The sequence below is a fragment of the Gossypium arboreum genome, chromosome 6 (assembly GCF_025698485.1).
Source record: "Gossypium arboreum isolate Shixiya-1 chromosome 6, ASM2569848v2, whole genome shotgun sequence".
Lineage (NCBI taxonomy): Eukaryota > Viridiplantae > Streptophyta > Magnoliopsida > Malvales > Malvaceae > Gossypium > Gossypium arboreum.
This window is the reverse complement of record NC_069075.1, coordinates 8,444,701-8,588,879: the sequence shown is the minus strand read 5'-3', so window position 1 is coordinate 8,588,879 and position 144,179 is coordinate 8,444,701. Positions and strand designations below refer to the sequence as shown.

At 32.0% G+C, this 144,179-nt stretch overlaps 11 protein-coding genes, 2 long non-coding RNA genes and 1 other non-coding gene across 21 annotated transcripts; 9 read left to right on the top strand and 5 right to left on the bottom strand.

Annotated features, from left to right (window-relative positions):
* Positions 1-11,276: 11,276 nt before the first annotated feature.
* On the top strand, positions 11,277-12,318 carry LOC108481289 (uncharacterized). The gene is made up of 2 exons (XM_017784445.2): positions 11,277-11,478; positions 11,967-12,318. The coding sequence occupies exons 1-2, from the start codon at positions 11,393-11,395 to the stop codon at positions 12,202-12,204; spliced, it is 324 nt and encodes a 107-aa protein (XP_017639934.2). The 5' UTR covers positions 11,277-11,392; the 3' UTR covers positions 12,205-12,318.
* Positions 12,319-48,095: 35,777 nt separating this feature from the next.
* Positions 48,096-49,753, top strand: LOC108486451 (aquaporin PIP1-2). Its single transcript, XM_017790509.2, has 4 exons — positions 48,096-48,609; positions 48,757-49,055; positions 49,146-49,286; positions 49,371-49,753. Exons 1-4 carry the CDS (start codon positions 48,273-48,275, stop codon positions 49,461-49,463), a joined length of 870 nt encoding a protein of 289 aa, XP_017645998.1. The 5' UTR covers positions 48,096-48,272; the 3' UTR covers positions 49,464-49,753.
* Positions 49,754-64,447: 14,694 nt separating this feature from the next.
* Positions 64,448-66,429, top strand: LOC108485962 (uncharacterized). 2 transcript variants are annotated; one of them, XR_008283897.1, is made up of 3 exons: positions 64,448-64,530; positions 65,946-66,043; positions 66,180-66,429. It is a non-coding gene; the product is annotated as an uncharacterized LOC108485962 (long non-coding RNA). The 2 variants fall into 2 exon arrangements; XR_008283896.1 differs by lacking the exon at positions 64,448-64,530 and having other exon boundaries at positions 65,934-66,043.
* Positions 66,430-70,800: 4,371 nt separating this feature from the next.
* LOC108485508 (peroxisomal nicotinamide adenine dinucleotide carrier) lies at positions 70,801-76,096 on the top strand. 3 transcript variants are annotated; one of them, XM_053029866.1, is made up of 13 exons: positions 70,801-71,012; positions 71,147-71,164; positions 71,350-71,441; positions 71,523-71,600; positions 71,913-71,987; positions 72,694-72,824; positions 73,011-73,065; positions 73,432-73,542; positions 74,181-74,249; positions 74,318-74,425; positions 74,774-74,842; positions 75,495-75,549; positions 75,746-76,096. In XM_053029866.1, the coding sequence occupies exons 1-13, from the start codon at positions 70,988-70,990 to the stop codon at positions 75,937-75,939; spliced, it is 1,080 nt and encodes a 359-aa protein (XP_052885826.1). In that variant the 5' UTR covers positions 70,801-70,987; the 3' UTR covers positions 75,940-76,096. The 3 variants fall into 3 exon arrangements, with proteins under 3 accessions (XP_052885826.1, XP_052885827.1, XP_017644850.1); XM_053029867.1 differs by lacking the exon at positions 71,147-71,164 and having other exon boundaries at positions 70,808-71,012; XM_017789361.2 differs by lacking the exon at positions 70,801-71,012 and having other exon boundaries at positions 71,087-71,243.
* A 3,265-nt stretch (positions 76,097-79,361) lies between these two features.
* LOC108486298 (uncharacterized) lies at positions 79,362-84,406 on the top strand. Of its 2 annotated transcripts, XM_053029590.1 has the most exons (5): positions 79,362-79,527; positions 79,651-80,060; positions 80,223-80,338; positions 82,290-82,533; positions 82,887-84,406. In XM_053029590.1, exons 2-5 carry the CDS (start codon positions 79,686-79,688, stop codon positions 84,225-84,227), a joined length of 2,076 nt encoding a protein of 691 aa, XP_052885550.1. In that variant the 5' UTR covers positions 79,362-79,527; positions 79,651-79,685; the 3' UTR covers positions 84,228-84,406. The 2 variants fall into 2 exon arrangements, with proteins under 2 accessions (XP_052885550.1, XP_017645758.1); XM_017790269.2 differs by having other exon boundaries at positions 79,368-80,060.
* A 292-nt stretch (positions 84,407-84,698) lies between these two features.
* Positions 84,699-86,959, top strand: LOC108486299 (coronatine-insensitive protein 1). The gene is given in 6 exon segments (XM_017790270.2): positions 84,699-85,003; positions 85,006-85,209; positions 85,212-85,271; positions 85,274-85,373; positions 86,452-86,782; positions 86,784-86,959. Coding segments are annotated over 6 exon segments (927 nt in total). The 5' UTR covers positions 84,699-84,915; the 3' UTR covers positions 86,928-86,959.
* Positions 86,960-87,434: 475 nt separating this feature from the next.
* TRNAR-CCU (transfer RNA arginine (anticodon CCU)) lies at positions 87,435-87,507 on the top strand. The gene has a single exon. It is a non-coding gene; the product is annotated as a tRNA-Arg (tRNA).
* Positions 87,508-89,166: 1,659 nt separating this feature from the next.
* On the top strand, positions 89,167-92,271 carry LOC108484418 (LIM domain-containing protein WLIM2b-like). 2 transcript variants are annotated; one of them, XM_053029809.1, is made up of 7 exons: positions 89,167-89,257; positions 89,378-89,415; positions 89,928-90,163; positions 90,792-90,891; positions 90,990-91,024; positions 91,140-91,229; positions 91,789-92,271. In XM_053029809.1, exons 3-7 carry the CDS (start codon positions 90,029-90,031, stop codon positions 91,996-91,998), a joined length of 570 nt encoding a protein of 189 aa, XP_052885769.1. In that variant the 5' UTR covers positions 89,167-89,257; positions 89,378-89,415; positions 89,928-90,028; the 3' UTR covers positions 91,999-92,271. The 2 variants fall into 2 exon arrangements, with proteins under 2 accessions (XP_052885769.1, XP_017643682.1); XM_017788193.2 differs by having other exon boundaries at positions 89,178-89,415.
* A 576-nt stretch (positions 92,272-92,847) lies between these two features.
* LOC108486183 (uncharacterized protein At2g39910) lies at positions 92,848-96,746 on the top strand. Its single transcript, XM_017790075.2, has 8 exons — positions 92,848-93,159; positions 93,233-93,677; positions 93,805-93,891; positions 93,979-94,169; positions 95,160-95,355; positions 95,483-95,547; positions 96,013-96,114; positions 96,202-96,746. Exons 1-8 carry the CDS (start codon positions 93,119-93,121, stop codon positions 96,296-96,298), a joined length of 1,224 nt encoding a protein of 407 aa, XP_017645564.1. The 5' UTR covers positions 92,848-93,118; the 3' UTR covers positions 96,299-96,746.
* Positions 96,747-96,893: 147 nt separating this feature from the next.
* LOC108486181 (probable sugar phosphate/phosphate translocator At3g11320) lies at positions 96,894-99,809 on the bottom strand. Its single transcript, XM_017790071.2, has 4 exons — positions 98,948-99,809; positions 98,101-98,204; positions 97,742-97,970; positions 96,894-97,375 (listed from the first exon to the last, which is right to left on the bottom strand). The coding sequence occupies exons 1-4, from the start codon at positions 99,386-99,388 to the stop codon at positions 97,229-97,231; spliced, it is 921 nt and encodes a 306-aa protein (XP_017645560.1). The 5' UTR covers positions 99,389-99,809; the 3' UTR covers positions 96,894-97,228.
* A 2,376-nt stretch (positions 99,810-102,185) lies between these two features.
* Positions 102,186-105,013, bottom strand: LOC108486182 (60S ribosomal protein L35a-1-like). Its single transcript, XM_017790073.2, has 6 exons — positions 104,927-105,013; positions 104,749-104,834; positions 104,575-104,610; positions 103,710-103,938; positions 103,579-103,621; positions 102,186-102,404 (listed from the first exon to the last, which is right to left on the bottom strand). Exons 2-5 carry the CDS (start codon positions 104,778-104,780, stop codon positions 103,580-103,582), a joined length of 339 nt encoding a protein of 112 aa, XP_017645562.1. The 5' UTR covers positions 104,781-104,834; positions 104,927-105,013; the 3' UTR covers positions 102,186-102,404; position 103,579.
* An 886-nt stretch (positions 105,014-105,899) lies between these two features.
* On the bottom strand, positions 105,900-107,246 carry LOC128293720 (uncharacterized). Of its 3 annotated transcripts, none has more exons than XR_008283903.1 (3): positions 107,121-107,246; positions 106,603-106,685; positions 105,900-106,130 (listed from the first exon to the last, which is right to left on the bottom strand). It is a non-coding gene; the product is annotated as an uncharacterized LOC128293720 (long non-coding RNA). The 3 variants fall into 3 exon arrangements; XR_008283902.1 differs by having other exon boundaries at positions 106,603-106,682; XR_008283901.1 differs by lacking the exon at positions 107,121-107,246 and having other exon boundaries at positions 106,603-106,742.
* A 485-nt stretch (positions 107,247-107,731) lies between these two features.
* Positions 107,732-112,367, bottom strand: LOC108485888 (proline transporter 2). The gene is made up of 7 exons (XM_017789733.2): positions 112,184-112,367; positions 109,677-109,901; positions 109,349-109,443; positions 108,939-109,128; positions 108,546-108,670; positions 108,210-108,425; positions 107,732-108,109 (listed from the first exon to the last, which is right to left on the bottom strand). Exons 1-7 carry the CDS (start codon positions 112,287-112,289, stop codon positions 107,732-107,734), a joined length of 1,335 nt encoding a protein of 444 aa, XP_017645222.2. The 5' UTR covers positions 112,290-112,367.
* Positions 112,368-115,306: 2,939 nt separating this feature from the next.
* On the bottom strand, positions 115,307-118,488 carry LOC108485861 (uncharacterized). Its single transcript, XM_017789706.2, has 5 exons — positions 118,036-118,488; positions 117,746-117,916; positions 117,411-117,663; positions 115,677-115,766; positions 115,307-115,589 (listed from the first exon to the last, which is right to left on the bottom strand). The coding sequence occupies exons 1-5, from the start codon at positions 118,318-118,320 to the stop codon at positions 115,492-115,494; spliced, it is 897 nt and encodes a 298-aa protein (XP_017645195.1). The 5' UTR covers positions 118,321-118,488; the 3' UTR covers positions 115,307-115,491.
* Positions 118,489-144,179: the final 25,691 nt, after the last annotated feature.

Sequence of the window (144,179 nt, the reverse complement as noted above, 5' to 3'; positions counted from 1 at the left end):
ACTCATTTTCTCGATACACATGGATCTATTTTCTTAAAAAAAAATCTGATGCTTTTTCTGCATTTCTTTCGTTCAAGAAATATGTCGAGTTGTAGTTAAGTGTTAAACTCAAACAGCTTCAAACTGATGGCGGGGGTGAATTTCGGTCATTTGATATATATCTGAAACAATGTGGAATTGGTCATCGTGTATCATACCCGCATACCTCAGAGCAAAATGGTCTCGTTGAACATCGCCATCGATAGATTGTTGAAACAGGACTAGTGCTATTAGCTCAAGCTTCCTTGCCCATTTCCTACTGGGCTGATGCATTTGCTACAGCTGTGTATATCATGAATAGACTTCCAACTAAAAGCCTATCTGGTGTATCTCCGTGTGAGCAGCTTTTTGGTCAGAAACCGGATTATCAATAGCTTAGAGTCTTCGAGTGTCTTTGCTATCCGCTTCTTCGGCCATATAATCGTCATAAGCTTCAATACAGGTCTGCTCCTTGTACCTTCTTGGGTTATGCCACAAATCACAAGGGATATAAATGTGTTGATCGATATGGACGTGTTTATATTTCTCGTCATGTTCGTTTTGATGAAGCTACTTATCCATTTACTCAACTGTCAAAGTCTGTAGTTTCCGTCCCTGACAGCAGATCTGGGCAGTTCATGAGAGATGTTACCTCCTTGCCTATATTCATGACTTCTCCGGCAAATATATCAGAATCATCTCCTGTTGATTCCACTCCCGCTAGTAATTCTAGTTCTGTGGATACTAGTCTGACGGATCCTACTTCAAGCAATTCAGAAGATTGTTTAGCTCCGATTATTGAGCAACAGGGCTCTTCTTTAATAAATAGACATCCCATGATGACTAGGAGTAAGATGGGGATTTACAAACCGAAGACATATATGGCAGTGGGGAGTGATGTGGAACCCTTAACTATTCATGAGGCAATGGCAATTCCATCATGGAAACAGGCTATTAATGATGAGCTTCAGGCCTTAATTCGGAATCGCACATGGGATTTAGTTTCAGTGCCGGTGAATCAATCTTTAGTCAGTTGCAAATGGTTGTTTAAAATCAAGAGAAATTCTGATGGTAGTGTAGCACGTAATAAGGTTCGCTTGGTTGCTCAAGGATTTTCTCAAGCAGCAGGACTGGATTATCACGAGACTTTTAGCCCAGTTGTCAAAATCAATACTGTACGCTTGATACTTGCATTAGTTGTGTCACGAAAATGGAAGCTTCGACAGGTTGATGTGAACAACGCATTTTTGAATGAAGATTTAGTTGAGGATATTTACATGAAGCAGCCTCCTGGGTTTGAAGTTGTTGATGAGCATGGTCAATCTTTGGCCTGTCGATTAAATAAGGCTATATATGGTCTTAAACAAGCTCCAAGGGCTTGGTTTGAAAATCTGAGGAACTTTTTGGCGCATCAATTGCATTTTACGCCTTCCAGGGCAGATGCTTCTTTATTTTACAAACATACAGATGCTGGAAGTGTTTACTTTCTTGTCTATGTTGATGATATCATTGTTACAGGGGGAGATTGTGATGAAATAGATGCTGTTATTTCTTGTCTTGATCGTCAATTTTCTCTTAAAGACTTAGGGGAGCTCAGTTTCTTTCTTGGTCTCGAAGTGGTCAGACATCAAGACCGTATGCATGTTTCTCAGAAAAAGTATGCTCGTGAGTTACTGGAACGTGCTAACATGCTGAATGCTAAGTCTGTGGATACTCCTATGATAAGTTCACCAACTCTTACATCTTTGACTGGAGTGCCGTTGTCCGATGGTACTCTATATCGATAGGTTGTAGGCAGCTTGCAATACTTATGTTTAACTCGTCCTAATTTATCTTTTGCGGTTAATAAAGTGAGTCAATATATGCATCAACCTCATGATGTTCATTGGACAGCTGTGAAACGTATCTTGAGATATGTTAAGGGTACGATTGATCATGGGTTGTTATTTCAAGCCTCTGGTCTGAGCTTAACTGGCTTTAGTGATGCTGATTGGGCAAGCTCACTTGAAAATCGTAAGTCTACTTCCGGATTTTGTATATACTTAGGGGATAATCTTGTAGGATGGATGTCAAAGAAACAGAGTGTTGTCTCCCGGTCTACTACGGAAGCTGGATATCGAAGTTTAGCTAATGCAACATCTGAAATGGTGTGGTTTCAATCTCTGTTGACTGAGATAGGCTTTACGCCTAGTGGTATTCCGATCATTTGGTGTGATAATACTAGTGCCGTTTCTTTAGCGGCTAATCCTGTGCTGCATGCTAAAATGAAACATGTGGAGTTGGATATTCACTTTGTTCGTGAGAAGGTTTTGAGTAATCAGCTGTGTGAATTTTGTTCCCGGACGCGATCAAAAAGGCGATGTGTTGACTAAACCATTGACGGTTGAGATTTTTCATTGTCGCGATCGCTTGAATGTGGTTTCATGAGTTGTTTATTTTCGATACTAGAGAGGGAATGTTAGTGTAACTATATTAGTTAGTTAGTATTTTGTTATAGTCAGTTAGTATTTTGTTATAGTCAGTTGCTAATCTATTATAAAGCATACAGTTATATAAGGCATTACGACTACTGTATTCGGTACCTTGATTGAAATACATGAAGGATTATATGAGTTTCTAATACAATGTAATTTAGTTTGGTTGAGAATGAACTTTGATGCTGATGTTCTAATGGGATGATTGAGTGTTGAAAGATAACTACCAAGCAGCAACATGTAAATGACCAAGCCACCAAGCAGCAGCATGCAAATGTCCATGGTGTAATTCGGTTGAAGAACCTTTTTTGTAATAGTTGACTTTTGTTAGTTTGGTTGTAATCTATTTATGTAATGTTCAGTTAGGAATTAATCATGTACTTAGCTGATTTAGCTGTCATTTAGGTTGTCTTTAAGCTGATTTAACAGCTTGGATACTTACATAAGCAAATTTTAATAGTCTCAATGCTAATTAGTGGGGTTAGTTGAATATTTGGTAACGTATTTGACTATAAATGTATTGTTTTCTTATTGAATGATACAAAGCTATCAGCCATAAGCTCCCATACTGCACATTTGTAAGCAAGTAAAAATATTTCTTGCATCTTGCTTCATTGTCTTGTTCTGTTCTCTGTTTTCTTCCTCTGCTGTCAAAAAACCCAACAGACAGAAAAAGCTTCTTTCGATGCAATCCAACAAGGATTCACTCAAAAAGTTGTTACTGAAACTGTGTTAGTTTCGGACAAGGAAAGTGAAAAAGAAGAACAAAAAGATCAATGTCCTAAGGTCAATGGGGAGGTTAGGTTATTGAAATCAATAATGGATGAGGCTTCAAGGATGAGAGGGGAGTCAATTCGTAAAGCCCTTGATTATCCTATAAGGCAACAATTGGTTTCTCCATTGCATGTGGAGCTCGAACCAGATAACTATGAAGTTCATTTTAGAACAGATCTTGTTTGCCAAATGTGTATTGCCGAGTATCCTAATAATGCTCTTTTGCTTGGTAAGTATGCTCAGTTCCTTTAGCTTATTGTTAAGGACTACTTCAGGTACAATTTTTGCCTTTATTTGGAAAAAAAAGATGGCTGATTTTGGTTTCAGACATTTGTAGGAAAAATTCCCAAAAAATTGAGTACAATCAAAACTGAGCTCACTCTTCAATCCAGATAATATAGCAACCTGAACTCACAAGAGTAGACCCTTGCAACTCTTACAAGCTATTGTAACTTTGAACTCTACTGTATTGGATAAGATATTATCCGATACAAATATGTTTAATTATTTTTAAGTTTTTCTTTTTTAGAGGATCCTCAAAGGATCATCAGCCATACTCAAATCCCTAAGTCTTTAACACATGAATATTAGACACCAATACTTGAAAACAATAAATAATAAAAGCAACATAATTTACTACCTTATCGGTCTGGTACTAATTTCTTTGTTTTATATATGCAGTGCAGAAGAGTGCTTCAAATGTGCTATTGGGGTGGACCCTCAAGATGTCGAGGTATTGGGACTATCTGCCGATTTCATTTGGCAAGTTAGAAATGATCATTGAAGAGCCGAAGAAATGTATCTGCAAGCCATCACGTCTGACTCAAAAAAGTCTTTCAAACATTAAAATATGCAAATTTCTTATGGAGCACTGGTGGAGAAGGCACTTGTTTTGTATTTGATGCATCAAAATAGTAATAAACTGCTTACGAAAAGTAGATATGACTCCCTCCTTTCATTGGATATTCTTAATGCTTTATACATATTCAAAGGTTCCTCTTAGGTAGATAGAACTACAAATAGATATACTTTATGTTTATAAATTCCTTCTTTGTGCTCTTGGAGGTTATGGGGTGTTGATTGATATCGGATTCAAAAGCCACTTGTTGTACTAACATAGGGCTGCAATTAAAGTCTGAGCACTAATGGATGAATCATGTGAAGCTAGTTGCCCATCTACTAGGCACCCTTTCATTCAACATACTGTTTGGATATAGTGACTTTAGTATAATTTTTTTTGTTATAATGTAGTTGTAATTTTTAAATATATTGATTTAATAAAATATTATCATTTACATTAATATCATTTGTATTTATTATCTATGGTTTTGTATGTAAAATATAAAAATAAAAATATTTACTCGCAGTTATCTAATATTTAACTAATATTAAGTTACATTACGTGGTTGAATCATAATGTAAGAAGGCAACTTGCATTAATAGGTAATCTATAAGGTCCATAGTCTAATTGAAATTGAGAAATCAATTAAAAGGTTATTATGTGGTTTATCAAGTCCAAATAGAAAATATCTTGTTGTGAGTATCAGATTGGATGACTCAAAGAGCATAAAGACATAAATGTGATTGTCTAGACTAACAATTTATTGGATAGGACCTAAATAAAATAGTTCTTAAACTCGAATCTCCTACACATATCAGATTTGGTAGTCACCAACTCTCGAGCATATCTACTCAATTTAACAAATTCATTTTCATATTCTGTCACAGTCATTTTATTTTACTTCAAATCAATAAATTCTCGTTTCTTATTTTCTGAATATAGTTGGCACACAAACTTTTTTTAAAATTCTGATAAGAAGAAATTCCATGTAATTTTTTCAACTAAGTTTACGCTTCTCACTGTGACCCACTATTGATAAGCTTCATCTTTTAATAATGATACTGCACATCTCAACTTATCTTCATTTGAATACTGCAACTCTTCAAATACTCTCTGACTATTTACTAACTAGTACTCAACCATAATAGAATCATTGACTTGAAACAAGTGGTTGCGATTGGAGCTGTAATTCTAGCACAGGAGGAGCAGAAGGTGGAGAAGCAACTGGAGGGGTAACAGTTTTCATGAACTGCTGAAGCAACTGACTTAACATTTGGAAGAGGGCTTCTTGTGTTGGTCCTCCTTCCCTAAATATATTGATTCTGGTTTAATTCTTATCACTTTATTAGACTCTTGTCTCTGCTCAAACTTTGCTTCCCTTCTAGGCATTGAATTTACAGGTTCTCCCAGCTCATTTCGGGCCGAAGGTGGAGGTACACGTTCTCCTCGATTAGGGTTAGAGGGCTTTCTCTCTACTTTATCATTTGTAGCTTCTCTAGAATTTTGAGACATCTTCAATCTATATCACAAATTTTAACTTTATCAATAAACAAAAGTTAGTTAAAGCAAAGCAACAATGTGATCATCCTATTGGAGGATTTAGGAAATTTATAGTGTTAAATATGACTCCTATTTTCAATCAAATTTGAGAAATAATCTTTCAATTAAACTCTGTTTACTTATTTCAATCAAACACTGATTAGTTTAGATTATTTTATTATTATTTGACCTATGAGTTTAGCCTATAAATAGGCTCTTTTACAACCTTAGAAAAATATACCCATTAGAGATTAGAACTCATAACACATTTACAGAATTTTGTGTTTACGTTTTGTGGGTTCTTTGTTTTCGGGTTTTCGGGGTTTAGTTTTTATCTTCATCTTTTGTACTCTTCGTTCTTTTGTCATTATAGTAAAATTATCTTTGCCTGTGGTTTTTTATCCTCATTGGAGGGGTTTTTCCATGTTAAATTTGTGTGTTCAATTTCTCAAATTATTCCGCTATTTTCTTGTTCGTTGCTTAATCGGGTCGATTCCTAACAAGTGGTATCAGAGCTAGTTCAATTTTCATAGATCAGCCCGTTCAGAGATGGCAACAACAAGGTTTGAAATTGAGAAGTTCGATGGTGAAACAAATTTCAATCTGTGGCAAGTTCGGATGATGGCAATTCTAGTTCAATCAGGCTTGAAAAAGGTTGTTACCGGGAAAAAGCCTGAGAATCTAAATAAAACAGAATGGGAAGAGCTTGATGAAAAGGCTTTGTCTGCAATCCAGTTGTGCCTCGCGAATACGGTATTGCAGGAGGTATTGATGGAGAAAACCTCATCCGCCTTATGGGAAAGGCTAGAAACTCTTTATGCGACTAAGTCTCTTGCTAATTGTTTAGTGTTGAAACAACGTCTATTTACGTTTCGCATGAACGAAGGTGAGCTTCTTAGAGATCACATTAGTTAATTCATTACTCTTTTAAATGATTTAAAGAACGTTGAGGTTCAGATTGACGATGAAGATCAGGCTATGCTATTATTGTGCTCGTTACCTCCTTCATACAAGTCTTTCAGGGAGACCCTGATTTATGGCAGAGATAAACTCTCGTTCGAAGATATGAAGGGTCATTTGTTGAGTAGAGACAAACTTGACAATGAGTTTGGTTTGGATAGCAAGACAGATAGGCAAACTTCCGTTTTGGTAGCATCAAAGAAACGAGATAAAAGGTGTCGCTATTGTAAAAAGCTAGGTCACGTCAAAGCAGATTGTTATAAATTACGAAATAAAAAAGCTAATGAGAGTAACGAGGAAGATGTAGCTGGGGCTAATTTGGCCGATGAAAATGGTGATGATTTCTTGTTAGTGTCAACAAGCGATAACACCAAGCTCACGTCCAAGTGGATCCTAGATTCAGGATGTTCTTTCCACATGTGTCCAAATAGAGAATGGTTCTCCACATACAGTTCGATTGAAGGTGGAGTTGTGCGCATGGGAAACGATTTATCTAGTAAGGTAATTGGTATTGGTACTGTTAAAATTAAGATGCACGATGGGACGATTAGGACACTCTCAGATGTCAGGTATGTACCTGATTTACAAAAGAATCTCATCTCCTTAAGTATTTTAGACTTGAAAGGATGCAAAATCTACATCGAGTCGAGCAACATTAAAGCATCTCGTGGAGCTCTCGTTTTGTTAAAAGGTAAAAGAACCAGCAGTCTTTATATTCTAGAAGGTTATACAGTGACCGGTGAAATCGGACGTCCCTCGTCCGTTGCGGAGTTGAAGTCAACTTGTTTGGAGCGGAGGCAACTTGGTTATAGGAGGGAAAAAGGTATGACTGTTTCGTTGAAAAGAGGTTTTCTTTTGGATGCAGGTTTTGAAAAGTTAGGGCACTGTGTTCGTGAAAATTAGACCCAGGTTAGTTTTGATTTGGCAGTGTACAAGTCGAAGGCTAGAAGTCTTCCAGTTTCTAAGCACAAATTCGACTCAGTTAATTCCCTGCATAGTTCAAAATAGGCTCGTGGCGGGCTTTGGCAAAGATGGCGTTGTGAAAATATGAGTCAAGATGGAGATTTGTTAAATATGACTCCTATTTTCAGTCAAATTTGAGAAATAATCTTTCAGTTAAACTCTGTTTACTTGTTTCAATCAAACACTGATTAGTTTAGATTATTTTATTATTATTTGACCTATGAATTTAGCCTATAAATAGGCTCTTTTACAACCTTAGAAAAATATACCCATTAGAGATTAGAACTCATAGCACATTTAGAGAATTTTGTGTTTACGTTTTGTGGGTTTTTTGTTTTCGGATTTTCGGGGTTTAGTTTTTATCTCCATCTTTTGTACTCTTCGTTCTTTTGCCATTATAGTAAAATTATCTTTACCCGTGGTTTTTTATCCTCATTGGAGGGGTTTTTTCACGTTAAATTTGTGTGTTCAATTTCTCAAATTATTCCACTATTTTCTTATTCATTGCTTAATCGGGTCGATTCCTAACACATAGAAATGACCAATAAAAACAAGTAGTGATGCAAAGAACAAATGAAGGGGGGAAATTGGAAAGATGCCCAAAACGCACTCTTTGTGTATTTTTAATTCAATTACCAACTACTTGAAAGAATACTCCAAAAACAGACACACCAATAAGAAAGCAATGCTATAACCTTTGTTAGCCAAAATAAGAAGACATTAGTTTTAGGGTTCTAATAGAAAATAAATAAAAAGATTATTTGTCTTGGAGCATATAATATTCTTGGGGAAGTCAGGTTAAATTATCTTGGTATTGGTCTCTGGTTACGTAGCAAGAGTTAAGGATGTTCCTATATCTGAATCTCTCATCCACCTAAAACTCTGTAATCCAAGAGCTATTACTCAGAAACCTATGAATGTGTACGAAAAATCACTTTAGACAAAGCTCTGACAAACATGCAATTTCTAACCCAATTTCCAAGTTCATCGTTAAATACTGCAGAATGACCAGGAAATTTCTTTGGTTTTCTCCAATTTCCAATGCAATGAGAGGATTGAAGTTAAAACCCCGAGCTTCTATACCTAAGATTCAAGCTTTTCTTGTTATAAGTCCAAGATATGCAGTAATAATAGAAGATTAATGATTGATATCAAAGGCCCCTCATGCCCACAACTGCTGCCACCCATTTAAATAATAATTCAAGCATCAAAATTTTAATATTCTAAGCGTCAAAAGCCATTTAGTTATTCATTTAAAGATGGAGTAAAATTTTCAATATGCTAAAAAGTAAATTATATTTCACACTAACAATATGCTAAAAAGTAAATTATATTTCACACTAACTTTCTTTTATAATTTTTTTTATGTGATGAATTTGATAATAATTTTATATTGAATCTCGTTAATTTATTAGCTTAACATCTATATTATCTTTTTAATCAATAAAATAAATATATTTATATTAATTATGTTGACAATAAAAATCTTATTCTTTTACTATTTCCATGGAACGCATGCTTTCTGTAAGTATTAATTCACTCGAATTTGTTGTTTTTCGTCCTTCTTGGCTCCTTGCGTTTAACTTTGGAGTTTTCTTTGGTTCATCTCCTTCTGTAGTTGTCTAGAGGAGTATTGGAGGTACTATTTTTTTTTTTGGGAAAAGAGAAAAGTGAGTTAATAAATTAAAAAATTTAAATCGAATTACTATGATAAGATAGAATCGTCAACTCGATTAACTCAAAATTTTTTCACTCAATTCGATTGAACGTTCACTAGTAAATTTAATAAGTTAATACAAAATAATATCTGAATATTAGTTTGATAAGAAAATAATTATTATATCTAAATATAAAGTATTATTTAATACAAATTCAACATTTAATCTATTTTACTTTTTTAAATATCCCAACCCCTCACTTCACCTTGCTATTTCTGACACTAGACTTCCACAAGAGACAATGTGTTAGAGACGATTGATTCAAATAAGATAGTCATGCATGTTAAGCCCTTCTTTCCTTATGGCTTGCAGCTTGTAGTGTAAGTACATCGCCTTGGTGGTTAAGTGGGTAGAGAAAAGCCATAGTATTCTGATCAGTTGGCAAAAGTCTCAAACCCAGCTAGCTGATCTTTGGCTTGTTAAGTTGTTCAGATAATTTTATAATTTAAGTGATAAAAAAATATTATCACATTTATTACAACTAGTTTTATCTATAATCACAGCCTCAACTGTCACAATGTCAATCTTGTTCTAGGGTTAGATCAAGATAACCCAAACTTCAGCATATCTCTTATAGTTTCTATCATCTTTTCTTGTTATGGGATTTTCCCTTTTTATAGTTATTATCATCCTTTTTCCAAGTTTTCAAGTTGCTTCTTTTTCTATTTTTGTATCATATGATTCTTTTTCTCAAATGCTGATGATGCAATTTGGTCATCAACTTTATCTTTTTTATATAAAAATTGGTCATGAGTCAATCAACTAAGACACATGGATCAATATTAACCATTGAAATCATTGAAATGGAACAACCGGTTCTATGAATAACAGGTGAAAATGTTCTTTTTAATGTTCTAACATTTTCAAAACTCTCCAAAACTAAAAAAAAAAAACAAAAAAGTTTGATCTGATTTCAACCCAAATTTTATATTTTTATTTTTAACTATTTTTTAATTCTTCGACAAAAAGATTCACATTCTGGGTAAGTTTTCAATTTTATTTACTCCAAGAATTTAGCTTGCCGATGAGATTATTTTAGCTTTAATGAATTTTCTTCATTGTTTTAATGGAGGATTTTCTTTTTTAACAGATTGTGACCAAATTAAGCTATGGAACTAAAGTTTACACCTACAAAGAATCTACAAATGTCAATATTCAGAACCCCACAAGAATCACCCTCTTTAATATCATCTATAAGATCTGCCAATCAAGTTAAGTGCAACCAACCTTTGGCCTATGGCTACCTTCATCGTTCATCACGTTTTAGCTCAAGAAAGTTGGGGGCTCATTGTTGCTCAAGCTTCAATGTATTCCCCCGTGAAAAAAGTGTTCACAAGAGCATAGAATTGAATCCTTCAAAGCAGCCTTTACCCTCAAAGGTCGAGTTCCTAGATCCCACATCGCTCGGAATCTGTTCAGAGCCATCGGATTGGCCTGAAAGAGATGAGATTCGAAGGTTCACCATCGAACAAAAAGCAAACAACATGGGGATCCCACATTCACTGAGGTTGCGAAAACAAAGGGGGAAGTTGGATAGTTTCGTTGATAATGAAAGTGGATTTGCATATTCCTCTGTTGAAAACGCCATTTCTTCATTAGTTTTCATCATCAGAGAGATCCAAAACTACACGCTGATAATTAGGGAAAGTCTTTATTCCGAAGATTTAGTGGATGTCATGTCTAAAATCCAACAAGACATGACGATAACTTTTGTATGGCTGTTCCAACAAGTGTTTTCCAAAACGCCGACACTCATGGTTTACGTCGTGCTTCTTTTGGCAAATTTTTCTGTTCAATCAATGGCAGAAAAAGCTTCTTTTGATGTAAACCAACGACAAGGATTCACTCAAAATGTTGTTACAGCAATCGTGTTGGTTTCAGACAAGGAAAGTGAAAAAGAAGAACAAGAAGATCAGTATCCAAAGGCCAATGATGAGATTAGGTTATGGGAACCAATGGTGGAAGAGGCTTCGAGGATAAGGGGGGAGTCGGTTCATGATAAAGCCTTGGAATATCAAATAAGGCAACAATTGGTTTCTCCATTGCATGTGGAGGTTGAACCAGATAACCATGAAGTTCATTTCAGAACGAATCTTATTTATCAAATGCGTATTGTTGAGCAGCCTAATAATTCTCTTTTGCTAACAAATTATGCTCAGTTTCTTCACCTTGTTGTCAAGGACTATGACAGGTAAATTTTCTGCCTTCGGATTTGCGCTTTTATTTGTGCTCTCAATCTCTTTGCGTCAGATATGGGGTATGAGAATCGTAATTTGTAACGATTGGGATTTAGACGTTTACTCCTCATCTTCACTGTATCAATATACTAACCATATGCCCCCTAAAGTTTGCTACATGAAGGTGCACCTGAGTTTTGAATTAAAGGTTGAATGGGCACATATGTCGACATAAAACTTATCTTAGCAATAGGTTTAAAGTTTAAGATTTAAGGTTTGGAGTATCCTTAAAGCTTCACAAGCCTTACTCATATCCCTTAATGTGTTAGACACGAATATTAGGCACCACTGCTTAAAAACAATAATAATCAAAGTAACATAATTCACAGCTTTCAGAAAAGAACGAAAAATAAGAAAATAAACATTGATGTTTCACGTCGATATCAACTGCATGCCATTTATTTCTTGTATGATATTAACTTCTTTTGTTGTCTATCTGCAGGGCAGAAGAGTACTTCAAACGTGCTATTGAGGTGGAACCTCAAGACGCCGAGGCATTGGGACTGTATGCTGATTTCTTATGGAAAGTGAGAAAGGATCAGTGGGGAGCTGAAGAAATGTACATACAAGCTGTCGAGGCTGACACCAAAAACCCTTTTCAAGTATCAAAATATGCAAATTTCTTATGGAGCACTGGTGGCGAAGGCACTTGTTTTGTATTTGATGAATCAAAAGAGTAATAAATAGTTTCTTGAAAGTAGATATAACTACCTCCTTCTAGTGGATATTACTTAATGCTTTGGACATATTTAGAAGTTCCAGTGTTAGTAAAATTTTCTATTAGTGTAGTATTTTTTTTGTATTTATTCGAATTGAATAATTAATAAATATTCATTTATTATTATTTACTCTATGCAAACATTTTCTCACTTTTATTGTAGGTAAAACAAATGTTAAAAGAAAAATATCAGCTTATTAAATTACCAATGGTTTTAAACTAATGATAAGTTGCATAATATAGATTGTTTTGTAATATAGGAGACAATTTATATTAATGGATAATTTAAATTAAGTTCTTTGTTATAGAATCACTATGAGCAAATTATTCATGTTAGGATCATGTTAGGACTATTTTGTTGTTTATAAGACCAACTGGGGAGATAATTTTTGTGTGACACCCCACACTCGATCCAGTCATCGAATCCAAATGTATGACGTCACATTACGTTGCTGAAGCAACTCACACTATTGCAAATCAATAGATCAAACAATTTGGTATTAATCCATAAAAATTTCCAAACAATCATAATTATATCCATAAACACGATGAAGTAATGATAAACGATCTTGTGTAAAATGTTTCGGGTTCAAACAGGGTCAAATACGGAGTTAGGATTCGAATCCGAACTCAATGAGCCAAATTTAGCAGTGTGTCTCGAGACATTAAAGTTCATGTCTTGAAACTTGATCACTTATGTCTCGAGACACATATTCCTTGTTTCAGACCTTTAACTTTGATGTTTAGATGTCTCAGGACAAAAAGGTTCTTGTCTCGAGACCTAAAACAAGGCAAAATATAATTTCGGTTCGATATTTAGTAGTTTCAAGACAATATTGATTGTCTCGAAACCTAGCCATGTATGTCTTGAGACATGGTCAACCTATCTTAAGACCAATGATAAAAAATACCTGAGATCAATACTTTGTTCTTGGTGTCTCGAGACAATAGTCTCCCTGTCTCAAGACCAAATGGTAAAATGTCAAAATGTGCACTAAGTCAAGTATAGAAATGGTACTTATTAATCACCTAATTCATACCAATGTGATATACAACTTATAAAAGCACAACCATATATCTAAAATTCATAGCATTCGATGCATCATATTTTGTCATAAGCAAATAGTTAATTAAACAAGCTATACACATAAGTTTAACTACTTTAACCAAGCATCAAAATCAACAACTATCCAAATAATACACTTTTATAGCATATACTAATTCACTTAACATTAAGGTTTCTTCAAACCAAACTTCATTAAATCAAAACCCACCTATTTAACCTATAAAAATTGTGTCCAAACACTTAATGATCATGACATTCATTTCGTCATAATTAGCCTAAAGAACCAACTATCATTTTGTACGAAACTAATAATTCAACCAAAATATCTTAATATGCATAGTATAGAATGCATGATACCAAAATCAATCCAATAATTCACAAGGCATACATCATCGTTATATTTACAAATCAAAACAACATAAAGACTCCAGAATGCTTCTTAATGACCTAGGTACATGTCATGTATAATCTATCAAGTAAGCACATTAAAAAGGTGGCTGAGCCGAGAGAGTTGATAACTTGGATGCTGACAAACTTGCAAACACTTTAAGAACCTAAATCAAACCTGCATATGGAAACAAACAAATTCGTACATTGAGTATTTAATACTCAGTGGTACTAGAATAATTTGAATTCAAGTATAAAAGGTATTAAGATAACAAGTATACTACTAAAACATTAAATCAAATTATTAATAATTTCAAGATATCATTTCATTATATCAATTTCAATCTTAAGATCGTTTTATATTCAAATCACCTTGACTACTAACATGTATCATTTCTCAAAATGGCCTTTCATTATTAGAATTAGAATAGCATTTGATTACTAAGACAAGGGTGACATTTTATCATCAAATTAGAATGACATGTCACTTTCAGAATCAAAATGACATTTCATTTTCAAAATCAAAATAACATATCCATTATTTACTTTTAGCGCCTATTAACTGGATTAAGCACAAGTACGGGTATGTGGATCACTCCCCTAACACTTCACAATAAGACCCAAAGTGCTAATCAAGCATGAATGCACTGATCCATCTAACACTTCATAGAATGTATTACAACGAAGTTGTAACGACCCGATTTTAGCCAGTGTTGAAAAATATGGTTTCGGAACCCAATTCCGTAAATCGAGCTTGTGAGATTATAATAGAAGGATTTATGAAGTTAGTATGAAAGTATATTAATGAATGATCGAGTAATTAAAATCATTAATTTTAGTTCAGGGACTAAGTTGTAAAAATATAATCACTATTGAATTTTAATTTGAAAAATACTTTGAAGACCCATTTAACAATTAATCAAAGGGCTTAATGGTTATTTAATCATTGTTTCTTACTAGGTAGTGGAAAGATGATGAAGATATCCACTTAGCTCTTATAATTATAATTATAACACATATAAGTGCCTTCAATTAATACACAAAACATGATTAGCTTTGTTAACTAAACTATTAATCTAAGTATAAATATACCAAATAGTGGGAGAGAGAATGAATTCATCATCTTTCCCTCAAAGTTTATGCCTTCCTTGATATTGAAAGAAAAGGAAAAATTTCAACGTCCTTTAGCCATTCGTTGAGTTTTTCTTCATAATTTTTTATTATCTAAGATTAGTAAAACATACCCATGTGTTAAATTTATTGGTTATTAAGTATATGTTAAGTTGTTGTTAACGAATTCTTGAGGAAACTATGCTTGAATGTTGAGAACTTTCGAATGATAAGTTTAAATTATGTTTAGATTGTATTAGAAAGTAGTGAATTTAGCTTAATTTTTAGAGTTAAGCTATATGGTTAATCTTGGATATTAGGGATTAAATTGAATAAATTGAAATTTGTTAAAAAAATTATGCTACAGATTAAAAGTACAAGGTCCCTAATGAAAGAATATGAAATTAGATTTTGATTCGATGTTAAATATTGAAAAATATGGGCAAATCGATTGTAAAGACTAAAATGAATAAAATACAAACTATGTTTAATTATTATGTGTTTTTCATGTGATTGTTTGAAAACTAATACAGTTTCTATAATTGAATTATCATATGTAGCTAAAGATGGCATTGATCCGTCTCGAGATAAAGGAAAGGCGAGAGTCGTAGAAAAAAACCACTACAACTTAACAAGGGCTCTGTCTCCTCTTCCTATAAATAGATGGCACCGGCAGAGCTATGAACACAAAATGAGAGAAATTTTTTTCTAGTTTTTATTAAGAAAAGTGAATTTTTGTTTTCACCCCAAAATGAGAGAAAACTTTTTCTAGTTTTGTGTTTCTATTCAATTGGTTTGAGCCCACACTTGAAACAGTTTATAGTACGAGAATAGCAGAGAATATCGTCTGGTTGAAAGTCGGGAACAACGAACATCCGTGTGACAGCCTTAAAACGACCCTAGTCGGAATGTGGTTTCGGGACCACAAAACCGAGGCATAAAAATAATTTGATATTTATTTTGATGCCTATAATATGTGTTAATTCATGTGTGACATTTTTGATGCTTTAATTTAGAGTTATAAATGTGAATTTCACTAGAAAGGACCTAGTAGTAAACTTTAAAAGTATGAGGGGGGAAATGTGTGATGACTAGTTGATCATGCATGCAAAAATGAGGGGTTTGCATGTCAATTTCCCCTTTTATTAGCTAATGGCCGGCCATGACAAAGGAGGATGGGCAAAACATGTCATAAACATGTTTTGTTGGTGCATCATGGGTGAAAAAAAAATAATAAAATAGATTAATGAGTATGGGTAATAAAGAATGAAAAAAAAAGAGAAAAAAATGGTCTCATGCATGCCCATTGCCCTGAGTTGTGGAGAAAGAAAGAAGAATTTTTGTTCATCATTTTTCATTTCCTTTGGGCTGAAAATTCTAAGGAAGAAGGAAGGAATTCTTGTTTCATGTTGGTTTGGAAGAGGTTTAGGAGGAGGTTTGGCCATACTTGTACCTAGATTAAGGTAAGTTTGATGTTTTGCCATGAGATTCATGTATATTTTAGTAGTTAGCTTGAGTTCTAACTAGCCATGGTTCAAATCCTTACTATGTCATAGAGATGATATTCGGCTAAGGTGAGGTTGTGTTGATATCATTTGCATGCTAAAAGTGAAGCTTTGTAATGGTGCATGTGATGGTGGATTGATGATTATTGAATATTCTTTTAGCACTTTTGAGTGAGAGTTTGATAGATACCATGAGGTTAAACTTCATGACATTGTAAGCTTGTAAGTTGGATGATGAAGTTCATGCTTTGTGAAGGTAAATGGGGTAGAAGGAGTATTCGGCCATAATGAAAATATATGAGATAGTCATAGTCATCCTTATGATTCGGCCCTTGCACCTATATGTATATATGTGTTTGCACATGATGTATTGGCATGACATATATACTATTTCAAGGTATATATTTGCTTGTGATGATGTTTCGGTTATGAAGTACATGAGAGATGTGTATTGAGCTACAATATGGAATGCATTAGTTAGTAGAATGTATGCTGTTTTTTTTTTTTTTGTGGTATTAAGTGTATAATTGGCCTCAACATGGACATGCATATTCGGCCACATGAGGGGAATTGGTGTGCATGCATTCGGTTAGAGGCAAACATATTGATGCCTATTCTTGGCTTAGAAAATTCGGCTAAGGAGAGCACTAACTAATGTGTTGAGTTGATTCATGATTTCCGTACCTACGTGACTTTAATGTCTAATGAAAATATGTGGGATAAGTACCTTGAATTCCTCTTTCGATGCTCAAATAATTAAATCAATTTATTTGTTAAATTAAGCTCAAGAGCAAAGGGGAGCTAAATCCGATAAAGGGAAGGAAAAAGTAGTTGAATAGCAGTCGAAATCGCCGACAACATCCAAGGTAAGTCTTGAGTAATGACCCTACTTGAATTATATTGAATTCATGCTCCTTGTGTGTGGCTATTGAGCCGAAATTGTAAAGGTTTGATAAATATTTTGTGTTTGAGCCTTAGTAATGAAAATGAAATATGGATGTGTCGTGATTATTGATATATGTGTACATGAGCATTTGAATGATACCCGGCTAAGTCCCAAGGCATTTATGCTAGTGATTATATCCGGCTAAGACCAAGGTATTCGTATGAAGTTGTTATATCCGGCTAAGACCAAGGCAATTGTGCAAGTTACCAAATCCGGTTAAGACCAAGGCAATTGTGCAGTTACCAAATTCGGGTTAAGACCAAGGCAATTGTGCTTGTGGTTATATCCGGTTGAATCCCGAAGGTACGTGACTCGAAAATGAGCAATCTTGCTGTAAAAATTTTAGTTTATACACTTGTGAAAATTCCAGCAATGAGGTATGTACGTATGTGCTTGAATTAGTTGAGCCCTTACAAGTAAGTATTCGCCGCTTGATAAACGAGCCACGGCCTTTGGCTAAGTTGTTCTTTTGTGTATAAACATAAGGGTCGGTAATGTGAAGTAAGTATGATTATGAGAATGTGTATTAATAAAGTGATTCATTTAGTTATGTAAATGTAATACTTTAGTCAAAGCTGATTTCATTATTTGAGACTTACTAAGCATTAAAATGCTTACCCCGTTGCTTTGGCTCTCTGTTTTATAGGTTTCACTCGTTAGCTATCGAATTCGGGATCATCGAAGTCGAAGTCATCCACACTATCAAAGCCCCCATTTTGGTACAATTTTGGTTGAACTTTGAAATGGCATGTATAGGACTACCCTTTTGTTGTAGGTCATGTACCTTTCGGTTTTGTGTAAACTTGGATAGCCATGCGAAAATGGCTTATATACGTTTTTAGCATAGTACAATAATCGTTTGTATGTTGATCATTATGAGGTATGGAATTGTTTTGAAACGATTAGCCATTGGAATGGTTAATCATGATCACACTTTGTGCTATGTATGCAAAAGGGCCAATTGAATCATGGAAATCATGAAATAGGTAAAGCCTACCTTAAAGGCGATCTTGACGAGAGCAGCAGTGACATGGATGTGAAAAATCACTAAAATAGTAGGAATGGTATTAAATAGTGAATAAATTATGTAAATGAACCTTGATGAATATACTTTCATATGGAAGAAACGAAAAGGTCATATGAGTTATATGTTAAGAGATATTAAAGTTCTCGTGAAACAGGGCCAGAACGGTTTCTGGATCCCCTATTCCAAATTTGGAAATTCATTGTAAATTAACCAGAGATAATTAGGTGTCATGCCATATATGTATAGATTCCTCTCTGAGTATAGTTTCTATAGAAACAAACGGCAACAGTATCGAATACCTGTATAGGGAGATATCCAATTCGTAATGCGTGAAGGTCAGTGTAGTCGAACCCTGGATTAGGGGAGACTTTAACTAATAAACTGTACTAATTGGCCCGACAAAAAATTCTAGAAAAAAATCTGTAGATGGACATATGAGTCTTGTTTCGGGGAAAAATTACGAAACTGATTTTTGAGTTTTGAAACTCATGATATGATTTTTAAGGCGAAAGGACGCAAAGAACCAGCTTTGTCTGGAAATTTTAAATGGACAAGGAAATGATTGAGTCAAGTTTGTGTGCACTTTGTGTTCGACTCGTAACGGACTCGGCACGGGGTGTTACAATTTTATTGGTATCAGAGCTACGGTTTAGTCGATTCTAGGACTACCGTGATACGTTTGGGTCTAGCTATACATGCCATTATGTGATTAATTGATAGTGTGGTGATTTCGACATTTGAATTTGTGTTTATTTATAGTAATGGATCCCGATCCCAACCGAAAGCGATAGTGATGATGTGGAGAGTGTGGCGCTGCTCCCGCACAAGGGGACAAGGTCTTGGGACTCTCAACCTATTGCTAGCAATCCGAATGATGAGGCTAGGCAAGCCTTTTATAGCGCGATGAATGATTGGTTCAACCAATACATTCGAACTAATACTACTGTTCCACAACCTCCATTCCCAACAAACACATTTCAAGACCTACCATGCCTCCCAGAATCGACCAAATAAGGTCGAATAAGCCCTCGCTTGATGAATCCGAAAACATGGGGCTACTAAATTTAAAGCTACGGATAGCGACGATGCCGAGCAAGCTGAATTTTGGTTGGACAACACTATCCGCACTCGATGAGCTATCTTGTACACCGATGAATGCCTAAAGTGTGATATCTCCTTGCTACGTGATTCGCCTACTATTGGTGGAGAACTCGACTTGTTGTGCCCGAGAGCAAGTAACTTGGGAGTTTTTCCAAACCGAGTTTCAAAAAGTATATCGTCGAGATTTATGGATCAAAAATCAAGGAATTTCTTGAACTTAAACAAGGTTCTATGTCGGTTATCGACTATGAACGAAAATTTGTGAGGCTTAACCCAGACGCTGAATGCATTTCTTCGAAGTCGTGATGTAAACGCTCAAGATGGATGAATGATGATATAAAGTCGTATGTTGGCATTTTGAAATCCAAGAGTTTGTGGCTCTTGTCGAGCGAGCGCAAAGCCGAGGAGCTCAAGATGGAGAAAAGAAAAGTGAAGTGGGAACAAGGAGTTTCAGTAAGAGGTCTTGGGAAGCCCTTCCCACATCATCAAAGAAATTTAGAGATGGCTTAGGCCGGTCTAGAGACACTTCGAGCTTTTCTAGATGAGATCGCGATCGACCCCCTGTGACCACACGAGTCACTTCGATCGCCATGGTGGAAATGATCGTCGAGAGAGAGCGGAGTGCCAAGATTGTGGCAAATGGCATTCGGAAATTGTAGATTCCGTGACCGCTCTCGTTTACGAGTGCGGAGCAGCTTGACCACTTCATTAAAGATTGCCCGAGGTTGCTCGAATGAATACAAATCGAGTGGAAAACCGGGTGCTACCACTGCTCGAGGTAGACCATCTGGAAATACGGGCAATGCTAGTGGTGGTCAGAGAGGATCTAGAGATGCTACGACCAGATCCGAAGCTCGCGCTCCTGCTAGGGCTTATGCCATACGTGCACGTGAGGATGCTTCCTCGCCAGATGTTATTACCGGTACTTTCACTCTCTTTGATACTAATGTGATTCCTTTGATTGACCCTGGTTTTACTCATTCTTATGTATGCGAAACCTTAGCATCCAGTAAGACTTTACCTATTGAGTCTACTGAGTTCGTAATTCGGGTGTCAAATCCCTTGGGTCGTTACGTGCTTGTCGACAAAGTGTGTAGGAAATGCCCCCTAGTAATTTGAGGTTCCTGTTTTCCGGCGGACTTGATGCTTTTGCCGTTCGATGAATTTGATGTTATTCTTGGTTTGGATTGGTTGACCGTGCATGATGCGGTTGTGAATTGCAAAAGCAAGACTATTGATTTGAGGTGCGCAAATAACGAGATGATCCGAGTTGAGTCTACAGACTTGAAGGGGGTGCCAGCTGTAATATCATCAATGTTGGCCCAGAAATATGTAAGAAAAGGGTGCGAAGCATACCTTGCGTATGTACTTGATGATAAGGAGTTAGAAACAAAACCCGAATCTGTCTTGGGTGGTTTGTGAATACCGGATGTTTTTCCAAGAATTACGGGTTTGCCCCTGCTCGGGAGGTAGAGTTTGGTATTGAGCTTATACCGGACCACACCGATTTCGATAGCTCCGTATGGTATGGCACCAACGGAATTGAAGGAGTTGAAAGCTCGGTTGCAAGAGTTGGTGGATAGAGGTTGTGCTCGCTTGAGTTTTTCACCTTGGGGTGCACTAGTGTTGTTTGTGAAAAGAAGGACGGAACCATGAGGTTATGCATCGACTATCGCCGCCTTAATAAAGTGACAATAAAGAACAAATATCCATTACACAGACGATGATTTGTTCGATCAATCAAGAGAGCCTCGGTGTTCTCAAAAATAGATTTGAGATCGGGCTATTATCGATTCATGAATCCGAGATCGGATATACCCAAACCGCCTTGAACGAGATATGGTCACTACGAGTTCTTAGTGATGCCGCTTTGGGCTCACTAATGCCCTGCGGTATTTATGGATTTGATGAATCGGATTTTTAGACCATATTTGGATCGGTTCGTAGTTGTGTTCATTGACGACATCCCGGTCTATTCAAGAGATGAGACCGAACATGCGAGCACCCGAGATTAGTGTTGCAAATATTACGGATAAGCGGTTATATGCTAAGTTCAGCAAGTGTGAGTTCGTTAAGAGAGGTTAGCTTCTTGGGTCATGTGATATCTCAGATCGGTATTCGAGTCGACCGAGCAAAATTTCAGCCATACTTAACCGGAAGCCTCCAAGAAATATTACCGAGGTTCGAGCTTTTGGGACTTGTTGGTTACTACCGGCGGTTTGTAAAGGATTCTCGATGATAGCCACACCCATGACGTAAACCGCTTGTAAAGATGTCAAGTTTGAATGGACGGAAAAGTGTCGAAAAGTTTCGATCAATTGAAAACTCATTTGACTAAGCTCCAAGATTAGTGCAAATTAATCGGCAAAGAGTTTGTCATCTATAGTGACGCCTCCCTACTTGGGTTAGGTTGCGTATTGATGCAAGAAGGTCGAGTTGTGACCTATGCGTCGAGACAATTAAAGCCACATGAGAAAAATTATCCGACCCATGATCTCGAATTGCCTGCCATCGTATTCGCCTTAATATATGGCGACATTACTTATTTGGTGAGAAGTGCCATGTGTGTTCGGATCACAAAAGTCTCAAATATTTGATGACTCAAAGAGACTTAAATCTGCGACAAAGACGTTGGCTCGAGTTGTTAAAAGATTATGAGCTTCTCATTGATTATCACCCGGGAAAGGCTAATGTGGTTGCGGACGCCTTAAGCCGGAAATCACTGTTTGCTTCACGAGCGATGAATGTACACTTGTCTATTCTATCCGACAATGTGTTAGTAGCCGAATTAAAGGCCAAACCATTGTTGACTCATCAAATTCGTGAAGCTCAGAAAGTTGACGATGAGTTGGTTGCAAAACGGGCTGAATGTGTTCCAAACAAGGAATCGGAGTTTCAAATTGATGATGACGATTGTTTGAGGTTCAGAAGTCGTCTGTGTGTTCCAAGGAATTCGGAACTTATTTCGATAATTCTGAACGAAGCCCATTGTAGCTGAATTGCAATCCACCCGGGGAGTACGAAGATGTACAACGATTTGAAACGTCGGTTTTGGTGGCATGGTATGAAACGAGACATCTCCGACTTTGTTTCGAGATGTTTAATATGTCAACAAGTGAAAGCGGAACATCAAGTGCCTTCAGGATTACTTCAGCCGATTATGATACCCGAGTGGAAATGGGATCGAGTCACAATGGACTTTGTGTCTGGACTGCCATTGTCATCAAGTAAGAAGGATGCGATTTGGGTTGTTGTTGATAGACTGACTAAGTCGGCTCACTTTATCCCCGTGCGCACGGATTTTTCATTGGATAAACTAGCTGAATTGTACGCTTTCTCGATTGTGAGATTACACGGTATCGATTTACAGTTGTTCGATAGAGATCCGAGGTTCACCTCACGATTTTGGAAGAAATTACAAGAAGCTTTGGGCACCAAGTTGCATTTCAAAGACCGCTTTTCACCCCCAAACCGATGGTCAATCCGAGCGGATAATTCAGATACTTGAGGATATGTTGAGATGTTGCATCCTCGAGTTCAGTGGTTCATGGGAACGGTATTTACCTTTGATTGAATTCGCTTACAACGATAGTTTCCAATCAAGTATTACGATGGCGCCTTCGAGGCCTTGTACGGGCGTAAATGCCGTACACCATTGTTTTGGACCGAGCTCGGTGAAAGCAAAATTTTCGAGTGGATTTGATTAAAGATGCTTTGAGCAGAGTAAAAGTAATCCGTGAAAATCAAGATAGCCTCCGATCGTCGAAGTCGTACGCGGATCTCAAACGAAAAGACATTGAGTATCGTGGGAGATAAAGTGTTTCTTAAAGTTTCGCTTGGAAAAGATACTCGATTTAGGCGCAAGGGCAAATTGAGTCCGAGGTTCATCGGCCATATGAGATATCCGAACGAGTCGGTCCGATTATGTATCGTTTGATTTTGCCCCTGAACTTGAAAAGATTCACGACGTCTTTCATGTTTCGATGCTTCGACACTATAGATCTGATCCGTCGACGTAATTAGTCCATCGAGGTTGAAATTCAAGCGATATGAGTTATGAAGAAGAACCGATTCGTATCCTAGCTCGTGAAGTGAAGGAGTTGCGAAACAAAAGGGTTTCGTTAGTAAAAGTGTTATGGCTCAAACACGGATGGAAGAAGCTACTTGGGAACCCGAGAACTCTATGAAAGAGCGTTACCCAAACCTATTTACGGTAAGATTTTCGGGACGAAAATTTCTTAAGTGGGGAGAGTTGTGACGACCTTTAAAACGACCCTAGTCGGAATGTGGTTTCGGGACCACAAAACCGAGGCATAAAAATAATTTGATATTTATTTTGATGCCTATAATATGTGTTAATTCATGTGTGACATTTTTTATGCTTTAATTTAGAGTTATAAATGTGAATTTCACTAGAAAGGACCTAGTAGTAAACTTTAAAAGTATGAGGGGGGAAATGTGTGATGACTAGTTGATCATGCATGCAAAAATGAGGGTTTGCATGTCAATTTCCCTTTTATTAGCTAATGGCCGCCATGACAAGGAGGATGGACAAAACATGTCATAAACATGTTTTGTTGGTGCATCATGGGTGAAAAAAAAATAATAAAATAGATTAATGAGTATGGGTAATAAAGAATGAAAAAAAAAAGAGAAAAAAATGGTCTCATGCATGCCCATTGCCGTGAGTTGTGGAGAAAGAAAGAAGAATTTTTGTTCATCATTTTTCATTTCCTTTGGGCTGAAAATTCTAAGGAAGAAGGAAGGAATTCTTGTTTCATGTTGGTTTGGAAGAGGTTTAGGAGGAGGTTTGGCCATACTTGTACCTAGATTAAGGTAAGTTTGATGTTTTGCCATGAGATTCATGTATATTTTAGTAGTTAGCTTGAGTTCTAACTAGCCATGGTTCAAATCCTTACTATGTCATGGAGATGATATTCGCTAAGGTGAGGTTGTGTTGATATCATTTGCATGCTAAAAGTGAAGCTTTGTAATGGTGCATGTGATGGTGGATTGATGATTATTGAATATTCTTTTAGCACTTTTGAGTGAGAGTTTGATAGATACCATGAGGTTAAACTTCATGACATTGTAAGCTTGTAAGTTGCATGATGAAGTTCATGCTTTGTGAAGGTAAATGGGGTAGAAGGAGCATTCGGCCATAATGAAAATATATGAGATAGTCATAGTCATCCTTATGATTCGACCCTTGCACCTATATGTATATATGTGTTTGCACATGATGTATTGGCATGACATATATACTATTTCAAGGTATATATTTGCTTGTGATAATGTTTCGGTTATGAAGTACATGAGAGATGTGTATTGAGCTACAATATGGAATGCATTAGTTAGTAGAATGTATGCTGTTTTTTTTTCTTTTTTGTGTGTGTGTGGTATTAAGTGTATAATTGGCCTCAACATGGACATGCATATTCGGCCACATGAGGGGAATTGGTGTGCATGCATTCGGTTAGAGGCAAACATATTGATGCCTATTCTTGGCTTAGAAAATTCGGCTAAGGAGAGCACTAACTAATGTGTTGAGTTGATTCATGATTTCCGTACCTACGTGACTTTAATGTCTAATGAAAATATGTGGGCTAAGTACCTTGAATTCCTCTTTCGATGCTCAAATGATTAAATCAATTTATTTGTTAAATTAAGCTCAAGAGCAAAGGGGAGCTAAATCCGATAAAGGGAAGGAAAAAGTAGTTGAATAGCCGTCGAAATCGCTCGACAACATCCAAGGTAAGTCTTCGAGTAATGACCCTACTTGAATTATATTGAATTCATGCTCCTTGTGTGTGGCTATTGAGCCGAAATTGTAAAGGTTTGATAAATATTTTGTGTTTGAGCCTTAGTAACGAAAATGAAATATGGATGTGTCGTGATTATTGATATATGTGTACATGAGCATTTGAATGATACCCGGGCTAAGTCCCAAGGCATTTATGCTAGTGATTATATCCGGCTAAGACCAAGGCATTCGTATGAGTTGTTATATCCGGCTAAGACCAAGGCAATTGTGCAAGTTACCAAATCGGGTTAAGACCAAGGCAATTGTGCAAGTTACTAAATCCGGTTAAGACCAAGGCAATTGTGCTTGTGGTTATATCCGGTTGAATCCCGAAGGTACGTGACTCGAAATGAGCAATCTTGCTGTAAAAATTTTAGTTTATACACTTGTGAAAATTCCAGCAATGAGGTATGTACGTATGTGCTTGAATTAGTTGAGCCCTTACAAGTAAGTATTCGCCGGTTGATAAACGAGCTACCGCCTTTGGCTAAGTTGTTCTTTTGTGTATAAACATAAGGGTCGGTAATGTGAAGTAAGTATGATTATGAGAATGTGTATTAATAAAGTGATTCATTTAGTTATGTAAATGTAATACTTTAGTCAAAGCTGATTTCATTATTTGAGACTTACTAAGCATTAAAATGCTTACCCCGTTGCTTTGGCTCTCTGTTTTATAGGTTTCGCTCGTTAGCTATCGGATTCGGGATCATCAAGTCGAAGTCATCCACACTATCAAAGCCCCCATTTTGGTACAATTTTGGTTGAACTTTGAAATGGCATGTATAGGACTACCCTTTTGTTGTAGGTCATGTACCTTTCAGTTTTGTGTAAACTTGGATAGCCATGCGAAAATGGCTTATATACGTTTTTAGCATAGTACTATAATCGTTTGTATGTTGATCATTATGAGGTATGGAATTGTTTTGAAACGATTAGCCATTGGAATGGTTAATCATGATCACACTTTGTGCTATGTATGCAAAAGGGGCCAATTGAATCATGGAAATCATGAAATAGGTAAAGCCTACCTTAAAGGCAGATGCTGACAGTAGCAGTGACGTGGATGTGAAAAATCACTAAAAATAGTAGAAATGGTATTAAATAGTTAATAAATTATGTAAATGAACCTTGATGAATCTACTTTCATATGGAAGAAACGAAACGGTCATATGAGTTATATGTTAAGAGATATTAAAGTTCTCGTGAAACAGGGCCAGAACGGTTTCTGGATCCCCTGTTCCGACTTTGGAAATTCATTGTAAATTAACCAGAGATAATTAGGAGTCATGCCATATATGTATAGATTCCTCTCTGAGTCTAGTTTCTATGGAAACAAATGGCAATAGTATCTAAGATCTGTATAGGGAGATATCCAATTCGTAATGCGTGAAGGTCAGTGTAGTCGAACCCTGGATTAGGGGAGACTTTAACTAATAAACTGTACTAATTGGCCCGACAAAAAATTCTAGAAAAAAATCAGTAGATGGACATATGAGTCTAGTTTCGGAGAAAAATTACGAAACTGATTTTCGAGTTTTGAAACTTATGATATGATTTTTAAGGCGACAGTGATGCAGTAACCAGCTTGTCTGGAAATTTTTAAATGGACAGTGGAAATGATTAAGTCAAGTTTGTGTGCACCTTGTGTTCGACTCCGGTAACGGACTCGGGTACGGGGTGTTACAATCCGCTAAGTCAAAAACACAGGTACGAATCTGATTAAGGTTTATTTCTATAAATATTACAAATTAGGTCGATTTTCAAAATTTTATTTTTTCGCTGTGCAAGAAAATTATTTTTAAACCAAGATTTTTCCAACATATTATACTTAGGACGTACCAATGAGGCATCGAGTGCCAGATATATTAGTGTGATGGTTGGATGATCTGTGCATCTGCCTCGAGTTCGTGTCCAGTTAATAGAGATTATGAAAACACTTATTTTGCCTATTGACTTTTTTTATTGAATCGTATATTTGTATATTAATATTTAAGCAATAAATGATGACATGTGAAATGACACATGATTTTGTTGTTATGAGCCTTGAGGGTTGACCCGGTTATATAACGAATCAATAGATTCGAGAATGGAAAGAAAAGGTACCATGACTCTTTGTGATATACTACATTGTTCATGTAATTGAAAGGTATGGTATAAGGACTAAATGTTGATATATGGCATGATGAGTAACACAAATTGAAATGTTATGTTCATGAGACTAGTAATGTGATTATGACTTAGATAGTGTATGAATACCATGCTATGTGTATTTGGTACGTTGCTTTTGTATGATTATTGATTTAAATCATGTTAGCACCATTGAGCCCTATTGCTCAGCATTTGGTTTGTTTCTTTTCATGCATAGTTGTCATAGATCTCGAATTCTCAAAGTGATCGGCAACATCCAAATTCAACTCTCTCAACTTAACAAAGTTTATACAGTTTTTCTATGTTAATAACATGTGGCATGTAGCTAATATCTTGAATAAGTTTTTATGTTCATTTTGGACATTTAGGTACTTGTGGTAGAAATGCTTGTACTCTGTATATGTTCATGTTTAGGATGGTATGTATATGTACTAATCTAGTGAAACATGAGTATGCATGCCCAATTCGTTTATGTAAGCTTGGTAACAAGGTATTGCTTACATGCCAGGTAATAAAGAGTGATGCATGTGACTAGGATGAATATGAATGTGTATCTTATCATGTGTTGAATGATGTTAAATGTGCCAAAAATAGTAGTTTGGCATTTGAATTAATGCCTAAAATGTACAATGTTGAGTTTTGGGGTCACTTAGACCATTTGGGATTTGTACTTGGTAGGTTTGAAAAGAATGATGCAAAATTGGGGAAAACTATCCTCATAGTCGTAACATTCCCCTGTTGGTGTCGCGACATTGAGTCCCCTATCTTGAATGCCATGACTTTCCGCTGCTGAAGTAGCGACATAACCACCCTATCTCCATGGTCGCAACTCACTCCAAATGAAGTCACGAAATCATGTTATTGTATTCAATGTCACGACATTCATTCTTTGATTTTGCGACAACACCCTTGTATTAACTTATTTTACATTTTAATCCCCCATTTGTTACCGAAGTTTCATAAGGGCCTACTTATAATCTAGATTTAAATATTTGATGTTGATAGAAATTCTAAAACTCGAAAGGTTGCATGATTTGTTTTCAAATGTTAAATTAAAAGTCATTGTTGTTCAAAGTTAATGATATATTTTATCGTCAAAGTTTATCATTTTTTTATTAAAATAAATCGCCAATTAATCAACTAAGACATATGGCTCAATATTAACCATAGAAATCATTGACATGGAACATCAAGTACTACGTTCTTGATGATGATGTTAGAAAATCTGACTACCTTTTAATGCTCTAACATTTTCAAAGCTTTTCAAAACAAAGAGTAAGCTCATCTAATTTAAACCCTGATTGTATATTTTTATCCTTTTATATAATTTTTTAATTCTCCTACAAAAATATTCATATTTTAGATAAGTTCACGATCTTCCTTTTCAATTTTATTTACTCTATCAAATTTGCATCCGATTATATGTTCTCTTTTCTTATAACATTTTACGATATTTTCTAAATTTTTAATTCCATTTTATGGTATTTTTATTTTTAAATATATATTTTTACATAAATTTAAAAGTTCATATTAAAAAAATAGAATTATTCAACAAAAATAATTTTAATATTAAAGAATCCAAGTAACATAAGTATGCATAGAAAAGCAATAGCAATTTCTTATTTTGATTTAAGTTATTTCTTGAGTTTTCTTCTCTTAGAACCCTTAGGTTACTTTTGGTGTTAGACACACTTTAACCGGATGAAGTAAGAACTTCAATCTGGACTTTAACAGCAACGTATTTTACCCAGATAAAGAATGAAGGAAAAATGCTTGGAGTTCAAGCTTTGAGCTACTGCCAGGAATGAAGAACAGAATTTTGAAGGTAAAGAAAGATGGAGCATATGGAAAGAAAATCTAATGATTTCATTCAAAAGAAACTTTGGCTCAAAGTCTTTACATATACCAGTCATTGGCTGGTCAAAAGATCAACAAATTCATCACCTAAACACTACCTAACTCCACTTATTACATTGGAACTAGGTGTTTTTGCTTGCAAACATAAACAAAGCTGGTGATCAGCTCTATCACCATCAAATTACATCAAACATAAACTAAACTAAGTTCAAAATGAACTAGAACACAAAATATGGACTAAATAAACTAAACCATAGAAACTGAAACAGTAGTATGGGTCTTCATCTGGTTAACTCATATTTTAACCGGATAACTTATGCTTTGTAATTAACTCCTTATCTGCATGAGCTGCATATCCACCTTTGTTGCTGCATGTGTTGCATGGGAACTAACTTCAACACTCCTCCTTAGTTTCCATGCTTGTAACACCTAGCTGCTTTCCCAGTTTTACAAACCTTGACACACCAAGGGCATTTATGAAGATATCAGCAACCTGTTCCTCTGAATTGCAATGAATCAGCTCCACCTCTCGAGCTTGTTCCATCTCTCTTATCACATATAGCTTGATGCTGAAGTGCTTTGTTCTACCATGGAAGATAGGATTCTTTGCAATTGCAACAGCAGACTTGTTATCACAAAAGATCTCTGTTGCCTCCCTTTGATGTAGGTTAAGATCAGCTAGAATTTTTCTTAGCCAAATGGCTTGATTTACAGCATTGGCAGCTGCAACATATTCAGCTTCTGCTGTTGATTGAGCCACCATCGATTGTTTCCTTGAGCTCCAACAAAACATGGTTAAGCCAAAGGTAAAAGCATATGCAGAGGTGCTTTTCATATCATCACTTGAACTAGCCCAGTCACTATCAATATAGCCTCTCAATTTCAAACTTTCAGCTTTGTTGAATAACACACCATAGTCAAGAGTGCCTTTGATGTACCTTAACACTCTCTTTGCTGCTTGAAAATGCTGGACATTACAGCAATGCATAAACCTTGATAACATACTCACAAAGAAACAAGATATCCGCCTAGTTGTCATCAAATATAACAAACAGCCAACTAGGCTCCTGTAGGTAGACTCATTGACTGGTTCATGATCTCCTTGGCTTGACAGCTTCATTCCAACAGCAATAGGAGTGCTCGTTGGCTTACAATTCTCCATTGAGAACTTGGACAAAACCTTCAAGGCAAATGTTCTCTGTGCTAAGAAGATTTTTCCTTCTGTTTGGCGCACCTCCATTCCCAAAAAGTATGTCATTAGCCCCAAGTCAGACATTTCAAACATGTCCTTCATTTTGGCTTTGAATTCAACCAATATGTCTTGATCTCCTCCAGTCACCAAAAGGTCATCGACATAGAGGGATACAATAAGCTGTATTTCAGCTTCATTCTTCTTGACATATAGTGTTGGCTCACTAACACTTCTGTTAAATCCCAAACTGACCAAGTAACTGTCAATTCGAGCATACCAGGCTCTAGGAGCTTATTTTAGGCCATATAATGCCTTCTTAAGCCTGTACACCATTTGTTCTTTGCCAGACACAACGAAGCCTTGAGGCTGATCAATGTAGATCTCCTCTTCAAGGAAGCCATTTAGGAATGCAGACTTCACATCAACCTGGTGGATTTTCCACTGCATTTGAGCTGCCAAGGCAATCAGCAATCTAATGGTGTCTAGCCTGGCCACTGGTGCAAATGTTTCCAGGTAGTCCAGGCCATATTTCTGGCTGAATCTTTTGACTACAAGCCTGGCCTTCAGTTTGTTCAAGCTCCCATCAGTATTTTGCTTGGCTCGATAGACCCACTTTACTCCAATAACCTTCCTCTTAGCTGGTCTAGGAACCAATTCCCATGTCTGGTTCTTCTCAATCATGGCAATTTCATCAACCATAGCCTGTTTCCAGCCTTCATCAGCTTCAGCTTCTTCAAAACTGCATGGCTTTACTATGGCAACTTGAGCTATTTCATAAATTTCAGCCAAAAGTCTAGTGCCTCTGACTGGCATGTCATCAATGTCCATTTCAGGACTAATTTGTTAAGTTCAGCATGATCAACCATCAGCTCTTCAGAAACAGCCTCTGGCTCGTTCTTCTCCCAATTCCAGCATCCTTTTTCATCGAAGATCACATCTCTGCTTACTTGAATTTTGTTTGTTAAAGGGTCCAAAATCCTATAGCCCTTCTTGACCATACTATACCCAGCTAAAATACCAGGAATAGCTCTTTTGGACAACTTATCCCTCTTTATAGCTGGTATTTAGCTGTAACATAGGCAACCAAAGACTTTCATATGAGCCAATGATGGCTTGAACCTGAACCGGGCCTCAAAAGGTGTCTTGTGAGCAAGTGCTTTAGTTGGAAGCCTATTCTGAATGTAGACCGCAGTATTGACAGCTTCAGTCCACATGGTCTTAGGCAAATTCTTTTCAAACAATAAACATCTGGCCATATCCATCAAGCTCCTATTCTTCCTTTCACTTACACCATTTTGTTGAGGTGTATAAGTGTTGGTGAGCTGGTGTCTAATGCCAGCTTCATCACAAAAGGTATTAAACCCGGATGAAGTATACTCTGTTCCATTATCAGACCTAAGGGTCTTAAGTTTACAGCCTGTTTCAGTTTCTACTGCAGCTTTAAATTTCTAGAATATTGAAAGTACTTCATACTTATTCTGGAAAAAATATGCCCAACAATACCTAGAGTAATCATCAATAAATAAAATGAAATATCTGCTTCCATTCAATGATTCAGTCTTCATGGGGCCACACACATCTGTGTGTACAAGCTGCAGCTTCTCAGAGGCTCTCCATGCTTGATTGGTAGGAAATGGCGATCTTGCTTGTTTTCCCAATTGACAGACTTCACATACCTCTTCTTCCTCAATAGAGTTGGTGAAGTTTTCAACCAAGTCTTCACTGATCATCTGAGTCATTGATCTGAAGTTGGCATGCCCAAGCCTTTGGTGCCAAAGCTTGGAGTCTTCAGAAGAAACAGCATAGGCATTATCAAAGCCTTTATTCCAGTCCACAACAAAGCTCTTTTCTGTCATGGCTACTGACATGAGCATAGATCCACTTGGATCACTAATCTGACATTCATTTTCTTTGAACACCACAGTATAGCCTTTTTCAACTAACTGAGCTATACTTAACAGGTTTCTTTCAATTTCAGGAACTAACAAAACATTTGAAATGATCTTGTTACCTGTTGGAGTGCAAATAACCACATCTCCCTTTCCTTCTGCCATGATAAAGTGGCCGTTGCCAACTTTAACTTGTGTTTTACAGCTTCTGTCTAAGGACTTGAAAATAGCTACATCTGGTGACATATGGTTGGTGCAGCCACTGTCAAGGAGCCAACCATTTGAGATTTTCTTCTGAGCAGCTGAGCAGGAGACTGCAAAGACCTGCTCCTCATTGTCACTGCCTTCTTCAGCTACCTGAGCTTCAGGCTTGTGTTGTTGGTTTTGGCCAGGTCTGCCTTTTTCTTTGTAGACCCTTTCAACATGGCCTTTCTTTTTGCAGGGTTGACACACAGCATCTGGTCTGAACCAGCATCTGGTCTCTGGATGACCAGGTCTTTTGCAAAATCTGCAGAGTCGATCTCCTCCTCTTGCAGCATCAGGCTTAGGCCTGTTTTTCCAGTTCTTCTTGCCTTTGTAGGCCGAGGAACATGAAGCAGACTTGGCTTTGGCTTGAAAGGCACCTTCTTGGTACTCCTCTAATCTGCTGGCCCTCCTTTGCTCTTGTACATACAGAGCATTGATCAGCTCTGTTAAAAAGATGCTGGTTAGGTCCATTGAGTCTTCAAGAGATGAGATTTTTGCCTCATACCTTTCTGGTAAGGTAGAGAGCACTTTCTCCACAATCCTTGCCTCATCAAATTGCTCACCAAGGAGCCTTATGCTGTTAACTACAGCCATGATGTAATACCCCGAAAATTTTTACAGTAAAATATTATCCGTGATTTAGTAAAATAAGGAAATAAAGTGACAAAAAGGGAATTTTTGAGTGATGTCAATATTGAAAAGTATATTATGATATATTAATTCAAAAAAGGACTAAATTGCAAAGTAAGAAAAGTCTTGTTGTACAAGAGTAAATACTCAAAATTTAAGGGGTTAAAGTGTAAATATAAAAAAGTTGAAGGACTAATGGTGCAAATATTTTAAGGGTGGAATGATCTAGAAACCAAGAAAAATTGATGAATTAGGACCAAATTGAATAGGTAAAAAAATTATGAGGGACTAAATAGCAATTTTACCAAATTAAGTGATGACTCAAGGATGGAATTCTAAAAAATCATGAAGGGCAAAATGGTCAATTAGTAAGAGAGAGAATTCTAGAATGTAATGATTATGTTGATGATATTTTAAATTAATTAATTAGATAAATATTATTTTATTAATATTTTATGAGATGTTTATTATTATATTATTATTTATTTAGCATAAAAGGAAGGAAAGATGAAGAATTATCAACACATTTCCTTTCCCATGCAAACTAACGTAAGATAAGAAGAAGAAAAGAAGTTTGCTTTCTTTACAATTTAGTCCTTCCACCAAAAATTTATTATTTTCACCTAAAAATTGAGAGAATTTCCATAGCCATCAAGAGAGAAAGATAGCAAGGAGATGATGAGGAGCAAGAATATCAAGTTGGATTCAAGAAATCGAAGCTGGAGGAGAGAGAAAAATCAAGTTAAAGATTGAAGTCAATAAAAAAAGGTAAGTACATCAAGATTTCAATATGTTTTTAAGTTTGTTATTATTGATAAAGCATGGAAATAATGTTATAGTAGAGTTTTCTTACATAAGGTCCTATGTTCTTGATATGTTAGTGAAGAAAAGATAAGAGAAAGTGATGAGAAATGGTGTAGAAAAAGAAAATAAGGATGTTATAACATGGTAATTAATATCTTGTACTAAAACAGTTTTGGACAACAGCAGTAGTCTAACTTTGAAAAATCATAAAAAATTGTAGAAATCTAATTATAGGATGAATAAAATATGAAATTAAATCTTATTAAGTATAGTTTCTTATAGAAGAAATTATGTAAGCAATGGAATTCTAAATCATGAGATATGATGAATTTTGTGAGACAAGGTCAGAATGATTTCGGGTTCCCCTGTTCTGAATTTGTAAAATCAAAAAAAACTGGATAAAAATAATTAGGGGCTTAAATTTATATGTTTAGAATCGTTAATGAGTCTATTTTCAATAGAAACAAATATTAACATCATTTGAATTCTGTAAAAGGAGATAATTAATTTTTAGCGAAGAAGGGTCACAACTGTCAGACAGCAGAATAGGGGTAAATTTAAAGAATAAACTGTACTTATTGACTTAACCAAAAATTCTGAAAATTTTATGGTAAGAATATATATGAGTCTAGTTTCAGGGAAAATTAGAGGATCTTAATTTGGAGTCCTATAGCTCCAGATATAAATAATTTAGTGACTATGACACAGATGGACAGCTTGAATATTCATAAAAGTAAATAATAAAGATTATAAATAATGTTACTTACAAGTGTGCTACATACATAAAGGATGTGGAATGGAGAGGAGGAGGAGGAAAACATATATGAATATTCATTAAGCATGGCTAATTTGCATATTTTAGGCTTAGGGACTAAATTGAATAAAAGTAAAACTTTATGGGTAATTTTGTAAAGATGTCAGAAATGACCAAATTGCATGAAATGGATTATTTTATTATTTAAATTACAAAATTGAATGAAATTATTAATTTAGTTCAAGATCGGGGGAAAACATGTTTTAGGGATTAAATTGAAAAGTGTTGAAATTATGGAAAATTCTGATATTTTATAGAATTCATGGACTGTTATCAATATATATGAGAATAATAGCTGTGAATAAGGATTAAATTGCAAGAATTCTATTTTCCTGACCCTAAGGATGAAATCGTCATTAATTAAAAGTTTAGAGGCAAAATGGTAATTTTGCCTAGAGCATTAATTAAATGCATTAGAAGATGAAATGAATGAAAATGATGATCAAATTTATTTATAAAGATCCGGACGACTCAAATATGAGACTTGATCGTGGAAAAGAAAAGATATCGGATTAATGAAATTATAAACACAAACAAGCAATGAGGTAAGTTTGTGTAACTTGAATTGTATTTTAAATACTTGAAATATGTGGTTATGTGATGAAAATATGATTTGAATGTTCAATTCATGATATTTGATGAAATATTGATAATACTCGATATAAATTGAAAATAAATCCCAGTTGAATGGAAAGAAAAATTCGATGGATCTTTGAAAAGGAATTGACGGTAAAAAGGATCTAGCCCGGACGGGTGATCCTATTCTGATATAGCCCTCCCGAAGAATACGTGTAAAATGGATTTAGCCCAGACGGGTAATCAATTAGGGTCTGAATTTAGCTCGGATGGTAATTCAGATCCAAGCTCATTAGAGTAATTGTCGCTGAGGGATTTAGCCCGACCGGTAATCCCGACAATACTCTATGAGTTTATATTACAGGATTTAGCTTTGACCGGTAATCCCATGTAAGGATGAGGTTCATGGAGTGTGCTCTCGATATGAAATGTGTAAGACCATGGTTGAAAGATACCATGGCAGCTGATATGAAATGTGTAAGACCATGGTTGAAAGATACCATGGCAACTCGATATGAAATGTGTAAGACCATGGTTGAAAGATACCATGGCAACGTGATATGAAATGAACAAGACCATAGTTGAAAGATACCATGGCAACATGATGAAAATGAGTAAGACCATAGTTGAAAGACACTATGGCATCATGTCAAAGATAAATAAGACCGTGGATGGGAGACGCTCTAACATCTGTTGAACAATTGATATTCAGGTAATATGTATCAGATAGATAAACGAAATAAGTATAAATACATGGAATATAATTTATGTTAAGTTTGATATAAGCTATTACCGGAATAAATATACATAAAATATATGGAAATGATGGAGCATGAAATATTGATATAATGAAATGAATGATATATGCTTATGAAGAAACGGTCAGAGCATGATATCTTTCATGACATGTATATATATGATTATCTTTGATATGTTGATACAAGGAAATTATGTAAGTTGAGACTATTATTAAACTCAAGTGTGATATGTCGAGAAAATAGATATATCAATGTTGAATTTATATGAGATATGTGCAAGTATACTAACAATGTTGCTGTTTGATGCTTATACAAGTGTCAAATTGTTGATTGAATGGTAATATATTTATTTATATGATGCATTGAATCGGTAAGTATTTAAATTTTTTTAGTGATCTGTAAATGGTAGTAATGCTCCGAAACCCTGTTCTGGCAGCGGATACTGGTTAGGGGTGTTACACATGATTCTGTCAGAATACTTCTTGACAGTTTCTTCTTCCTTCATCTTCAAGTTCTCGAACTCCTTTCTCAGATTCAACAACTACTGCCTTGTCCTCTCTGTGCCTTGGAACTCCTTCTTGAGTTTGTCCCAGGCTTGTTTTAGTGTTTCACAAGCCATGATTCTAGTAAAAATTACATCAGAAACACAATTCTGAATGCATGACATAGCCTTGTGCTTTTTACTTTTTTCTTCAGAGTACTGCTTCATTTGAGCCACTGTTGGATTTGCTCTCAATGGTTCTAGTTCAACATCTGAGTTAACTACCTCCCATAGATCAAATGCCTAGAGGTAGGTTCTCATCTTGACTACCCAAATGTGATATCCTTCTCCATTGAAAACTGGAGGTGCAGCTGGTGAGAAGCTTGATGAAGCCATCAGTATGTGATCCAACTATAACAAGTCCACTAAGATAAGGGCTCTAGATACCAATTGTTGGTGTTAGACACACTTTAACTGGATGAAGTAAGAACTTCAATCTGGACTTTAACAACAACGTATTTTACCCAGATAAAGAATGAAGGAAAAATGGTTGGAGTTCAAGCTTTGAGCTACTGCCAGGAATGAAGAACAGAATTTTGAAGGCAAAGAAAGATGAAACATATGGAAAGAAAATCTAATGATTTCATTCAAAAGAAACTTTGGCTCAAAGCCATTACATATACCAGTCATTGGCTGGTCAAAAGATCAACAAATTCATCACCTAAACACTACCTAACTCCACTTATTACATTGGAACTAGGTGTTTTTGCTTGCAAACATAAACAAAGCTGGTGATCAGATCTAACACCATCAAATTACATCAAACATAAACTAAACTAAGTTTGAAATGAACTAGAACACAAAATATGGACTAAACAAACTAAACCATAGAAACTGAAACAGTAGTATGGTTCTTCATCTGGTTAACTCATATTTTAACCGGATAACTTATGCTTTGTGATTAACTCCCTATCTGCATGAGCTGCATATCCACCTTTGTTGCTGCATGTGTTGTATGGGAACTAACTTTAACAATTACCCTATGAATAGGATTTTTGAGTTTTCATGAATTTTTCTTTCATTTCTTTAATGGGGTTTGTTTCCTTTAATAGATTGAGACCAAATTAAGCTATGGAACTAAAGTTTACACCAATAGAGAATTTGCAGAAGTCAATATTCAAAACCCACAAAAATCACCCTCTTTAATCTCATCTGTAAGATCTGCCAATCAAGTTAAGTGCAGCCAATGTTTGGCCTATGGTTACTTTCATTGTTCATTACGTTTTAGCTCAAGAAAGTTGAGGGTTCATTGTTGCTCAAGCTTCAATGTCTTCCCCCATTAAAAGAGTGTTCACAAGAGCATTTAATTGAATCTTTCAAAGCATCTTCTAACATCAAAGGTCGAGTTCGTCATCCAACAACGCTTGGAATCAGTCCCGAAAGAGATGAGATTCAAAGATTTAGCATCGAACAAAAAGAAAACAATGTGGGGATCCCACATTCGCTGAGTTTCATAAAGAGAAAATGAGGGCGAAAATTGGATAGTTTCATTGATAACGCAAGTGAATTTGCTTATTCCTCAATTAAAAAATGCCATTTCTTCATTAGTTTTGATCATCAGAGAGATCCAAAACTATGCGATGATGATTAGGGATGATCTTCACTCCAAAGATTTGATGGCTGTCATGTCTAAAATCCAACAAGACATGACATTAACCTTTGTATGGCTGTTCCAACAAGTGTTGTCCAAAACGCCGACACTCATGGTTTACGTTATGCTTCTTTTGTCTAACTTTTCGGTTCAATCAATGGTGGAAAAAGCTTCTTTTGATGCAATCCAACGACAAGTATTCACTCAAAATGTTGTTACGAAATCGTGTTAGTTTTAAAGGAAGAACAAGAAGTTCAATGTCTTAAGGCCAATGGCGACGTTAGGGTATAAGAATCAATGGTCGAAGAGGCTTCGAGGATGGGAGGGAAACCAATTCATAAAGCTCTTAACTATCAAATAAGGCAACAATTGGTTTCTCCATTGCTTGTGGAGCTTGAACCAGATAACTACGAAGTTCATTTCAGAACGGATCTTGCTTACCAAATGCGTGTGACTGAGGATCCTAATAATTATCTTTTGCTTGAAAATTATGTTCAATTTCTTCACCTGTTGTCAAGGACTATAACAAGTAAAATTTCTGCCTTTATATGGCTATCTTTCATTTATATTAATCAATATACGAATTCGAGATTATTGCGTTTACTCTTATTTATACACACATTCCCTTTAAATTCTTACTCGAAGGAAGTAAGGACTCAATTGGTAATGTGTTAGAAAAAAGACTATCTTATAGAAAATGTCTAGGTTTGAACCCAAGGGTAAATCTTTGAGAGCAAATATCAACTTTTGGTCTGTTGTCATGTTGCATGGGAGAAGTCACGTCATAAGAAAAAAAAATTATAACTGTTACATAATTGACCTGGTATAATAAAAGTCGACAGGTTGGCTTCTGCTTCTTCTTTATTTTATTTTTTTTACCAGTACACCATCTTCTTTCATTCTAGACCACCATCTTAACTTCTATTGATTCAGATAACATAACAGTTTTCAAGAAAATAAATAGCAAGTTTCCAAACATTTCATCTATGACTAATCTAATTGTACTTCAAAATTATGCGAAAAAAAAAGAAATTAAGTATAATTGGATTGGAACTCACTCTCAAATTGGAATAAGATAGCAACCCAGATTCATAAAAGTAGATATGTTTGATTGTCTGAAGTGTTTTTGGATCCTAAATCCCCATAAGCCATACTCACAAACCAAAATGCATCAGACATAGTAAGAAATTAGAGATTTTACATCACTATCGGTACATAGTAGAACTAAAATGATCTATTTATCGCTATGGTACTAATTACTTTGTTTGATGTATATAATATATATGCAGGGCAGAAGAGTGCTACAAACATGCTATTGAAGTTGAACCTCAAGACGAGGAGGCATTAGGATTATATGCTGATTTCTTATGGCAAGTGAGAAACGATTACTGGAATAAAAACCTTTTTCAAGCAAATTCTCGAACTTTTAAAATAGAAAAATTTTTATTTATATTTTAAAATTTTAAAATTTAAAATTAATAAAAATAAAATTATATTTTAATTTTCTTTAAAAATAATAAAATTTAATTTAATAATTAAAATTTCAAAATAATAAATTTACATTTCGACCGTGATAAAAATTATAATTCAATTTAGAACCATAAAAAAAAATTACTTCACCCTTAAAAATGCAAAATTTTTATGGAACACTGTTGGCGAAAACACTTGTTTTATATTAGATGCATCAAAATAATTTAAAAAAAAAAAGATTGTTTCTTGGAAATAGATCAGGTGGTGGTAAGTTCAACATGTAATTTTAAATATGGTTCTTTTTTGTAATTCGAGTTTAGAATTGTTTATGGTTAAGTTTTTTCTAATAAAATTTTAGGCTTGATTGATACGTTCGGGGTTGGTTAGACTCGAAAAAAGAGTTTAAATTTTTGTTCAAGTCCAATACGATAAAAATGCTAAAATTCGGGTCTGACCCAATTGTATTAAATTTTTATTTTATTTTTGTATAAAAAATTTAAAAATATAATACATCAAATACACTAAACATATTAAAATAAATGTTTCCCAACAAATAAAATTTTTATATTTTAATAGCACTAAGATATGTGGAACTTAATAAGCAAATGTCTCAAAAATAGTATTAAAACTAACAATAAAACAAGTTATACTAAATCCAAACAATAACAACAAAATAGTAGAAATATAATAGTGAAATGATAACAAAACAATGGGAAGCAGTTTCTTTTACAAATTCAGGTCGAGTCTGGGCCAAAAAAATCTTACTCGAGGTTCGGCCTGTTTTCTAAACGAATCTTATTGTTTTTACTCAAACTCATTTTTCGAGCCTATATTTTTGCCCAAATTCTTCTACTTTTTTTGGTGGCCCGACCCATGAGCAACTCTATTTGATTAAATTATAAAATAATAATAATAAATTTCTTTTATTTAATTTTAAATCTAAAATTTAATTTTTATTTGGATAAAAAAATTCCTATTGAATAGAAATTGAGTAGTTTGGAAATTAAGAATTTGAATCCCTAGCTTTGGACAAACACAAGAAATTAAAATTACAAATGAGACACTTTGAGCTTCAACTTAAAGTGACCACTAACTTTTTTTGAGCTCCCCATGTTCCAATTCCATGCAAATCCAAGGGAGTCCCCCCACCGTTATTACTTTAAATAATGACAACCCAAATGCAGACCTCCAAAAACATGTTCACACAGGCCCCATTGCTATAACTTCTTAACCCCAAATTTGCTCAATTAAGTTCTTTCACATATATTTCATGTATTTTTTATATTATAAGTTATTTTTTCCATATTATATATATATTTAAAGTGGGCCAAAATTGCATGTATACATATACAGATCATATTTCAAATTATATGATGTATGATGATGTCCCTAAAATCTAACCTAAAGCCATTGCCAGCACAAAATGATAAAGCTAAAAGATTCTGAATGCCATTATTTTATGTTATCCATCTACCTGTCCATTGCATAATATATATAAATATATATATAGTTAGCTGGTTTAAATTAAATATTATCAAATTCCCTAAGTCTATCATTATCTTCCAAAAAGAAATGCCTTAGATGACAAAAAGATTTTCTGCAATTTTTTGTGCACTTTCTGATATAATCATTGGTTCATATAAAACCAATGTGTCAGAAACCATTTTTTTCGTTTTTTTTTTCGATTTAAAAATGATGGATCGATTTTTTGGAAAGTGAAAATAGAGTCGCCACCAATTTTTTCTTGTTTAGGTGTGATCGGATCACCTAGAAATTTGGGTTGTTTTAATAAAACATTTTGGTTTACTAAAACAATGATTTTGGTCTACGAAAATATAAGAAAATAGGCTCGGGAGTCGGTTACGTATGAGGAAGGATTAGCACCCTCATTACGCCCAAAATTGGTACAAAATCGATTAAATACTGTCCTTTTGTCTAAAATTAAAAATGTTTTTGAAATGTGGTTCTTGTTAATAACATTTGAACAACCCGAGTCCTTTGCCAAAAATCTTCTTGTTTCGACGTTCGAAATTTATAATTCGAAAATAACAAAAGGATGCCCAACTATTTGGTCCAACGAAAAATCGATACCCAGCTCAGTAGGGCACGATTCCTCGAATTTCCAAATATTGGCCATTGTCTCACCTTGGAAGATATGAGTGAAATTCCGAAGAGACATTCGATTATTTTGAACAAACGGGAGATTGCAACCCAACACGATAGGGCACTATTCCCTGAATTGCCAAACATCGAACATTTCTTTCATTTTAAAGAGTTTTTAGAAAACTTGAGTGAAATTCTAAAGGGATCTTCGATTGTTTTGAACAAATGAAAAAGCGCACCCCAACACGATAGGACACAACATTTCAAATCCTCGATACAAGATCATTTTATAATTTCCAAAACTCATGCTTTTGAAATTTCAAAAGGATATTTAATTATTTAGGTTAAACAAGAAAAATTGAAACCTAGTAAGTTAGGGTACTATTTTCTTGAATTTCCTAAATTCGAAATATTGTCTTATTTTTAATTTGAAAAAAAAAATGGACGAAATCTCGAGAGAATATTTATTTGGTCAAACAGAAAATCGAAACCCAACACGTTAGGGCACAATTTCTCGAACTACCAAACACGAAATATTACCTCGCTTTGAAATTTTATTTTTTTAATTTTTTTTAAAAGGGAGTGATTATGAAAACAAACTTGCAACGTATTTATTCGATTCATTTGAAGCAAAGAAAATGAAATGAATAATTTCAGGCAAATAGGTTGATTTCAAGCAAATAGGTTGGCAATCTCAATCATAATATAATACATGGGGATGCAAAACAAAGTAACAAATATGGAAAACATATATCAATAATATATTATACAATTTTTGAAAAGTACAAACACGAAAACTGAAACATGCCCAATGATAATAATCTTACCACATACATTATTTAACGTTTCTAACTAATGGTTAAATAAAAATCTATTTTAAGAAAAATATTTTAAAAAGTAATAAAAATGTTAAAACAAATAAACTTAGAATGAACAATTTAAAAGTAGCTAAATTATATATATATATATATATATATATATATATACATAAACAGATAATATATGTAAAACAATTACAATAGATCGTAAAATAAATAATACATAAAGTATATAAAGTTTAACATATAAATGAGCTTAAAAATAAGTATTATAAGAGGAAATTTAAAGTTAGTGTTATGCAAAATAATTTAAAACCAAGATTCAAAAATGTATATATGTATATAATATATATTATGTGCATAGCAATAGTAATGTGTACCTATATAAAATTTTAAAACGAATAATGTACATATTAACAAGTTGTAACATAGATGAATTATATAAATGCAACCATGTAAGAATATACAAAAGAATATAAGAATGACATACTATATAATATAAATCAATAATTATACAAAATAATTTGAAACAAGATTTACTTACCAACAATTAACAAGATACATAAAGCATAAAACTTAATATAAACATTGTATATAAAAAATAGTAATATAGGCAAGTGTTTGAAATAAACAAAGTATAATTTAAAATTAGGGAATAAATAGTATACATAAATAGATTTAAAGGGAAAAATATAAACATGTTTGCAAGGAATTCAAATAAGTAATTCAACTAAATTATATATATATATATATATATATATAAAATAAAGAAAATAAAATAAAATAACAAAAATGAAAAATGAACAAAGGAATACAAGAAATTAAAATCAACCTTTTTTGCTTTGGATTTTTATATCTATGTGAAAATATAATGTTTTTTTATCCCTTCTTTTCCTTTATATTTGGTTTTATGATGGCTTTTATAGCCTTGTTACAACATTTTTTTATTATTTACTATCTTTTCTTTTTACAAGTGGTAGACAAAGAGGATTAGGCGGCGCTTAGGAAGTGCACATAGGGTGAAGAGGTTAGGTTTTTTCTTTTCTTTTCTTCATTTTTTTATTTTTTATTTTTATTTTGGATTGTATTTGGGCTGGGGTATTTTGGGTTTTAGTTGAGTTTTGATATTTGAGCTGTGATTTTATTGGGCCCCGGTAAAATTTGGTCTTACACAATGTATATAACTAGGAATGGCTTATATTTTAAAGAAATATAAATACTTAATAAAATTAATTAAGGGATCATAATGATTTTTTACACATAAAATTATGATATATGAATTTAACCTAACTGAAACGGAGAAAATAAATAATTATATATTTTTTATTGAATTTTAATTTTATTGATATATAAAAAATTGGATTTGAGCATGTTTAAATATATTTTTATATTTAAAATTTGAGATTATAAATTATATAAAAAACATAAATAACTGCACATTAAATGACTTAATTAATTATTTAGTGGAAGAAATTGCTAACACCGACTAAATTACTAAAAAAATGCTGGTTTTTTCACAAGAGGAGACTTGCTTAAGAAAATAAGGAAATGAGACTTGTGATCTATATAAAAATCTATTTTGTAAGTTTTATTTTCACAAGAGCTGATACAAAGAATAGAGTTAATTAATAAATTTATGTGATTAATTAGTATATTATCGGTTATGTTATATTATTTTATTTGATTTAATTAATTAGAATATAATTTTTTATTTAATTTTGATGAAATGTAAAATCAGATTTTACTAAATTATCCTTATAGAATTTTGTTCTTCATTTCTCTAATAAATTAATTACACATCTCATTCCTTAAATAAATAAACTAAAATTGGGGATCAGCAATAAATATCTAGGGTTTCTCTTTTGATCAAAGTCACATTAAAAAGTTTAAAAAAACCATATTATTTGTTATGATTTAAGGGCAAATTTGATCAAATGTTAAAAGAATAGTAAAATTATTATAGAAGTAACATTTTGGACGAAATGTAATTGACAAAATGTAATATAATAGATAAAATATTAATCTTTTCCAACTAATAATAAGGATATAGTTGAAATATTCCTTGAATATATCAAAGAGTTTGAAATTTTGATTCATTAGTTTTTAAGGTAACTAGGTTATCCTAAAATAGTTTTGTTCCTAGTTTGGTCATTCTAATTTTTTTTTCAATGTAGCCACTCTAATTAAAATAATTGCTCGAATTGGTTATTGTTATTAAAAAATTTCTTAATTTACTAACAGATTACTGACGTGGCTTTTTTTTTGCTTTTGACTAAAGCTGACCTCTTTATAATTAGTTCAAAACACCTTTTTGGAGTTTATTTGTAACATGAAAGTTTCAAGGGTAGCATCATCAACATTTGATTACTCTTTAAGAAGAGAGAATCTAACGACGACAACAACGGACCATGAACCCACTTTTTATGATGAGCCCAATGGTCTCCCTACTGCCATTGACGACCATGATTTTGTCTTTATTGTTACTTCAAGTAAAATTTTTCTCTTTTACTTCCAATTTTTTGTTTGTTTGAGACAACGCTGTTGTGATCGTCAATGGAAATAGGGAGGCCGGTGGGCTCATTAGAAAAGGTGGGGTCATAATTTGTTGTATCCATCGTTGGATTCCTTCTTCTTAAAAAAGGATTCAAATGTTGATGATGTCACTATTGAAACTTATTTGTTGCAAATAAATAAATAAGTGTTTTAGACTAATTATAGAGATGTCATTAGCTTTAGTCAAAAGTAAAAAAATGTCACGTCGACAATCCATTAGTAAATTAACAGGATTTTTAATGATAGTAGAGGTGCTCATTGGCCGAGCTCAACTAAAAATTCAGGCCCATTTATTAAGCTTGGGCCGGCCCAAAAAATGGGCTTAAAATTTTGTTCAAGCTTGACTCGGATAAAAATGCTAAAATTCGGTCTCGGCCCGGCCCACATTAATTTTTATTTTATTTTTATATAATTTTAAATATATATAATACATCAAAAATACTAAAAACATCAAAATAAATATTTCCCAACAAATTGAAAATAAATTTTAAAAATATATAGACTTAAATAACACTAAGATAAATGCAACTTAACAAGTAAATGCCTCTAAAATAATAAAAAATTAACAATAAAATAAGTTTTATACAATATTCAAACTATAACAACAAAATAGTAGAAACATAATAGTAAAATAGTAGTAAAATAGAGAGAAAACAACAAGAAAATAACATTTTAAAAAAAAAGACTAATTTTTTTTGTCCTTTAGTGAATTTGGGTCGGGCCGAGCAAAAAATGTTTTACCCGAAGCTCGGCCCGTTTTTTAAACGGACCTTATTTTCTTGTCAAAGCCCATTTTTTGGGCCTATATTTTTTCTCAAACCCTCCCACATTTCAGGTGGGTCAGGTGAGCCAACCCATGATTAGGTCTAAATGATAGTGACCAATTCGAAAACTTTTCTTAATTAAAGTGACTAAATTAACAAAAAAAATAAAGTAACTAAAATAGGAACTACCCTATTTTAGGGTAACTTCTAGTATAACTTACCCAAACTTTTATTATTTCTACTAAATTTTAATTTATTTCTTACAGAATGTATTATTATTTGAGTATTAAAATTATAAACTTTTAAAATTATAAATGTTAAATTTTAAATATTAGGTATAATTTTAAAATTTTTAGTACCTAAATTGAAGTCCTCATGGATAGATTTTATTGGAATTATTTCATATTTTATCCAGTTCTTCTTATTTCTTCATTCCTTATATTGTATATTAATTTAATTATATATTATAATTATTTGAACACATATTTATATTTGTATTGTGGTTATATATATTCTATTTATAAACCTAAAAAAATCACATTTTAAAAATAATTATTAAATTAAACTCAAAATTCGTTATAATATAAAATTATAAGAGGCTTAGGTGTTACATTTCGCCGCCCCATGTGCAAAAATTTGTGATAGAGATTATCAATTATAATTTCTAACATAGCCGAAAAAATTGATCACGTGGGACAAACAATTCTGATTAAAATTTTCTTTTTTTTAAATAATTTTATTATAAATTTTGATTATATTAAATTTTTATAATATATAAAATTATATATACCATCTTTCTAATTTATATGTAAAAAATAATACATTTTAACGTATTTAAATTTATATTTTTATTAATAATAATACTTATATCAATACACTAAATTATATACTATCACAAAAAAAGTTGTTTTCTTAAGTTAATTATGTCACGATATCTTATTAGAAAATTTCATTTTTTACCATTGGAAAAAAACACAGAAAAAAGACATCATTATATCAATTTCCACGCTCCCTCCCTTCAATCTCACACTTGACAAAAGTGGCAGTGGGCGGTGCCTGATAGATGGTCACAGCCCACAAATTTGTGGCCAAAATTGAGCCATATTATGACATCCCGTTGTCGTTTATCGCAAAAAAAATATTCCAATCGATATCCATCCTTCTCGAAATAATAATTTGTTTTTCAAGAATTCATATTTACTAACCACTCAATAAAATTAATTTAATTGTAGATCTAATTTTATTCGATTAATATTAATATTAATATTAATATAGAAAAATATAAATTTAAGTGTATTAAAATACGTTATTTTTTATTTAAAATTAAAAAGAAATATAAATAGTTGTAAACATTATATAACTATAATAAGAACGTATAATAAAATTAATATTTAAAAATTAATAATAAAACTAATTTGATTTTATAAGAAACGTTCATTGTTCCTCATATCCTACATTAGCTTATCTATAAGATATCGTTTATAGTCGACACAATCCCATGATTTTTGCATCTATAATTCTATCTACAATAACATCGATGGTGAGAAGTCGTTTTAAATTCATATCCACCCTCAAAATTTATTCCATATAAATTCTTAAATTTGGGTTTTATAAATAAAGGTTTGATGTATTATTTACTCCTTAAGATATATTGTTTTCTCATTTTAATCTTTAAATGTTTTTTCCACTAATGTTTTTAATCATTTATCGATTTAATCTTTTGAATGTTAAAAAAAACAATTAATACTTTCAAATACTTATTATATGTCATGTATTAGATGATGAGATCACAATAATTAAAATTTGACCTTGTTGAAATATGTTGCAAGATGATTTTTATACTTTCAAAAGTACTTTTAAGTTTTCAAATTATGTATCAAAATTTGTTTTTAAATAATAGTTGAAGCTTTAGTTGGGCACTTAAATAATATAAGTTTAAATTTTATTTAGACTGCTACATAAAACTATTAAAGATGTAATAAAATTTAATAGTAAAATAATTATTTCAGTAATAAAGTGATTCAGTAAATTACTAAAATATAATATTTAAAATATAAATAGATAAAATATAATTTAAATATTTTTATAATTTATCCAATTAATAACACAAAAGAAAAGTGATTCAGTATTATTATTATATACTTTTAACCCCTGCCTACACCCTCACCATTTTCTCACCAAACTTAGCCTATAAAAATCACCATTACAAGTCCCAAAGAAGACCCCCGCTAATTCTAAAAGAAAGAACCAGAGTTTTCTTTCTCTTTAGTTTACGTTTATTGTCCTTTTGGATTTTTTGATACTAAAAAAAGGAAGCAACGAAGAAGGGAAATGGAGGGCAAAGAAGAGGATGTTAGATTGGGAGCCAACAAGTTCACAGAGAGGCAACCAATTGGGACCGCGGCTCAGAGTCAAGATGACGGGAAAGACTACACTGAACCACCACCGGCTCCATTTTTCGAGCCTGGCGAGTTAACCTCATGGTCCTTTTATAGGGCTGGGATTGCCGAGTTTGTGGCGACTTTCCTTTTCTTGTATATCACTATTTTGACTGTTATGGGAGTTGTTAAGGAAAAAACTAAGTGCCCAACTGTTGGGATTCAAGGAATTGCTTGGGCTTTTGGTGGTATGATCTTTGCTCTTGTTTACTGCACTGCTGGCATTTCAGGTAAACCTTCTTTCCTCACCCGTTGTTTGTTTCTCGAGAAAACCAGAATGAATATGCAATTCTTTTTCCTCTTTGGGTTCTTTTCAAAGATAAAAACTGTATGAAGAAAACTAATAAAAATGGCATCTGTACGGTGGTGGTGGATAGGTGGCCATATCAACCCGGCAGTGACTTTTGGACTGTTCTTGGCGAGGAAGCTGTCGTTGACGAGGGCAATTTTCTACATGGTGATGCAGTGTTTGGGCGCCATATGCGGGGCGGGTGTGGTGAAAGGTTTCATGGGGAAGACTCAGTACGGTATGTTGGGCGGCGGAGCTAACTCGGTGGCTCATGGCTACACAAAAGGTGATGGCCTTGGTGCTGAAATTGTCGGCACCTTTGTTCTTGTTTACACTGTCTTCTCAGCCACTGACGCCAAGCGCAGCGCCCGAGACTCTCATGTCCCTGTAAGCATCCCATACTTCATAATAAAATCTAATTATGGATGAAGTTATGTATGTTGTTACTAACGGATGAATTTATTTTTGTATGCCTAGATTCTGGCACCATTGCCAATTGGGTTCGCAGTGTTCTTGGTACACTTAGCCACCATCCCAATCACTGGAACTGGTATTAACCCGGCTCGTAGTCTTGGTGCAGCCATCATCTTCAACAAGGACAAGGGCTGGGATGACCATGTAAGCCCCTCTCAAATTTTCTCGCCATTTCACTCTTTTTTAAAAATTAATTCCTTATTTCGTTCGGTGTGGTTTCGGTTGCAGTGGATTTTCTGGGTGGGACCATTCATTGGTGCAGCACTAGCAGCACTCTACCACGTTGTTGTGATCAGAGCCATTCCTTTCAAATCAAAGTGATGAGATTAAGATCAAGAGTCATGATTCTATGATTATGAGCTTAAGTTAAACAAACAAAAAAAAAAAAAAAAGGGAGAAAGCCAACAACCCTTTTAAGTTTCTTTGTATTTTTCTTTTGTTTGTATGCTTGTGTTTTTGTATGTAAAGAAGATATAATCATATGCCTCTGTTTTTTATTTATTAAACTTGAAAAAGGGGGGTTGGTAATGAGCAATGACCCATCTAAAAAGTAAGTGGGCATTTGTATTTGTATGGCTATGATTTGTGAATGAGAAATGTCATTTTCATAATCCCACTTACATATTTTATATATTTGTGTGAATTTGTAATTTTCTAAAAAAAAAAACAGTTGATCATAAAATTAATACAATTATTCATATAAAATTTTAGTTTTAATTTGATTATATTATTTATTGTATATACAAATAATTTTAAAAAATGTTTATATTATTTTTCTATATAATCAGAATAAAAACAAATTATATCTATAACTACATTAAATGAAAATTTATATAATTTTAAAATTTCTCTTTGAATGCATATGAAAATACGAAACACAGCTATGACTACCAGCCCCATGACTTGTTTGCTTTCTAAACGAAGAAATTGAGTTGGCTTCTGTTTGTATCTTTATCTTATTATATTGCTTCTATGAGATGTTCTATCAATATAATAGAAACAAGATAAAAGGATGCAAGTGATAGCTTTTTGTATATAAAAAATAGCCACCACTTGGTCGAGTCGAGTTCGGGTCTATGTATAAGTACTTTTTCATATTATAGACAATGAAAATTTATAATTTATATAAATTACAACTCAAATAAATTCTCTATTTCTTTACTTTTTTTCTATTTATCTCTGATCAATGGATGTATATGTTAAATTTTGAATATAATATGAAAATATAAATAAAGAAGTAATTAAAATATGATACGAAATGTCGACTGAGTTTTAGCTTAGTGGTATTAACATTGTTAACAGTGCAAGAGAATGTGGGTTCAAGAACATTAAAACACATTTATCTTCTTATTTATGATTTAGAAAGAAATTATGAATAATTTTAAATATTGAATAAAAAATAACATAAATATCATATAAATATAAATATATTAGTCTATCATATATGAATATATATATATAGGGCTAAATCAAAAAAAATTTGGGCTGGGAGAATTAGGTTATATATTTTTGTTATAATAAAAATATAATTTCACCATTTTAATAGTTTATATTTTTATAAATTTTAAAGAAATTAAATCAAATTTTATCATTTTGAGAGCCAAAGTATAATTTTACCATTACTAATTTAAAATTTTATAAACTATAAAAATTAAATAAAATTTGTCATTTTAAGGAGACCGGAATCCTACCATCCCCTAACTTCGTCTATATATAATATTAAACACCCTTATAATATTCTACCTAACTTAACCCAACAAGTTTGTGCCAACTCTCAACACTTTCAACTTGGCTTGGGGTGATTGTTCCATTTAAATAGTCTAAAGGTCTCATTTTCAATAATGATAATAATAACCACTCAATAAAATAATCACAGTAAAAAGAGAAAACAGTGCTTTTCATGGCTCTGCCTAATCCTAGAATGTCGATTAGGTGTGTGTGTGCGCATCTATAGCACCAACACATGCACATGCGGATACCCCCTCATTCGTAAGATATGCGGATGTTCTTATCTGCTTTAGCTTTAAAAATGAACCTATAATCTCTTTAATTAGGGCCCGGATTTGTATCGTTATTGTTAAACAGACCGATTTCTTTTAGAGAAAATTTTGAAGTATATAATGATGGTTGTTGTCTTTTCGTCGTGTTAAGATTTTATCACTAAAAGACATATACAACTTATAGAGAGAGCGCTTGAGATAATGGATAATTTCTGAATATACAATCATTTTTCAAAAGAATGTGAGCATCTCTATTTTTAAGTGGGACTTAAACCCTTGACTATGACATATAGAACATTACATAAAGGATATGATACCACTTGAGTTAGTAATGGCTTTAGACAAAAACAAAAGATAAAACCTCAATATGATCCAAAGACAATACCTATTATTATTAAAAATCTGACTAATTATTTAACAATTGAAATTTCGAAAACTTCTCTCAAAACGTTCAGTTTCTCTCAATTATCATTAATATTTTGTAGCCCATAAAAAATTTGACCCATTCAGCAACTTTACACTAGATTCTAGGCCTCTCTTATGGGTTTGATGGTGCTTCAACAAAAACACCCATAATCCAAATAAGATAATGAAAGATCACCCGACATGTGGGCAAGTGTGAAGTATGTTGAATCATAGTTGTTAAAGTTTTTACTTGTCGTGGAAATTCATCCATCTCAATATCACTGACATTTCTTGTAAAGTTATAGTTTTTTTAACTTCAAATTAAACTTTGATTTCCAAAATTAATTTCGAAAAGAATCTAATAATAGTTTTAATCATGAAAGATAGTTCCAGGCATTATATAAAAAAAAAAAGTTAAAATTTTTGAGCTTATTCCGTTTGTTTCACTGAATATAACTTTTGAAAATAATTTCGAAAAATGATTATTTTTTTTGGAAAAGTTAATATTTTCACGTGTTTAGATGAATCTATGTAAAATATTTTCATTGTTTGGTAGATTTCTTATAAATATTTCATAAAAGTTGTTTTCAATTATACATTGGAGATTTTCTTTTTTTCATTATTTAATTGAATTTATTTTTATCTATAATTTTATATATATATTTTTTTGCATATATTAAAATATTATGTTAAATTGATTCATTATAACGTCATTTTTAATTACATAACTACTAAGTGAGTATTTTTATTTAAATATGTGACATCAACAAAATTGACAAAAAAATTAAGGATGTCAACAATTGGACTTGATTTTCAAATTTGAAAAGTAAAGGGACTAAATTCTTGAAAATAAAAGTATAAAGACTAAATTACAAATATGTGAAGTGTACATAGACTTATGACATGTTTTAACCTTTATACTACAAAAAATTATTATTAAAATATTTATAATTGTAATAAATATTTATTATTAAATATTAATATTGAATATTTTTAGTAATATGTGAATAATATTATTTAAAATTTTATTTTAAATTTATTATTAAAATAAAATTGAAATATTAAATAATTTATTAAAATAATAAATTATATTTATTATATTAATAATTTATTATATGACTAAATATAAATAATTAAATATGTATGTTTAATAATATTAAAAATTATAATATTTTAAATATTTTTAAAAATAAAAATAAAATTTATTATCAATATAATAATATTAAGTTTGATTTAAGTTAATTATTATATAAAATAAAATTATCCATAGATGAGCTCTTTTTGAAAAATAACTTACATTTTTCAAGAGAGTAAGTCATTTTACAGGAAAAATGACTTATTTTACCTTAACCTGTAAGTTATTTTCCATTGACCAAACTATTTTCTGTGAAACAAACACAGGAAAATGCAAAAAATATTTTCCGTAAAATCTTTTACATGTAAATAAATAGACCCTAAGTTCATGCATCCATTCTAGATTATGATAGCTTTGATTCTTGATTGGCAATTTTTTTGTTAAAAATATGCTTTAGGTCTTTGTAAATTTTGCATATTTAAAATTTAGTCTCTCTACTTTTAGTTTAAAGAATTTTGCTAATTAAAATATGACTTTAAAATGTTCTTAAACATGCATAATATGTTAACCTTAAAATAATATGGTTAAAACACATTAATGTAAATTTGTATAAATATGATTCTAACATGATTCTAGAATATAATTTAGGTATAGCATGTAAATTTGATTCTAGCATATAAATATGATTCTAGTATGATTTTATGCTATAATTTAGGATTTTTTGTGCAGTTAGTTTCCATGTATAATTCCTAGGTACTAGTATAAACACCTAGCACTTCTACAAGCAATACATACAGAAATTTATTCCACTTTCTTTTCTTAAGTTTATAACACGGTATCAAGAGCTTAGGTTCCATTCTTTTTATTTTTATTTTTATTTTTTTTCTTTGCTCTTTTGGTCTTGTTTCTAGCTTTGCCATCTATTTCCCATGCTTTGCCTTTCTTTGTCTAAGTCAAGCCATCATACTCAATCCATTCTGAGTCATTGACTACTTTGTTGACCAAACTACTCCCACATTTTTTCTTCTGTTGATTTGCTCTTATTTCTTCACTTTCTTTCTATTTGATTTGTCTTTATCATAGAGAAAATAGAGATTTCTCGAGCTATTTCTACTATTTTGGATCGGACAAATTACAATCTTTAGGTTTTTATTTAGATTGCATTTAGTTAAATTCTTTTTTATTTAGTTTAGATTTTAAAATCATTTTAAGCTTCTTCTTTTTTTAGGTTAGATTTTAAAATCTTATTTTAGAATTTCAAATTAACATTTTATCACTACAGGAAAATAGGGCTTTAGTGGCGTTTTTAGCGGCGTTTTATCAAAAAACGCCGCAAAAATTGTAAAACACAAACGCCGCTAAAAAATAGAGCAATAGCGGCGCTTTCGGTAAAACACCGCTAAAAACTAGAGAATTAGCGGCGTTTTCAGTAAAATGCCGCTAAAAACTAGAGCATTAGCGGTGCTTTCGGTCAAACGCCGCTAAAACCAGAGCATTAGCGACGTTTTCAGCAAAACGCCACTAAAAACCAGAGCATTAGCGTCGATTTTCAGTAAAACGCCGCTAAAAGTCATATAACCCCTAAAACCTTAAACCCTAAAAATATCATAAACACTGATCTATAACTCGTAAAACACTAAACCCCTAAAACCTAAAAAAAACCCTAAACACTAAAATATAACCTCTAAAACCCTAAACCCCAAAAAATATCATATGGATGTTGATGTGTATATACATAGATATTAATGTAAAAGCTTATGTTCATAATAAATTATGGAAGCAATACTTAATATTGATTAAATTTATTTTTGGGTTTAGGGTTTAATATTTAAGGTTTAAGGTCTATGGTTTAGGGTTTTATGGTTTAAGGTCTAACGACCATGGGTATATAGTATGTTAATCTCAAGTGAATCATATTCAATAATTAAATCTTAAACCCTATAATTTATTATTATTATCGATAATAGATATCTTGATTTTGATAAAAAATATTTTTATATATTAATAAGGTGTTATATTGTTTAATGGATTAAAGGGATATTTTGTGGAATACGTTTTAAATGATAAGTTTACCTTTAAATTTTATTAATAGTTTTTTGTTTATACTATTTTAATATTTATCTATCTTGATTAATTAAAATATATATTTATTTATACAAACGAAAGTCCTCTGCACTCATTTGTGTCTTCACGTTTTTAATTGTAACTCATTTTCTTTTTATAAAACAGTGAATTTTCCTTTATTTGTAAACCAATCTTCTTATTGAAAAGTTGCAACTCTTTTTTGTTTTTTTTGTTTTTAAATAAGTGTTGTTTTAGTTCCAACTTGTTTTATAGAGTGTTTTTTATTCTTTTAAGGTTGATGGTTTATGTTTTATGATTTAGGGTTTCAAAACTATAATTAAGGGTTTAAGGTTTAGATTAATTAGTGTTTTTTAATTTATATATTAAATAATCTCTTATATAATTATAAAAGAGATAATCTTAATTTTAATATTTTAAAATTATAACAAATTATTTATTGAAAAATAAATAAAAAAGTAACAAATTGATATGGATAGGTAATTATCTATTTTGGATAGGACCAAATTATAACAAATTAAATAAGGTCTTATTTTTATTTTGAATTGATTTTATTTTGATCATATCTAAAATCGACTTTATAAAAATATAAATTAACTACACCATTCACTTAGCTATGGGAAAGTTAATTTCATTTTAGTTACTTAATTATGAAAAGTTACATTTTGATAACTAAATTATTTAATTAGAAGTTTTCATTTAATTTAAAAATAAAATTTAAAATTTAAAATAAAAAATTTAAAATTTAATATTTAATATTTTAGTCCATATTTCAATTAAAAGTTCAATATTCAAAATTTTAAAAAATTCTAAAAAGATAAACTCAACACAAAAATTTTTAAAGAAATAAATAGAAAAAATATGTTAAAAAAAAAAAAATTAAAATTAAGTAATAGTGGCGTTTTTGAAAAAAACGCCGCAAAAAGTTTAGCTATAGTGGCGTTTTTAGTGAAAACACCGCAAAAAACCAATAATTTTTGGTTACCCACTCATTACTCCTCATTCTCCTGGAAAATTTAGCCGCGCGCCCTAAATCCCCAATTTTCCCCTTTTACTCTGAAAATTTGCCCCCAAATTTCCCATTTCCAACAACACCAAGTCAATACACCTACACCAATCACACTTCATTTTCCTTTTCATTTTACTGCACTGAATTTACCTACCATAACTACTCCTTTTCTCTCAATCTGTAAGGGATTCTTTTAATTCTAGGCTTTCATTTGTCTTCCTTTTGTTGTTTGTCGTGTGAGACAACAGGACGGAGCAAATGTCTGAGGACGACGAGAGGCAGCAATCTCCACCGTCGGATCTTGAGTTCGTTTCCAACACGGCGCCGAACTGTAATGCCACGGGATCTGACTCGGGTCACCCGGAGTTCCAGTCGACGTACCCAGACCAGGTTTTGGAGAATGTGTTGGTGTAACATTCCGAAATAGGGCCTAAACGGAACAGTGGTTGCGAAACCAAAAATTCAGGGTAAAAAATATATATATATATATATATATATTTTATTGTTATTTTGAGGTTCATGGTTTGATTACATGATTGTGTGAAAATTTCGTGATAAAATTCTATGCATAAAGTGCTTAAATTGAGGTTAGGGACTAAATCGAATAATTTGCAAAACTTGCATTCTAGAAGTTTTAGTATGAAATTATTTTGGAATATTAATTAGGAGATCTTAAATGGTAATTTGACCAATTTTAAGTTCATGGACAAAATTAGGACATGGAAGGAATTTTGAAAGTTTAGTAAGGAGGGCATTTTGGTCATTTGGTTATTAACATTAATAAAAGGTAAAAAGATGATAAAATTGTATCATCTTCTTCAATTTACCAGCAGAACCTTACCTCTCTCCATAGCTGGGGTTTCTTCAACTTTCAAGCTTCATAGTAAGTGATTCCAAGCCCGCTTTTAATGATCTTTACGTTTTGAAGTCCGTAGCTCGATAAAGCTTATGCTAGCAATAATTTAAGTTAGGAATCAAATTTGGAAAAATACCCATAGGTGAAATTTGTGTATTTTGATGTTTTATGATGGAATATGAGGTTTTAAATTATGTTAGACAACTTGTGCTACTTGGTTTTAAGTGAAAACAGTAAAAGGCTTAATCGGTAAAAATACCTAATAGTCATAAGTACATGTTAGTGTGTGAATTTGATGTTGCCATAGAAGGAAAAATGATCAGCATGTCATAAAACATAAGAAAATAGGATGAAGTTTAATTTACGAGCCTTGGGGAAAAAGTGCAAATATGTGAAAGTTTAGGGGCAAAATGTAATTTTCCAAAGTTTGAGTAAAGGGTTGTTTTGATAAATGTTGATATTAAATAAGCTAAATTTGCTATTATAGATCAAGAAGAGCGAAATTCGAGAGTAGATCGGGGAAAAGAAAAAGTAAAGGACTAAATTGTAAAGTTTAGTCACATTTTGTATCGAGGTAAGTTTACAGTAAATAAATGCAATATTCTTTTATTTTACATTATTATTGTCAATTTCAGCATTTATATATTTATGTTATGAAAATATTTAAAGTCGAATTTAAGGTGAAGTGACAGAGAAAAGTGTTAGAAAGCCCCGGTTGAACCCTAGGAATGTTAGGATATTAGGGTTGACAGGACAAAACGAAATGAGCCATGTAAGTCCATATTAGAAATATGGCTTTGGAGACAGGATTGAGCCATGTAAGTCCATATTATATATGGCATTGGAGACAGGAATAATTCATGTAAGTCCATGTCAAAGACATGGCATTGGCAGGATATTGATAGACAGGAATGACCCTAGTATCCTTAGTATTCCGAGTGGTTCAACGGGTCAGGATACGAGTTAAATTACAGTGAATTAACAGCAAAGGAAAAGTAGATTATACTTATGAAAAGGAAAGGTCGTAAGAAAGAAGGTAAGGAATAAAGAAGAAGATAGAAATTGAGAAGTAAAGAAATTTATGATGTTAGATGATATTATGCATAATTATCCATTATGTTGAATGTTGTGATTTATTTGCTTGTAAGCTTACTAAGCCTAGTGCTTAATCTCTTTATTTTCTTCTTCTTATAGTACTTATCTAGCCACTCGGGATCGAAGGAAACGCGTCGGAGGCCGATCACACTATCAAAGAAATAACTCGGTATAATTAGACGTTTTGTTTTGTGTATGGCATGTATAGAAACTTAGCCACTTTTGGTATAATATGAACAATGAATGATGTGTAAATACTTGCTAGTGATTAGCTAATAAAATGGCCGATGATATGCATGTTTATTAATATGTATGATTGAATGGTGATTATCACATGAAAATTATGAAAATGTGAAAGTAACCTAAAAACAGATTCAAGTAACAGCAATGACGTAACTTTGAAAAATCACTAAAAATTGCATAAACATAGTTTGAAGATGAATAATATATGAAATTAAATCTTATTATGTCTATTTTCTTATGGAATAAGAAAAATAGGTAAAGGTATTATATTTCATGATATATCTGAGTTTTAGTGAAACAGGGTCAGAGCGATTTCTGGAACCCCTGTTTCAACTTTGGAAATTCACCATAAATTGTAAAAAACTAATTAGAAGGTATACTTTATATGGTTATAATCCTTGTTGAGTCTAGTTTTAAGAGAAATAAATGGCTTAGTGATATGAATTTTTTACAGGAAGAAACATGGTTCGTAGTAACAAGAGGTTAGTGCAGTCGAGTTTTGAAACAGGGGAAACTTTAACTAATAAACTGTACTAATTGGCCAAGTCAAAAATCTATGAAAAAAATTAGTAGATAGATATATGAGTCTAGTTTCAGGAAAAATTTACGAATCTTAATTTCGAGTTTCGGAACTCAAGATATGAATTTTTAGGCGACTACGACGCAGAATGGCAGTACATTCTGTGAAATGCTTAAATAAACAATTTAAACCTATTTAAGGGATAGAATAAGTTTAGTAATGCCTCGTGCTCGATTCTGGCAACAGTCTCGGGTAAGGAGTGTTACAGTTGGAGAACGTTTTTAGGGTTTAAGGAACTTATTCTCGTTTGCTGCGATGGGTTTAGAATTAGTGGCCTTGCTATTTTCGTTAACAAGTGCAGGTATTTTTCTTCATTCTTTTTTCTGTTAATAGTGTTCATTATTTACTAATAACCTGCTGATTGGATCTATTTATGGTGTTAAGAGTAATGTTTGTTAGCTTATATAATATGGGATTGAGAAAAAAATTGTTGTTGTATTGAGATTTTTGTTTGATCGATTGGTTGTGTTTATAGATTGAATGTTTTAGATCATTTATGGTTTTCCTTGATCCGGTATGAACGGGGTTTGAAAATGTTTTGAGTGTATGTAATGTGTTGTGATAATCAATGAATAAAAGAGAGTTTGAGGATGGATATCTAGATGATATCTTGATATTCAATGTGTCAACGAACGGATTATTCCTCCTCCTCCAACATCTACTTCAAGTATATAGCGGTCTTTTTACAATGATAAGATAAAATATTCAACCATGGTAATGGTGTAAAAGAGCGAAGAGAGTTGAGAAAAATCCAAGTACAAGAAGAGATAGTTAGAGAGCATTTTGCCACTTTGACTCAAAGCCTTCGCAAATGCTTGAACTCCTCAAAATCTCGTGAATAATCCCGTGAAGCTTTATCGTCGAGCTTCTATTTCCATCTCCGATTTTAAGTTCATCGATTGCACGAGAGATTGGAGCGGAAAGGCTAAAGTCGTTCCCTTGCCTTTGAAAGTCGAACCATGGCAAACATATTAGCATGAAAATAGAACAACTATGACCATAATAATATCCGGAGCTTTCAAGATAAATATTTACTGATACTCGAGATCTTGATTTATGTTCCACATCATTGTTAATGACTTTCGCAATTGTTCTTAATTCCATGTTTGTTTGAATTTTCGAACTAATGCAGGCAAGATGAGTTGTCGATGATCAATGACATTGATGCTAGTCTTGGTAGATTTGGTGAGCTTATGTTTTATGGAAGAAAAACCTTGAACTGTACCAATTATGCTTTAATTTTCATAAATTTCCTCTTGTTTAATAAGTTTTAAAAAGTTACTTATATACTGATTCGTTATCTTGAACTTTATATATTTTTCACATCTTATCTAGGTAATACTCAAATGACGGTCAACAATCAGATTGTTGTTGGTACCTTAATGAATTTGTCGATAATCCAACCGAGTTAGCATCGGACAAGATTGGTGAGAATCGATATAACAAATAGAGTCCCTATCATTGTCACGGGAATGATTTTTCAACCATTTATGCTCCCTTGATCCGTGATGGAAGGATGGAAAAGTTCTACTGGTACATGATACTAAAGCTCCACTCTTTTTTACTTCCCTTGTGGTGCTTTGTTGATACAATACAATCAAATGGTCTTGTGGTGGCTCAAAGAAAGAAATCAAGCTATTCCATTATTATCTAACACATCATCTGTGATCTGAGCACCTACTAAGGAAGATATTATGAACATTGTTCACAGAATGTATGAGAAAGATGGCATATCTAAGGACGAGGTCGTAAGTATTGTGGATATGGATATACTAATATCGCTTGTGCAAGCAGGCTAAGCACATGGTTATTCCTTATATGCTGATGTTAGTGCCTCTACAAAACTGGACAGGGTATGTACTCAAGGTCCTATCTTTGTACAGTTTATTCCCTGATGAACTTTGTGATACTTTGGCAGGTATGACTAAGGTACTTATTTGTTTTTACCATCATATGTCATGCGGACACATGGAGTAAAACAACAACATGAAACTGTTAAAAGAACTCTAATGAACCAATTAGAGCCTGTTTTTGAGGTTTGAAATCCTTGAGATTTATATTTATATCTCTATGTTCTACACTTCCAAGTGTCGGCTTATTTCATTTAATTTAATATGTAATTACATATTTTATTAATTTTTATGAATTTTATTAAATATTATATTATTATTTTTATATAAGATTGTTGTTTTAATTATATAATTGAATAAATGTATAAGTTTGAGCTTAAAAGCTGTTGTTAGTTTTGTGTTGTAATTTGTTTCAAAGTTAATTTTTACCCGAACATGCTCTGTATCTATTATTGTTCCTTGAAACAACCTGATTGGATCTATTTATGGTGTTAAGAGTAATGTTTGTTAGCTTATATAATATGGGATTGAGAAAAAAAATTGTTGCTGTATTGAGATTTTTGTTTGATCTGATTGGTTGTGTTTATAGATTGAATGTTTTTAGATCTGTTTATGGTTTTCCTTGATCTGGGTATGAACTGGGGTTTGAAAATGTTTTGAGTGTATGTAATGTGTTGTGATAATCAATGAATAAAAAGAGAGTTTGAGGATGGATATCTAGATGATATACTGATATTCAATGTGTCAACGAACGGATTATTCCTCCTCCTCCAACATCTACTTCAAGTATATAGCGGTCTTTTTACAATGATAAGATAAAATATTCAACCATGGTAATGGTGTAAAAGAGCAGAAGAGAGTTGAGAAAAATCCAAGTACAAGAAGAGATAGTTAGAGAGCATTTTTGCCACTTTGACTCAAAGCCTTCGCAAATGCTTGAACTCCTCAAAATCCTGTGAATAATCCTGTGAAGCTTTATCGTCAGAGCTTCTATTTCCATCTCCGATTTTAAGTTCATCAGTGCCTGACAGAGATTGGAACGGAAAGGCTAAAGTCGTTCCCTTGCCTTTGAAAGTCAGAACCATGGCAAACATATTAGCATGAAAATAGAACAACTATGACCATAATAATATCCGGAGCTTTCAGTATAAATATTTACAGATACTCAGTATGCTGATTTATGTTCCACATCATTGTTAATGACTTTCGCAATTGTTCTTAATTCCATGTTTGTTTGAATTTTCTCGAACTAATGCAGGCAAGATGAGTTGTCCGATGATCAATGACATTGATGCTAGTCTTGGTAGATTTGGTGAGCTTATGTTTTATCGAATGTAAAACCTTGAACTGCACCAATTATGCTTTAATTTTCATAAATTTCCTCTTGTTTAATAAGTTTTAAAAGTTACTTATATACTTGATTCGTTATCTTGAACTTTATATATTTTTCACATCTTATCTAGGTAATACTCAAATGACGGTCAACAATCGATTGTTGTTGGTACCTTAATGAATTTGTCGATAATCCAACCGAGTTAGCATCGGACAAGATTGGTGAGAATCGAGATATAACAAATAGAGTCCCTATCATTGTCACGGGAATGATTTTTCAACCATTTATGCTCCTTGATCCGTGATGGAAGGATGGAAAAGTTCTATCGGTACATGATACTAAAGCTCCACTCTTTTTACTTCCCTTGTGGTGCTTTGTTGATACAATACAATCAAATGGTCTTGTGGTGGCTCAAAGAAAGAAATCAAGCTATTCCATTATTATCTAACACATCATCTGTGATACAGCAACCTACTAAGGAAGATATTATGAACATTGTTCATGTAATGTATGAGAAAGATGGCATATCTAAGGACGAGGTCGTAAGTATTGTGGATATGGATATACTAATATCGCTTGCAAGCAGTGCTACACATGGTTATTCCTTATATGTCGATGTTAGTGCCTCTACAAAATCTGGACAGGTATGTACTCAAGGTCCTATCTTTGTACAGCTTTATTCCCGATGAACTTTGTGATACTTTGGGTGTATGACTAAGGTACTTATTTGTTTTTACCATCATATGTCATGCGGACACATGGAGTAAAACAACAACATGAAATGTTAAAAGAACTCTAATGAACCAATTAGAGCCTGTTTTTGAGGTTTGAAATCCTTGAGATTTATATTTATATCTCTATGTTCTACACTTCCAAGTGTCGGCTTATTTCATTTAATTTAATATGTAATTACATATTTTATTAATTTTTATGAATTTTATTAAATATTATATTATTATTTTATATAAGATTGTTGTTTTAATTATATAATTGAATAAATGTATAAGTTTGAGCTTAAAACTGTTGTTAGTTTTGTGTTGTAATTTGTTTCAAAGTTAATTTTTTACCCAGAACATGCTCTGTATCTATTATTGTTCCTTGAAACAACTCCTTAATTTTTTATACTAATTGTTCCTTGAAATAATTCATCTCGTTATGTGCGCAAGTATTTAAATGTTCATGATAGCAGCTGGTATTTTTTTCTTTTTTTTTTGCAAGAGAAATTATAGCTCTAATTAATTTATATGGAGGACAAAATGAAATGAAAAAGGTAGAAAGAAAGGAACTCTAGCTGTCTCAAGTCCCTACTAAATTTCAGTGCTTTAGTAGTCCTTTTGGCAACTTAGGAACATTTTGAGCTAGCCTTTAAGTATTGAAAGCATGCCCTATTTTTCTTGACTTATTGTCTTGCAACGTTTAGATGTTTTGTTTTTTTTATTAATTAGCACTAGCAATGATCTTGATTTTCAAATTTCAACATCCTAATAACATGGTTTATCAGGTTTAGGTAAGATCAATCCTTGGTGGTTTAATCTTGTTGTTTCGGGTTGGAAGAACTGTATGAAAGAAATCAGTTAAATTGCTGCTATTAATGAGGTCTGGAAGTGAGTAAATTGATGTTTGAAATATCTTTGTATGGTGGATTGAATGCTGCTGTATATTGTTGCTCATTACCGAATTAATGCTGAAACTAATCTAATTAAATGGTGGATAATTTACTGTCGATTATGATGGAAATGACTATTAAATGTTTAAAGTTCCTCTTATTTAATTGATGGTTGTTGTTGTTTAAATGCTGCAAATTGAAGTGTTTAAATGCTATAAATTGAAGCGTTTAAATGTTGTAAATTGAAGTGTTTAAGTACTGCAAATTGAAGTGTTTAGTTGCTGGAAATTGAGATGTTTTATCGCTATAATTGAGTTGTATAAATGTTGTTAATTGAGATGTTAAAGTGCTGCAAAATGAAGTGTTTAAATGTCTGTAAATTGAAGTGCTTAAATGTTATACAAGATATTAAGAGTGATAAAGATGTTGAGTTATTTTTATAATCTTAAAATCTTTCACAAATTTTTAATAAATTTTGAATATTTTAAGAAAATTTAACTTCATTTTATAATTTAAAAACTACATTAAAAATCAAATTCAACGGGATATCTAAATTGAAATAAAGTTGAATATTTATTTATTACTTGAAACTTTAAAGAATTTATATATTTTTGAATGATTTATTATTATTGACTTAAATTGTTACATCAACATCATAATAGTTATTACACCAAATATGTTCTACTTGTTGAAATGGGATGATTTCAATATGTTCTTTTACTGGAAACTGGACTGGAATATGCAAAACTTAAAGCTAGAATACGACTTTATAAAGAAACCGGGTACCCCCAATGGCTTCAAATTTCAGATACATTCAAGGCATGCATCTTTCTCTTTTAATAAATAATTAATTATATTTCTAGGCATTACTAAGGAGAAGATATCTAGAATTTGAGTCTTAGAGAGCTTCAAAATTTGGAGCAACAACTTGATTCTGGTCTTTAAACGCATAAGATCCAAAAGGTTTAAATCACTCCAACAATATATATACTAAAACATTATTTTCCTTAGTGTAAAAGATTTTCATGATTTATATTTTAAATCACTCCTTGATCACCATGTTTGCCAAAGGTAAAGTCATTGATTATATACATAAATTCCTCAAAAGATAAAATAATATCAAAAATCTCAATATTCAGCTTGCTTTTTCTTTTTCATGTCATGAACAGACAAGAAATGTGATGAAGATGATTATATTCTCACCTACCAGGACAAAAAAGGAGAATGGCTGATTGCAGGCGATATTCCATGGCAGTAAGAATATTTTTCCTTCATTTTCTTGGTTAATGAATCCTAAAATTATATATTACTGGTAAATGTTGCAAATTGAAGTGTTTAAGTACTGTAAATTGAAGTGTTTAATTGCTGGAAATTGAGATGTTTTATCGCTGTAATTGAGGTGTATAAATGTTGTTAATTGAAATGTTAAAGTGCTGCAAATTGAAGTGTTTTAATGCTGTAAATTGAAGTGTTAAACTGCTACAAATTGAAGTGTTTGAATGCTGTAAATTGAAGTGTTTAAATGCTTTAAATTGAAGTGCTTAAATGTTGCAAATTGAAGTGTTTAAGTACTGCAAATTGAAGTATTTAGTTGCTGGACATTGAGATGTTTTATCGTTGTAATTAAGGTGTATAAATGTTGTTAATTGAGGTGTTAAAGTGCTGCAAATTGAAGTGTTTTAATGTTGTAAATTGAAGTGTTAAACTGCTGCAAATTGAAGTGTTTGAATGCTGTAAATTGAAATGTTTAAATGTTGTAAATTGAAATGCTTAAATGTTGCAAATTGAAGTGTTTAAGTACTGCAAATTGAAGTGTTTAGTTGCTGGACATTGAGATGTTTTATCGCTATAATTGAGGTGTATAAATGTTGTTAATTGAGGTGTTAAAAGTGCTGGAAATTGAAGTGTTTGAATGCTGTAAATTGAAGTGTTTAAATGTTGCAAATTGAATTGTTTAAGTACTGCAAATTGAAGTGTTTAGTTGCTGGACATTGACATGTTTTATCGTTGTAATTGAGGTGTATAAATGTTTTTAATTGAGATGTTAAAGTGCTGCAAATTGAAGTGCTTAAATACTGTAAATTGAAGTGTTAAAGTGCTGCAAATTGAACTGTTTGAATGTTGTAAATTGAAGTGTTTAAATGCTGTAAATTGAAATGCTTAAATGTTGCAAATTGAAGTGTTTAAGTACTGCAAATTGAAGTGTTTAGTTGCTGGACATTGAGATGTTTTATCGCTGTAATTGAGGTGTATAAATGTTGTTAATTGAGATGTTAAAGTGCTGCAAATTGAAGTGCTTAAATGCTGTAAATTGAAGTGTTAAAGTGCTGCAAATTGAACTGTTTGAATTCTGTAAATTGAAGTGTTTAAATGTTGCAAATTGAAGTGCTTAAATACTGCAAATTGAAGTGTTTAGTTGCTGGACATTGAGATGTTTTATCACTGTAATTGAGGTGTATAAATATTGTTAATTGAGATGTTAAAGTGCTGCAAATTGAAGTGTTAAAGTGCTGTAAATTGAAGTGTTAAAGTGCTGCAAATTGAAGTGTTTGAATGCTGCAAATTCAAGTGTTTAAATGCTGTAAATTGAAGTGCTTAAATGTTGCAAATTGAAGTGTTTAAGTACTTATTTTGGGTTTTTTAACTTGTGTGATTATTTCTGTTTCTAGCTGTTGGTTTCAATTAGATGAGGCTAACATCTCCATCACCGGTGTATAGAGGTATCTTCGCCATGTTCCTCACAAGTTCAAGACAGGTTTCAAGGAAGGTAGGAAAATGCTAATGTCCTTAGGCTCCTTGCTTTCTGATTTTAGTTCCATTGCGCAATTCTATTCTTGTAAGAAATTTTAGTTTTTTTTTTTTCTTTCAAAATGTTCTTATTTTTGATTGGGGGTGATGTATAGGTACTGAAGTAACACCAAGAAAGAAGGTTGCAGCAGCTTCTGCTTAAAAGGCAAATTGTAATGGTATAAGGTTTTGTTTTGGATGAAGCCATGTTTATGAGGAAACATTTAGTGATGAAGAGTGAAATTATGTTCCATTGGATGCTTTAGTTGTTATTTAGTTTCTATTTGAATGTAGCTGTCTTATATTTTGAACAATTATTGGAGCTAATGTTTGACCCTTAATTTCTTCATTGTCTTTTTTTTTTAACTTGATCAATGTTCTTGTTTCAAATTCATTAATTTTTATATTTAGTTTTGAAGTTTAAATTTTAATAGAAAATTTAATTTAATTAATATTTTTATCCTTAAAAGTATATAGTTTAAAGTTCAAATTTTAAAATTAAACATAATATAATATTTATCATAGAAATAAATATTATGTAATTAAATTTTTTTTAAAGGTTATGTTCTTTAGCGGCGTTTGTGGGAAAAGCGCCGCTAAAGGTCTATTTTATAGCGACGTTTGTAAGAAAAGTGCCATTAAAGGTTATGACTTTTAGCGGCACTTTTCCCACAAATGCCGCAAATTTTTACGACGTTTCCTATAGTGGCGTTTTTTGCGGCACTAGTAAAAACGCCGCAAATAGTTTTAGTGGCGCTTAAAAATGCCGCTAAAGGCTAAAAAAAACGCCGCTAAAAGTCTGTTTTCTTGTAGTGTATATTAGAAATTAGATTTGCTTCTAAGATCTTAATTTAGAGTTTTAAGTTAGGTTTTCTAATTTATATTGTTGGTTTATATATATATATATATATTGTTAAATTGTATGATTTGATTAGAATTTTTGAATTGAGATTTTCAATTAGAATATTAGGAATTTCGTACTTAATTTAAATTGTAATATTTTCATTTAAGATTTTGTTGAATATGACTCCTATTTCAGTTAAATTTGAAAAAAAATCTTCCAGTTAAGCTTTGTTTATTTGTTTCAATTAAACTCTGATTAGTCTAGATTATTTTATTATTATTTGACCTATGAATTTAGCCTATAAATAGGCTATTTTACAACCTTAAAAAAAACATCCATTAGAGATTAGAACTAATAACACATTTAGAGAATTTTATATTTACGTTTTGAGGGTTCTTTGGTTTTGGGTTTTTATGGTTTAGTTTTTATCTCAATCTTTTGTACTCTTCGTTCTTTTTCCATTATATTAAATTTATTTTTGTTCGTGATTTTTATCCTCTTTGGAGGGGTTTGTCCACGTTAAATTTATGTGTTCAATTGCTCAATTTCTTTCGCTATTTTTTACTTATTCGTTGCTTAATCAGTTGATCCCCAACAAGTAGTATCAGAGCTAGTTCAATTTTTGTAGATCAACCCATTCAGAGATGATAGCAACAAGGTTTGAAATTGAGAAGTTCGATGGTGTCACAAATTTCAATTTGTGGCAAGTTCGGATGATAGCAATTCTAGTTCAAACTGGCCTGAAAAATGTTGTTATCGGGAAAAAGTCTGAGAATCTAAATCAAACAGAATGGGAAGAGCTTGATGAAAAGGCCTTGTATGCAATCTAGTTGTGCCTTGCGAATATGGTATTGCAGGAAGTATTGATGGAGAAGACTTCATCTGCATTATGGAAAATGTTAAAAACTCTTTATGCTACTAAGTCTCTAACTAACCGTCTAGTGTTGAAACAACGTTTATTTATGTTTAGCATGAATGAAGGTGAGTTTCTTAGAGATTACATCATTCAATTTATTACTCTTTTAAATGATTTAAAGAACATTAAGGTTCGGATTGAGGATGAAGATTAGGCTATGCTATTATTGTGCTCTTTACCACCTTCATACAAGTCTTTCAGGGAGACCCTGATTTATAGTAGAGACAAACTCTCGTTCGAAGATATGTAGGGTCATTTGTTGAGTAGAGAAACTCGACATTGAGTTTGGTTCAGATAGTAAGGAAAATAAGCAAGCTTTCATTTTGCTAGCATCAAAGAAGCAAGACAAAAGGTGTAGCTATCGTAAAAAGTTAGGTCACGTCAAAGCATATTGTTATACACTGCGAAATAAAAGAGCTGCTGAGAGTAACGAGGAAGATGTAGCTGGTGCTAATTTGGCCGATGAAAGTTGTGATGATTTTTTTGAGTGTCAACGAGCGATAACTCCAAGCTTACGTCTGAGTGTATCTTAGATTTAGGATGTTCTTTCCACATGTGTCCTAATAGAGAATGGTTTTCCACATACAATTTAGTTGAAGGTGGAGTTGTATGTATAGGAAACGATTTATTTAGTAAGGTAATTGGTATTGGTACTGTTAAAATTAAGATGCACGATGAGACGATTAGAACACTCTCAGATGTCAGGTATATACCTGATTTATGAAAGAATCTCATCTCCTTGAGTACTTTAGACTCGAAAGAATGCAAAATCAATATCGAGTCGAGCAACATTAAGGTATCTTGTGGAGCTCTCGTTTCGTTAAAAGGTAAAAGGACTGGTAGTATTTATATTCTGGAAGGTTCTATAGTGATTGGTGAAATTGGATGTCCCCCGTCTGTTATGGAGTCAAAGTCAACTCGTTTGGAGTGGAGGCAACTTAGTCAAATGAGGGAAAAATGTATGACCATTTGGTTGAAGAGATGTTCTCTTTTGGATATAGGTTTTGAAAAGTTAGTGCACTGTGTTCGTGAAAAGCAAACTCGGGTTAGTATTGATTTGGCAGTGTACAACTCAAAGGCTAGAAGTCTTCCAGTTTCTAAACACAGATTCGACTCAATTAATTCCCTGCATAGTTCAAGATAGGCCCCTGGCGGGCTTTGGCAAAGATGACGTTGTGGAAATATGAGTCAAGGTGGAGATTTGTTGAGTATGACTCCTCTTTCAATTAAATTTGAAAAATAATCTTCTAGTTAAATTATGTCTATTTGTTTCAATTAAACTCTGATTAGTCTAGATTATTTTATTATTATTTGACCTATAAATTTAGCCTATAAATAGGCTCTTTTATAACATTAGAAGAAAAACACCCATTAGAGATTAGAACTCATAACACATTTATAGAATTTTGTGTTTACGTTTTTTGGGTTTTTTGTTTTCGGGTTTTCAGGGTTTAGTTTTTATTTCCACCTTTTGTACTCTTTGTTCTTTTGTCATTATAGTAAAATTATCTTTACCCGTGATTTTTTTATCCTCTTTGAAGGGGTTTTTTCACGTTAAATTTGTGTGTTCAATTTCTCAATTTCTTCTGCTATTTTTTATTTGTTCGTTGCTTAATCGGGTCGATCCTCAACAAATTTTTATTAGGTATTTTAAATTAGATTTTAGAAATTATATATTAATTGGTTTTTAGGGTTCTATTTTAAATTAGATTTTAAGATTGCTTTTTCTTTTTCTTTTAGTTGCACTTATGATTTCATTTAGGATTTTTATTTGAGATTTTAAATTGGTTAGTCTTAAATTATCAAATCATATAGGACTATTTTTAGATAGGCGTCACAGGGATGTTATAACCTTCTCTACGCATAATTGTACTCTCGGATCCAGAGATTGGTGACGAGACCAATTCTTAGATTTTAAGATTTTTCCTAATCCTGAAACCTTGGACAATATGTAGCTAACGAACCTAACTCTAATTGGTTAGTGACGATGCTACCATGATTTGATTTGTAGCATTTTGCTTCATTTCCCCATGGACGGACATTATGACATAACTAAGGCTTCCTTTGAATTTGTGTCTAGCTTTAGTGCAATAAGATTTATATCGAAAATTGTACAATCGCAGCACAATATTGCCTTTGAAAGCTTTCATTGCAGTGGAAGAGATATAATCACACCACACCCTAAAAATCTTAGTGGTTTATTTTTGCCTAGATAAAATTTTAAAGCTGCATTTGTTGCATTTTTTGTCTTTTTTGTCCTTCCTAATAAATCCCATAAAACAACTTAAAGTAAAACAAAGAAATCATAATAAAATTTATAAAATAAAAGTAAATAATTATAAGTAGTTAAATATAAACCTAAAATAAAATATATAACTATATAAATAAAATAATATTAAATTGAAAAATTATAGCTAAATATATAATTAGCTTTGAAATATTAAATAAAATAATAAATATTTGATTTCTTTCTCAAATTTTAATTACTTTATAAATAAATTATTATTAGACATAAATTTACTTGTAATAATTTTAGTTATTTATTAATTTTGTAAATATTAAATAATCTATATTTTTTATTATATATCATGTTTAATCTAACGTTCTTAATAGCCATTTTTTATTTTAATCTCACCATTAGAGTTGTGTTTGAATCCAAGCACACACCTATCTCTATTTTTAATCTCACCGGAAGTTAACCTACTTTACGATTCAACCATGTAATACAACTTGGTATTAATTAAAAATTAAGTAATTAATGGGTCGATATTTACTTACATTTTACTTTGGTATAGGAACAGTAAAAACAACTATAAATTATATTAATGTGAATAATGAAATTTTATTTACATTAATTTATTCAAAACTTACAAATATAAATAATAAATAAACTACACTTAAAAAGAGACTAGATTTTAAGAGTGAAAAACTTTCGGGAAGATGAAAATATGGTGGCAAATTTGCGTTCCCATAATACAGGCAGAGATGACACGAGGCAGAAAAAGTTTTGTTGGCATCACCCCGACCAACTATTGTAACTTGTCCAACAAATTTGCATGAAAAGCTTCAGGGGCGATGAAATATTGTGTTGAATTTGCCTTCCCCCAATAAAAGCGAATCGGGAAGGAGGGACGACATGAGGAAATGGTTCCATTGGTGCTGCCATGAGTCAAAGCTCGACCGGCTGTTGTAACTTCTCATACAAAATTTGTGCTTTTCAAGTGTTTAAATTTATAATTATTATTTCACCAAATATATATATATTTATAATTCCATTTCGCATTTCGCTTTCTTAAACGGAACAACCAATGACTGACAAGTAGGGAACTTCAATAGCCAAAGTGAATGCCATTTCCTTTCATTTTCCATTCGCTATTGCCAAAGCCTGAGATGCCATTTACTGCTTTCTCTCTCTAAAACGTTAGATAGATCGCTTTGCCATTGCAATCGTTGCCAAACACCAGATTTTCTCGAGAAAATATTGAACTTCTTTTTCTTTTCTTTTTTTATCTTATCTATTTTTTAGGGATCATAGATATGTCAGACGCATTAATAAATGGATTGGCAGGAGCCGGTGGAGGAATTATAGCTCAACTCATTACGTATCCTCTTCAAACTGTATGATTTTTTTTTCATTTTCATCATTTTTTTTAAATTTATCTTTTTAGCTATAATTTTTAATAAAAAATCGATCTACAGGTAAATACTCGTCAACAAACAGAACGTGATCTCAAGAAAGAGAAACGAAAACTTGGAACCATTGAACAAATGTGCCAGGTTTCTTATGTTTTCTTTCTTGCAATTTTTTTGGTTAGATGACGATTTTATTTTATAATTAATGGGAAAACTTTGAAACTTAAAGGAACCTGCTAATGGAATTTAAATTTTGAGTTATTGTTCATGTTAGGTGTTGTTTGATTGTTGATTTTTCAAACTAGTTTTTAGTAATTTTGTTAAAACTGATGTTGCATCGTTGCAGCTCAGCTATTTCAATCAACTATGATTTTCTTTTTCTCTTTAACGAAGTAAAATTTAAACAATTGAAATTTATGTTCAATATCGTAACTTGTTTGCTTATTTTGTGATTAGGTTGTAAAGCAAGAAGGATGGGAAAGGTTGTATGGAGGATTAACGCCTTCATTAGTAGGTACAACTGCATCTCAGGTGACGAACTTTAAGATTTTTAGCACAACTGTTATTGCTACTATTAAGTTTTAACTGGAGTACTATTACACCTGGACTTGGGAGTGAGTGTCCAATACATATATGTCTTGTTTTTTCTAGTTATATATATGTGGTAGATCATTGTCGTGTACACATATTAAAATGTGTTAGTAATAGATGTTGGACACATTTATTTTAAGGAAAACAAAGAGTCCGTAGAACATAGCTAGTAGTTGTAATGTTTCCAAGTGAAACAAATAAAAATTAGGGACATTCAACCCTTGAACTAAAATTAAATAGTCATTCAACCCCCGATTCTCAAACATCTACTTTCATCCAATTCAGCTTTTGATAAGACAAATTTTAGTTAAACACCATAGTCAATTTTCCATCCAATTGATGGCTCAATTAGATGAAAATGGATGTTTGAGGGCATAAATGCATGAGATAAATATTTGAGAGTAAGGGTTTGGATGGTGGTTTAATTTATTTCAAATATCTTGTGATCTCTAAAGAGCTACTTAACTACATTCTTTATAATTGTTTCTTGAACTTGAGTTTCATACTGATCTATCTTTAAAATGGATTGCATGCTTTTCCCTTGCATCAACTGCTTTCTTCCGTTTGTAAGTGATAGTAAAGTTGCCTTATTATGTGTTTGTTCTATTTTTTGGATTCATGAATACTTCCTATTTCTATGATACAGGGTGTTTACTATTATTTCTATCAAATATTCAGGAATAAAGCTGAAATTAAAGCACTTGAACGCCAGAAAAAAGGGATTGGCGATGGATCAGTCGGGATGCTTTCATCACTTATTGTAGCTGCTTTATCGGGGTAATCTAGTTTTTATTTTTAATTTTGCCTCAAATCTGATTGTATGTGGTTGTTACATTAGCTTTTTAAAAGTTCTATAAGTTATAAAGAAACTACACTAATTTCTTTCAACTAATATCCATAATTGCAGTAATAGTTCTCTTTATATATTAGCTAATTACATGATTATATCCTTTCTCCATGCAGGTGTGTAAATGTGCTGTTGACGAACCCTATTTGGGTTGTTGTGACACGCATGCAGGTAAAGGGCATTTTAAAAAAAAGCTTTTTATTTTCTGTAAAACATAAAAAGCACAAACTTTAATGTAAATATATTTATTATTGAATATTCATACAATAAGTGTGGTGCTTTGGATCTAAGTCAATGGCTATAATTCTCTCATTATCCCGATACCTTGGCTAAAATATTGCCTTGAGAAAATACAAGAAATTAATATGGTCTCTTGGGTATAATTATGAGTTCTCGATTAGTATGCCTAACTTTGTTTTAGATCACACATTGATTTGTACTACTTAATGTCTTGAGTTGTGCACTTGAATTTGAAGGCATCCACTTTCAGTTTACATGCTTGCTCATATTTAAACTAAAAAAATTATTGTGTTGCAGACTCACACAAATATTTTGAAGAAAGATCACTCTAATAGATTGGCAACTCCTGCTCTGGAGGAAACAGTTCTTTCTGCCATTGAGCCTGTTTCTTTTAGCACTGGTCATGCGGTATGCACGATCACTTGGTCTATAAGGTTCTTTTATGTTATCTCACTTATAACATTGAAGCTCATTCAAGTTTTCTCCAGAAATAGTAGAATATTGTTGTTTTAAACTCTATATAATAATAGAAATGCAAAATATCATATATATATATATATTAAAGCATTGTCCACATCTCTGATCTTTGCTAAATGATGATTCTTGTTTCGAGTGGTGGAGAGGCCATATGAAAAGGGTCGATGGGAGGATTGATGATAGATGATCACTAATAAATGATGAAGAAATGAATGGATGTTATAAGTAGAAGTAGAACTTTTAGAATTATTATATATCTAATATAGCAATTGTAGTTAAGAACTTAGATATGGAGAACAAATTGGTGAAGGAATTTTGAATGCTGAATTGATGCTTGAGTCTAATGTGCATGAAGTTGGTATGAGGTCAAAATAGCAGTTTTCACATTATATCATAGGTACGTTCTTATTGTCTGGATGTAGAGTTTGATTTTATCATGTTTTCCTCATAAACAATCGTAAGTATCTCAAAGATTTGGATTAATTACTTTGAAATTTGGTTTCTTTGTTAATGTCAACCAAAATGCACAACATTTGGTTACATTCTTTTGCATATGAAATACTTTGCAGATTCAAGAAGTCTATGATGAAGCTGGATTTTGGGGATTCTGGAAAGGTGTATTCCCAACATTGATCATGGTATGTGAGAAGTGACTGTTAACACTTGTTAATAGAGTTTCACTTATCGATCCTGTTGTTTCGCACAGGTGAGCAATCCGGCTATGCAATTTATGTTGTATGAAACGATGCTGAAGAAGCTGAAGAAACAACGATCTCTTAGTAACCCAGGCAACAATGGAGTAACTGCTTTAGAGGTTGGCTCTGATTTCATCTTGGAACATGAATTTGACAATTTGAACTTGGATTTAATTTGCTATATTGATTGTGAGAAAGATATGCACATGTTATGTATTATTTTAAATTGAATATGATTATATAGTTTAAAAGTATAAAAACACGAATTTCAAATTCACTACTAAATAAACATATTTTGAATTGATTAATAATCATAAATGTTACATTTATATTTCTTCTATCTCACAACATAAACTAGTTTTAAAATCCAAATCCATATTTAGGTTTCGAATCGCTGCCTTTGTGTTCCTTGCAGATCTCATTTCTTCTATGTTTTAATCTTTGAATTAGTTGTCTAATTATGCTAGATATTTCTTCTTGGAGCTTTGGCCAAACTAGGAGCTACTGTTGTGACCTACCCTCTTAACGTAGTAAAGGTATGATTTTATGACCTACATTATTTCGACTCCTCGTTTTTACTCTTATGTTTGACACAATTTCATACATGGAGTATGGTATACAACTCGTGAACTCTCTAAATACATGTAAAAACTTAGAAAAAAAAATTTAAATATGCCCGTGTTGAGCACTTGGATTGAGCAAGGAAAATTGAAAACCGACCCAAACCAAGGTGTTTGAATGGTTTATGAATGCAAGTTTAAAAACTGCAATTGCTTAGAAACCAAACCGAATTCTATTTTTATTTAATTTATACTTAATTCTTTATAGTTAATTTTAATTATTTATGATATAAAAAATTATATTAAAATAGTAAAAATAACTTGAAAGTTCTTCCAGCATTATTGTTTTTTAGAAATATTTATGAAAAAACTTTTAAAATTTTGTCAAGTAATATTCAAAAGTCATAAAACAAAGTTCATTTTATCAAAATAAGTCTAAAAATTCAAAACCAAAAATTAATATAAAAAAAACGTATTATGATGGGCAGTTCAAAAAATCCAACTAAACCAAATCGATATCATCCCCATTGGGCACATACTCGTATTTGTCTTGATAAGCAAATAGCTTATAACCTTTCTATATCAGCTTGAAAATGTGTCGATGTGCAATTCTTTGTTGTCTTTATAGGCAAGACTTCAAGCAAAACAAGTTGCAACCGGGGATAGAAGGCATCAATACAAAGGTTTGTAACATTATGTTGAAGTTTGCATTTCATTAATGTTTCGAGGGTTTAAGTATCTAAAGTAGTCCGTACTATAGAATTGAGTAACTAAACTTCATGCATTTGATATTGATGCAAACAAGTTTATTTACCAAAAGACATTATGTTGTTAGATTTGTTTGCTCAACAATTAAAAACATGCCATTCTTACATATAGGGACTATAGATGCTATTCTAAAGATGATCCGCTACGAAGGCTTCTATGGATTTTACAAAGGTATGAGCACAAAAATCGTACAAAGTGTTCTTGCAGCTGCCGTATTGTTCATGATCAAAGAAGAACTTGTCAAAGGTGCTCGGTTGTTGCTTGTTAAGGACGGCATACACACCGTGAAATCAAAGCTTCCTTGACTCGAAAACTCCCGTGCCCTTCGCTCTGCTCCACTCCACTCCGCCTCTGATCTCTTTCCATTACGACACTAGTAAGTTGTTGCTCAAAACATTCAAACTTGGATTGTACCATAGATTATACCTTTCAATAAAAGAAAGATTACTTGTTGAAATAAAATCTATTTACGATTCAATTTATCATGTTTTTGTTATGTATTCAAATGTATCAAGTCTAATATGGCTTAAAGATTCCAATTTTAATAATTAGGGATAGCAATGAAATGCAGTGTTGTGGTGGTTTTATACACACCTTAACTTTGATTTCAAAAAGAAGTTTAGTCTAATTTCATTTACTACGTTAACCCTAATGATACTGTGCTAAAAGGGCATATATATGTGCTGTATTTTGATATATTTTTGGGCATGATGTTACCGATTTTGGTGTTTATTGTTTAATTTTTATGTAGATGCCGTAAGTTTACAAATATAAAAAATAAGTGAAATATGGAGTCACATAGAAATTTGAGTATGGAAATAGTAATTTGACGTCCAAGACAGACTTTTTAAATCTTAGGAATTTTATTTTCATTATTTTTATTTAAATGCTATTTGTAAATATGTTCTTTAAGAGTTTAATTAGGATTAAGTTTTATATTTTATATTTTATTTAGATAAAATTTTAAGAATTTGGGTAGGAGTAGAAGATTAAATATTAATTTCAGCTTAAAAACTGAAAATTAGAATGATAGCTTCTTATTTTTATTTGGCTTTTTGCGTCACTCTGTTGCTGTTCTTTTTGTTTTATTAAATTTTATTTTTATTATCTATTTTTTAATTATTATGATTAAGTAAATTATATTTTAGCTAAAGGTCGATCAAATTTTGGTGTTTGAGTTGTGTGGTCTGAAACCATAAAATTGTCTCATAGTACTGTTTTTAGCGTCATTTCAAGAAGGATTCTTTGTACGGTGTTAAGAAAGTTGGCGTGGTTCGAGTAAGAGTGCAAGTGGATGATGCCATGGGATTAAGTAGTCTAATTTAAAATATTTGCAGAGTTAAGATTGTTAATTAAAATCAGGTTCTTCTAGTTCGCAAAGCTGTCAACAGATTAAAGTGTGGAAGTGTTTTTTAAGGTTATTCATTTGGTAAGGGTTAATTGTCCAGTAGTTCTCACGGTTAAGTTATGATTAAGAATTTGTGGTTGAAGCATTCTCCATCACTATAACTAACTTACTAGTGAGCAAGATGACACCCATAATTCATGATCAATTCTGGGATTGAGACCAATGTCGTATTCGAGGCTGGAACATTCGTCAATTGAATTTATTTTATTTTATTTTGAATTCAAATTTTATTTATTGTTTTACTGTTCTTTGATTTTTTTATTTATTTAATTCTGTATTACTTTAATCATTATTTATTTATTTTATGCACCACTACAAGAATCATGGATACGAAATTGTCCACAAAATGCCTTGATCGTGAGAAATTCAAACACTCTCATACCAATACTTATGGGATCAATCTTGCTCCTTATATTACGAATTTTATATTATGTTTTTAGGCGTAAGATTAATTTTTGGTGAATACGACACCTGTCACTTAACTTCAACTTTTATCTCTTAATTTTCGTATTATCTTAATTCTTAAAAAAATAAGCTCATGTTATAAATTCTTATAAATATTTACAAATTTTAATTAAAATGTGTAAAAATAGTCATAAAATTATTATTGTATTAACTTATTTTAGTATATTATAGACATTTAGGTTAGTTGTTGTTAGAATAATCTGTTAGAATGTATTTGAATAACAATATTTTTCTATTGAAGAATTTGAAAATTTATAAATTGTTTCAAAAATAGGATGAACGATTCTGTCGAACATATTAATTGCCATGAAAATCCGAAAATTTCCTATTTAACCACGAGAGCTCACGTGCTAATCCATTTATTTAGCAATTTGACTTTTTTTATCACTCAAAACTTTCAAAGTATTTTAAAACATCAAAATATTTTATATCTATATACTATATAAAATTAGAATTGTTCATAGGTCGTTAAAGGCAAAGCCAGAAAAAGGGCCGAAATCAAGTTGTATATTTCTACGATAACAAAAGTGAAGTTTCACTATTTTAATAGCCTATATTTTTATAATTTTTAAAAGATTAAATCAAATTTTCTTCTATTTTTTAAGGAGTCAAAGTGTAATTTTACCAAATACTAATTTAAAATTTTTAAAACTATAGAAAGATTAAAGGTGAAGATTTCCATTTTAGGGGGGCGGGGCCCTTGCCAAACCTCCCTTGGCTCCGCCCTTGTGGGTCGGGTTATTCGCTCAGGCCCGAAGATCTACTCGAAATTTGGGAGGGTCTGGACAAAAAAATTAGGTTCATTTAAAATATGGGTCGAGTTTTGGCTTGAACATTCAAGGCCTAAGCCCTGCCCGAACGACTGACCTTTTTAAGTTTATAATATTTTATATTATGTTATTTTATATATTATCTAATTTAGAATACATTATAAAAATAAACATATATTAAATATATAATACTACTCTAATGTGAACATTAAAATAATGTTAAGATGATTATATAAAAATTTCAATAAATAAAAAATACAAAAGTATTAAATATTAAATTTTAATACTACTCTAATGTGAACATTAAAATAATGTTAAGATAATTATATAAAAATTTCAATAAATAAAAATATACAAAATTATTAAATTTTAAATTTTAAAATAATATAATATAAATACTTTTTAAAAAATTAAAAAATAATATGAACAAATCTAAAATAGGTTGGGTTAATCTTTTGAAAATATGGGTGATATTGGACAAAATTTTGAGATTTAAATTTCAGATCGAACCAAATTTAAGTAAATATAAAGTATGTTAATATTATACTTAGGTCCGATCTGATCAACCCATGAGCACCTCTATATAAAACCAGCTCCAAAAGGTGTCATAAAAGTGAAAAATAGAATAAGAATATTTTAATATGTTAGAATTCACATATCCATATAATATTATTTATCTAATATAAAATAAATAAATTTATTTATTTATTTAAATGTGTATGATTAAATCTAAATTAAAATTTTAAATATAAATTTAAATTAAAATTAAAATTTTACATATATAATTACATTAAATTAAATTATTATACATTAAATTAAAATTAATGGCAAGTAAATCAAAGTTAAATAAGTAATTAATTACTTAATAGTGAATCCAGCTAACAAGTGAGGTCATCATTGCTGTCATAGCCCTCTCTGACGTGGCATTTCTTTTTCTTGTGGGATCCACACAACTAAGAAATACTATATAAAAAGCGGACGTGGAATTTTTAACAAATAAAATAAGTGAATAAGTAATAACCAATCAATCAAAGCACGGAACTCAAACCGAATAACAATTAACCGAATTCTATAAAAAACCTTGACGTCCGCCTGTATTTTTCCTTTTTTTTCTTCTTTATAAAAACCCTTTCCAGGTTAAATTTTGTTTTTCTTATCTTCATTTTCTTCCTTTAAATTTTGGTGAAGGAGATTTTTTTCTCTCTCTAATAATTTCCCTTCTCTCTCTCTAAAACGACGCCTCTCTCGAAGTAAGCCAATCGATCTCCTCGATCTTCACGCTTTTAATTCTAAAATAATTTGAAATTTTTAACGAATCACGAAATTAGATTCCTTCATAAATCCAATAATTTGTCAATTCGAAATTTTTTAAGGTTCCATTTTTTAAAATTTGTGGTTGAAATCATCGATGGCTAGTTCTGGGAACCGAGAATTTGTTGATGATCACGTGGATCAAAACGGCGACGAATCGATGGATTCATCATCGGACGGCGTTATCGAGACCTCCTCTAGCGGTGGATCTGGAGCAGCTTCGAGACAAAACAGTGAGACAATGAATGAAATCGGACTCACGGAAAGATTAACCGACATATTTGTTGATGAAAACGACGGAGATTTGTTGCTTCAACATAGCAATCGAGAAGATAGGGTTCTTCAATGGTTGCAAGCTTTAGATATGCAATTAATCGGCGCTTGTCGAACCGATGAGAGATTAAAGCCTTTGTTGAAAGTCAACGCCTCAAACGGCGTCGCCGAGGATAGATTGTTAGCTCATTTGAGTCAGGTACCTTTGATAACTTGGAACTTCAATTGATACAATTGTTTCAATTTTTTTTTAAATCGAATTCTCTTCTGAAATTATTATAAATGTTTTATTTTTTTATATCGGAGTCTTAATTTGTCTATTTTATGTGTGTAATATTTTTTGTTTCGATGAAATTTGCAGCACTTTGAGCCATCGGAAGTTGGTATGCTGGCGAGGTGTTTTTGCATACCTTTGGTTTCAGTTCGAGTGGGGAAGATTAACAAACAAGGAACTCATTTTCACCCTTGTGCTATAAGGTAATTGAATTCTTATTGATATGAGGTCTCTAATTTATCATAGATTCATCTGCCCTGGATCCATCATTCATGTTCATTAGCGGTGTAATTAATCTCTAAAAACTTACCATTTTGGTTCTCTTTTCTTTTCTTATTAAATTTGGAATTATCAAATTAGGTAAGTGGTGACTGGTTTGGAATATTAGAGACCACTTATAGTTACAATCAGAAGTGAACCTTTTTTCTGTTAGATCCATTGATCCATTCACATTCATTACCAGTGTCATTAATGGCCTTCCTGACTTCCTTTTTATTTGGTCTTTCGTACACTTTTAATTGCATATAGTGTTTTTGGCAGCTTACATTGTCTGGTACAACTCTTAAAAATTTCCCCGTAGTCAAGGTTTGGGAATTAAGATGATATTAATTGATTGTATTATGTTATATGGCGATAATTTCAACATCCCATACAGGCAGCTCGTTTAAAAATAAACAGGAATTGAGAAAATTTCTGGTCTTTCACAGTGTCTCTTATGTTTAGTACCATGCATTTTCATATGATTATATGTGCTAGCATTTGGAAGTGACTTGTTTTTAGTACTGACTTTTTGTTTGATCTTTGGACTTGGTCATATTACTGATGTATAATTGTGCTCTTTATATCTTAGTTTATTACTTAATTGTGTTGTGTGTTCTTCAATTATTTACATTTTGATGCATAAGCCTAGGTAGTCTTATTGTTTTATCATATTATTGGCACTGTGTTAAGTACATACTGGTTTGATTTTCATGATTTTCTGGATTGTTAACATTGCTTCTGGTGGTCAAAGCATAGTTTTGCATAACTGTTGACTGTTAAAAAGATCATATATCTGGATCCTAGCCCTACATTATAAGTTTTCTCAATAGTGCTTTCGTTTGGCAACTTTTTTAATTCATTTCCTGTGTTGGAAACTTTCCCTTAGTGCCAGGATTACCCTAGAATATGATTTGACTGAAAGGTGTATTTAGTGGTTAATAGAGTGTAGAAAATTTTGGGTTCTATTTTAGTTTGTTGTTGGCCATCATGTTCATGCTTCCAAATAAATATGTCTTTTGACTTGTAGGTAAAGTGGGCGTATTCTATAATGATCTCTGAATTGTGAGGAAGTAAAGGTAGTTTCATCTCCTATATTATATAGTTTGCTGCTGTTGCTGCCGTTCTGTGGATATATATAGGTTTGAAATTTAATAAATCAATTATAAGTAGGATTGAGTGCTAATTTTATTGTGTGAATTGTTGTTATGATTCTTTGTCTGTGTCAACCGTCAATTGTCAGTTTTGCTGTAAAGTTTGTAGAATCTGATATGTATATTTTCCTTGTTATTTTCTATTATATCGCGGTTACTCTTTTACTATACATTGCCTCATCCTTGTGGTTTATGATTTTCTCTTTAGTCATTAATGACCATTTCTGGAAGGTTATTTATGATAATAGATTATAGCTGTTCAATTTGTCTATGTTTATGTAAAAAGAGGTGTGTAAGGCATTCACAGGATATAAAACAGATTGTTTTAGATTACATAAAATGATATTATTGGAAAATACATGAAATGTAAAGACTGGCCTGTAGGTTTTTCTTGTTTTTGGAGGATTCTTGGAAGGTCTATCCCACACCTATGCCCAAACTTATGGGTACTTTAGGCAAAATGAAGAATTGAAGAAACATGTCAGTCCTTGCCAAAACCGCTGTATTCCTAAAAAAATTACTTATTTGGTTAACTGCCTGAGATCTTATCTCCATTTAGTTTTTCCATTAGAGGCTTCTTTTTGGATGATATAAATGGCTGAATCTTACAGCTTGCTGCATGCAAGGTGTTATGTAATAGACTTGTTACTTATGCTTATAACTTGATCTTACAATTTCTGTTTTGAATTATATATTTTTACTTTGTCTAAAGTGCCTCCTGAAACCTTTTGAACTGATGCAGGGGAAATTTGATTCTTACGCTCTTGCCTACATCGGATTTGCGCCTTTCATTTGTTGGGGATGACGGTCAAACCGAGAGACTGTTCACTTTGAGTGACAAACCTCAATGTGCTGCTATTTCCATTGATGAGATCCCAGCAGACAATTCTGGACGATCTTTCCTCGTGAAGATCCCAGATGGCGAAGTTTTTTACTATTGGTGCTCGGAGAAGTCAAAGCTCCTTGGGATTGAATTACTCTCAAAGGTATTAGTACTTTTCTCATCAGTAATTTCCTTATGCATTGACAAGACTATGTTTCTCATTCTCTTCATTTTCGTGGCATACCTGTTTTGACACATCCAGATATGAGCATGGAGATATGGCTCTCCAAAGATAAATGCTTGAAATTGAATATACTCATGTAAGATGTATATTGCATCCAACGGTCATAATTAAGTTCAGAGTAACATAGTGTGTAGATGTGCATACCTACAAAAAAATTATATTTACATTGATTTAGTGTTACCTAGGCAATTTATTGAACTCTTTTAAACCCTCACTATGAGATTTTGTTTGTCAAGTGATTGCAATCTAATATTATGTTCTTTCCATGATAGGTGAAGGACTTGATCAAAAGAAAACCATCAATTGCTGAATTAACTGGAATCAGTGAATCACGACTAGGCTGCTTTGCAACTCAGCTTCGAGCATATCTTTTTGGATCCACAGTGAGTAATACACAAGCAAGTTATTCAGGTCCACCATCACCCAATTCTGTGCTTGACACTATCGATGTGCACAACGGACAAACTTCATCAACATCAAAATCCTTGCGGTCCAGGCACTCTAGCGGTCAAGTACTCAAGGTGAATGCACTTTATCAAGGTAGCTTAAGTCCAAGATCAAGTTCTTTCAAAGAGGGCTTGACCCGAAACTTGTCTTGTATAAGGAGCAACACAAGGGATAAGTTACGACGGCGTGGAGATAACCATCTCTCGGAAGCTGAGAGCCTTACAATTGCTTCACCTGTTTCAAAAGTTTCCTCTGATGGCAACCAAGCTGAAACCAATAAGCTTCCGGATGTGAAGAGCTGTCCATTCACTCCAAATTTCCTTGGATCACTTGGAAAACTTTCTTTACCACCAACTCTTAGCTCCGTATCTCAAACTTCTTTAGTATCGCCTGTCTTTTCTCCTTATTATTGTTGGTGCCCCCCAGGATCATCTACTCTACAACACTCGGCTGCTTCTGAGCTTCCATCCTCGTCAATTGAATCTCTTAAGCTTCCACCACTTTCTTCAATATTGCCAATGAATAGTGCTTCCAGCTTGTTGAAACCGCCGCCACCACTCGATCTGGCTGATGTCCCTTCACTGGATTTTCCAGCTTTCCTCCCAGAACCATTGGTCCGATTGCCAATGGCAAGTTCGCAACAAATTCCAACTTTCACACCTTTGATTTGTGATCCCATTGTTCATATTCCAGTCATTGATGTTTGCTCTTCAGGACAAGGTTACTTGGTTAGTGCCGGTCCCACCCTTTCAACAACAATTCCTCCATTGCATGCAAACCTTGTCAACACCGAAACCATGGTTGAAAAGGGTGCTAGAGAAACACTTAGGCTGCTCATCAGTGGTTCAACACAGAGTAATCCTCCATTGATTGATGTATTGCCAGCAGTTCTAACCAATGCTGATGAGAAAAAAGGTATCTTTGTTGCTGGAAGCCGGGGTCTATACAGTGGAACCAGAGATGTTAGCGCCATTGCCGCCGTTAGTCTGGTTACACTTACTTCCAGCTCCGTGGTAGATAGTATTATAAAACAATGTAGTAGCAGTAGCAACAGTCATGACGATCCTGATACGAAGAAGCTGACGGGATCTAGCAGCTCGGATGAATCATGTTCTAGCAGTAATGGTGCTAAACTTTCAGGCTCGAGAGAAGAAAAAGTTGAGTAAATAAATTAATGTTTTTCTTTCTTCTATTTTTCTTTGAAAATGAAAAATTGTAGATAAATGCATCTGCAGTTTTGTCATAATTTAATTGTAATTAGAGTCCCAATCTTTTACCCATTTTAGGGATTTGCTCTATTGTAGTATTTTACTATTGTTATTAGTGTGTTTGGTTAGTATGTGAATGGGTTTTTCACTTTTTCTGCATTTTCCACCACCGTCCAGATCCCTAGTCTTCATGTACATCTTTTTGGGAGCACCACTTTGATGCTGTGCTTATTCTTTCCACTTGCAATTTTTCACTCCGATATTTTTATATATATTGTTTATATAATATAATTCTTGTCATTGTGACAGGAAACTAATCCAATTGGTAAAAGTAACACTTATCTAATCACACGTCTAATTGGATCATGACACGTGGTATGAATGAATATCTCATCAATATTTCCTACTGTGATGGCCGCTTATAAATTTGTTATCCACCATTTGATCTACTCTCTCCTTTCAAACTCTACCGTCCATTTTTCTAGCTTTTATATCTTCTTCTTCTTGTACCTTGTCTTCTCAACCCGATCCATACCTGACCCGATTTTTAGTACCTACTGGCGGATCCATTTCTTTCAATCCGTTTCTCGTTTTGATTTAAAAAGAGTTCCGGATTTTCTTTTGAAGATCCAATTTGAGTTTTTGGATGGGAGAAACCGGTTTATCCAATGTCGTTTTGGACTTGGTGATGATGTGCGTCGACAACCCGAAAGACCGCGATGCCATTTCCCTCGTTTCCGGCGCTGGTACGAGCTCGACGCAGTGACACGTAAGCACATATCGATTTCGCTTTGTTCCACGACGAGTCCCGATCGGTTGCTACGGCCGTTCCGGCACTTGGAATCGTTGAAATTGAAAGGAAAGCCTCGGGCGGCAATGTTTAATTTGATACCCTTAGATTGGGGAGGGCACGTGACGCCTTGGGTGAAGGAAATAGTGGAGATTTCAATTGCTTGAAATCCGTGCATTTCAGAAGGATGATTGTTGAAGATTTAGATTTGGAAGTTTGGCCAAGTCTAGAGGGAGGGCTTTGCAGGCTTTGAAGCTTGATAAATGCTCTGGTTTCTCTACTGATGGTCTCTTGCACGTTGGTCGCTTGTGCCGGTATTATTCTAATTTATTTTTAATTTGATTTGAACTTTTATTGTGTAATTCAACGGTTTTTGTTTCTTTCTGAAATTTGTAAGCTTGATAGTGTTAATTTGAGTCGTTTTAATGGAAATATGGCTTGAATTTAGTGGAATTAAGTATAATTGTTGGTTTAGTCAATTCTAATTACTTCGGTGTTAAACCTCAGTTTAGTTAACTTGAATTATGTTGATTACTCTAGGGGAAAAAAAACATTGGCTTGGTGTTTGTTTCTTGGGAAAATATGTGAGGTTTATGTTTCATGAAACCTGTATTCTTTTGTATCGATATATGTTCAATTGTTGAAGTTGAGGTGAATCTCTCTCTTCTCAGCCTTTTAAGCAGTCAATTGCTTTGTTGTCTTGTAGAAATGAATATGACTGAAAAGCTATATGAATTATTAAAAACTGATGTATTTTGTGGGGAAGAAATGGCTGTCCTCAATTCTGCATATGTAATTGAATCGGTTTTCATCTTTAAACTTTCGGACGAAGAGACCTAATCGAGTCAAGGGAGGAGCAATGGTCGAAATTTGCTTTTGGTTTTATGCTTTATGCTGCTTGAAGTTGCATATAATATTGCCATACCATTTCATGAAGCTTTATGAGGTTACAGCAGGGTCTCATGTTTATTTGATCTACCCATTAATGATTGATTTAAGTTAGTCCAAGTTGAGATTTCATATGGTAAAAGGCTTAGCTAGTTACTCTTTAACTTTATTTAATCATCTTGATTTCGGCTTAAGAGATAGGCTTTTATGGATGTCGGCAACTAGTTGTTTATTTTATCTAATTTTGCACCATTTTGGCTACACATTGGAAAGCAAGTATTATATTGACTAATGATTGAGTTTTTGCGGTATTTGATATTGTTGTTACTTGGCTTGTGCTTGTACAAGATTTTCATGCTTAGTGGGAATAATTTCGACATGTTATTTTCCTCAGCATACGGCTATAGATCATTGATCTGTTTGTTTTTGAGCTCTACACACTTTGTTAACATATGGTTTTTGGATTCCATGTTTATGATTTATAATTTGTGTATGTCTGCTCAGGCAATTAAGAACCTTGTTCCTGGAAGAGAGCTCGATTATTGAGAAAAATGGCCAATGGCTTCATGAGATTGCAATAAATATTTCATTTCTCGATACTTTAAACTTTTACATGATCAATCTTGTCAGAGTGAGTTTTGAAGACCTTGAACTTATTGTCCGAAATTGTCTATACTTGGCCTCTGTGAAGGTTAGAGATGCTGAAATTTTAGACCTTGTAGGTTTCTTTCGTGCTGCTTCCGTTTTAGAAGAATTTTGTGGGAGTTCTGTCAACGAGCCTGAAATGTATGCTGCTGTATCATTCCCCCCAAGAGTGTGCTGTTTGGGTCTAAACTTATATCAGGAACAATGAACTGCCAGTAGTGTTTCCTTTTGCATCATTGCTTAAAAAGTTAGATCTCATCTATGCATTACTCAACACGGAAGACCACTGCTTGTTAATTCAAAGATGTCCCCAACTTAGAAGCTCTGAAATATAAAAAATATTTTATATTTACAAATATATCTAAAATAAATAAAAATAATACCTATTAAGTAGCTTAGTCGATTCAGTTATGAAATTCAATAATCCATTGATGTAACTATTTTGAAATAAATATTTATCCAACTTAATCAATAAAATCATAGAATTAATTGAATGAGTAAATTAAGTAGGTTATAAACTATTTTAGCTTATTTTTAGGTTTAGATATTATATTTTATGAGCTATTTTAATAGGGACGAAGGCGAGAAAATTATTTTAAAAAGTTAAAATGAATCATAAATTATTGAATTTTACGTAGTTTGATAAAAATTTAAAGAATTTTTCATAAAATAGCTATTGAATTAATTTTTTTTCTTAGTAGCTGCTGAATATTGGATATGAGTTGCGTCTGAATTTTTAAAATTCTGGGAGATCACATTCTATTTGGTTAAAGTTGCGTGATACACAAAGATTTAACTTTTATAGTAGAATTATTATATAAATAGGCCTTAATATCAACACCGCGCCTGTAGCTCAGTGGATAGAGCGTCTGTTTCCTAAGCAGAAGGTCATAGGTTCGACCCCTATCTGGCGCGTTTATTTCCATTTTGGGTTTGGATGGAATGAGTACGTTTTGAATTGAAATAAAGTTGCAGAGATTTTGATGAAATTGGTGAAGACTACCTTCTGAGTTTCAACATTAAATTTGGTTGAAATTAAGTTCTCCTTTTATAAACAATTTTTTTAATGATACAATTTATCAATAATTATAAAACGTTATTTCCGAAATTTAAGTCCATTCATCAAATAATTAATTTATTTATTGATAAAAATGTACTATCAATAACTTTTGAAGACCAAAATAAAAATATTTCTACTCTCTCGAGATTTCATGATAAAAATATTTATTGTTCCACGAGTTACATCTCTTACATGTAAGATTGTAGATAAGTTAACATCCATTGCCCCCTTACTGAAACATCTTATTTACGTGGTGTGTGTTCAAATATTTTGAACAAAAAAGGAAAGTAAGATGAAGAAGGCTTATGTAGATGCTTTATGTTGATTGTTTATGCATTTAATTATTTTATTGTTAAGTTTGATTGATTGAGAGCTATTTAGGGGAGCATTTGTTTTTATTGTTATATATGTTTCTTCTATTATGATTTTATATAAAATAATTGTCAAAAGGGAAGATTGTTGAGGCAATTTTGAGGAGTGTCATGAGCAATAGCCATTAATTTTAACATTGTTTAGCCTCATAACTTGTTATATATGAAATTGACAAATTTTGGTGACAAAATCGTTGGGCTATAATATTTGTTGATATTTTGGATGTGTGCAAGCCTTTGTATGATACCCAAACTTGTTATATGAACTTATCGTGAAAATTGGGTTGGATTGAATCAAGCAAATTGACTTTTTTAAGAGATTGGATTAGATCAGATATATTGATAACATATCCCGAAGAATTAAACACTTATCTTAGTTATATTGAAGATTAATTGTAAGTGACCTTTTACTTTAAACAAGCAACTCTCTTACATATTAAAAGACTTGTAGAGGTAAAAAGGTGTGAATAATTTTAGCACTTATTCTATTATGTATTACTTATTTTTTAGAATGCATTTTGTAAGTAATCAAATTAGTCACATGGTTTTTATCCTAAGCTTTCAAGTGATAGTGATCTAGAATTTAGGTTCGAAAGTGAGATTGCTAATTTGGTATGTGTTAGTTCTTATGATCACTTGTTGTACGTGGTGTTGAAATAGTGAATTATCTCTCTAAGGCCCCGCGTGTTAGAGATTAGGGACTGTTAGTTTGTTAACAATCTGTTATTGAGTCTAGTAAACAATTAGTTAGGAGCAGTTATTCATTTCATGTATATTAACATCATCACTGTAATTGGTAAAGCAGATAAGAATATTAAGCATATTTCTAAGTATAATCATTTTCATTTGTTCTTATTATTTTTCTCAATTATTCTTTGTTACTATAGTATCTTATACAGCAAATATAAAAAACCGAATTACATGAACATAAGGATTTTTTGTTCTTCACTAGTGTTTGAAGCAATTGTACGTGGCACTGCTTTATTAATTTTGGACCTAATAATTTAAATATTATTTAAATTTATAAAACAATAATATTTTAATCATTATACAATCAATTGATGCTAATGCCTTCAATTCAATATTATAATAATAAATACATAAATAAAATATAAAATAATAATTAAGGTTATACGAAAAATTAAATAAAATTCACTCTCTTTCGACATTCTCTCTCTTCCTCCACCATCATCATCATATAATCCACGTCTACAGCATCTGTTCGCTGCAAAAAGTACACAATCTCCCACTTCCTCTTTTACACTCCCTTCATTTTTGGTCTTTGAAACCCCATAAGCCCTTTTCACTCCTTTTTATACTCTCATTTTACGTTTATTTCTTCTTTCTTTCATAGATCCAGGCCTTCTTCTTCTTCTTCTTCTTCTATCAAAGGTACATTCTTTTTAATTTCCCTTATAACTTTCAATTTTAACCCATTTTTGTTTGCTTTATGTTACTATCATTTCATCATTTATTTCTCAAATTAGATCGACTCACTGGGTTTTGCTTGGTTCTTTTCTTTTCTTGTTAATTTTTAAGTCCCAGATCGGGGGTTTTGAGGATGCTAGGATAATAAAATGAGAATGAACTAAAGTTTATCAAGTGTCTAAGGTTATATATATATATATTGCATTCTCTGCAAAAACTAATGTAAAGGTTTAGCCTCGTAGATTCGGGTGCATGTGTATCCGAATACCCATATCCGAATATGTATTGGACGCGATTTTGAGACATTGCTAAGAAATATGAAGCGTTAGCTAGGCAATAGTGGCTTTATCGATTGCAATTTATGTTACCTTTAGAGCAAAATTACTGAAGAATAAACTGATTTAAAGTTGTAAATTTGACATAATTTGATTCTGAATTGTGTTTTTGGTTGTTTGTTTCTTAAAATCTTTGAGCAGTTAATATAGGCAAATATAAGAGAAGAAATCGAATTAAAGTTGATCTGTGGAACTAGATAAAGAACAGTACGATTTGTTTTGATCCAAAGCACATTCGAGCCATGTCGTTTATTGGTACCCAACAGAAATGCAAGGCTTGTGAGAAGACTGTTTATCCAGTTGAACTTTTGTCTGCAGATGGAGTTCCTTACCATAAATCTTGCTTCAAGTGCAGTCATTGCAAAGGGACACTAAAGGTTGCGTTTTATTAATCGCTTTTGATAGTTTTCTGCTTATTGGTTGGTATAGATGAAAAAATAGTTGACAATGCTTGTTTTGTACATTGACCATGGGATATGATGCATCTATTGCCATTTATTGCATTTAGTAGCTTTTACTTATGTTACTCGAATTTGGGTATGAGCATATATCTCTATTATTACTTTCAATCATTTGTTGATATAGATGAAAAAATAGTGAACATGCTTGTTTTTGTACATTGACTAGGTTTAAAGCAAATGGAATATGCTGTATCTATTGCCATTTATTGCATTTAATATTAGCTTTTAGTTATGTTGCTTCGGACTCGGGTGTGAGTATTAGATATAGGTATGTTTTTCTCTAGATTTGGAGGGTCATGGGTCTATAATCATCTCCAAATATGTTGATATGAGTACTTCAAATATGTATTGAGTGATTTTAGACATTATTGTTATCATACTATGGTTTAGTACAAAAGAATTTTCTATTTTATACACTTTAGAGAGAATATGTAATTTTCGAGGCTCAGATGACATAATCTATTATGTTTTGACCAACTTTGTTTATCGAATTTTAATGAAGTTTCTGCTCCTAACCTAGCATCTTGTCTTGTATGTTATTCAGTTGGCTAATTACTCCTCAATGGAAGGTGTTCTTTACTGCAAGCCTCATTTCGAGCAACTCTTCAAGGAGACGGGTAACTTCAACAAGAATTTCCAATCGTGTATGTTCCTTTTGATCTTGCCAGATAAAATCGCTTATTTGATTTCTTAGTTGTTTTGTTTTGTGAGTTTAATTTGCCATTAATTTTATTGTCAACAGCTGCAAAGGCAGCTGAGAAGTTAACTCCCGAGCTGGTAAAATTTCTGATGCATGAACTGCATGTGTTTGATGATTCGATTTGTGTAACAATAGGGTTTGATAGGTTATTGGATGTTCTTGCTAATTCTGAATTACTTGTTTCAATTTCAGACGAGATCACCAAGCAAAGCTGCCAGCATGTTTTCTGGGACAGTCGAAAAATGTGCTACTTGTGGCAAAACTGCATATCCACTTGAGAAGGTAAGAGTTGCTAGATCCCAATAAGTCATTTTTGTGAGAAATGTATCTTTTCTGTAGTTGCAAGACTTTAATTTTGGGTTGTCTGTCCTTTGTTACCCGGACTTGGGTTTGAGTACCAGATATGACTATATGTCCGACATAAGTATGTGTAATTTTTCATGCATTTGGAAGATCATCTCTTCCAAACGAGAGGTATAATTAGATTTTGTGTTCTCCAAGTTCCATCTGAAGTAATCAACTGCTCTGATAGGATTAGTAATGTTGTCACTTTATAAGTGATTCTTTGTTTTGTTATGGTCCGACTATTGTAGAGCTTGAAGCATTGTGATAGTGGACGATGGTTTCTATCAATGCTTCAGCCATCATATATTTCGGAGTAAGGTTTTATGAAGAGGGAGGTTAAACTTTTGAGATTTTCTCACAACTAATGTCTTGAAAATTCCAATCTCTACTTCTGTAACTATATCTGCTTCGGACTTTATTGAAATGCATATTAATGTGCTCAAGTCGTCCATACACCAAGCTAAAATGTGGGTTCTTTGTCCCGTATTTTTGACAGGTAACAGTAGAAGGACAGTCTTACCACAAATCATGTTTCAAGTGCTCTCATAGTGGCTGCTCTTTAAGTCCATCAAATTATGCAGCACTTGAAGGCATTTTGTACTGCAAACATCACTTTTCCCAGCTCTTCAAGGAGAAAGGAAGCTACAATCATCTTATCAAATCTGCATCAATCAAGCGTACCGCTGCATCCGTTCCTGAAGGTTGAATACCTATGTCATGTTCTTCGTCTATTCCCATGTTTGCCGGTGTGTTTTCGTATTGATTTCTTTGATTTATGCCCAGGAGGGGAACCGGGAAGAAAGAACTCGGGTTTCTCTCCGTTTGTTTGAGGCTTTGGTATTTGATTGATCTAAGTAGAAGTGAATGTTGTAACAGGACTCTCTGTGCAAGAATTTTTTGCAATTCAAATTTGGCTCCTTCCGAATTAATATTTTTATAAGTAATAAAAATGTTAGATATACTGCTTGGCAATAAAGAACCCTGTTAGCTATCATCATGAATCAATATTATCGATGACTAGAATAATATACATCAGATCTAAATTGATTTAAGAAAATAAAATTATTTAGATTTTGGTTCACAAATTTAATTGACATAAGTGGAACGAATAGAGTAACTTTTAACAATATAGCAACTTAAATCCATTATTATTAGTATATCGAAACACTATTTTTCAATGTCCATTTAAGTTATCAAATATAAATTTATTAACAGTTTACAGAGATTGAAGTAATTTATTGTTCATTTTTAAATAATGCACATAAAATGTGGTAATATTTGTTGAAAATATTCAATGTGATATCTCGACTTAAACTATCAATTTAAATATTATTATTGTACTTAGTGTTGATACTGTTAATAAATACTAAATTAATAAATAAAACAAATGAAAGTTCTACACTTAGAAAACTTATTTTTCCAAATCATCGAGAAAACTAAAAGAAAAAGGTTAATAAAAAAAAGAAAATATTAAATTTAGGTAAAAAGAAAAAGCATGTCATATTTTTCTAAACTTTACATTTTAGCTTAAGATAAACCAAACATTTCAGAAATAAGATTCGAGGAAATTGATTTTCAACTTCCTATCCAAGATCAAATCAAGCAAGAGACATGAAGTCTTGGAAAAAATTTTCTTACAACTTGTGTGAACAAAGTTCCAATGTTTATTGTTGAATTATGGTTTGGAGTTTGTTAATTGAATATTTTAATAATTATTTTATAATTTTTTAAAGTTCGAGAATAAAAACTACCACCAAAACTCGGATTCAAGCATTTACGTCGAACTCGCGATTCGAAAGCAAACCCGAGTTCAACACATTCTGGAAATGTCGAACTCACTCCCCGACCTCCATAGCCATCTCTCTCAGTAAGCTCTCTTTTCTTCTCGCTTTGCTTTCTTTTTCTCATTTAATTTAAACATTTCCGTTACTGTTTTTCAGATTAAGGAAGCCAATCCTCGACTCGCTCTCGAAAACGCCATATACTCCTCAAGAAACCTCAACAATCTCCGTAAAATCAACGCTCGAATCTCTACTCTCAGTTGAATCGCCAGTAAAAGACTTCGCCTTAGCTTGCGCATTACTCTCCTCTTCTCGCTGTTCCACTCACGAGCTTCTCACATGGATCCCCAGCCAACTTTCGACCGCCGCGGAAACCGCCTTTTCCGACCTTTCGCAAGCTTACAACGACTCCCTTCCTGGCCATGAGAAGAGAAATTTGGCGGGGGAATTAATGCTGGAAATCTTACCAGTTTTGAAGTACAGGATTAAGGAGAGCTCGATTGACAAGAGTGATGAAACCGACGAATTTTCCGCAGCGTCAGCTAGGGCTCCCGTAGGTTTCGCCATTTTGGCTGCTTATCAATTTAGATGGTTTGTTTCTCAGGTATTTAACAAATTATAAATTTAATGTTCTCATATTCACATATTTCTTTCTTCTTTCTTCTTTCTTTTTTTTTTCTTTCTTTTTCTTTTTTAATTTTAGCGTTTATATGTTTACCCTTTTTTTGTAGATTGAATATCCAGATTTGGGTAAAATGATAATTTTGGTTGTTCCTTGTGCGTTAACTTGTCTCGATCACTGGTCGCCGGAGGTGAAAGTAAGCGACTTCGTAATTTTAATTTTGTGATATATAAATTTAAGTGATATAAACTCTTGAAATTATTTTGGCATGGATTATGTTTAGGGGCAGGGGATGATTAGCTTTATACATGTAGCAAAAAATGTGAAAGCAGTGGAGCTTGATTCGTATGGAGATGTGATTCTTGATGCTTGCTGCCAGAACATTGCTTCTGATGATGAGATATGGCAATATGTTGTGGAGATGTCGGTGCTACTAGTTACTTGTATTCAAAGAGACAATCCCCGTAGTTTGTGGTATACATGCCTTCTTTGTCTCTTTAGCGTCTTGATCGTATTTATTAACCAAGTTCTGTATGCTCTTATTACTCAAGTTAATTCCTGTAGCTTGTGTATAGTTATTTTCGTTGTCTCTTTAGCATTTTGATCGTGTTTCTTTTGTCTATTTAGTGTCTTGATTGTGCTTGTTAACTAAGTTTAGCATGCTCATATGAAGCAAAATAATCAGTGGCTTGGGGTATATACTTGTTTTCTTCGTCACTTAAGCTTCTTGATTGTGTTTGTTAACTAAGTTTAGTATGTTCTGATGATGCTTAATCATCCTTGTAGCTTGCGGTATAATTGTTTTCTTTGTTTCTTTTATCATTTGGTTGTGTTTGTTAACAAAGTTTTATGTGCTCTTATGACACAACATAATCTCCATAACTCATGGAATACTTGTTTTTTCCCCTCTCTTAATTATATTAGTTGGTTGATTTTAGTATGCTCTTATGATACGAGATCATCTCCATATCACGTGGTATACTTGTTTCGTTTTTATCCTCAGCAGCTTGATTGTTTTCATTGAATAAGTTCAGCAAGCTCTTAATATGTTACAATTTCTCTTCACATAATTTTATAGGCAGGGAAAATTTTATGCATGATAATGATGGAATGAATAATTGTGGACTCAAATGTCTTAATTGGGGCACTAGGATGAAAATGTTTATGTTGTGTCAACTGACCAATTGGGTTGCAAGAAGGGACTTTAGGGTCCGGGAATGAGGCTATATGCTTGGTCTTAGTCATGAAGTTCTACTGCTTTTCACTTCAGAAGATTTATTGCTAGTTTTGATCAATTTCTGATCTTTCTCTTGTAATGTTAATTTAGCATCATTCTGCTGCTTTTGATTGTTGTTTCTTGATACTTGTAGTTGGCTTTTCTTCATTCACATCTCATATATGCTTCATAGTTTAGTTGCAGTTGTACTGGACTTAGTTTTAATTTTTCATTTGCCTTTTACATAGGTTTGAGAAGACGCTGAATGAGATGTTGAGCCATTTGGAGCGGCAGCCAAGGAATAAGGAGCGACGTATTGCTTGGCTTAAACTTATTGAGCCAATCTTCAATTCTATTGGCCTTCTAATATTAGCCCATATTAGGCGTATTTTCCCACTATTCTTCCAGTGGATGCATGTTGATGATGATGAAACAATTTTACTGGTAAGATTATTGCATATTCTTGCTCCTGCTTCAAATTAATATGTAATTAGCATGTGCTGGCATCTTAGGGAAGTTAGGGGAATGAACTGGGAATGAATCTATCTTTTATACTCTCAATGTTCTACAGGTTCTCAAACGAGTTCAAACAGCTGTCCGGTTAACATGGTTACGGCATACACCATACGTTGAAAGGTAAACTAAGTACCTATACTATACCCCAGGTTTGCACTTGATTTACACTTGGGTTGTTTTACTGTTCAATGGAACAAAATATTGGTTTTTTCTAAAAATAATTTTTGATTGGCATGTTAGGAAGCTTCTAATAACACGGTGCTTAATGATGATTCAGATGATAAAAGAAAAAGTAAATAAAATGGATATTTTCTTAATGCTGTCTTATTTTTGGAATTTCAATCATTTGAAGTTTTTTTTGTGACTTGATAAAAGTCGTATAAGCTCATTCTGATCCTTTGTTTGAAATTGTTTCTATCAAACCCTGTTATTGTCCTCTTCCTTCAACATACCATTCGTTGTGAACTCCAGTTTGACGAGGATTCTATAAATTCACCAGTTAAATACTGTGTATTATTCTATTGACGCCACTTCCTGGCTTCTTTCTCAATGGTTTTCAACCTTGTTTGCATCGCCATTTTTCAGATTGCTAGATGAACTTGTGGTATTATTCAAAGAAGCAGCACTGAGAAAGGCACGTGAAGAAATTCGAACTGATATTCGTAATCTACTAATCATGCTTCAGCAGTAAGTCACAGTCAAAATATGATGAGCATTTTCTAAACCATCTGCTTTCCCTGGCCCTAATCCTTGTTTTGTTCCTTGTAATTGCAGATGCAAAGGTCTACAGTTTGAAAGAGCCTGGAACAAGCACCAGGATGATCCCAACTTGACCTCCCTGGCTTGTAATCTATCAGCAAGCAGAGAATAGACCCGATGTCAAGCCTAAAGAGGGAAGTGAACTTAAAAGGTAGAGGAGACAAAATCAAAGGCGGAGACGATTGAAATCGATGATTAAACTGAGCCATAAAGTTGGAGATGATGTGGGATCCAGGTCAAGCCAAAAGAGGTAATAGAAATTGATGAAACTAAATCTCAAAGAAGCGAAGGCATAGACTTGTACATAACCTTTTTTGTGTAAATCTCTGGAGGTCGGTGTTTAAGATTTAGGATGTGAAGATGTTATAGGAAATGGTAGGTTTAATGGTATCATGCTTAGTGATAACATGCATACATGTAACCTTTGATATGAGCAAGAAAAAAAAAACATCACCATAGTTTTTAATACTTTGTGAACTTAAAGGATCAACAAATTATTGATTCTTATCATCCTCATTTAATGACCATCGTTATGACATGAATACTTTTCTGAAACGAAATGACATTCTCACATTGCATGTCCATCATACTTGTAGGAAGCGGTAGGTTTAATAATGCAGATTGTGGATACTCATCATACTAGCATTGCATGACGGTCGTACATCCATAATTCCATACGTACAAAGACTATTTAACACGATAAACAATAGAATGGTAAATTTTACGAGTTTTCTTTTCCATTAATTAATGAAATATGGGAAATCTAAACAATGTATAAAGACCATTTCTACAACTTTTTTTTCTCCTGAAAGAACGAACATAAAATGGTATTTCCTCTAATTTTTTACTAAAATCCCGCAGCTGTTGCCGATACAAAAGAAAAAGCAGCTTCCCAGGTTTCCATGGGAAATTTATAGGAATCCATGGCGCAAAATACGCAGCATTGTATGCTACCGAAACTTTGCCTGTTTGAACATTGTTGATATCCTTGCACTAAAATATATCACAATCACAACCAATACCGTAATCCCAGGATGATGTCTCATTTGCTTCGTTTCTTGGCTTCACTGTAGAGTATAACCCCGAAGACCGTGAGGGTATAACCAAGCATCCCAGTAACGGAAACTGGATTTCTAAAAATTAAAATCGAAACCACAACAGCTACGGCTCCTTTTGCGTTTCCTAGAACCTGCAAGAACAAATGTCACAGTATGTGATATCTCTTGCATTTACTAGGAACTGTGTTTGTTATATGAACAACTGAAAGACGACAGGTGATAAGTGTACTTGTGTTAATTCGATTTCGTAAAGAAGTAACCATTGTAGTAACTATGATGGTAATAAACAACTAAAAGATGCAAGCTATCATAATCATCACAGTTCGAAGCATTAAAGACCTCTAAATCACCATCTTGTTTGAAAGATCAAAAAAATGTACTTAATTTTAATTTAACTCCATATCAGATAAAAGATTTAAAGAATCCATCCTTATTTTTCAAAGAAAAGATGCGAAAGAAATGTAGTTAAACTCCTAAAAAACCGACGCATGCCATACCTGCAAAGTTAGGGCGCTGGTGTGTTTCGTGACCAAAAAGTTGGTCAAATTCACAAAGTATGCTAGTGCTGAATTGAATAGTAGATACCATATGATCTTGACATCATCTCGGGCAAGGGCAAGGGTTATACCCACCACATTTTCCTCCATAATGAGTGTTGCTGGAAGTAGAAATACGACAGCTATCGGAGCCATGTAAAGGAGGAGGTTCATGGAATTCAGCTTCTCTCTAAAAAAATAGAATTACAAGAAATTTTCAGTGACAATTCCTAGTCTCTGAACAAAAGCAAATAGAAGGAAAAAATAAAAATTATGCCATCAACCATAAATGTCAATGCCAAGGCATAAATATTCCTCACCCTTCGGATGAAAGCAAAATTCCTTGTAAAACTGACTTGAGAGCTCGTGCAGCCGTAGCTGAAATGCACATGATAAACCCAAACAGATGGAAACTCGGTTCACCCTACATGCAACAATAATGAAAAATAAGAATCCGAAAGCGGATTAAGCAAATGAAATACAACATGATTAATGCAGAACACAATTTAAATCTATAAACGTAAAATGGAAGAAATTTGAAGGGTTATTTCAAATCAAATAGAGGGGAAAATTCCAGCTATGTACTTCGATTTTTCATTTTCTTTTCAAGTATCGGCGTCCAACACCTGTATTGAACAGGCATCCAAACATGGTACGAGGATAGGATCCTCTAACAACCTCCAAATACTTTTAAAAAAAATATTCACGTGTTGTACATACACCCATATCCAATATGTGAAATGCATGGGAAAATGAGGAAATAGAAAGTATATACACTGATGAACCATAAACAACCAAGGTTTTCATATCAGAGTTAAAGACTTAATCATCCATTCGAAACCAACAAAAGATGAAATACAATCCACGAACAATCGTCATTGTTATCGACAAAACATCCAAATTATGCTAAAAAGTTGGGCATTTCCACAAGTTCCAATAGCAAAAAGAATCCAATTGTGAACAAAATAAAGCAAACTATAAGTCCTCTAAAACAAGCTACCATTTACAAAATAAACCAATATCAATTTCAACATGGTAAAACAAACCCAATTTCCAATCAAATCTTCAATCAATCACATCAAACCAACAAAATAAAGCCAACCCATTCCACAAAGAAAGCTAAAAATTTGCTTAAAATAATAAAAAGAAAGGGAGTAAAATACATACCCCACTGGCAATGATAACCCCAGTAACAACAGGGACTAGAGTAATATAAGTAAGCCAGCCTTCCCTCTTCAATGTCATCAAGTAAGCGAAAACCGCAGTGAAAAACGGTGTCGTAGCACCGACAGCCTGATTGAAACTCACCGGCAAATACCTTAAAGAAATATTCCCAAACACAACCGACACGCAAAAGACTAAACTCAAAGTCGTGATCTTGAAAAACTGAACCCTAGATCGAATGGTCTGCATTGGAACCATCTTCATCCATGCAATTGCGATGTAGCTTAACAAAGAACAAGCTGTCATGTGACACATGGTTAAGAAGATTGGGTATTTGAAACCGTAATTGCTTAGTAAATACTTGTTTAACAACAAGACACCTATGTTGGAAGAGTACCAGGCTGACACTAGCCCGATCGTGAACATTTTCGATTGGTTTTTCATGGTTTCTTTTTGGGTTTTGAGGATCTGGGTGTCTTAATTTGGGTGAAGAAAAAAACTGGGTTTTTAATAGAAAAGGAAATTGGGATTATATGAAGATGGATCTGGGTGGAGCTAGGGAAATTATGGGTGTTTTTCGTGTGAAAAATGGGTTCTTTTGAGATGATTTGATGGAACTAGCTCCCATGGATCTGATTCAAGTTTCTCATTACAATATCAGTGAAACCCAGAGAGAAGAAAAATTAAAAATTAAACTAAAAAAAATTAAGTAAAGAAAAAGTAAAGCTTTAATGTTTTGAAAATAGCTATGGATTGGCTGCCTCTCTGCAAAATTCTCTGAGAAAACGAAGAGAGATTAATAAAAGGATTATAAAAGAGAGGAAGTAAACGCGTTTGTGTTATTATTTATTTATTTTTATATATATATATATATATATATATGTTATTGCTTATTGATTGAATCAATGAGGGCTAAGTAATTTTTGTTTTTGTTTTCATTTGTTTGGGTTTGCTTGAAAGGTCAAAGTGGTAGTGGGGAATGGATGGTAGAAGGAGACTTGGAATAAGTTTGAAATTTTCTAAAGGGACTGAATTTTTAATTAAAAAAATAACCGGCAAATGTTAATGTGATCTCCATAAAAAAAAATGGACTTGATTGATTAATCCATAAGTTAATTGCAACATGCATGCCTTTATTTATAATGTATTTATTATGTTTTACTTCTGTTGATATTATTGTTATTATGAATATTGTATATAAAAAAAGAATAAATATCAAATATATATTATTTTAGTTTAACGTGCAATTTGATACATAAATTTTAATTTAATATAATTATACACATAAAATTTGAATCGTGATTCATATGTATACATGAAATTTTAATTTTGATTTAGTTGTACACATTTAAAGAAATGAATACATACATTTATTTTCATATTGGATTTAATATAATTGTTTGTGTATATAATATATTAACATAAAATAGTACTAATTTGATAATGTACTTCGTGATTTATAAAAATTAAATCAAATCAAAATTATGTGTATAAAATTACACAAAATCAAAGTTCATTTATAACTTTAATATTTATTCCTAAAAAATAAAGAAGATATGGGTTTAAAGGTGCTTAAAGGAATATTATTTTTCAATATACGAGAGAAGAGATTTTATGACTAATTTAAGTATCGTATAAAAAAGTATTTATTAGGGTTAATGAACTCTTGGCATTCTTGATTAAGATAAAGGTATTGGATTTTTGAATATTCAAATTTTATGATGTGTGAGTTTTCGATCACAATAGATACGTATACCATGGACGAATTTTGTTTTGTTATCTCATATTCTTTGTGTACAAACTTTGACTTTGAGAGGAAGTTTAGTTTATAGAATGTAAGAATATTTTTTTATGATATAATTATAGATGTGAAAGATTATTTAGAATATTACTCGCATGATTCAATCGTGTGCTATAATTAAATTGAATGCATGTATCATTTGTACCTTCAATGATAATTGTAATTGTATTTGAAAAGTAAAAACAAAAATGTACAATTTATTATATAAACTTTTAATTTAATATAATTATATAAATAAAATTTTAATTTCAATTATATTATACACATTCAAAAATACATCCAAATAAAATTCATAATCTAAATTTTAAAATTTATCTTAAAAATTATTTATTCAAATAACATTTATAACAGTACTGACAATGGCATATGTACATAAAGTCAGACGAAGCCGTCTTAATGTCATTTATTAACACATGTCCACTTGCATGCATTTCAGTTGACTAATACTATTTATGTCTTTATAACAGTAACATGTTCAAAACATCGGAGCCGACACCTCATTTTCGGGTAAAATTTGAAAAAAAATTCAATTTTTTAAAAATAATTAATTTTTTTCAAATAAATCAAATTTTAAACACTAATCTAATTATAAATTATTATATTAACTCTTTTAATACAATACTTAAAATTATTCATAACATTTCCTCAATCTTTAAATAAAATATACTCGAACTCACAACTTTATATACCAGCAATAATAACAATACTATTCAAAAACGCAATCAAAGCTTTTAGTCAAACTTAAATGCACGAAAGTGTACATGTGTTAATAAATAACCTCCTTCGTTCCATTAAGACAGCTTCGCCCAACTTTATATGTACACTTACATATATCATATCAAGGGCATTAAAGATCTTCAGGTTTATAAATGCTATTTCAATAAATAATTTCTAATATTTTATAATCAAAATTAAATGTTTATTAATATTATACAGTTTTGTTATATAATTACATTTTATTATTTTATTTATATAAATAAAATAATTATTGGTTAAAATAAATGAATTAAAAAACTTGAAAATAATATATTTACTAAAAATTTTAAAAAAATTAAAACAACATGAAATAAAAAATTATAAATATAGGTAAGAGAAGAATTAAACTAGAGACTTAAAAGATAAAATTATTAAAATTTAACCATCTGACGAGTCAAGTTATTAAAGAAAATGCACTTTCAGACACATAAAAAAGAAACGCCTCTTACAAAATTCTCTCTGCAAAATCAATCTATTTACCTAAATATTGGAAACATCACCTATTTCCCCATTATCTTCCAAAATCAGCATATATTGCTAATTTATGCCCCATTTTCAGTTCAATAAAATAATATATATATATATATATGACTCAACGGTAACCACCAATCCAGAGAGGACAACGGTTCTAATTCCATGCGATGTCGAGTAATTTAACCTAACAGAAGAAAGAAGATGCTCAAGTAGAACAATCTTTGCTATTCAATTCCATAAATGATTGATTACCAAAAACTTCAATCGTCAAAATTAATTACTGGAAAATCTTTGATAACACTAAAGTCTAATCCACTGTCATCCTAATGAAGAAAAAAATGGCCTCAAAAACACACAACATTTTGAGATAGACGGAGAGAAAAGATAGAATCACTCGAGTCATCGATCGAACAACGGGCATTTAGACAACTGCAAGGAAAGAATAAAATTGCAAAATTACAAGAGGACTAACAAGCATTTGTAGCTATAATATTATAATTCAAAGAGGATAGTGTTAAAAAAAAAAAGTTATCTACATGTTTTCACAAGGCAGATTCCATTTTGGTAGAACATCTCAATATCAGTATATAATAATAGGGCAACAAAAAGTTTATGGCCTAATATGACGATCTAGATAACGAACTTAGGGAAAAAAAGATGAAAGGTCGTATCAACTGTAGCGACAAACAAGATTGGAAACATATAGAAGCTAAGTATGTTACTTGAATACAAATGTGTATTCAATAAGAGTTTGTTCAAATTTTTTTTGAGTTTTGCCATGTATTTGGTGGGTCTTATACCCATATCCGGTTATACATTGGACATGGGTGCTTCAAAAAATGAAGAGTTGGACACTGGTATGTTTTAACTTTTTAAAGTCTTTCCTCGTATTTGGAGGGTCCATGGAGGATTATATCCTTATCTATATTTATACAGAAATGCATTGGACATAGTACTTTAAAAAAATTGAAGAGTTGGACACGGAGTATGTTCGATTTTATAAATGATCATATTTTTATTGGACCATAACACAAGTACTTCAAGAAAATGATGAGTTGGAACACAAATGGTTAATCTTTTTAAGTTTTTCCATATATCTGGAGTGTCTTTAGAAGGATTATATCCTCGTACCTATATCCAGATAAGCATTGTACATGGATTAATGTATAAAAATGAACAGTCAAAGCAACATAGGAAGCAACAAAAGCTACAGCATCAAGAAATCAGTAGAGCTGAATTATGTCATGCAGTCAATGTAGGGGTCTTATAATGAATAATCACAAGGACTTGAAAGTTGAAACAAGAAGAATATGTGAATCTTTACAGAAGTTAAAGTTTAAAATTGCAGACAGGGTCAAAGGGCTAAAAATGGAGATGAAAACTAAAACTGTCATAAAGACACAAGGAAGGAACAATGAATTGATCTGACAATTAAAATGCGAAAAACTAACTTGTTCATCAAGTAGCTAATCTTCAGACAAAGTTAAACCATTAAACTGAACACGGGTTCCTCTTATACTACTGGAATTAAACAGATAAAAATGGCAAACTCATGAACCCACAAAAAAACTATGAAAGATCACAAACTGGAAGTCAACATTACCTTATATATTGCTGGGGTACATGAAGACTCGGACTCTATCTCCCTGCAACGGAATCAAAAGATACATATAAGATCAAACGTACAATATATATAAAGAATGCCATTAGATAAAAACAATATAACATGCTTACCATAGATTTGGGGGGAAGATTAGACTTGAACTTAGCACGAACAACACCACTATTTCCGTGAGGTCTAGTAACCTTTCCCCAAATGCAGCGATAGTGCGAGCCATTCTTCTTCACCTTAGCTTTGTAAATATACGCCATTCGCTTGCCGGCATACCAAGCTACTTCCTCCTTAGTGTTAACTCCCTCAATCTGGATCAATGAAGTGTTTGGATACTGGTTTGATTTTGACCTGACACCCACCACCACAAACAAATTTAAGCAACAATCCAAATTTCAAAACAAACAAAACCAAATCCAAAAACAACATATACATTCATATACGCTAGAAGACCCTAAACCCTGAGTTTAGTTGACAAAAGTAATTACTTTTTGTCCCCTGAAGCAATCCTAGATTTTCAATCACACTATTCCCCCAAACTGTAAATTCAGTCTACAAAAACTAGTTACTGGCCTGACTCTATAGAGCATAGCCAATAAAAACCTTAATTCCGCAAATAAATTTCCTTTACTCAATTTCGAACGAATTAAATCCGAAATGAAAACTCCAAAACCCGATGCTTAGCTCAAATAATTCATGTAATCATCCTTTCAAGGTGGCACCCAGAAAGTCCGGAATTAGTATCCAGAAGTCTACAATTCTTCCTATATCCAGACTAGAACTCCTTTTTTTTTTTTTAATAAAAGTGAATAATAATAAACCTTCAACTCCATTTTTGGCACATTAACTCAGCTAAAATTTCTCATACATATAACTAAATATTCAAGTTCCTTAAGAAAATTCACTAATTCCACAAAAAAGGAACAGCTTAAAACCAACAGAACAAAAATACAATAAAGGCAATAAAAAAGGTTAAATTCTTATTACCTCTTGTAACCCAAGATAGTTCCTTTTACATAGAGTCTGCAATAAGGAAGTTAAAAAAAAAATGGAAAAGGAAAAGATTGAATTAAATCTTAAAACTGTATTCCAATCTCAAAATGTAAATTATAAAAAATAGGTTTTAAAAGAGAAAACGAAGATATCAAATTCAAAGGGCACCTGACTCGCTCTCCTTGGCGTCCCTTCACCATTTTTTTCCCGATTCGGAAATCGAAGCTTATTCCTTTTGATTCCGATAATGGCGACTGCAAGTGAGAAACCCTGGTAAGGTTAGGGTTTGAGGAATTTATATCATAAAGTAGTTTGTAGACGGTAAATCCGATGTATAAGCGCTTACGGTCCTAGGAAATCATGAGGCCTTTGGTTCTCGTGGGCTACTTCATTATCAAAAGCATCTATTCCGATACACTCTTGCATGTTGATTATTATATTAAGATTTAAACTCCATTTTATAGCATTTACTAAAAAAAAAAAACAAAATAGCTATTAAAAGAATAAAATGATTATTCTATTAAAAATTTTATTTATTTTTATAGTTAAAAATTGATCTTTGTACTTTAACAAGAGATGTAGGTGACATGTCACATATCATTGTCTAATTATTTTGACAGTGTAACGTCCCCCTACCCGAGACCATTGCCGGAGTCAAGCAGGAGACATTACAAAACTTATCTTAGCACTTAAACAGTTTTCGTAGTAAACTATCCATCTACGTCACGGTCGTTAAAAAAATCATATCTCGAGTTACGAAACTCGAAATCCAATTCCGTAAATTTTTTCTGAAACTAGACTCATATATCTACTTACTAATTTTTTTCTAGAATTTTTGGTCAGACCAATTAGTACAGTTTATTAGAAAAAGTCTCCCCTGTTTCAGGGTTCAGCTACTCTGACCCTTGTCCACTACGAATCAAATTTCTCCCTGTACAGAAATCCAATGACTATGCCATTTGTTTCAATTAAAAATAGACTCAATAAGGAATCCATACATATAAAGTTTGAGTCCTAATTATTAATACACAATTTATGGTGAATTTCTACAGTCAAAACAGTGAATCCAGAAATTGCTCTAACCCTGTTTCACCAAAACGTAAATATCTCATAAAATACAACTCTTTTACCTATTTTGTTTCTTCCATATAAAAATAGATTCATTAAGCTTCAATTACATATTTTATTCATCATCTAATTCACTTTATACTATTTTTGGTATATTTTCAAAGTTGGACTACTGTTACTGTCCAAATCTGTTTTAGTATAAAATGTTGATAACTAAGTTTATAACATCTTCATTTCTTCTCTCTACAATATTTACCAACACTTCCTCTTATTACTCTTCACTAACATATCAAAACATACCATACTTAAGGTTTTGGTAACATTTACAAAACATACCAAAATATCACTTAACAACTTAGATACTTTCAAAATGACCAAAAGACATCCTAGGTACAATGCCATTTTCCAAAAAGATAGAAACTTCACCAATTTGAGTTCGGGGATCGGCTTGTATGCTGAGTCCTTATACTTTCGTACCTAGCCTGTGCACAGAAACAAACCGTACGCTGAGAATACTCTCAGTGGTATTTCTATAAACAATAGCTTAATCAACTTTAAAACATGGTAATTCAAACACATTATTGCTATTATTCAATATCAATCAGTACTTTAATAATCTTTACTTTATTTACCCTTATTAACATAACTCGGACACTAACGGATACAAGGATCCAGCCCACACTCCGGATAAGCACATAGTGCTTCATCAGAATAAATCCGGAACTTTAACAGTAGTCGACACATAGTGTCTCATCGACTCAATGTCGGAATATCCCAATACTTCCAATTTCTATGACATGTCAACTATATCCGACTAGCCCGACACTGTTAATAGGGTATTCAAAATCACATTCATTTCAATATGGTAAAAATGCTTACCTCATTCACATTTTCATACAATATAAATATCAAATATAACAATAACGATTAAGCTCGGTTTATAGAAATACAAACCACTATTTATCGAATTTAATCGATATCTTCGTTCACTTTCTCTTTTCCCTTCTTTGATGACGTATCCGGTGCTACGTTTGCTACTAACAATCATACAATTAAAAATCATCAATATACTAATTCATAAAACACATTTTCACTTTTTATCAAACTTTTACAAAAATTCCAATTTCGTCTTTTTTCCATTACTAATCTTTTTTCTTTAACTTCACTTCATATTCTCTTTTAATCAACTCATTAACAATTTCTAACTCATAAAATTCATTATAAAACATAAATTTTGAGCTCTATTCAACTTAATCCCTATTTAAACCTAACTTAGAATTCTTTTAATAAATCACTCAATTTTCACTTCTAACTTCAATTTCTATCAATTTAACCCATAAAACCTCAATTTATTCAACTAAATCAATATCTAAAATTTTTTATTTTCTTCATTTTAACCTCATACATGTAGAACTTTGAATTAGGCATCCATAAACATAAAAATTATAAGAAAATAAGCTAAAACATCTTACCAATCAAGCTTTAGGGCCTTAATCCTCAAATTGCCCTTTTCTATTTCTTTCTTTCTTCTTCCTTTCTCACGTTTGCTCTCTGTAACTCTTTCTATCTATCTTTCTTTCTTTCTTTCTTTTTAACTTACTCATAAATTTATATTCAATATAATAATATTAATAATATAATATTATTCTAATAAAATAACTTAATCTATAAGAAAAACTACTTTAACACATTTAATATATTTACCAACTATTACACATGTTATATCATACGTTCACACATATGGCACTTAGGGTCTAATTGCTAGATTAGTCTCTTTACTAATCTTTAATCTATAATTAAACTTTTATATCGTATGCAATTTAGTCCTTTAAACTAAATTCAAGCTACTTCACTTAATTAAACACTAAATAACCATTCAACTATAATTCATAAATATTTCTAATAAATATTCATGAATTAATTTCACGGAAACAGCACTCAAGACTCAATTTCCGATACCGTAACTTTCGGTTCATTACAGACAGTCACTTCAGTTTTAATAAGTACAAATGATGAAATTTTTAATAAAAAGGACTAATTTATCCAATTTTTTAAATAGAGGGAGTAAAATCTAATCATGATATCATACATCAGCAAATACATGATATTTTTTGGAATCAACAACTATCAGCCTTATAGCCGCAACTGTTGCTGCAATCGACATACAACTAAAGAAAACGACATTGAGCCAAAGCCATGATTGTTGTAAACTACTCAGTGAGCTCTTATTTGCCACAAGATACATATGGCTTGCAAGTATAAATGTTAATGGAAATGTGCTTAATGCTCCTGTAAGACTCTCAAAATCCCCGAGGAACGGGAGAAGAGCCGACACCGTTGAGCTGATAACAAGGTAACCACCCCTTGCTACGATTCGGAAAGTTAAGCTTTTTAACTCAAAGGCTCCTCCGGTGATTTTGAACTTTGTGTCCATGTACTCGTATGCTGGACTGGCGAATATCTACGGCCGGTTAAGGAAGCTAAATCAAGTTAGTGTAGCGGCAGGTTATCACCGAAGATACGCTCAATATTTGAAAAGATATGGACAAGTATTTGCTTACATGCAAAGCAACGACTGATTGCAGGAAGGCCGAAATGTTAGCAGCGGCCTTTACCCAAACTGGACCGCTTACGTTACTAAGCAAATACGTTGATGCCGAAGCTCCGTAAGCCCAGTAGCCAATAAAAGTAATCGCATACATCGGTACGACTCCAATGGTGAACTGAAAGTACAAAGCTTTCAGCATATTTTCCACTGCAGGCTGCCTCAATGTTGCCTGTTATGAAAACAATGGTTGAGAAGCCTAAACAAAATTAAATACGGAAAGATAGTGAAGTTAACTATGTTACATCTGACTCTTCATTTCAAGATTCTATAGCTATTCTTATCAGCCCACCTGTATTTCTGGAACCATTCCAGTATTGAAAGCAAACATAAGATTTGAAGATGCCCCTATGATTGAAAATATTTTACTGGCTGTTGTCCCATGTATGCTATAATCTCTAGGTGGTGCATTCATTCCTATAAACAACATGGTAATATCATTATTTGTACATCTATCAGTATGTCCAATTATGTATCCAGCGCGAGTATTTCAAACACAATAAAGATCTGAAGCGACATGTAGTGAAACGAATTGATATTAATCTAAGCCCCTCATATATATCGGTTATCTTTATGTTATTTCGATTCTTCATTTTTTTTAAAAATGAAGGTGTTTCGATTATAAGACTATGACAATAAATTAGTAATATTTAACATTTAAGGTGTTTTGATTATAAGAAGTTACCATCTTTAGCAGCGAGCACGGATGCGACAACGATGTAAATGAGGCTGAGAATGGTGGAACATGCTAACCATACTCTTAGAGACGACAAATTAGGGGTTGAAATGGCAAATAATATACAAACAAATCCGGCTATGGCTGTAAAATATGGAAGCTTCATGGTAACCTCTTCCACGAAAAGCACATAACAAGCCTGCATTGCATGTTCCTTTACTTCAGAAATTAAAAAAAAAATAGAAAGTTATTTTTAATTTTCAGGCCAAAATGGACAATATCTCATATGTTGAGTGCAAGTTTTCAAAGTACTTGTAGGGTTACTTTGATGGGACAAAACCTTTGAATCTGAACACGTGTAGAATATCATAATGGCAAACTATGAAAGCAACCTTTAGTAAAGTTACTATGGTATTTACCTTTAAAGAAGAAGCACCCAAAATGAGAAACCCAATGTTGATCATGAATAGATTAACATATTGCAATGCCCATGTTATATAATAAGCTTTCCTACCTGTTGATACACGAAAGCTCATCCAGCAATCAATCAAACAAATAATTACATCATTAACATTCGTACTAAAACTGATGATATATTCCTATCTCACTTGGATCTGAATGTAAGTGTTGAAGTATAGAAATATATATATTCACCATAGTCATGGAAAAATACTATTAGATTGATATAACCATTTCGACTTTTAATCCATCTTTTAAACATCAGACATATTGAAGGATGAGTGGTACCGTATATTTCAGCAGCAAGATCTCTGTATCTGATATGGCGCTTTCCTCTAAATTCATGAAGCTTGGCAACAAGCATATTAGCATACAAAGATATGGCGGTGGCTAAAACCAGACCAACTACACCTCCGATCCAGCCAAGATGGACCATGATGGTCCCTGAATATCCCAACACAAACACACTGTTCACCCCACTCGTCAACACAACTCCTGCCTGGAACCATGAATCTGTAATCTCACCAATACACCTCAAATTACCTCCAAAGGCCAACCAAGACATGGAACATCATATCACATGATGCTATACTTTGTTAAGAGTATTATTTTCTTTCAAAAATATGAGTAAGCAATAAATTAATTTAATTGGTAATATTTAATTATTTCTATACTTTAATTTTAATAAAGGTGACGAAATTTTTTGCTTATTTTAAAAATTTTATTTTTATACTTTTTTTATCTTTTAATTTTAATCATTCATAAAAAGGAAAGGAAAAATATATTTATTCTAAATTTGACTATTTTGAAGACTCAATATGAAATGTGTTTATATTTAGACAACAATATGACATATCTATTTCTACAATATTTAAGAAATTTATTGAGTTAGTGTAGCATTACTTACTATTCAGTTAAGTAATTACTAAAAATACTTCTTTTATAAAATAACAAAATGTTGATATTACCTTTTAATCGAGTCTCAACTCATAATATTATCTTTCAATCGGATCTCAACTCAATTAAACAATTACTAAACATACTTTCTTATAAAATAATAAAACATGTAAAATTTTAAAGAAAATATTGATAACTCAAAATATCATATTTTTAATATTTTGATCGTAACTAAAATTTATTTATATATATATATATATATATATATATATGTTTATAACATAATTTTTCTCCACTTATACCGTAAATATGTCATAATCTAATACAGATAAAAATAAAATCCATTATCACCTTGAAAACCCGCAATATATATACACTAAAATATCATGCTAGTTACAAGTCAGAGGCATTAATAAAAATAATATAATTAAATAAAAGTATAATAGATTTTTATCTTCAACTTTATAAAAAATTTATTTTAGTTATTTATTTAATTTATTTATATATTTTAATTTTTGAATTTATATTGTTTGTTTAATTATCCTAAAATTGATAGAAAAATTAATGTTAGTTTGTTGATTCACGATATGACACATTAATAATTAATAATTTTTTAAAAAATTAAAACGTTAAAATTAATTTATATATTTTTAAAATAATTTTAAAATTTTTAAAAGTAAAATTAATTAATTGTTGATACCATGGTACAAATTTAAAAAAAACAAAAATTGTTAAATCTTATAAATTTGAAGGACGCCTAAACTAAAAATAAGAAAATTCGTTGGTTGAGTTCTTAGATTGATATCATCGTTCTCATGGTAATTTAGGCATTCTAATTTAATTAGTTCAAGATTTGAAAGTTTATTGATATTTTTAAAAAAAATGATGAACAACATCAAAATTAAAGGTTGGTTTGTTTACATGTAAAAGATTTTATTAAAAATATTTTTTTACATTTTCTTGTGTTTATTTAACAGAAAATAACTTGTTAAATGGAAAATAATTTACAAGTCTACATAAAATAAGCTTTTTTTATTGTAAAATGACTTATATTTTTAAAAGCGTAAGTCATTTTCCGGAAAAAAGTTTATCTATGGCTAATTTTATTTTTATATAAAAATTAACTTAAATCAAGTTTAATATTATTATATTGATAATAATTTTTTATTTTAAAAATATTAAAAATATAATATTTTATTTTCCAATATTATTAAACATACTATTTAATTTTTTTATATTTAGTTATTTAATAAATTATTAATATAATTAATATTTATTATTTAATATTTCAATTTTATTTTAATAAATAAATTTTAAAATTTAATATTAAAATTAAATTATGTCATAAGTCTGTATTATTCAGAAATTTACTTAGTCTTTTATTTTTATTTTAAAATTTAGTCCGTTAACTTTTCAGATTTGAAAATCAAGTCTAATTGGTGACATTATTTAAATTTTTTGTCAATTTTGTTGATGTCACATTTTTAAATAAAATACTTACTTGGTAGTCATGTAACTAAAAATGACGTTGTAATGAACTCGAATTTAACAAAATATCTTTAATATATGCAAAAACAAGGTAAAATATAAATTTATAGATATAAAATAAACTCAATTAAATAATAAAAGATAATAAAATCTCAAATATCGTTTTTCATTAAAAATATTTTTTTATGAAATATTTTTAAAAAAATATGTCGAATAATAGGGAATATTTTATACAGATTCATCTAAACATTAGAAACTTTTTCAAGAAAATAAACCATTTTTCAAAAGTCATTTTTTAGAAGTCATTTTCAATGAAACAAACAAAAAACAGAAGAAAAACAATAAGAAATAACCCCAAAAGAAATTCAAAGGAAAAGAAAATCACAAAAATGGGTAAATAAAAACCATACCAGTGCTAATTTTATGAGCAGTTTCAGGGATCTCAACAGTTGAAAACCTATCACTTTCGACATCAAATTTATCATCTTCTATCATGTTTGGCTCTTTTTTGATCATCCTTTTTTTTGTTTTCGATTTTCCTTCAATGTATAAAAGTTGGGGATCTGGGATTTCCTGTTCTCTCTTTTCGTTTTCATTGTTGAATTCGAATGCGAGAATTTATCACAGCCAGTTAAGTGCTTTGTTTTCTATTTATAGAAGATCCGATTTTTCTTTTTCTTTTTAAGTCTCAAACAATGAATCGATGCTCTTATTAGGCGCATCGTGTCTAAAATGTCGAAACCAAATTTTTTCCCACTCTTTTCTTCTCCTTTCTTTCGTAAACATCCATTTTCTTGCGAAAATGTTAGAAAATATTACTCTTAATTTTTTTTCTTTTACTTTTTTAAAAAATTAATATATTTTTAACTAATCTATACGCCATTTTTATGCACTTGATTTAAATTGGAATATCGTGTTAAATAACTTTTAAAATGATAGGTAAAAATTAAAAGATAAATGATCAAAATAGTTATTTTGTTTACTTCAGATTATATTTTAGTTACTTATATTTGAAACGTTACGTTTTAATCACTTATATTATCATGTTGTAACATTTTAGTCATCGAGCCGTTAATTATTGTTAATAGTGTAAAGGTAAGCTAGTGTGACATGTTAAATAATCATTTCAAACAAAAATATTAAGTTTATTTATACAATTGATCCCCATATTTTTTTTTCATTTTGAGCAATTAATTTTTTCCTTTTATGTTATTTTAACTTTCCTTTTTTTTCTTCTTTATTTTCCATTCTCTTTTGCTTCTCCCTCTCGTTTTCCTCCTTTCTCTATTTCTTTTAATGTAGGTTTTCTATGTTTTTCATTTGTTAAAACTAATCCATTGGTCAAGTTTGGGTTGGATCAATATAAAATTTTAGGTCCACTTTTTAAGCTTAATCCAATTCGAAAAATAGACCTAAAATTTTGCCAAAACCCGACCTAGATTAAAAATGCTAAACTTGAGTCCTACTTGCCCTACCTGTATTACAATTTTTTTAGATTGTTTTTTATTATATAAAAACAAATTTAAAAAATATAATACATCAAATACATTAAAAACATTAAAATGGTAGTAATTTAGCAAATAAATGCTTCTAAAATAGTAGCAAAATTATTAATAAAATAGTAGCAATATAATAACGAAATGGCAACAAAACAATAGCGAAATGACAACAAAGCAGTGGCAAAAAATGAACTTTAGGTTGATTTGGGTCGGGTCAAAAACCATACTCGAGGCTCGACCCATTTAAAAAATGGGCCCTTTGTTATCTAAGCCCATTTTTCGAGACTATATTTTTGCCCAAACCCCTCACTTTTCGAACGAGCCTTCGAGCCTAAGCAAATAGCTCGACTCATGATCAAGTCTAAAATTAATGGTCCACATTTTGAAATTCTTTTTATTCTTTCCGGGTTTAACATTTTGATTGATTTCTGACTTATTGCGTATAGAATGAGATAATTTTCAATTCAGTCCAATACAATTATAAAACTATTAATTATAGAGTATAAATTATAAAAATTAAAATTATGGCCAACCTTAGCTTAATAGTAAGATGAATTTCTAAGAATTTTAAGATTATAGGTTTAAGGTTTTCTAAAGGTGGGTTTTGCCCAAATTTATTATGATTAAGGTGTGGATATTTCGATTCCAAATCTATTGTCTTTGTATTAAGTTAATTCTAATTTTAACTAATTGAATATGTATTATTGGAATGAATCTTTTAATGTTGATGTACATAATTTTGTAAATTTTTATAATTCTTTTATATTTTTATAATTTCTTATACCTTTTATATTTTTTTGAATTTTGTAAATTTTCATATAACTATTTTATATTTTTATAGATATTTTATTATCATAAATTAATTTATTTTAATTTTAACCAAAATGACACATCATTACAAACATGATATGCTACATCAACATGAATAATCAGTGAGTTGTTCATTGAGTAATGGACGACATGTTATTTCTTTTGTTAAAATCATGTCGACAATAGGATGAAATTGAAAACCCGAAATGTTAGGTCAAATTTTGATTTTTTTCAAAAATAATAAAATGACATTTAAAAATAAGGCTCCCATTTTTGAAAATATTTTTATTTTCTAAAAGTTAAAAATTATGTTTAATAAATAGAAAATAAACTTTGTTTTCAACAATTAAAAAATGAAAACATTTTTAGTATCTATTACTTACATTTATATGGATTTGAACGAAAGTAACAGATTTGATATTTAAAACATTATTAAAAATATATTTGAATTTATATGAGTTTGAGCTAAGGTCAATATATTTAAAGTTTTCATAATGATTTTCATAGCGGTTTAATTTAGTGGGCACTACTATATTAAAACTTATAAATAAATAATAGTTCACTGTATTTTTTAAGAATATTGGTGATTTTAGTTTTTTTGTTTTTTTTAAATCGTGGTGGTTATTGTTCATTTTTGTCTATTTTCTGGTATATGCATAGGATTTGCTAAGGTAAGAGTGTTGCTAGATCTATTGTAAGCTGCTTTTAGAGGACCTTGTCATGATAGAGCACAATGACGGTATTCATAAAATTGAACTCCAAGATGACGATGAGTAGGATAGGTCATTTGAGACTTGAATTTTCCTGCATCATTGATGCGATGGATCTCTTGGGATTCTTGGCAGTGGTTTCTTCGCTGTCAAACTGATTTAATGATAGCGAAGCTAGGATGAATATATAAGTAATTGATCAAAGTGATGCATCTTTAGTTTGTTTTTAAATCCTTCTACTATTGTGATTGTTGATAGTTTGCCTTCTTTTTCTTTTTAGTTAATTATAATAATAAGACAAAGCCTGAACAATAAGCATGACTAGAGCGATTTGAACTCAGGCTACACTTGGAGCGGTGAACACCATTAACTATTAGGCCATCACATAGGGTTTAAAAATATTAAAATAAAACTTTAGTTGAGTGGTAAATTAAAAGTTTAATTAGTACAGTTGGTCAAATTCTACCATATTAATATTTTATTGGTTTTTTTAAAAGGAAAAGACTAAAATACCTTTGAATAACGTTATTTATTTTAATTACTAAAATATATTCTCGTAACTTTTGAACCGAGTTAATAACCTAATTAAAGGTTACACAAACTCAATCAAAAGTTTTATTTATAGAATACATATTCTTGATTTCCTTTCCTCACATGAACTGCCATTTTCCAGCAAACCAAAGACCAATTTCCAGAGGCTTAATAAGTCCAATCCTGAGGCAGATTTAAGCTTCCCATTGCTCTATCATTTCTATTTTCTTGTCTCAAGTTTGCATTTCTTCTGGGTATCAAAACAGCTGCAAGATTTAAACAATCAGAATTTCATTTACTAGCAAGCTTTTAACATTTATATAATTTAGGATTTTGAATTTGAGATTATTTACCGTAGTTTGATGCAAAACCATTATTTGTGCCATCAAAGTTGAGGTTTAATGCTTGGACAACCTTTGCTGGTACTAGAACCATTGTGCAACCTGTTTCAAGTCGGGTTTAAATTACAATTGGGAACACCTTTTTTGGTACTAAAGCCATAGTCCAATCGATTTTAAAAAGAATAAAAATTACAAAAATAAAAATTAATCAAATTGAATCGAAACAAATATGAAAATAAATGAATTACGCAGCTTTCATCTAATTTCTTTAAGAGATTGAGGAGAATATTTTAAATAAGTTAAAAAAGGCTCATACTCCAGTTCAAATTAGTTTTTGATTTTTTTATAATAATAAATTTATTTGTTAATAATTATTTTTTAATTTAAATATTTTTAAAGTTAAATTTAGCTCTTAATCTTTATAAAAAAGTGAACTTTAATTATTGACTTTTCAAAAAGAATTGAATTGATTTTTTTGACGAAAATACTGAATAAAACGCTAAATTTTCAAATATGGCAACCCATATAGCAATCCATGTGCACTTCATGTTTTTTAAAAATAAAATTAATTTTTTTATAAATTTTTAAATTTTGATTTTTTTGAATATTTTATAAATTTTAAATTATTTGTTGACGTGGCAATGATGATAAATAGTGTCATGTCAACATAAGATGCATGTGGACTATCATGCAGGTTACCATGCCAACTTCGTTAAAAAATTAATGTTTTAGTTATCATTTACATTGAGTAAAAACAATTAAACTTTTTTCAAAAAATTAATTGTCAAATTAACTAAAAAAAAAGAATATGGTTCAAATTGATAAAAAAATGTAAATGTTTAGGGCTAAATTTATTATTCTAACTTTTTTGGGTAAACTAAACAGTTGGTCACCTAACTTTTAGTGCACTTTCATTTTGGTCACCCAAAATGAATTCTTTGCAATTTTGTCACCCTAGTCTTATGGCACTTTCATTTTAGTCACACTAAAATGAAATTCTTGCAATTTTCTCACCCTACTCTTAGAGCGCTTTCATTTTAGTCACCCAAACGTTAAATCTCTGACGGCGGTTGACTGTTACACATCATATCATATTTACACTTTCATTTTAATAACTAATTTTTAGGTTGTTTTCATTTTGGTCACTCCAAATAAATCTTTTTTAAGTATTGATCAAGGTAAAAAATAAAAAAACATTAAGCATTCAAGTGAAAAATAGGGGAAGCTAAAATAATGCATTAAAAAAGTTGTTAAATTGTATGTTTTTATTTAATTGCAAAAATTCTAAATTTAATTTTTTATATTAAAATTTTAAAATTTAAAACATCAAAATCAATTACATAAAATTTTCATTTTAAATTTCTTTTTTTTGTTACAAATTCGTTTACATTATTGAGGATAAAAATTTCAACAATTTACTTAATTAATTTAAATATTTTAAAATTTAAAATTTCAATATTGAAAAAATAATTTGACACTTTTTGATGTATTATTTTAGTTTCTACCATTTTTACTTTAATCTTTAATTTTTTTACCTCGATCAATACTTAAAAAATATTTGTTTGGGGTGACAAAATGAAAGTGGTCTAAAAATTGAATGGAAGTATCAATATAATATGATGTATAAAATCAACTGTCGTGAAAGATTTAAAGCTTGATTGATTAAAATGGAAGTGAACTAAAAGTTGGGTCACCAACCGGATAATATACCTTTTTTTCTCATTTTTCAGGCGTAGTAGTTTTTACCTGATTTCTTGCGAGGCTTAGAAGGTTGGTTGTGATATTTACGAGGTAAGAAAACACCAGTTCCAACGGACTCTGTTTTAACATTACGAAATCCCTGGAGTAAAATCACTCTCGTAGGCAGCTGTTGTGATTGAACTTGAAATGAAGCCCTTGAACATTCACCCCTCTCACCTACTTTATTACTCTTTAATCTACTCTTCTTCTGCTTCGGCTGCTGCTGCCGATTTCTTGCCTTCATTTGCCTTCCATCATACTTATAAAACCAGACAAAATGAACCCATAAGATCACAAAAAAGCAACAACATAAAACCCAACATCTTTTGGTGGAGGCTTACATGATTTGTTTGAACAAGATTACAAGAAACACTCTGGTTTGACTTCTTCATAAATCCATGGTTTTGAGTGTTGGGTAGGTTTCTTCCATGGTTAATGTCGCTGTATTTCGCTACTTGAGAACCGCCATTGCTCTGAGTCCACTGTGCTGATCTCGCCAAACCTCCATTTGCCTACTCATACAGGAACAATCGCATAAAATTAATAACCCAGTCTCAGAGGAGCTTTAAGGCAGCTCACTACTCAACATTGAATAAAAAAGAAAAGAAAAGAAAAAAACACTTCAGTTTACCTCGTTGTTGTTGAGGGAAAGACCATATAGGGTGAGTTTATGATTCATGGAGAGAACAAGTCGGCGAGTCAACCCAGCAAGAAACTCATCCCGGTCACTGCTCTCAGTCTCAGCAGGCCCAACAGTAGATTCAACGGGGAAGCTAAGAGCTGAGAACGAGTCGTATGAGTGCTCAAACTCGTAGGGGAACAATTCAGTGTTATTTTGTTTTTCCATAAGAATATCATCTTCCATTAAAATCTCGGAGGGGAGCCAAAACTCAGCATCATCTATCTGCTCACCCATGACAAAAGGAAAATGGAAGGAAAGAAAGGGAGTTCAAATCAAACAGAAATGAAGGGGAAGAAAGCTTGGTTTAAATAAGAGTGAGGCGTCAACTCTAACATTTAAGATCCAACCCCACCTCAACTCCCCGCTTTATAATTTTATACAGAGATTAAAAATAATCAAATTTATTGAATAAGGATTAAATCCAAGATTACTTAAGCTTCGTGGAAGTGCTTAGTTTATTGCGGGGAGAAAAAAAGGGGTAGGAGAAATGTAAGAAAAATAATGCTAAATTATTGTTTTGATCCTTTTATTATACTCAATTTACGATTTAATCATTATAATTTCATTTGAAATATTTGTTCATCTACTTTTATAATACAATTAAGTACTCGAAATTTTTACCCATTTAAAATGTAGAAATAAATTTTTCCTTAAATATACTCATTCCAACAAAAACAATAGTATGATTAAATAGAAAGTGATTAAACCATGATTTAGTTAGAGAGATGATTTAATAAAAAAATATAAGTTGCAAATATCAATTCTTAGATGTCTATTATATGAGTGCGGAGGAAATGTGCTTTGAAAAGTTTGATTTAAAATTTAAGTAATTATTAGTATTTTTGTTAAAAAAATCTTTTGAAAAGATAAAATGTACATTTTAGACATGATGTTGTAAAGTTAAAATATACATTTAGATATTATTCAAATATGTTAATATTACAATATTTCAAACAAATAGGAAAATAATTTATAGTAACTCATTATTAATATTTTGATACATAAAATATAAGTCTTAACTACTTATTAAGCAATTAATATACATTGTTAATTAATATACATTGTTTGTAAAATTAAATTTGAATATATATATAAATTATATTTTAGATATTAAAATATAACCATTACAGTTTCAAACATATAATGTTATATGTTTGAAATAAATTTCTATAGAAAAATAATTGCATATCCAATATAACATAAAATACACTCAATAATAAATGAGGATTAAAATGTCATTTAACTCCAAAATACTTTTTCCAAATGCAAAATTTTAATTTTTTTAAGTTAAAAAGACTTTTAACTTAAAATATTATCTTATTTGACTTTAAAAACCCTTTAAAATGTAATGATAAAGTCTAAAGACCTCTTTGGATGAGCGTCTATTTTCAGTTCGGTGTGTTTAACTTTCTATAGTATCTAATCTCATCACCATCACCACTATTTTTATACTAATTGCAAGTAAATGCACCCTCATCCAAAGAGACTCTAAATAATTAAATAATTTTTTAAGAATGTGTTGGGTGAGAGATTTGAAGGAAGTCTTTATTTTTGTTTTTAAAATTTCAAAATAAGTTTACTTGGATAAACACAATAGAAGATTTTAAATTTTAAGAAGTTTTAAAAGAAGTTTTGAATAACTCAAATTTCCTCTTAATATTTTATCTAAATACGTGATTTTTCAAAAAAAAAAAAGCAAATCTTAGAGTAAATAAAATCATTATCTTTTTCTTGAAAACAAACCTTAAAATACAATTTTTATTTAATTTCAACATATATTTTCATATATTTTATATTATTCAAAATATTTATATATATTTAAAATATAATTATATTCATATTGAATATTTTATACTATTCATTCTTATTATCATTATTTGTCTTTTATAATTTTTTCAACTTACTAAATTTTATTAACTTAATATTTTTAAAAATTATCTAAACGGAATAATCACAAATACTAATATTTTAAAATTTTAAAATTTTAAAATTTTTATCCAAACCTAAAGGAATTGGAAAAGAAAAAAAGAAATTAGCTTTTCATTTTGATAATTGAAAGAGGAGAAAGAAGTTGCTTGAAATTAAACTAAAGCTCTTATGCTTACAACATAGAGCTCTTACTACGGAGCAAGAGATTGTCAGCAACATTAACTTTTTTATTAGTTTAATTAAAAGGTTGAATTTTTAAGTGATTAGTTATTTCAAAGTAATAAATAAATTTTAAAAGACTAATTCCTTAGGAGATCACAAATTTGTTTTTTTTTTATAGACCTAAACATATAATTAACAGTTAACATTAAAGTACTTATTAATTAGCTTATTTATTGCTAGGTTGTTAAGCATTGGATACGACAAAAGAAATAAATGTAATATATATAATTAAAAGCATGATATATAGTTTAAATTTGATGATAATGCCAAAATTAAAAAAAAAGAAAGGAAATGAGTTGATTTTTAAGATATTTAATGTAATAGACCGACTTTGAAAGTCGTGTTTTCTCCGAAGGTGGTTGAAAGCGCACCCTATAGGATGCGCTTTCTTGCAAACTCAACTAAATACACGTCTAGCAGGACGCACTTTCCTATCATGTTAGATAAAAATGCGTCCTGCTGGACGCGCTTTTTGTTTCTCTCTGTAACAACTCGATTTTCAGTGGTGTTGAAAATAGTAGTTTCGAGACCAAAATTCGTAAATGTTATTCAATTAATATTTATGAGGACTATAATGTCGTATTAAACTTTGGTTAGGAAATTTTATCGTTTAGATAGTTTAATAAGTAAAAAAGACTGAATTGTAAAAACGGTAAAGGTTAAGTAGTTAAATTAAAGGAACTAAATGGAAAATTTAACCCATGGGAAATTAGTTAGTGGAATTTGATGAGGATATGTGGTTTAATTAGGCTTATTAATGATTTATTAAAACTTAATTAAGAAAGTTGAAATATTTACAAAAATACCATAATATGTATAATAAATTAAACCTAAATTATTCATTTTTTCTCATCTTCTCCATGGAAATAGAAAGGAAATATTAGGGTTTTCATGCTTTTGATTTGAAGCTTTGATTTGGTAAGTGTATTGATGCTCGTTTTTAGTAATTTTTATGTTTTTGAGTTTGTATCAGCTTGGTCTAGCTAAATCAAGAACCAATTTGTGAAACTGTTAAATGTTATAAAAGTTGCAATTGATGAATGAAGTTATTTCTTAAAGCTTATAATGAAATATAGAGCTTGTTGATAAGATTAGATTATTTCGAAAAGTGATTTTTGATGATTTTAATGTGTAGGGGCTAAATTGATTAAATGATAAATTGCTTATACTTGAGGTGAAATTATTGCAAATAGGGACTGATATGAAGTTATAGAACATTTGGCTATCATGGGTGTTTAGGAAAAATGGATAAATTGCATGATTAGGGCCTAAAGACTGAATTGAATAAAAATAGAAAGTTAATAGGAAATTGGTAATTTTCCAAAAAGAACCTAGTTGCCTTAAAGGATCAAATTGTGTTGTTATTCCAATTGATGGAATGAAATTATTATTTTTAGATCAAGAATGTGCTGATAATCGTGAAAAAGGAAAAACTACGAAGTAGTCCCTGTACTTTGGAATCTCCTGCAAATCAGTCTAGTAAATTTGTATGTTTATTTATGCTTCTAAAATAATTAATATCTTTTTTAACATGCTCTTAAAGAATGTTGTGTTATATACTAAAAGTATGCTCTACCGAGCCATATCTACTGATCCTACGAAAAGTTACTCAATCAAGCAAATCCTACTGTTATACTGAGTGAAACTCAAACGAGGAGAAATCTACGGAAATACTGATGAAAAATTAAATCGAGCAATGTCCACTGAGTATATTAAATTATTGGATTGATTGTTAATTACTGTTATAAGCTGTGTATAATGAAAATCTTTATGTTTAATACTGATTAAATCTATGTTTGACTTTAAAGGTTTATTAAATTCTAAACAAACTTACTAAGCTTTATTAAAGCTCACCCATAATTTGTTTATTTTGTAGATTACATTTTGAAGGCTAAGAAGATCGGGTCAACGCTAGAAATCACACTATCCGAGAATCTTGGTAGATTTAATTTCTCAGTTTTGGTATATAGCATGTACTAGGACCCCTATGTATAGTTATGCCAAATACCCAGTTTTGAGTAATATGTTATGTCATGATGTGCACTTGAATGACTTGTGATCTCCTACTTGTTACCTAAATGTGTTTTAATGGTTATGGTATGAAGTGATATGCTATGTGTTAACTTTAAGCTTGCAATGAAATGTATGTTTGTTTTGTAGAGAAAAAATGTAATTGTGGTTGCAAAGTTGGAAGTGAATTGTGGTGAGATACATTGGTGTGCCAATGGTGACAAATGTATGATATATAAAATGAATTTATGGTCATGTTTGAGTATGTTTTGAAGTTGGTTTTCACATTTCAAATGTGTATTTGATAGTGTATAGGCACTTAAACAATAAAGGGTGAAATTGAGCATGGAATTAATCATTTTGGGCTCACATAGCCTAGGACACGGGTTGTCACACTGCCGTGTAAAGCACACGGGTAATCCCCACGGGTATGTCCCCAAGGCGTATGTAAAATAGTATAGGTGCAATCTTCATATGGGCAGACACACAGCCTGCGACATGGCCGTGTAAAGATATTTCAATTGTTACATGGGCTAGCACACAACCTAAGACATGGTTGTGTGATCCAAATCAGTGAGTTACACGGTCCATGTACACAGGCATGCGAAGTCGTACACGGGCATGTAAGATATTCATACGACCATGTTTGGAGCCATACGGGCTGGACTCTGTCACATGGCCTGGACACACGGCCGTATGACCCCGACTTGAAAATTTTCAAAAGTTTTCCTAAAAGTTTTGATTTGTTCTGATTTGGTCCTTAGATGTTCGTAACTTATTTTTAGAGCTTTGAAAGCTCGTTTTAAGATCCAAAACTGGATAATCTCTTTTATATTGAATATTACTTGTAATTATGGAATTGAATTGATTATTGAATGAAAATCGTATTAATTGTTTCAACTTGACTATTAACATTCGATATCTTATTTCAACAATGGAAACGGGATATGGGTGTTACATTCTCTCCTCAATTTTTTTCCCAAAGGGTTTAGGGTTTTAAGGGTTTAAAGTTTTTAGAGTTTAGGGTTGAAATTCAGGGAGAAAGACCTTACTGTGTTGGTGTTTGAGGTAGATATTTTGATAGCTTAAAGGTATATTTGATCCACACATTTCATCTGTCGTGTCGGGATGGAACAATTACCTTAGAAGCCTATCGTATTGCAACTCAAGCTTGGAGTTCATAGTGCTTATACAGTCACGGGTTGAAGTATAAGTAGGGGTCCTAGTAGACGATGGTAATGCAATCATGGGTTAGAGTATAACTCGAGAGCCTAATTGGTAGTGGTTATGAAGTCATGAGTTTAAGTTTATGATACCTGAAGAGGACGCTTTATAAACCCGATACATAAGTTTAAGACCATAATCATAGGGAAAAACAATTGGGCTTTCCAGTATAATCAACTTATTCTTTTTCTTCGTCTCCACAAAAAGCACTATCCTAAACCTAATTATCTGAAACCTGTGACAGAGTTGGATGCAAGAGGACTTTAAAGGGGAGTGACTATGGTAGTGGAGAGAAGGTAAAACTTGAGTTGGGCTGGCAGCAGTTGTATTCATTAAAGAGTTCTTCAATCATAACATTCATATTCTCCTCAAAAGGACCTTAAGCTTTTCTCATTGAAATAGTCACTCATCCCCAAAGAAGTCCACTTGCCCCTAACTCCGTCACAGGTTTTGAACAGGGAGGTTAAGGATACTACTTTGGTAGAGATGGAGAAAAATAATAAGCTACTTATATTGGATAACCCTTTAATTTTTCCCTATAATTATGATCTCAAGCTTATGTATGGGGTTTATAAAGCATCCTATTCTGGTAGCATAAAACTTGAATCCGTGATCGCATAACTACCGTCAACGAATAACTACCATCATCAACCAGTGACTGCATAACCATCATCAACTAAGGCCCTACTTATACTTAAACTTGTGACCATATAACCACGTGAAATGGAGGCCGAGTTGAAATGCGACGAGCTTCTAAGGTGATGGTTCAATCCCCATATTGCAGATGAAATGTAGGGGTATCTGAGCACCACCACATCATTGTAAACTTAAACACACCTTAAAACTATCACACAGTCTCCCTTAAACACAAATTAATCTTTCTGTTCAAAAATTTCAATACCAAACAAAAAAAATTAGTAGAGATTTTTTAGGGTTTAAAGATAGAGGCCGAGAGAGTTGGAATAGGGGGAGTAAAACTTCTCTTTATATAGGCAACCCGAGGAGGGAGGGAAGAATAGGAAAAAAATCAATGTACTAATTGAATATGAAAATTATCTCGGGATTCCCAGGGTGCTTGAAAACTATCTTAGGTTTTGGAAATTTTTAATGGGTTAGGATTTACGGTTGAAAATTAGAGGGAGAAAATGTGCCTCGTAGGACGTATTTTTAACTGAGGTGACAGAATATTCTCTAAAAGCACGCTCTATAATACACGCTTTCATTTTTCATGGCAACCATGTTAGTACGATTACATGTCATTGTACTACAATGCATGAGTCACAAAACAGAAGACTATGGAGAATATGCATAACGAGTAGGACAAATTATATAATGATTTGTGGAAATGGTGTCAGGTACTGAATCATTATGTCCCAGGTTCTGTAACTTATATGTAAACAGAGCTTGCGTACTTTCTCGATTGTTTGGTCCAAGAAAAAAAAGTTTTCCATCATTTATTTTTTAACATTCAAGCAATGCATCGTAACATTCCGGTATTGTAAGCCATTAGTACAAATTGGTGACACGTTCTTGTACAGGAGATATGATCACTGGTTGTTGTTGGCTGTTGCACAGATTGGTAATAAAAAAATCTTGCCAACAACTATTACAATAATGTCAGGAGAATCTACAAATGATTGGGATTTCTTCTTGACTCATTTGAGAAGGCATGTTATGCCACAACCCGATATATGTGTTATTTTCAATAGGAGACCTGGAATACAGGCTGCAATTAAACGATATGGAAGCCTCTACACAGGGGCGAAGCCAGGGGGATTGGCATGGGCCCCGGCCCCCTAAAATGTAAAATTGTATTTTAGGCCCTTAAAATTTTTAAAAAAATTTAGATTAGTAAAGGTAAAATTACACTTTGGCCCTCATAAAATTTTAAAAATTTGATTTAATCATTTACAAATTATAAAGATATAAACTATAAAAAATTAAAATTTCATCCGCCCCCCCTAAAAAAATTTTCTGGCTTCGCCCCTGCCTCTACACACTATAGGTATTGTATGCGATAGATAGGGTCTAAGAACATGGCGAGCTACTATTTGGATGTTGAGCGTTAACAAGTTATTAACATGGGTATGTAGTTGTCACTATTTCTTATATCATTCTTTAACACATACAATATTTGCATTCATGGATATACTGTTTATTTTCTTCGATAGAGTATGAGCTCGTCCAACATCGTTTTCATGAAATGTTGGAGAACTTGCGAGCCATTAACAAACAAAGTGTGGGGTACTTAGATGGGATACCCTTTGAGCAGTGGACTCAATCATATGATGGAGGTCCACGATACAGGTACATGACAACGAACTTAGCGGAATACATAAATTTCGTATTGAAGGGGATGCGTCATTTGCCAATAACCTTGGTGGTTAAAGAAACATATTTTCATTTAATAGGCTTATATCTAAAGCGAGTAGAAAAATATTTGGGATAGATACAAGGCAGTCACGTTTTGTGCGAGGATGTGATAAAAGAAATTAGAGAAAATATAGAAAGAAAGAACTTTATGTCTGCGATGTGTCACTCGCATCAAATCTAACATTTTGGGTTACAAAGTTTAATAGACTCGATCAAGGTATTACCAGGGGATCGTACCGTGTATACTTGAGAAGAATGACCTTTGACTATGGGAGATTGCGATCACTTCGTTTCCCATGCACAAATGCAATTGTTTCTAGGTTACATGAGCTTTCTTGAAGAAGTGTACAAACTAAAACACATGTATAACGTATGGAAATCTAAATTCCCACTGGTCTTAGATAAAAGTATGTGCCCGCATATATCAAGTGCTCCATTTGAGTTGGTATCAAATATTTCGTTGTGTTGCAAGCCAAAAGGTTGGTCGAATTCTACTTGATATGCGATAATATAAATATTCAGGAGAGGAAAAACCAACTGAGGTTATGCAGTTATTGTAGAAACCCAGAGCATATGATGCTAACATATCCACACATGGGGGAAACATTGAGGATAAAGCCTTACTAACACATTTATTCATTCTTTTAATAGACAATTTGTTCATTTTTCATTGCTTCTCATTTTTTGGTAATTTGTGAATATTGATATATTATTGATGTAAAATATAATAGAATACAATATAAACAATATTTTTCTTTTTTCATAAATTATAAAAAAATAAGTATATATTATTAATATAAAATACATTATGGGTGAAAAAATTAATACAATCCAAATTAAAACTTAACAAACTAAAAGATGATTTACATGCCAAAATTTTTAAAAAATAAAACCATTAGCTTCGTCGGGCCGAATGTGTGCTACAACCCAGAAGGTGTCGATTGCGACTAGGATTTCTTCGTAATTGGGGTTTCGACTCTTCATCTTCTTAATCTTCATATTCACCTCGAGTTCCATCTTCATATTCATCTCGTTCTTTTATGGTTAAGTGCGGTGTCGTCCTAGGTTGCCATCGTATGTCGTCCGTTCTAATAACATGTGGTTGCCAAGATGAGCCACCTTAGTAGAACAATGACACTTAGGGTGATTGCGACACTATTGATTGATAAGTGTATGGTGTCGCATAACCATGTTGCAGATAAAATGTAGGAATTATAGGTGATGGTGGATATTTCGGTGTTGTTGTAGGCATTGTCGTGTAATATGGTGTTGGGGATGAAGGTAGTGTAAAAAATATACCTGCAGAATGTGTTGATACAGGGTATGATGGTGTATAGTATGGTGCTTATGTAAAAATAAAAGGTGCGGAAGGTGTTGATGCAAGTTACAGTGGTGCATTGTGTGGTGCTTATGTAAAAATAAAAGAGGCAGAATGTGTTGATGCAGGGTATGATGGTGCAGAGTGTGGTGCTTGTGTAAAATTAACGAGGTTAGTGAAATTACTAGAATATTATGAATCATACTGATCAAGAGGTGATGCAGTCATCGGTGCCTCGTGTTGGTTTAGAGTTGATGATAACTCTGCTGAGATGACATATACTCCCGACCTAGGATTTATGCGGGGTCATCTTGGCCTTCTATGACGACATTGCCTAGTCTTTTCCTCCTCCAGTAGTAGATATGACTTGCTGTGATGTCTAAACCCTTTTATGTAGTCCAGATAAGTCGTCAATTTTGGTTCGAGAACTGGGCTACGCACAGGTATGAAATTGTACCTATGCTCCCAAATGTTATACTTCATGTGGAATTTCACCAAATCTTTGTCAATCATTTCCTACAAGTCGACATTGTGCAGTTCACCAAGGTCTTAGGTGATGGCGGAATAGTTTGGCTAAACCCGAACTAGTGCATCATTCGGTTGGATTCATGCATCTCTACTATTGTAAAAACTATCAATGACACATTGACATGATAGATATTGCAATTGGCCAAAAATTCGACTAGGATGCGTTCTTGAATTTTTGAATTGACGTATAACATCCATTCAAACTATAGTACGAAATTATAGATTTTATTATCTACCTATTATTAAATTTCAAATCCTTATGTAAAATATTATATAATTGAAAAATTCAGAAACTAACCTCTATTTTCGATTGTTGATCTAACAGTAGCTGAATATCTTCAAGCTAGTCCGCTATACCTACATGACTCGTCCATTGTTCTGCCTATTCAAATACTATTATTTCAAAAAATATAATAATGAATAAATATTATGATAACTATATTATTAAATAAATTTTACCTTGTTACGAGTGAGAATCGATAATGGGCGTTGACTCGGGGGCGTAAAAATTGTTGTTGGTATCATGCCCATGACTGCAGAAGGAGTATGCAACCACTGATTTTAATTTTTTATGGTTGTGTCACCCGAATCATCTCTCGTTACAGTGTGGCCAATATGGTTGATCCCCAACTGGGTTACCCTGCTTCTTTCAAGTCAACGAGTTGTAGTAGCCACATTAGATGTACCAGATTTCGAGATATAATGAGCATTAGAATACCCCTGATTAACCTCAGGATGAATGCTCAAGCTATTGATGTCTTTCAAGGGCACTTGCAAAGTTGTCAAGATAATTGAAAATTTCTTCCAACCATTTTATCTCTATTTGGCTACCAAAAAACTTCTTTGACACCTTGCCTAGTAGTGCATCGCAAATGCCACTCCAATCACCAAAGTTCATCGCCCCCGTAATGATTGACCCATCCACCGGTAAATCGAGTTGTAGCATTACATCCTCAAGTGTAATTATACACTCACCGTATGGAAGAAGAAATGTGTGTCTCGGATCTCCATCTTTCTGCTAATACGTTGATAAGTGTAGGATCCAATTTACACCTCTGAGCATATGAGACACGTGTAAGAATCTCGCCTCTTGTAAGTCTTCTTCAATTACACGCGATGCCTTCACAGATAAATTGTAGATGTAAATCTATAAAATTCGACCTTTGGCCAGATTATATAAACATAAAATATTATAAACTTAATAATGTTAACAACTTAATAATGAACTTAATTAAAATTAAAAATTTTAAGAATATATTCTTACCATTTGCATTTAGATGCAGGAAATATGCACGTTATTGAAACTAATTAAATAAATTACCATTATAAAAATTAATTAAAAGTAAATAAGTTCCGAAATATACAATTAAAACAACAAGATTTTTAGAGAAATTATCTTTTAAAAATTGAGAACTAAAAACTTTAGAGAATTGATGAATTGAGAGAATTAGGAGAATGAAATTTGAATGCAAAGAGTGAAACTGGCTTGGGTTTATATAGCAAATAAACTAGCCATTTTTAACTGTTAGAAATAATTTGCCAGTTGGAATTTTTTACCGTTGGGAAAGCTTACCATTGCCTGAAAGCGCGTCTAACAAGACACGTGTTTTCATCTGACATGGTAAGAAAGCCTATCCTGCTGGATGTGTTTTCTATTTCTCTTTCAAAATCGACCTATTTCCCTAAATATCTCGAAATCGACCTATTTTCCTTATTTCTTTTTACAAATTGGTGTATTTCTCTAATTTAGCCAGATAATTATATTAGATTATGATTTATGACATACTTACATATAACAATTTTTTTTTTTAAAGAAAAGGCATAATGATTTATTGTCTCTTAAACTTTACAAAAAAGTTATTTTAGTATTCTATTTTTTTTCATTTTTTTAGCCCTTAAACTTGTATTATTTATTAAATCACCCTATAATGGATGAAAAAGTTAATATCTGTTAACATTGCTGATGTGGCATCCACGTAGTAGTCCATGTGTATACCACATTAATTAGTAATTAATTAATTTTTTAAAAATAAGTTATTAACACCAATTCAGTAAAAATGTTAAAATTTATGGTATATATATGTATACGTCAGGGGTCGCGGATTGAAGCTTGTGACGAGTACACATAGAGGTCAAACTGATTAAATGAGGCTCATTTAACTTATTTGAACTGACTTGATTCGTGAAACACATGAAGAAGTTCATCTACTTGAAGGCTTGATGGCCTAGTGGAACCCTCCAGTAAAACTAGAGTTCCCATGGTTAATATTTGTAATCCTAAGGGATAAGATTGTATAGAGTTTAAAACCCTTAGGACTCTAATTTTGTAGATAGGCTTTGATCTTGACCGGTGATGTAATTTAACTGTACCGTTGGATTAGGGGGAGCTCAACTATAAAAAGAAGCATTCCCCCTCATTTGTAAGCATTCCATTCATAGTTATTTAATATATGTAAGAGCATTTATTTAAACACCTTGTGTGCTTTACTTTTTTGTGACTTTTCTGTTAGATTCGTGTCTCTTTGTCTTTTGAGTTGTTTTCGCTTTATTTCGGTGCCTTAGAGAATTTCTTTTGTGAATTTTGAATTTCGAGAGTAAGGCTGGCTTAGGCAAATTAGAAGCAAAAGAATCAACTAAGGTTGTGCTATATGCTAGACTAAACTTCTAATCCCGTGACATACACATACTAGTTTTATGATATACACAGGAGAAAATAAGACTATGTAAAAAATATATTTATAAATATTTTATATTAAAACCAACGGAAGCCTTAACTGAAATGATTAAATTAAAAGTTTGAAATACATGTGTCTCAAGTTCAATTCCTATTATAGTATTATTTTACTAATTACATCATCAAACTATCAGTGTTATGTCAATAAGAAACTTTGCTACTTTGGTTCTATTATTTTCAAAAAGAAAAGGCACAATGATTTATTTATCCTTTTAACTTTATAAAAATTAATTTTAGCCTTCATTTAATTTTTTGTTTATTTTAGTCGTTAAATTTACGTTTTTTATCAAATTATCCTAAAATGATGAAAAATTAATATTTTTAACTTTCCGACGTGACATACACATAGATTGCCACATGGATGACAAGTCAATATTTAATTAATTTTACAAACTTTAAAAACTAAAAACTAAAAATTACCAAAATTATTTTTAAAATTAAAAATCATTAAAATTATTTTTAAAAAATATAAAAATATTTTTAAAATTCAAAATTTAATTAAATGTTAATATTTTATTCATGTGTCAATTCACGTGTATACCACCTTAGCAAAACTAAAAGCGTTATCTTTTTATTTATTTTAGAGTGATTTGACAAAATTACAAGTTTAAGATATAAAAGAGAAAAGAAAATTAAATGAAATACTAAAATAATTTTTTTTTTTTTATAAAATTGGAAGTTGACATAAGCAAAAACCAATATACCCAATTCAGGACATCATTGGATTATATGCGTAAATGTTAGATTTAAATAGTAGTACATAAATAAATGCACCATAATAGCTCCCTTAAAATAGACTTGTTAATTGTTGTACTTGCTTGAGTGTTCCCTCGTAGTTACTTACGTATTTTTGTTTTTAGTTATATTAAAGTTGTTTTATATTTTGCTAATAATCTCTTAACTCAATGGTAAGAGTATTATATTGTAGATACGAGAGTCTGGATTCGATCCCAAATAACTCCATTCTCATCCTCCAATTATTATATTTATACAAGGTAAATGTTGAATGGTTTGTAAATAAAGAAGGGTATAAGAATTGATTATTCTATTTAAAAACTTACAAATTTAATATGGATAAAGTTCGAACAACAAACGCAACTGGAACCCAGGCCATCACATGGGGTTCGGATGGTTAAATTCTTGAGAAATGCATTTGTGTTTTATCTATAATCTATAATATGTATAAAAGTTTTATGAAAACTTTTGAACTGATGAGAACATAATTTATTTTCTATCATATTATTAAATTTATATTTAAAATAATTATAATAATTAATTTTAAAATTATTAGTTTAAAAGTTGTGATAATTAAACATTTAAAATAATTATAATTTAATAGAACTAGTGATAATTAAACATTTAAAAATAATTAGAATTTAAGTTAGAATTATTTGTTAAAAACAATTGTGCTAATTTTAAAATTGAGTTATTACTTGAATAGAACTATAAACATAAAATAGGGAAAATTGTGATAATTATAATTAATAAGTATTAGTTTAAAATGTTTTGACATAAATGAAGTTGTGCTAATTTTATTGATATAAAATAGAGTTATACTTGAAAAGAATACTAAACATATTAAGTATCACTTAATTAATATTAGATTTAATTATGTTAATTGGTTATTATTTTGAATAATTTTACTTTGCATTAATTACATAAATTAAAACTATATTGTATGTTAAATATGTTGAAAATGCTTTAATTATTATTTGAAAATTTTCTGTTATAATATTTGAATTGATAAATTAATACATTCATATTATATTCAATCATTTAAATAAGAAATATTATTTAACATTAATTATTGCAATCAAAATGAATTATTTAAAAGCTAATTAAATATTACATGAACTAGTAGATATAAAAGCATGAGTTTAGAGTTTTTTATTACTAAATTGAAATTTTAAAAATAATTATAATATTTAATTTTATAATTATTAATTAAAAGTTTTGAGGTAAAATAGAACTTGTGATAATTGTATATTTAAAATAATTATAATTTTATTTACAATTATTACTTAAAAAGTTTAGTTAAAATAATTATGATTAGTACTTTGTGGGAAAAGTAGTGATGCATATTGGGCAACTGAATCAAGTAAATGCTATGAGCGAGGTACATCTAGAACACTTTCCTAGTGTTTTATATTTTGACTTACTGTTGGCTTAGTAAAGACATAAAGGTCTTTCCAAAGTTTTGAAGTAGGTAAGTCAAGGGGCTTACAAACCAAAATTAGCAACAATACCCAAGGTTAACTCGGTGTTCAATATAAGGGTGCTGAAGCCTATTTGTAAGGATCAATGTGATCCTGATTAAGACAAGTCATGATGGGGGCAAGTAAGAGCTGTAGGCTCTTGCGAACGAGATGTATAAGATAGAGATACAAATCGAGTAAAGCGACAAAAAAGACAAGCCAAGGAAAATGTTCCGAGGGGACGAACTACCCTACAGAGAGACTAGTTAGGAACCAACCGAGGCATTGCAACAATTTCGATATGAGTCAAACTAGTGCCATTCTAAGGACGTGATAAGGGCTTCGCGAGAATGGATGGGGAGAATGTCACAGGCCATGAATAAATCTCGTGACTATTACACATAAGAATGTCTCGTGGAGGTCAACTGATTAAATGTGACTCATTTGACCCACTTGAACTGGCCTGATTCATGGAAATCATGGAGAAACCTATCTACTTGAAGCCTTGGTGGCCCAGTGAAACACTAATAAAACTAAACTTACCAGAGTAATTAATGTAAATCCTAAGGGATAAAGATGCATAGAGTTTAAAACCCCCAGGACTCTCATATTGTAGATAGTAACTAATCTTAGTTGTTGATGTAATTCTATAACAACTCGTTTTCAGTGGTTTCGGGATCACAAGTTCGACCAATGAGTGAACAAATATTAATATTTACAAGGTTATTAGAGTGTTGTATTAAAATTTGCTTTAGAATTGTAGCGTTTGGTCAGTTAATTAAGGAAAAAAAGATTAAATCGTAAAATTTGCAAAATTAATCGTTATTAATTTATATTAGCTAAATCTTTATAAAATATTAATTGGAGGGTTTTATGAGGCAAATAGACCATGCTAGCTATAGTGAACAGTTTAGGTATGATATTTTATGAAATTTAAGTTATTTTAAAAGGGTAAAATAATAATTTAATAAATAAAACATAAACTAAAACAAACAAAGGTTACCATCTTCCTCATTTTGAATTCACCAACCGAAAACCACCATTGACAAGGGTTTAATAATTAGCTAAGCTTGATCTTCTTGCACGCAAGTCATTTGGATACTCATTTTTAGTAATTTTTATTTTTTTAGATTGTTGTAGCTTAATCTAGTTAGTACATGGACTATTTTGTAAAACTGTTAGAGGTTTGAAAAATTACCATTGATGAATTTGAAGTTTTTATTTATTAAATGGTTGAGCTTGAAGAGTTGTTTTGATATGAGATTGTTTTGTAAAATGAATTTGGTTAATTTTAAATTTAGGGACTAAATTGATGATATATTGAAATTAGCATGAAATCCTTGTAAAATTTCATTGATTATGAGCTTTAAATGAATAAGAGTAAATTTAGTTTGCATGCTTTGGGCTTGATTGTGATGAATGCGTAAGTTTCGATTTTCGTGATTAAATTGAATAAAAGGAAAAAGTTCAAGGTAATAATGTAAAATGTTATTAAAAGGTCAAGTGCATGTATTTAAATAATTTAAGGTATTTGAAATGGTTAATTGAGTTAAATTATTATATAGATCATGAAACGGACCAATCGGTAGATAACCGTGGTAAAGGAAAAATTGCGGAGTAATCCTCGGTGTGGTGTTTGTAGCTGTTTTGTTTAGGTAAGTTCGTATTAGGTTTTTTCTATTTATAAAATGTTTGAATTGAATTATGTATGTCTATAAATGTATAAGTGTTGGTATGGTTATTTGAGAAAAGTATAGATGTGGAATCGAGGGGCTGAAATGTAAAGTATAACAATTATACTTGTTTGAAATGAATTATACTATTACAAGGTATGAAAATGACCATGTTGAATATGGTGTTATATTATAAAGATGGAAAGAATATGGGAAATGAGTTAAGGCCCGTGTGAGCTTAGTGAATGATTAGGATACAAATGACATGTCATTAAGGTTTATCAGGCACTATGTGTCGGTGATTACAGTTATTAGGTACTTTGTATCGGTGTTACAGTTATCAAACACTTTGTGCTGGCAACATTAATGATTAATGTTCCAATTGTCAACTTGTGTGAGCAAAATTATCCCGAGTATCTGAAGTTAATTTACTATAGTTCCCTGGAAAAAATAAGATAAAGAAATGAATGGAAATGTTGAGTATGAGTTATATATGAATCATGTGCTTATCATGTTAATAGATTGAATGAAATGATGTACTAACCTATTTGGTTATATTGTGAAAGGTGTAAGAGATTATGGAATGGTATGTATGTATGCTAATTACATTAAGTAAATTATGAAATATCAAGCACGTTATGTTTAAGTTTTATACAAACTTACTAAGCTTTAAATAAGCTTATCTCGTTTTGTTTTTTTCCTTGTAGATTGTTGAATTTGTGTAGTCGATTGAATCATCTTGGGAAATCACACTATTCGTCAACTATTTTTGTAACTATTTACTTATTTTAGTCTGGTTATAAGTGACATGTAAATAGGTTAATGACAATATATGTACAAAAGTAGTTTGATTATGTTTTGTGCCAATTTGAAGATGAACTACGTGTGTAAAGATGCAAACTATAATGGTTGTTTTAGTGGTTTGTGGCTTGTGTTGGTATAAGCATATTTGGTATAAACCATATGCTTCAACTTTTCAGAGTAATAACTGAGGTCTTCAGTACATGGTATAAATAGATATGGAGACAATAGATCTCCCTATTATAAATTCCGATGCGATGAAATAGGCCCAACTTTCCAACCGTTCAAAGAGATTGAGTAACTAATTGTAGTCACACACAACATGATCCAATTAATCCAGCACTCATCAAACCCCATTTTGCTCATTATAAACTATGAAAAACCCCGTCTATCTGGTTATAAGCCTTATAGATATCGATCTTCATAGTAACCTCCCATTTTTGCTCTCTCTCCCTTTCTTTCACAAATAATGGATTAGCTCAAACGCAATTAGAATATTATTTGTAATTAATCATCTTGGAATAAAAATCGTAAATAGTAACTTTTTTTAACTGACAAGCAAGGACCTTCACAAGAATCTTGTATAGAACATTGCAAGGAGCTATAGGCCTAAGATCCTTCTTAGAAGTTGGCTTATCCTTCTTTGTAACAAGCACTACAATAGTCTCGTTTAAGCATTCCCGGAAATAGTTCACTCCAGCCAAGAGCAACACTGCACATACACATCCTGTCCAACAATAGGACAACACCGTCGAAAAAATGTAAGATTCAGACCATCCGGCTCCGACGCTTTGTCTAGGTGCACCGATATAACCGCTTCTTTAAACTCTCAAGTCTCAAATGCAGCAAGCAAGGATCTGGTCCGTATTGACAGAAGGCGCAAACTCGACATATGCAGAATAATCATAAGACTTAAGAGATTGATGCAACAAATAGATCCTAAAAGTACCCTTCCACAATCACCCACATACCATCATCTCTGGTGCAAGGATTACCTGATCCAGCTAGCAACATAGATCCTTGATTAATCCGACGACGCTTTGATTCTTGGGCGTGAAAATACTTAGTATTCGCCTCCCCATGACACAACCATAAAACCTTAGCCCTTTGACGCCAATACACAGCCTGTTGAGAGAGCAAGAAGTTAAGTTGGGAGCGCAACTCCAGTAAAGATAAATCATTAACCCAACAAGCTTGCGCGAGTGTTATACGCCGCTTTAGATCTTGGATACGAGGTGCAGAGTTAGTAGCGGCTGACTAGTGCTAGTGCCAAAATGCCTCACTACAAGCATGCAGACGCTCAATTATACCAACTGAAGCAGAATCGTTCCAACAACCTGACATCACTCCACTAAAACCTCCTTCGAGAGCCATGAGTTTTCGAACTTAAACCTCCTCATACGATAACAAGCAAAACAAGATTATTATCTGACGTTTCACTGACTAAATTATATAACTTGAAGAAAGGAAATAATTGCATCCAAGACAAAGGTGCAAACGCTCTGTCCAACCGTTCCATCACAAAAGAATCAGCTCATAACTAGTTTTTCTCACCCCCAATAAGAAAACAAACTTCTCTATTACATGAATTTCGATTAAATGAGCAATATAATACAAAAATTTTTATTTTTGATTTTGTATGTAATTTTATAAATAAATTTTGATTTGATTCAATTTTTATAAATTATTAACAACATTATCGATTAAGTATCATTTTGCATTGATATCTGTATACGTAAATAATTATATTAATCCAATTTGAAAATAAATGTATATATTCATTAATCTATATAATTTCACCAAGTCAAAGTTCATATATCAAATTACATATTAAACTAAAATTCATGTATAATTTGGTATTTATCCCTTTAATTAATAAAAAATAATTTGGGCATTTAAAGTTACCCAAAATATCTTGTTTTTTATGTTAATTTGTGTTGAAACCGTTTTTATTTTGAAAAACGGGAATCGACTTTTCAAAACGAAGTATGGAGTCGCCACCGATCCTTTTTTGAGGTGTAATCAGATCACCTTGAGATTGATCATTTTAATAAAACATTTAATTTATTAAAACAATAATTTTAGGTCTACGAAAATTGAGAAAACAAGTTCGGAAGTCGGCTACGCACAAGGAAGGGTTAACACCCTCGTAACGCCCAAAATTGGTGCCAATTAATTATTTAATGTCTTATCGTTGAAATCTGAAGGAAAAATGTTAAAATACGATCCCCTTAAAAATGCGTAAACAACTCGAGTTGGATTTTAAGATTCACTCGTTTCAAAGGAATTGCGAAAAAAATAAAATAAAATAAAATAAATAAAATGAAGAACACACAAATTTTATGTGGAAACCCTTTCGGGAAAAAAACCACGGGCAGAGGAGAAGAAAATTCACTATGTCGAAAAATTTGAATCAAATACAAAAGGAATAGACTATGTCTATTTATAGGCTTGCAAAGCCATATTCTAGTAGGATTGAAACACCTTATCCTAATCAATATAAAATAGATGGAGTTTAATAAGGTTTTAAAAACCTTATTCTAAAATAAAATAAAAGAAGTCTAGTTCTATATGGATTTTACTTTTTATTTTATTTTCCATCGTATTTTATTTAAATAAGAATTTGGGTCACTTAATTCTAACAATCTCCACCTTGACACAAATTCTCAATGAATAAGTTCTTTATCGCGAACTTTCAATAAACAAGTTCTCCACCTCTTCCTTAAAATCCCTTAAGGGTTTAACTTCAACAATGAACACCAACCAAGTCTAAGCAATGCTCAAACTTGGTTATAGGAAATGACTTAGTCATCATATCTGCAGGATTTTCATGAGTATTAATTTTGCTCACAACAATATCACCACGAGCAATAATATCATGAACAAAATGATACCGAATATCAATGTGTTTTGTTCTCTCATGAAACATTTGATCTTTTGTAAGAAAGATGGCACTCTGATTGTCACAAAATACTGTGCTGATTTGAAGGTCTTCATTGAGTTCACTACATAGTCCCTTCAACCAAATAGCTTCTTTACAAGCCTCAATAATCGCCATGTACTCAACTTCAGTGGTAGACAAAGCGACTGTAGTTTGCAAAGTGGCTTTCCAACTAATTGCACAACCTCCGATTGTAAAGACGTAACCTGTGAGAGATCTTCTTCTATCAAGGTCTCCAGCAAAATCAGCATCAACATACCCTATAACTCTATCTTTAGTTCTTCCAAACTGTAAGCAAACATAGTAGTGCCTCGTAAGTATCTTAAAATCCACTGAACTGCTTTCCAATGTTCTTTACCGGGATTTTTCATATATCTGCTAACTGCACTGACTGCATATGATAAATCTGGACGTGAACAAACCATAGCATACATGAGCAATCCCACTGCACTAGAGTATGGAACATGTGACATGTACTCAATCTCATCATCTGATTGAGGAGACAAGGCCGATGAAAGTCTAAAATGGGCTGCTGAAGGAGTGCTAATAGGCTTAGCACTCTGCATATTGAACCTGCAAAGAACTTTCTCAGTGTACCCCTTCTGACTTAGGTACAATTTACTTGCTTTTCTATCTCTGAGAATCTCCATACTAAGTATCTTCTTTGCTGGTCCTAAATCTTTCATCTCAAATTCTTCACTTAGTTGGGCTTTAACCTTTCTTATCTCTCCTTTATCTTTTGTTGCTATCAACATGTCATCAACATAAAGAAGTAGATACACAAAAAAACCATCACTGTTTTTCTTAAAGTAAACACAACTGTCTAAACTACTTCTTTTGAAATCATGAGAAGTCATAAAGGAATCAAACCCCTTGTACTACTGTCTTGGTGACTGTTTCAAACCGTAAAGGGACTTTCTCAGAAGCAAACATAGTCCTCTTTTTCTGGGACTATAAAACCCTTTGGTTGTTGCATGTAAATATCTTCCTCAAGTTCTCCATGCAGAAATACAGTTTTTACATCTAACTGCTCAAGCTTCAAATCATGCATGGCCACAATACCAAACAAAGCTCGAATCGAACTATGCTTAACAACTGGAGAGAACACATCTGTGAAGTCCACTCCTGGAATTTGACTGTAACCCTTTGCAACAAGCCTTGCTTTATATCTGGGTTCTTCAACTCCTAGAGTCCCTTCTTTCTTTTTAAACACCCATTTACAACGAACAACCTTTTTACCTTTAGGAAGTTTCACAAGGTCCCATGTTCTGTTTTTGTGGAGTGATTCCATCTCTTCTTGCATAGCAAACATGCACTTTTCTAAGTCTTCACAGCTAACCGCCTCAGAATAATTAGATGGCTCTTGATTCGCATCTATATCTTCAGCCACATTTAAAGCATAAGCAACTAGATCAACCTCGGCATACTTCTTTGGAGGTTTAATTTCTCTTCTAGTTCTGTTTTTGGCGATAGAGTATTGTGATGAAGAAGTAACTCTATTCTCAATTTTTGTTCTGGCTTGAGGAGTTGACTCTGTATTAATTTGATGCTCCACCTACTTTTGATTTTCTTTATTGGAAGAGTCTTTAAGAGATAAGTTAGGTAGCATAACAGTTTCATCAAAAACAACATCTCTGCTAATCACAACTTTTCTATTTTCAGGACACCATAACTTATACCCTTTTACACCAGCTTTATAACCAAGAAAAATGCATTTAATAGATCTCGGTTCCAATTTTCCATTATCAACATGAGCATACGCAGGACACCTAAAAATATTTAAATCAGAATAATTAGCAGGATTACCAGACCATACCTCTTGTGGAGTCTTTTTCTCAATGGCAACGGATGGAGATCGGTTGATCAAAAAACATGCAGTAGAGGCCGCTTCTGCCCAAAATGCCTTCGGTAAGTTGGCATTTGACAACATACATCGAACCTTCTCCATGATCGTTCTGTTCATTCATTCTGCAATGCCGTTTTGCTGTGGAGTATGACGAACTGTCAAGTGTCTCATGATCCCTTCTGACTTGCACAATCTATTAAACTCATCAGAACAAAACTCTAAGCCATTGTCTGTGCGGAGGTATTTTATCTGTTTTCCCTTCTGTTTTTCAATCATAATTTTTCAAGACTTAAATGCGGAAAACACATCACTTTTCTGCTTCAGGAAAAACGCCCAAACTTTTCTGAAAAATCATCAATAAAGGTTAGCATATAATTAGCTCCACCTCTCTAAGGCACTCTGGATGGCCCCCACAGATCAGAATGAATGTACTCCAACGTTCCCTTCGTGTTATGGATTCCTCTAGTGAATCGAACTCTCTTTTGCTTCCCAAAACACAAAGGCTCACGAAATTCGGTTTGCAAATTCCTTGCCCATTAAGAAGTCCTCTTTGCTTAATTTCATCATGCCATTCTCACTCATATGCCCTAGGCGATATGCCAAAGTTTAGTAATATCATCATCGACAAGGAAGAGGAAGTGACAATCGCATCACCAAGAATGATAGAACCTCAGAAACATATAACTTGGCAATCTTTTTCTGCCCTTTCATCACAACAAGGGACCCTTTGAAAATTTCAAAACCCCACTTTCAGCTGTGTATCTGTACGCTTTTGAATCAAGAGTACTCAACGAAATTAAATTTCTTTTCAATTCTGGAACATACCGCAAGTCACTAAGTGTTCTGACAACTCCATCAAACATTTTAACTTTAATTGTTCCAACACCTGCGATTTTACATGAAGCATTATTTCCCATCAAAACAACACCTTCGAGATCTTGTTTCAGAAGTTGTAAACCAATCTCGATTGGGACTCATGTGGAAGGTGCAGCCTGAATCAAGTATCCACTCCTCACTTACTTTAGAATCATTGACAGAAGCGACTAGAAGTTCACCATCGCTGTAGTCTTCTACAACATTAGCTTCACCGGAATTTTCTGGTTGTTTTCTCTTTTGATTCGCAGCCTCCCTTTTAATCTTATTTTGTAGCTTATAGCACTCAGATTTAATGTACCCTTTCTTCTTGCAGAAGTTGCAAGTTTTACCTCTGTTTGAAGACTTCCATCTACACTTAGATTTACCACGAAGATTCTGTTCCTGTGTCCTACCACGATCATCATCAGCATTCCGATCTTGTCTCCCACGAATAATGAGACCCTCTCCCTGAGAGTCAAGTTTAACCACAAGATGCTTCATCTTATCATACGAGGTTAAAGAATCATAAACCTCATCAACTGTGAGAGACTCGCGGCTCTATAAAATCGTGTCTCTAAAGGTTGAATAAGATAGAGGCAACGAACAAAGTAAAATCAACCCTAGATCTTCCTTATCATACTGAACCTCCATGGCCTCCAAGTTTGAGAGAATTTCTTTAAACACTGTTAAGTGTTCGTGTACAGACGCACCTTTCTCCAAACGATGAGCATAAAGATGCTGCTTCATATGCAACTTGCTTGTTAGAGTTTTCGACATACATATTTGTTCTAGCCTTTTCCATAATGCAGCGGCAGTTTTCTCTTTCATCACATCCTGCAAAATTTCGTTGGACAAATACAGATGTAATTGTGTTAATGCCTTTCGACCCTTACGCTTCTTCTCTTTATCTGCTAATGTCGAAGGCATCTTATCTATCCCTAGCAGGGCATCTTCCAGATCTATCTGTGCAAGAACTGCTTGCATCTTAATTTGCCACAACCCAAATCTGGTGTTGCGATCCAACAGCGAAATTTCATACTTTAAAGACGCCATTACCGTGATCGAGATGAATAACCCGGAAGCTCGGATACCAATTTGTGAAAAAATAAAATAAAATAAATAAAATAAAGAACACACAAATTTTATGTGGAAATCTTTTCGGGAAAAAAACCACGGGCAGAGGAGAAGAAAATTCACTATGTCGAAAAATTTGAATCAAATACAAGAGGAATAGACTATGTCTATTTATAGGCTTGCAAAGCCATATTCTAGTAGGATTGAAACACCTTATCCTAATCAATATAAAATAGATGGAGTTTAATAAGGTTTAAAAAACCTTATTCTAAAATAAAATAAAAGAAGTCTAGTTCTATATGGATTTTACTTTTATTTTATTTTTCATCGTATTTTATTTAAATAAGAATTTGGGTCACTTAATTCTAACACGAATAAAATACGAAATCCAGCATGTTAGGAAAAGATATTTTAAGCCTCCAAAAACTGAGATCACCTCAAGATTTCCAAAATACGCGATGAATACAATCCCCTTAAAAATGTGTGAACAATTTCAGTCGGATTTCAAGATTCACTCATTCCAAAGGAATAAAATACCACATCCAGCTGGTTAGGACACGATATTTTAAGCCTCCAAAAATTGAGATCATCTCAAGATTTCCAAAATATGCAACAAAATCTAAAAAAAGGGTATTCGGTTATTTGGTCAAGCGGTAAATCGACACCCAGCACGTTAGGGAACGATCTCTCGAATTTTCAAGCGCGAAACATTGCCTTGTTTTGAGAAAATTCAAATAAACATTTATAAAGACCGAGTCAAAATATACTTTTTTGGTTTGTTTGGAGATAAAAAACAATTGGTGTCGGGCGAAAAGTTGGAATTTCAAAATCATGATGCAATAACGAGCATACAAGCTTAGTATTGGGCATGAAATAAAAATTCGAGGCAATAATATTACATGAATAAGTAATGAGAAACATAAAGGAATAAGTTAAGGTACATGCAGTGGCAACATATTATATGCTATATAAATACAAACATGAATAATCAAAAGCTAATAAATTAGAAGCCGACTTAGAGGAAATTCCATGCAAATTACACTAAAGAAATATCAAGTTTCAAAATAAAATTAAATGAACAATTGGGCAGAAAGAAAATATAAAAACATTACTATACAAACAACACAAAGATTTTAAAACAAGTCATATATACAAGGATTTTAAAAGAGAAAAAAATATAAATAAATAAAATATATTTAATAAAATACAATTGAACTTTAAAATAAATAATATACAAAATAATACACATATTAATTTACATAAAAAGACTTAATATAAATAATTGGTGTATAAGAATACAAATATATAAAAAGTATTTGAATTAATAAAAGTGATGAATAAAGTTTATATAAAAAAAAGCTTTCTAAAAGGGAAAAAATATATCTATATAAAATAATATAACGTCAATAATATATATATATATATATATCTAACTAAATGATGTGTAAATATAAAAAAAAACGTATGGGGATATTTAAATTTAGCATGTTGAAATAAAAGAAACACATATTGAAATAGTAGGTAAACTCAATTGAAATAAACCAAACTTAAAGAGATAATTTATGAATAAATAAAACATCAAATTAAAACTAAGGACCACAATTCAATGTGCACAAATTCACAAGGACTGAAAACGCAAATGATCCAGATCTCCAAAATGCAGCACCTAGGCGCAGGCTAAATTGCAACAACACAGAAATATCAGGGAAAATTTTAAAAAACAAATAATATGCAAATAGGGCCAATTGAGAGCTAGTACGAAAGTGGGGACTAATTGCGCAAATAACCCATTTAAGAGGAAATGCGCGAACTTCCAAACCCCATGCTGCTTTACTTTTTCCAAACCCTATGCTGTTTTACTTTATTATTTAAACAATTTTTTTTCTGCTTAAAAAACGTTTTAACTTTGTTCTTGAAAAACCTAAGTTTTGATATGCTTTCTCAGCCCTCTCACACCCTATTCAGCCGAATTACCCAGGCCCTCAAACACTGCCACTTTCCATCGCACACACCGCCGTGGACAACCAACGGAAGACCCTTTTACCAGGTGAATCGGGAAGTATATCTATCCTTCCTCCTTTATTACCATTTTAGCATATAAATCATGGATTTGAAAAAAAAATAAAAAAAGATGAAGAAAAAACAGAAGAAAATAGCAATAAATAACCACCTTTGAAATATCTTGGTTGCTCTCTATTGATTTTGTGTGTATTTTGTATTCTATTTCTCTAAACAAAACCCCATTACACTTAAAAACGAAGGCTTTTATAGCCAAAATACAAGTAGTTTTTTGGCTATTTTTGCTCAACTTGCAGGTCATGAAGAAGTGGGTGCGAACGTGGAGTAGGGCGTGCATGCGTGGCGGAGGTG

What these genes read in the sequence shown, in the direction of transcription:
- LOC108484418 (XM_053029809.1), top strand. Translation starts at nt 90,029, where the DNA reads ATGTCGTTTATTGGTACCCAACAGAAATGCAAGGCTTGTGAGAAGACT. An exon ending in AGAAGTTAACTCCCGAGCTG is followed by an intron (nt 91,025 to 91,139) that starts GTAAAATTTCTG and finishes TTTCAATTTCAG; the next exon opens with ACGAGATCACCAAGCAAAGC. An exon ending in CTGCATATCCACTTGAGAAG is followed by an intron (nt 91,230 to 91,788) that starts GTAAGAGTTGCT and finishes TATTTTTGACAG; the next exon opens with GTAACAGTAGAAGGACAGTC.
- LOC108485888 (XM_017789733.2), bottom strand. Translation starts at nt 112,289, where the DNA reads ATGATCAAAAAAGAGCCAAACATGATAGAAGATGATAAATTTGATGTC. An exon ending in TGCTCATAAAATTAGCACTG is followed by an intron (nt 109,902 to 112,183) that starts GTATGGTTTTTA and finishes GTGAGATTACAG; the next exon opens with ATTCATGGTTCCAGGCAGGA. An exon ending in TCTTGCTGCTGAAATATACG is followed by an intron (nt 109,444 to 109,676) that starts GTACCACTCATC and finishes GTGTATCAACAG; the next exon opens with GTAGGAAAGCTTATTATATA.
- LOC108481289 (XM_017784445.2), top strand. Translation starts at nt 11,393, where the DNA reads ATGCGTATTGTTGAGCAGCCTAATAATTCTCTTTTGCTAACAAATTAT. An exon ending in GTTGTCAAGGACTATGACAG is followed by an intron (nt 11,479 to 11,966) that starts GTAAATTTTCTG and finishes GTCTATCTGCAG; the next exon opens with GGCAGAAGAGTACTTCAAAC.
- LOC108485508 (XM_053029866.1), top strand. Translation starts at nt 70,988, where the DNA reads ATGAGTCAAAGCTCGACCGGCTGTT. An exon ending in CCATTGAACAAATGTGCCAG is followed by an intron (nt 71,601 to 71,912) that starts GTTTCTTATGTT and finishes TTTTGTGATTAG; the next exon opens with GTTGTAAAGCAAGAAGGATG. An exon ending in ATTGTAGCTGCTTTATCGGG is followed by an intron (nt 72,825 to 73,010) that starts GTAATCTAGTTT and finishes TTCTCCATGCAG; the next exon opens with GTGTGTAAATGTGCTGTTGA.
- LOC108485861 (XM_017789706.2), bottom strand. Translation starts at nt 118,320, where the DNA reads ATGGGTGAGCAGATAGATGATGCTGAGTTTTGGCTCCCCTCCGAGATT. An exon ending in ATCTTGTTCAAACAAATCAT is followed by an intron (nt 117,664 to 117,745) that starts GTAAGCCTCCAC and finishes TGGTTTTATAAG; the next exon opens with TATGATGGAAGGCAAATGAA. An exon ending in TAAGCCTCGCAAGAAATCAG is followed by an intron (nt 115,767 to 117,410) that starts GTAAAAACTACT and finishes GACTTGAAACAG; the next exon opens with GTTGCACAATGGTTCTAGTA.
- LOC108486181 (XM_017790071.2), bottom strand. Translation starts at nt 99,388, where the DNA reads ATGAAAAACCAATCGAAAATGTTCACGATCGGGCTAGTGTCAGCCTGG. An exon ending in ATTTTGCTTTCATCCGAAGG is followed by an intron (nt 97,971 to 98,100) that starts GTGAGGAATATT and finishes CTATTTTTTTAG; the next exon opens with AGAGAAGCTGAATTCCATGA. An exon ending in CCAGCGCCCTAACTTTGCAG is followed by an intron (nt 97,376 to 97,741) that starts GTATGGCATGCG and finishes TTGTTCTTGCAG; the next exon opens with GTTCTAGGAAACGCAAAAGG.
- LOC108486182 (XM_017790073.2), bottom strand. Translation starts at nt 104,780, where the DNA reads ATGGTGAAGGGACGCCAAGGAGAGCGAGTCAG. An exon ending in ACTATCTTGGGTTACAAGAG is followed by an intron (nt 103,939 to 104,574) that starts GTAATAAGAATT and finishes GGTGGGTGTCAG; the next exon opens with GTCAAAATCAAACCAGTATC. An exon ending in ATCTTCCCCCCAAATCTATG is followed by an intron (nt 103,622 to 103,709) that starts GTAAGCATGTTA and finishes ATTCCGTTGCAG; the next exon opens with GGAGATAGAGTCCGAGTCTT.
- LOC108486183 (XM_017790075.2), top strand. Translation starts at nt 93,119, where the DNA reads ATGTCGAACTCACTCCCCGACCTCCATAGCCATCTCTCTCA. An exon ending in CTCCATAGCCATCTCTCTCA is followed by an intron (nt 93,160 to 93,232) that starts GTAAGCTCTCTT and finishes ACTGTTTTTCAG; the next exon opens with ATTAAGGAAGCCAATCCTCG. An exon ending in CTACTAATCATGCTTCAGCA is followed by an intron (nt 96,115 to 96,201) that starts GTAAGTCACAGT and finishes TTGTAATTGCAG; the next exon opens with ATGCAAAGGTCTACAGTTTG.
- LOC108486298 (XM_053029590.1), top strand. Translation starts at nt 79,686, where the DNA reads ATGGCTAGTTCTGGGAACCGAGAATTTGTTGATGATCACGTGGATCAA. An exon ending in TGTTAGCTCATTTGAGTCAG is followed by an intron (nt 80,061 to 80,222) that starts GTACCTTTGATA and finishes TGAAATTTGCAG; the next exon opens with CACTTTGAGCCATCGGAAGT. An exon ending in GGATTGAATTACTCTCAAAG is followed by an intron (nt 82,534 to 82,886) that starts GTATTAGTACTT and finishes TTTCCATGATAG; the next exon opens with GTGAAGGACTTGATCAAAAG.
- LOC108486451 (XM_017790509.2), top strand. Translation starts at nt 48,273, where the DNA reads ATGGAGGGCAAAGAAGAGGATGTTAGATTGGGAGCCAACAAGTTCACA. An exon ending in CTGCACTGCTGGCATTTCAG is followed by an intron (nt 48,610 to 48,756) that starts GTAAACCTTCTT and finishes GGTGGTGGATAG; the next exon opens with GTGGCCATATCAACCCGGCA. An exon ending in ACAAGGGCTGGGATGACCAT is followed by an intron (nt 49,287 to 49,370) that starts GTAAGCCCCTCT and finishes TTTCGGTTGCAG; the next exon opens with TGGATTTTCTGGGTGGGACC.